This window comes from Triplophysa rosa, linkage group LG18 (assembly GCF_024868665.1).
Source record: "Triplophysa rosa linkage group LG18, Trosa_1v2, whole genome shotgun sequence".
Lineage (NCBI taxonomy): Eukaryota > Metazoa > Chordata > Actinopteri > Cypriniformes > Nemacheilidae > Triplophysa > Triplophysa rosa.
In genome coordinates, this window is record NC_079907.1 from 9,029,399 (window position 1) to 9,155,091 (window position 125,693).

Sequence of the window (125,693 nt, forward strand, 5' to 3'; positions counted from 1 at the left end):
ATCTCTGTCAGAAAATCTTTCTTTGCAATTGAGACACAGTTAGACACTTGACATACAAACCTCATCAATGGTGACAAACAATCATGAATGAGTTTTGTACTATGTACCCAGCATGCATTGCAGCATGAAGCTGTTCAGTTGATTGTCACCATTGTTGAGATTCATATGTGAATTGTTCATTTCTCTGTGTCCGACTCATTCTATAGGTTAATATTTTGTCTATATAGTGTGAGAGCACTTTTGAAAATTGAAATACTATACATTCTTTTTACTGGTTTACATCACTTCATGGCAATAGTCCCACCATATGGTCAAATTTTGAGCAAACATGTTTAGAGCACATTTAGGAAGAGTTAGTTTTAAAAATAAGAGCTTTTGTAGATGTGTGACCTACAGTAACTAGCTGGCAACAGTGTTGCCAATATATTACTGTAGAAATAGCGGGTAAGGGCTAACCGTGTATAAACCGCCAGCGATTGACATCTACCTGATACTGCACTCATATTCATATAAAGAAGCCATGTTGACAAGTTTTTGTAAGTTAGGGCAAAATCCACAAGATTGTAGTACCTTCATTGCCCTGTAAATGGCAATATTAATTATAAGATAGGTGCCATGCAAAATGTAATGTGTAATTGCATTAGTCATTACAAATGTAGTGGAGTAAAGAGTACATATACTTGTTCAAAAATGTAGTTAAGTAGAGAGTAAAAGTTGCTAATATCTTTAATACTCAGTACAACTACAAAGTAGCCAAAAAGATACTTAAGTAAAGTAACTAAGTACATTTACTCCAATACTTTACACCACTGGAAATGGGACACCACTACATACACTGTCATACGTCATTATAATATGTCACTGATCCTACGGAGATGCGGCAATGTTTATCACAAACTTCCAAGATGCTGCTGTCAGCTGTAGTCATATCAGTTTCAAGGATTACAGCCTAAAAAGTGACCCTAAACTTTTTCATCAAAAGCAGCTCACCACACACCCCTCCGTTCTCCGGAGTGCGGTCGCAAGCGGGCCGGGGAAGCAGGGGCATAGCCAGAACTTTTTTTAGAGGTGGCCAGGTAAGACCCAGTAATTTTATTAGGGTGACCAAAAAATCCTTACAGACAGAAATTCTTTAACTTCTACTGTAATTTACACCAATTCTTCATTACACATAGTTTGCTGGTCAAAAACATACACAAAGAACGTAAAGTAAACTATTTATTTGCAATGCTTTCATGTGCTAACATTATTTTAAAATAATTTGCTAGCTATCATTTGCAGTAAGTTAGCATTTTTTATAGAAAATAAACATTGCAGTACCCCAACTTAAACTTTTGCGAAAATGTAATTAATTAATGAAATCCAGTTAAACAAGACCTCTGACCTCATCCTTCTGCTCGCGATGAACTTTCATGGTACACAGACAGTACCTGTCACGAAGCGGTTAGCAGCTGTTCAGCTATAGCGCTCAGACTGTTTGCGTCAGTGCATCCGCGTATGACATCATATTAACGCGAGAGTAATGTTCTCGCGTTACTTTTAGTGCATACGCTAAATGATCTGCGCAGCACTCCGTAAACTCCGACACACATCTTAAAACTGCTTCGCACAACAAAGGTGGCCAGATAGGTGGCCATCCATCATTCAGGGGTAGCCGTGGCCACCCATGGAGCTACGCCCCTGCGGGGAAGGAAGAGCGCGTTTAACTTAACCCGGTGTTTGTGATCGATTCCCAGGCGGGGAATCGGAGGGCGATCGCGAACAGACAACCCCGTCTGTTCGCCGCATTGGTTGGAGGCTCGGAGTGCGTTCTGCTTGCCCCGTTTCGTGATTGCATTCCGGAGACGGCCCTGGTTACAATTATTTTTTTGCAATAGAGGGTATGCACGTGTCGTCACTTTCCCACGTGAACACGCCAGACCGCGCCTGCTTGAGTGGTAAAACACTGGGCAAAATGAATGGTTACAATATCAGGAAACGCAATTCCGCGCAACATTTGAGTGTCTAAGAACACATGATTCCTTTGTAAGCAATAAGGTAGTCGTGAGGATCACCGTCGAGTCCAGCTGCTTGTAGTTTCAGCAAATAATTGCATGTTTTAGTCCCGGTTTTTGTTCCTCCTATTGAATGCAGCCATTTTGCCTTAGTTTTACCACTCAAGGGAGCGTGTCCCGGCGTGTTCATGTGGGAAAGTGATGTCAATGCATACCCTCTATTGTATATGTTGCGGTTCTATCGTGCAATCATTAATGCGTTAGGTTAGCCGAATGTAGTGACTTTTTATAAACGTTTCAAGTATTCAAGACAAGAAACTGAACACAACATTAAATTTAACATAAACAAGATGATTATTTGTTGTTTAAATCCTTATTAAGGCAAAAAATAAAGGCTTACATTATACTCGCATGAGCAGCCATGATGGAAAATTTCATACCTCTTCGTTTGAAGTGAGGTCCCGAAAAATCTTCTTTTGAAGGGCTATATGGCCCTTACCCCTACCCCTCCAACCAAAAGAGAATCAAGACACCCCTAGTGTAGGGGTAAGGGGTAGAAATGGGATTGCACTAAATAGTGCACGTAAAGCAGTGGGGTTTATCTATTTCAGAGGATAAGTGTAAACAAGTCTGTATGCACTCATATTTACTTGAGACACACGCTATACAGTACACACAGTAATATACTCCTTTAGGGTTCAGAAACCAAATTATATTCAATTTTATGGTCGCATTGTTTCTATCATTTTCTTATATTCGTTGTTCTTCCCATTGATCTTTTCCATACAACAATATTGATAGGTTCCTTGAAAAACGAAGAAGGTTATTAAATGCCATCTTATCTGTCACTGTGGTTGCATGAATCTATGTGATGATCCTTTAAAGTTGTGTGTGTGTATGTTCCAAAAAAATACAAGCATACATCTTTTAATCAACCTGACAGACTTTGCATTTTTGAGAGAATTATTCCTTTAAAAGTGCCACCAGACCGAAAGCTTTACTCATATTAAACAAGAAAACATTAAAGCAAAAGCTCACAAACATTCATGAAACAAGAATGATAATGTACAGTGGCTTTAAACTTTAAATACTTCAAATCTGATCGAAAACTTTAGCACGCATCACTGCAAACAGAAAGACTTTCGCAGAAACAAACACTGAAACCTGACTGCTCAGTGATGCACAACTCAAACAGCCCAGAGTTCTACTTTCACGACATTGAAAGAGCGAACGGCACTTAGAGACCGAAGGAGTTAGTCTGGTTCTCACTTTCAAAGGTTCTGACTTTTCAAAAAAGGAAATGTATGAGATCAAATATCTAATTTCATCTTCATTTGGAAAGCTCACGTGCAAATATATTTTCCAGACAACGGCACCTATCGCGTATGACGTTTTTTGGGGCACGCAAAAGTATTCCATATTGAACGTCTGTTTACGCTAAAAGATATCGTACACACGCTATAGATTCCAGCACTGGCGGCTATTGGCGGATAGCAAGACAAGAAATAGAGGCCTAGACCAGTCTGTCTGTAATTATAACTTCCCTCTTTGTTCAAATATAGGCCTTATAGATGTCTGGCTTTGACAGGACCCTGTAATGAGCCACTGTACATTAATTCACAGACTTGGCATATATGGGATTCAGGCTGAAATATGTGGAATAGAGCTTTCATAGAAAAAAGGCTAGAAAAGATGGAATCATGAAATACTGAACCCAAAGTAATGACCATTTTGCTGCATGTCAAAATTGGCTGCATCTCTCCAGCTTTAGCTTACATCTTTTGTTTATGCTCAATTTCTGGTTGTCACATGAAGGATTCAGGGGGTAAATTGTGATTAATTGTGAATAGTTAGCAGTATGATTGCCTCCAGAGTTAAAAATCTGTCTTCATAAATCAACAGTATGATAGCGTTTGGAAACAAAACCACCAATTATAGCAGGAATAACAACGCATAAGAAACAGAACGTTGCCAAGCCGTGCGCGTTGGCGATATTATACGAGTACATAACAGACAGTGGCGGGTGGTGCCAGCAACCCAAACCCAGATAAGTAAGAGAGCCACTCTCAGGATGGGCTCATTTCCTAATGAACAGCATTTTTGCATGCTTCATTCCCCATCCTGACAAATATATACAGCTGATATAAATCACATCCTATGCTCACAAAGCAATGTAGATTTGTGGCACTACATGGGACATAACTATTAACTAATGAGCGATTTCATTATTAGTATTAAATGGGTTGGGTGCGTCAGGTGAAAAGGATGTACACGGTATGTTTTTCACCCTGTGTTTCCAGGTCTGGGACTTGGCTGTGGTACAGTAGGTAACGGTAGTGTGTGATGTACGTGGGGAGGTATTATCGTCATGGAGCAGATGATATCACTTCAGGTTAGTTAATAGGGAAAGGGAAAACAAAGCCTGAAACAAAGCTTTTGTTACATCAGAAATTAATTCTTAAAACTCCCATAGGCTATTGTAAAGAGTTCTTCCTTTGTGTTTTCTGCCTGCTCTTAGTCTCTAGATGTGGTGTATGTCCCCCATCCAGTCTGCCAGCCCGGCTGATGGAATAGGAGCTCGGTTCATGTTCTATTATTTTACACACAGATCAAATGTGTCAACAACTGTTGCGTGTTCTGCGGACAAGCAAAGACAGATAGGAGAGCAAAGGAAAAGAAAGAAAAAACAAGTCCAACTTTGCATTCCTAAAAGTTATATTTATACCTGACTTATTGTTCGATGATATGTAGCTGTATTGCTAAAGCAGATTACAGTTCTCCTAAAGCCTGAGGGGTGCCTGACAGACAGCCATGGGGTTCTCCACTCTTGTACATGTACAGAAAAGACTGCTGTTCAAGCAAGTAATGGAGTTTGGTCTGATAAGTCTTGCGTTTTATACATTACATGGCCAAATCACAAATTTAACACAGATATTTTTTGACACTGTTTTTCTGACTTTGATGTAATGTGGGTGAGGTCTCCAAGGCCTACTGCTATGTTGGAGATGATACTGCTGCTCTGGCCACATGCAGAGACATTCTAGAAACTTGAAACTTCTGTGATGTGTTTATAGTCCATAATGAGGACTTGAAGTGCCATCCTGGGAGGTATCTAGTCATATGGGCACATAGTCAAGTGCCAAGTAAGCAAGATTCTGTTTATTGTTTCTTTAGCTTTGATAACTGATTACTCTCCATTTTTCTTTAGGAATTATTGAGATAACACATACCCTGTAAATTCTATATACTTCCCTTATATACTCTCTCATCACTTTAGTCTGTCTTGGCAGAACTCTTTCTATTTTTGCTGAAAAGCATGACTGCAATTAAGGAACAAGTTTATTGTCAGCAATAAGTTGTTTTTATTGTGAGTTTGATGACTTAGATATATCTGACGGTGCATCTCAGCTAGCACCGGATAAAACACTACCACTAAATCTAAATAACAGCTGTTTTTGAAAGATGGAAATACAAAGCAGCTTATGAACAGACAATAAACACATAGAAAGAGTTTGCCTTACTCTCTGTACTGATAGTATCACTATGGAAGATTACTGAATCTTGAACACATTTAGGAGAAATTGGCTGTTTCAACATTTGTGTCTCATATAAGCAGTTTATGGCAGGGAGACACAATAAAAGCATTATGAAAATACTATAGAAAGACCAACGTATGCAAAGTATAGCGCTTTTTTATTTAACTGGTATTGCATACTGTATGTAATTAAATTCCAAGAAATGCATAATATACAGTACCGGTCAAAAGTTTGCAAAATCTTCAAAATCTCAAGGTGTATGCTATGCTCAAATGATTGAAATGCCTTTTATAGACACAAATGTAATTGTGCCAACACATACATTTCTTTTATTAGAAAACAAAACAATATTTAAAAAATATATTTCTGAAATGGATGACTTGGATGAACCAAATAATAAAGACAAAGCAGGCAATAAGAGCTCTGAATAGATGTGAATTCTCTTTAAAATGCTTCCCGGGTGAGACCTCAAGATGATGGCTTATAAAATGCCAAGACAACAATTTTGCCAATTCTAGTCAGAGGTTGGCAATTTTGAAGATGCTAAAATATTACTGTTTTATTTTATTTTATTATTTGCAACATAATTCCCAAAGTTACAATTGTCCTAATTTATAGTTTCAATGAGTTTACTTGCATTCTAAAAGGCCAAAAAATCTAAATAAAGAATGAGTAAGTTTTTGACTGGTACTGTTTTCAATGCACAGCAAATACTATGGATAAAATCGTTTACCAAATCCATGAATGTAAATGTAAAATAGGCTATGACTTAATTAAAATTCTTTCATTGTCTTGATACTTGAGATTCAACTGCTTGCCATTTCAAAATGAGATACAAGTGAAACTTGTTTCCAATTGTCTGAAAATATTCTCTAGTCTCAAGAGTCAGGTCATTGGCTGAGTGGATGCACCTATGGGACCACTGTATGCCTGCCAGACATCAGAGTCACTATGGCATACATTCTCAATTGATACGCAACATGAAAACAAGCACAAGTGTGCATACACCGATACAGCCACATTTCCAGAATAGGCTACCCAAGCTGCTACAGAAAGCGTACTGGAGGTTCCCTGGAAAACTCCATGAAGAAAGACAAGCGAGCCAGACTAACACTCAGGGGAGAGAATTACTGAATGACAGACTACAAACACAGCATGATGAATCACTAATCCTGTACAATAATTCACTGATATGTAACAGAAACACACATATTTAGAAAACCCCTTCATTATTACCAAATCAATCATATAAAGACCTTTTTCTGATGAACTGGGTGAGTGATGCCACTGATGCACGAGCCAAATGACAATTGAGATCGACAGACGTTGTAACACTGGGCTTGTGAAATTCTAATTCAGTTTTAGGTCCCAAAAGTGGAAGAAAAGTATGAAAATTAGGTTCTTCATTGATTCACTAACCTCCAATAAGAACAGAGGATCGATCTGAGATACATTACAAACTATTAAAAAAACAGTGACCTTTATTTAATGGCTACAGAGATGTATTAAAGGTCATCTATACGTATAAATAAATGTGTTCCGCTATAATGAGTCCCAGGGTTTCAGACAACACTTTAAGCCGCAACAATGATCTAGGAACAGATATTGTTGTATAAGGAATCATTACATGAGATGGTATCACAGGGGGCAGTGCTGTGAATAAATTTGCAGAGGGATTTGAGAAGGACACTCCCATTTATGCAAACTGTACAATCGAATCCGCTCCATTACTGTAGTTGCAATATTGGTTTTGACTCTATTGTTAATACCAGTGCACCACGATGTCAATTTACTTCACATGTGCCACTTATTTATTTGCCCACCGCCTTCTAAAATCAAAATAAACAACTAGCATAGATCCCCGCTGCATAGCGAACAGATTGCGTGTGCAGCTGTGCAGTACGAAAATTCAAAAAAGGGCAATTCCTTGACCACTTTAATAGGATCCCTTTGGCCCAGCCCTTTGCTAAGTGCAGGAGTACATTGGACCTCTGCGCCAATGGGAACACGGTAGAAACAGTGGCATTTAGGATATGGAAATGCAATGGCAAGAGCAGACAGAAATCCCAGAGCAGCAGAAAACCCGAAAGAACCACAAGGCCCGCGACACCGTTTTAAAAAGCCGTCTTATTTTTCAGAGACGTGGGATGCTCTGATGGGAAAAAAGGAGAGAGTGAGGAGGTTGAGAAAGGGGAGCTGGGGGAAGACGAGTGTGTTTGATTGGGCAGCCTTTCAGAGCCCGCAAGGCTCATCATATTTCCTACTGAAGAAAAACAAAACATCTGAACCCAGACATCACAATCACATCCAGCCAGTGTGCCCCATCCAAAAGAGCATTCTTTCCTTCCATGAGGCAGTCCATCCAAAACCAAACATAGAGCACCTATACCCAAGTGCAAGGCCACACCTCTGACTCACACACGCTCACACTGTTGCAATCAAGACCGTTTTCTTCTTCCAGAGAACCGACTGGCAGCCAAACAGGGAAGCCTCTTCGGATACAAAATGAAATCATCTCACCGCTGCGGGGATGAGAGCTTCTAACAACCCCCTAAACATTACAGTCATTTGAAGAAAGATGTGACTAATCTAAACCGCTTGTTATAGGCGCTCTCAGTGGATTTCTCTTAAACTGTGGTTTAGCGAATCACAAAGGCATATGAAAAAAATATGCAGCTATTGACTTTTCAAAGTGAGCACAGAAAGAAAATCACTGCAAACATCCAAGTCATCTAAGCAATAAGCAAAACTGGACAAAAGTATGCTACAGACGTCAAACAATGAGGTGACTGACGGATCTTTGTGTAGGTATGGATGCCTACCAAATTACCAATACCCTCACAGCTCTTCAATTTCATGTTATCATATTTGCAAATTCTGATCATATAAAGACAAAAACACTCGTATTCGTGTATCTCTCTGCCCCAGAAATTCAAGACACCATGCAAATAACTTAACCCATCAGCACTAAAATCTGATGTAATGGCATACATTGCCAAAGAGAAATGCCTTGTTGGCCAGTTAATGGAATATAATGACCTTCCTCAGCTTGTTTGTCATACAAATGCACTCAACTGCGTCAGGCAGTTATGAGACTGTTGGGGTAACATCTGTGCTTGCCAGGTCTAATAAATTCTGATATTTTGCAGGATATAGAGCACTTCTGCCGAGTGTAAAGATCCTTCTTGTAGCAAAAACAGACTGAAATTAAACTGACAGCACTTTCCTCAAAAAATACTTAGCTGGATAAAGGCCTTTATGAGTTATTATATTATCAGGGCATTATACGATATATTTTCTCAATGATGCCTGCTGATGACGCTTACCAAGATAAACCTAGAATTATGTCATGATATTGTATCGAAAATAATGTTTTCAAACCTTGACACGCTGGATGAAAGACACAGCGCCATTGACCACAGCGCGTCCTACCTGTACAGGTGCGCGCACGTGAAAGCGCGTCCTCGCCATCCAGTTGAGGCAAAGGACTTGCGTTTGAGTTTAAAAGGATATGGATTGGAAACCATTTTCAGACACCAACTCCTCGGGCGCGTAGTTTGCTTCAGATAGAAAAACACAACCGGCGCCATAGACGGATAGGGCAAGGCTTCCCCGCCGCAAGCGGACGCGTCTTCCGCCGCTGCTCCGGCTGCGCTCTCCCGCCTCTCGCCTCCATCAGACTCTAGCTCGCCGCGCTCCCCGCCACCGGACAGGTCGTTAAGTCGTATAAAAGTCCTCTGAAGAGAGGATCTGCCCTCTGCTTCCCTCACCTGATGGTCCTCGGAGATGTTTCCTCCATCTTCAGCCATCATTAACCCCCTTGAAGTAAAATGCACACATTAATAGCTGTGCATAGGTGTATTACAAAAAATCTGGAGACTTGTTTTGCGCAATGGAGAAGTGCGAAGAAATGCGTGGAAACTAATCGAAACGGATTAAATGTCTGATAGGGTTAAAATAGTCGTGCACATCCCCGTTTAATGATAACCATAAACAACAACATTTTATTGAGGTTGCACTATTTGAAGTAATCGATACGTATTGGTCCGGCTATAAATATTAATATAATTCCCTGGTTGGTAATCGCCCATACTGAGAAATACACATTAGGGGAGAACAATTAAAATTTGATACAAATCAATTTTACATGTGAAAGATTGTACATTAATATTACATTATGGCGTACTTAAAAGTGAGCAGTATCTTACACAAAGGAGCGACATTATAATGATCAGATATATTATTATCCTTCCGCTTTATCAATAATACTGTCAAATATTTAAAATGTTCATTTCTTACCTGTAATTGATTCTGACAATATGCCCAGATCGAGCTCACTCATCGCATGATCATTTCTGTTGGGAAAAAGCAGTCCAAATGATGGTAGTGAATAAGATCAATTGAAGCTGGCAAGATGAGTTTTCAGGTGACAGTTAAAGCACAGGCAGGATTATGAGCATCTCACGGACGCTTGGACATCATGTCTTAAGGTTTGAACATTTTATTTCGATGACCAAAAAAAGAATAAAACAAGGGCAAGTCTTGCAAAACTGCTTCCCAAATGTGCGCTCCGCTCGTTTTCTCCTTTTGCGCGCACACTTAAAAGTAATGCAAGAAAGGTAAAAGAAGTTTTGTCTTAGAGCACCGCAGATCTACAGCCCAGAAGCATTCGCAACAGTGACAATTAAATCCTTAATGAGTGCAATCCTTAAGAAATCTTTTCTAAAGGTGCAAGCTGTAATTTTCAGTCTGCATATTAAAAGGAAAACCTTGTGCTCCAACGCAGACGACAGGATGCGCAACAGAGATCTCTATGGTGAAGTCTTGTCCATTATTGCGAAAATACAGAAGTCTCCAATGATTCTCCCTGTCGGCAAAACGCTCTTTAGCACGAATCCGCTCGTGCGAACCAATTCACAGCTGGATTCGGATTCAACTTCCAATCCCCACCTTCACATGCGCCTCCGCCAATCAGAGTTAAGACAAACTCCCTCGGTGTTTTGATTGGATAACGGAAATGTCATTCAAAGTGGTTCTAACAGGTCTGCTGAAACAGCTGGAACCTCATTGTTTACGCTGAGCCAATAAAACCTGGAGAATTTTGGGATTGGACCAAACTCCACTATATGATTGGACCATGTTTATTGAGCAAGACATTTATGTAGAAAAAGATAGAATAAAGAAAAACGTAAAAAGATTTTTAGAGTGTCTTATTAACTGCTATCCTACAAGGTGTATTTTTTAATGGTGCTTTATTGGTACTCAAACACATTTAATAGTAAATAAATATAAATGAAAAAATAAAAATATAAGAAATTTAATATTTAAAAATGTGTTGCACCACCCTTAAGTTCTCTACAACAAAAATCTAAAAGTTAATTTCTTCATCAATACATTTTGAAAGGCGATTTTTTTTTCAGGCTCACTTAAAACTGGAATTTGGTATCCTGGGAGAAAATGAAACTCTTTTTTAGACGGCAGCTGGCCAATGTCAACACCTTTCCGAGACTGAGCTTTTTATGAGACTGAGCTTTCTAATTCAATCACAGGCTTTTGTTGAACGGGATGACCCAACAACAAACCTTATTAGATGATGTCAAAGCAAAATCCCTGAATTCAGCTGCATTCTTGTTTTTGTCTTTCAAATTTGATGACGATGTGCTTTGAAGAGATTTAGGGGTTACCTAAAATACCTTTATCTTGAGTATTCTACATATATTTATTATTATATCCTTTCAAAGAATGTGAAATATGTTAATTTTTAACATCAGATAATAGAGCAGGACATAGTACATTAATATTTTGCACTTTAGGTCTAGCACATAACGGTACTCTGGCATTGGGGATACAGAGTATTCATATAGCATATGAGTACAAATAAAGAGAGAGAGAGAGAGAGAGAGAGAGAGAGAGAGAGAGAGAGAGAGAGAGAGAGAGAGAGAGAGAGAGAGAGAGAGAGAGAGAGAGNGAGAGAGAGAGAGAGAGAGAGAGAGAGAGAGAGAGAGAGAGAGAGAGAGAGAGAGAGAGAGAGAGAGAGAGAGAGAGAGAGAGAGAGAGAGAAACTAACCCACATAAAAAGTTATGTGCATGAGTGCAAACAAAGGTATTATGATCATCAGTATTATAAACACAGCTACACACCTAAGACACACATGAATAATGCATTTATTCTTTTATCTCTATAAAATATGATGAGGTGGTAAACACCCACTTTTTGTGCAGCACTGATCAGCTTTACATTAAAACTTTAAAGTGCGCAAGTCTGTAAGAGTGGATCAAGCTCAGGTTTTACTTCACTGCCACCTATGGTAAAACAATAAAAACACATCAAGGAGCAGAGAATGAAGAAAAATGAATGTAGCAAATACCAAAATGATGCAACGGAATACAATTTTGTCATCTGCAAATAAAAGGATTGTGAAACCTGGTATAACTAAGAAGAAAACAAATCACAGAATTATTTTTTTAATTTTTATTTATGGCGATCTGAATTTTTTTGTGGGATAATAAAAATGCAATCAAGAATACATTACTCCCTATATGAAAATCCTTTTGAATTCTGAGTTTTGAATCTCTATTCAAATTAAAGAATCAAAGTATAGGAAAAAAATAACATTGAAATATTTAGGCGATTGTTTGTCCTCAAATATGCGGCTGCCAAAATTAAACAAATATTGTTCTTGGTTATAAATATATTGTGAAAGCTAATTTCCACTGAAACTGTGTTGTTAAGCTCAACAACACCGTCTATTTTTATGGGAAATGTATGTTTACCTGTATGCCTTTTGTGATGGTTGGGCATGACAGTGTCTTAGCTTTCATTTAGCGCTAAGAGGATCAAAGTTTGGCTGGTTAGTATGCACTAGTGAGCTTGTGGTAAAGGTCAGAAACCACACCATATGGAGGAAATCTGCATCTTTCTGACAGTTGACAGACATTTCAAAGTTGTATATTCTTTTTAAAGATTTCTTATAATTTCTTATTATTTTATTTTATGATTTCTCATGTATTATAGATGTTTTAGCACTGTCTATTTTTGGAGTGCTCTTATACTGTAAAAGCATGAAAGGAACCTTCAGGATAGGTCAGTGTTGTGATGATGTCATTGTCCTGTGCTCCCGATTGAGTAATCACATGGCCCTGTTTTGGTTGATATTAAAAAAAGCATCTACTTGTTTGCTAAAATTTTATCAAATAGCAAGAGAGCAGTCAATGCGTTCATTATAGAAACTCACACTTGCTGTTTTTCTGAGTGTATTAGATACTGTATTATTTTCAGCCTTAACATATTTGAACTGCATATTAAAAATAAATGTAAAATCCCATCTGAATTTGAAACTACATAACTATTGTTATATTTTTATAGCATGAAATAAAATGTACGTATTGTGTATATTAATGTATATGGGAAAACTGATATTGAAAACCAGGTCTATTTGTGTCTGTAGGAAATGCCATTCAATAATATGCTTCCTTTACCAAATTTTTAATTAAATCAATTGATTAAATATATTCTTTCGATGCCACTATAATGACCAGTCACTAGACTCTGCTGAAGCTTTCTTTATTACCCTCTATCCTGCAGATGTAATTATAGTGATCATTGAATTGCACTGTTCAATGAATGTCCAGCATTTGTGTCAATAGGACATGTAGTTAAAATAAATGATGTTAATGGCAGTGCTTTAGTTACATTTTCACTCCCTTTCATTGTTTATATTGGTGTAGCTATCTTGCTTAACATACACAAACAGAACCTACTAAATGTATGTTTATTATCAAACACATACTCCAAAACCTTTTAACTATCATAATTAAAAGTAATTATTTAATGAGATAATACTTTTTTTAACTATAAGAATGAATAAAAGATTACAAAATATTCTGAGCAGAAAATAATTGGAGACCGTATTGCGAAAGTAGGACTTGATGCAATATGCAATTACTAATGCATCATCTTGGAGACAGGATTTCCCTTTTATTGTTTAATTTCTTACCGTTAATTATCATTTGCTTTAGAAAAATCACTTCCATGTAGTTTTGTTTGTGGAACACGAATCAAGGGTGAAAGTTATAACGTGGAGAACTGAGAGGCCTTCAAGCTCTTTCTTTCATCTTTCCTCCAGAGTTTTCTCCAGACTTCATTAGTAAAAGATCTGCTGTAATGGGCTGTGCAGCATTCCCCACTGGAAGAGCAGCAGGTCCTGCCAGGAACTTTCCAGAAGTTCCACTCTAATCCACTGGGGATAACACGAGAGGTATCGAGGGCTCTTAGTTTAGAGGTGAGTATCCAAAACTCAACACAATTTTTCTAAAAGATGTTCCAAAATAAGTGAACGGTGACTGTTTAATTGAAGTTCATACAGTAAAGATACATCTTATATTCTCTCGGGCAGACGTCTGATAAAGACCGTTTTAGGGGCAACATTGTCCTGGGTCTTGTGATATGGTGCGACCCACAAAGTAGCTCTATATACAGTCAGCCTTCTCAAAAATGAACTATAAACTAACCCGCAATGTTGGGTTATTGAAATCACATGGATAAGCCTTATCCACCAATAAGATGTGACACATTCAATTTATGTTTTGAGAATGTAGTTGTACTTGAAAGCATTTATTGGGTTGGCCACATCTGTAATTATCTATATTTTTTTTAGTGAGTCACAATTTTGTAATCATTCCCATATTGAAGTGCAACATATTCTCATTTTATCATCAGCGACATTTACTCTCATTTTATTTCTTTTGTTTCTCAAAACAATAACAATAACGAAACGGGCAATAACGAAAAGATTAAATGTTATAATTTTATTGTAATGACTGACTATACTGTATATATTTATGTCAAAAAGTTAAAATGCCATGAACCCCACCATGTTTGCATGTTACGTCTAAAAGATTTCAAAGGAGAATTAGATACATGGAAGAAGTTACATGCTTGAAATAATCAACGACAAGCTTATGTCAAAAATATTTAATTGTCTAGTAGTCATATCTCGCATGGTAATCTAATCTACACTTCAAATTTGCATTTGTTTTCCACTTCGTTGAGCCTAAATATTTGAGTTTTGGGCACTATTGTTCCCTATAACCTATAGCTTGTCAATTGATTTATTTCTTATCAGAATGTCATATCTGTCTCATCTTTTTCCCACACAGCAGCCTCCGAATCTAATTCGAGATGTAAATGGGAGACTTTGTAAGCCTAACAAGACAAGCAGCGATATCTGTGACAATGATAGCGCAAGAATGAGAATGAAAAACCGCGAGTGTGGCTGGGTTATCCTGACCTTTGACCTCTGTCTTTCCTCTCTCCTCACTGTGTGACCAGAATATTGCTTCTCTCCGAGGGCTCAGTTGGGCTGTATAAATAAGAGCAGCGAGGTCAAAACCTGCCTGTATCTGACAAGACTCATGCCTCCTGTTTGGATATACTGGACTGCTGTGGCTTTCATCAAAGTAGCTCAATCGGGTAAAACATGATGCTAATAACACAAAGGTCGTGGGTTTGACTCCCAGGACACACAAACACTAAAATAATGTTTAGCTTAAATGTTCTGTAAGTTGCTTTGAATGAAAGTGTCGGACAAATGAACAAAGAAATGTAAAGCGCTTGACCTCCTCTTCTGATTGGTCATTAAATCACTTTGGCTTTTTCTTTTACAAAGTAATGCCCAGAAGAGACAATGCAGCCTAGCCACGGCATATTAAAATACCAAATTAAAGGGTAACCGCAACCTGCGGCTAAAGTACACTCTAGAAAATTGTGATTTCCTCAGCGCAGCTGTTGCAAAGTCATTTAATTGTTCTAGATATGCACATTTGTCATTAAAACTATCATTTTTTAAAAACAACTGCATTTAATTGTGTTCATTAGAGGTTTGGTCTGTTTTCCATCTGCATTTCAATCTTATTAAACAAAGCTAAATAAATTTTATTACCGCATATATTTTCAAGAAAGATCCAATAAAGAACCACAATGGTTTCAGTGCTGGTGCGCAGAATGAAATCAATAGCTTTCATTTCAATAATAAAGAATCGTGTTCACGTGGAAGTTGCATGTGCATGTCAAGGACATTGCATCCATATTTCTTCCTTTAATCAGTGTGGAGTGCATCTGTAAACTTATTTTCTATTCTATTAATATTCACAAATATATGAACCTGATCTTTTGACCTTGTATATACAGTACACTGGCTTTCCCGCTGTCCCTCAGTCGCAGCATCGCGTGACTCCTCGAGCCTGAGCGTGGGGCTGCCTTTATGTAAATCGCTCTATGATTTATCAAAGTGGAGCGATAGAAATCACCAGGCAGGAATGTAAATTGGAAGCAGATCAGAGAGTCGGGCCTGACTGAGCAGATGTTATAGGTATAATATAATCTACATCACTCACACACTTCTCAACTTTTAGATACATACAGTATGTATGATTTGGTGTTATTGCACACAACAGAAGCTAGAAAGGGGCATCTTTGTGGCCTCCCACCCACTTCTAAGCTCTGTAGTGGTCTGCAGTATCGTATGTGTGGAAATAAGGGAATATTTACAGCAATACATATTGGCATAAAATGATGGATGTCTAGCTTTTAAAAGAGACTGTTATTAATCAAAGAGATAATAGCATATAGAAAAATGTTTAAAATGACTTCCACTCCTTGTACATGTTTTAATGTGGTCGATGTATTGCAAAAGGCACTGTCATTTTACCAAACAAAAGCTACAATATTTTTTGACAGTGATTTGGGAATTTTGTGATGATGTTGGGATTCTGGGTTTCATACATTGTTCCTGCAAAGCCAAAATGGAAAAAGACGACTTACAATTTATATTTGTGTGTGTTTCTTGTGTTGAACCCATAACCTTTAATGCTAAGGTGATGCTTTACCAATTGAGCTAGAGGTAAGATTACAAACATAAAAAAATCCACCTTGTTTGAAGCACTTTGAATGTGAGACAATGGCTTAATCCTATTTTGTAGTCAACCTCTGGTCATGCGGAAAACAAATCACCAGCTGGTGTGTTCGTGGGGGATCTCTGCAGGACAAGGTAAGATTATTTCAGCAGAACCATATGAGCTTTATTTTCAATATGTATCGTTTTACTGCACGTGTTCAGGGTAGTAAACGTGTGTTTTAAACACTTATACAGTATCTAAACACAATAAAATCCCTGCTTTTAAATCTAGAGAAATACAACTGATAGTAAATGAGCGTGAGCACAGCAACAGCTTGATCTATGACTATGCCTCATCTTATCACTGAAGGTATATAGATGCTCCCATTGCATACAAGTTGGTATGGTACCAAAGCAGGGTAGCAGTGATTTGGACAGAGGAGATACGGGGAAAAGAAGTGTTGCCAACAGAAGTGATTTTCTCCCGGAGATCCCTGCGTTCGATTAGCTGATTCATTTCAACTGTATCTTTAGATCTTCTCTCAAGGACAAGCCAGCACTCAGCTAAAAATGTGCATGCATTTCTGCCGCACATCGAACGAGATTGAGTGAGTCGTAATATTTGCCAATGACGATAAGAGTGCCTAGATAAAATTCTTAAAAATAATTTCCTCCATATTTGTACAAAGAGCATCGGCTGGTTTTAATTGCCGCGATATAACGTCCAGACGAGCACATCGGGAAAGAATGCAGGCAGCTTTGGTAATGGTTTCGTGAGCTGAGTTCATGAAAACGTTTCCAAAGAGTGGTTCCTATTTAAACTTTAAATACTGAGGTAGAGAACGTACAGAACCATTTTTTAAATGTAAAAAAAAAGTTAATTATGTCATTTCTTCACCCGCATGTTTGTTAAAACCTGTATATGACTCTTCTTTAAAAGAAGATATTTTGAGAAATGTCACAGTGGTTTTGCGTCTATACAATGGAAGTCAATGAGATTCAATGTTATTTGGTTACAAATGTTCTTCAAAATATCTTCTTTTGTGTTCTGCAGAAAAAAGTCATACAGGTTTGAAATGACATGAGAGCGATGTGATGATAAAACCTTTTTTTTTAGTTAACTATCCCTAAAAACTACTATATCATTGCTTTCCTTCTGAAACCACGTGTCCAAATTCGCGGTATTTCAGATGAAATGAAAAAAACACTGTACTTTTAAAAAGATTAAATACTGTGTTGTCAAAGTTGACAAGCACTTTATAATACTTTTTATTGGTTAGATAACTGCAAACCCTGAGACAAACATAAAGGGTGACTAATAATAATGATTTATGGCAAAAAATAAAAATCACAAAATATGGAGATTCAAGGTTTTCACGAGCTATTTCAAAACACCCGCTCAACCAATAGTATTAGTCTGAGGCGGGACTACAACAGACCTTCACGCAGTTAATATCCACGACCATGAGGTTACAGATGGCCAGTTGGCAGTTTTGCATCAATATTCTCTCCAAGTTCTGATTAACTTCTCTTTCCCTGTCTACATGGGTTCAGAAATGTCAACAAATGTCAAGGAAATGTCAAGGGCTAGTTTTGCCAGGCCACTCTTCTGGTAGGACACTGGTCTGCTCTTTATTCCCTGTGTCTGTAGTGTCCTGGGACCTTTAAGGGCTCCAGTGAGGACAGTAATAGACTCAAGCGTTTCATCAGACTTTGAGGAAATAATTGATATCAGAATTAACATTAACGCGTGACACTTCTCTATACGGTGTTCAACGAATATAAGAGTCATTCATGCAAATTAAATTCTATCATAAAAATGCATTAAAAAAATGCTTTGTAGCTCCAGTTGCTCATAGCGCAACAGAGTTTTCAACACGGTGTAAAACTCATATGACCTATTTTAAAATAAGCTGATGTAAGCGAGCAACAATCACCAGAACAGTTCTAGAAAAAATGAGCGAGTCTTCGCTGGTCTTCTAAATGAGACATATGTAAGTAGGAAAGGGGGCCGTGCTCCACTTGTGCCCTATGGTCATTTGTATCATTAGGGCAGAATATGTAAGAGCAGAGCAGTGATACTGAATTTGAAAGGCAGGATTGATTTTCCCGCTGTCTATTTCTGTCTCGGGTAACTAGGCTAACATGATGAACTAGTCTTTCCATTTTCCCACTAGCCCCCATCGGTCTAGTTAACAAGAATGTGCAAGAACATTCTGACCAAACCCAATAAATCTTACAAGTGTGACGCACGAGATCCTGAATACATCTATGGCTCATTTAAATGTGTGTGTTTTTTTATTTAATTTCATCCAGTGTATGATACGTATAATGATATAATAAAACAAAATTAGGCTACATTTAGCAGGTCTAATGTTTATTGCACTCCTGAAGCTCAACTGGTACAGCATGGTGCTAGCAACACTGGTCATGGGTTCAACTCCCAGTGACTTTGGATAAAAAAGTCTGTTGAATGCAAGAATGCAGTGGTATGCACATACTCAACGCTATGGCTTTGACAGTGGGAATGTTGTTTAGTTCATTATTTATAAATATGTGTTTTATGGTACGGCATCCATGGCATACCATTGCACTAAACCTTTATACAGCAGCTAATGAAACATTTTCCCTCACTGCAAACAGGTAAAGAACAAAAGTAAGCAGGTAGATATCTATTAAGAGCAATATAAATGATTTAGATTCATAAGGTTCAGGCTTGATATTCCCAGCAGACCATCCAACAATCAACATCCAGCTTCCATTGGCTGCACAGAAGATAATATTTAATAATTGGAGAAAACTGCTATCATAAGTGTGTTTACCGCTGGGAGTGTAATTGTACTTATTGTCTCCCCTGATTCTTACAAGAGGAGAAAACATGCTTACTTTCCTAATAACATAATTGAATTATTAAAATAATTAACATTTCAATACACTCCAGTATTTTATGCAAAACTGTGCCACTGCACTCTCAAAAATAACGGTGGTACACAATGCCATAGAAGAATCATTTTTGCTTTATGGTTCCATAAAGAACATTAAAAACCAAAGAACCTTTCTGTTTTGTAAGAGGTTCTTTGTAGTGGAAAAAGGTAAGAAGAAATGGTTCTTTAAGGAACCTTTGATTGAATGGTGAACCAAAATAGTTTCTTCTATGGCATCGCTAACCTTTTGCAGCGCCTTTATTTTTAAGAGTGTGTGGACCAAATTTGCATTCGTTAAGGACAGCAGATACTATATGTTACCAGTTCTCTGGCCCTGACACAAAATGAAATTATTAGTTAAAATAAAAAAATCCGATATTTGGTTAAACGTACAAAAAATTATAAAGCAGCTGTAAAATTATCATTTTACATAAATAATTAATATTTTACATATTATTTTATTTTATTTAATGGAAACTTAGTCGTCTTGTCATCTAAAGTTAATCTAATTGTACATCAGTTGTTTTCAAAACCTCATCCAAGTCCAATAGTCATCCAAGTTATATTTACAGATGGAAGAAGTGTGCTGGAAACTCACTACTCACAGACTAAAATGGGTTAACACTTTATGGCCCAGTTTCACAGACAAGGCTTAAGGCTAGTCCCAGACTTAAAGGCGGGGTAACCGATTTCCGAATTACGCTTTAGACAACTGAGTCGGGCCGAGTACCAAAACAACCTTATAGCCAATCAGCAGTAAGGTGCACAGTGCACAGGACGGACATTAGCCGAGCGCTGACGAAAGCGAAAGATGGGGGAAGGGGTGTGTTTGTTTTAGTGATTTGAACATCAACAACGGCTAAGAGAAATCATACACCCCACCTTTAAATGAATGTTTGAGCCGTCTCAACTGAAACAAAATAACTTGCCCTAACATATCGTAAAATATGTCAGTGCCATTGTTTTGCCTAAAGATGCACATAGGTAATGTTTCTTTCGAAAGCATTTTTATAAAAGTGACTCAAATATCCTAATCCAACTAAATCATAGTCCTGGCTTGAGCTAAGCCTTGTCTGTGAAACCGGGCCTAAAATTTGGAATGTTAACTTCCAAGAGAAATATAATATTCCAATTCTAAGTTATCTACAGGAGCTCAAGCAACAGAAGTCAAGCAAGGAATAGAATGCATTAAGGGCCAGATTTACGAAACAGGGCAAAATAGTGCAAGAGCGCAATTTAAAAAAGCGCAATAGGAGTGGAAATTTCTGCAGGTGAACAAGGCGCACATAAAAAAAACAAAGGCTCAGAATCTCATCCCCATAATGACCAACGCAGTATACCAAGAGCAGTGCAAATTAGCGCATTCTTTTTTAAGCTTTTTTAATTTAAGCTGCAAATACCAGTACGACGAGTGCGGTGCGTGATTTATTAAAAAACCCATAAAGTTTGTCTAAAGAGGAAAATTCAATCGCTCAATAGTTCAATCGCAAAAACAGCCGTGTCCACGTCTTTTCAGTGCTAATTTTTACTTTAGTAAATAACAGACAGTAGTTTTTTACACCAAAAGTGGCATTTGCGCTTCCGCAAGCTGTCAGTAAATCTGGCCCTTGACCTCTTAATATCATGCACATCTCTGGACTGAATTCTGGCACGGCATCCCCTGACTGAATCTTCCTGATCAATAATGTGGACATGTAACAGCTGTAACAAATCTCAAACAAAGCCATATGTAGAGGAGAGATATTTAACTGCACTGATTTATGTTAAAAAGCATGGACAGAAAGCAGGGCCAGCCTCGAAACACTGAATAGATACAGTGTGACAACAGGCATCGTTCACCATACGAACTCACTGCATGTTTCTGACCTCACTTGACCACACCAGCTCCTTCACTTCTGCCCTTATATCATTATCCAATTGCAACGCTGCAAAAATGACAGACCTTTCCTTCCTGCCCGGCGCTCCGTGTGTACTGTGTACACTATGAAATGTCACATCTAACACTGGCCTCGCGACAACACGGTGGAGTGAATTTACTGCCTAAATGCGGTCCCTTGTGTTTGCGATCTTCCTCTTTTGCCATCTTCCTTGTTTCCTGCTGAATATATATGGGCAGGTCCTTTCCTCAACAACAGCTCGTACTCGGGGTGCGGGAGACTCCTGAAATCAGATCAATCATTGGCTTTGTCAGCACCAACCCACAATACACTCCACCTACTCAGACTTCCTGCCAGGGGCTGGGCTGGAATCCACCTGGTGCACTGGAGGAGAGAGAGCGAGAGAGAACAGTACATGCTGAAGAATCACCAACCCATGCGTTCAAGCTGATGACACAGGGAGTCACATTGTTGCTGCTACGGTAACAGTTTTCCAATTGGATGACACAGTGTGTTGGTTGGGGAGTGTGTACTGAGCATGTGGCTGGAGGATGGATAATTGTCTCCTCTGGGAAGTAAAGATCTATAGGGAAGCAACAGTCCATTCTGGAGAAGGGCCAGCTATTGTAGCTTTGATCCGCTTGCAGAAAATGTCCCAGAAGATTGTGCAACCAAACACCCTACATGGAAAAAATAGAAAAGTTTTGGATTTGACAAATAACTTTATTAGCGTGACGTCTGTCTTTCAGGCAGAATTTGGGAAAAATGACCCAAACACATTGCCCCACCCCAAACAACATTACTGGTTGAGACAATATTGCTTTTCAGGTCACTCAGACAAACAAAATATTTAAGACATAGAGCCACAGTGCTACCTTCTATAGAAAATGTTGACAATATTTTCTCTTCTTCATTTTATCTAAATTGAATCACCTCTAGTGTGTTTTTTCTACTAAACTGATCTCATATGAGAAAAAATTCCACTGGTTAGTTTAAAATCATACATACAAAATAAAGCATACATTTATATGATGTTCTGAAGATATTTGTAACCAAACAACAATGGCCCCCATTGCATTTCTTAAAATGTCTTTGTTTTTCACAGAAAAAAGTCATATACAAATTTTAAACAACATAAGACTGTACAAATAATGACAGTTTTAATTTTGGGTGAACTATTCCTTTGAAGGAGCAATGTGGAGATTTTAGCGGCATCTAGCGATGAGGTTGCTAATCGCAACCAACGGCTCACTCCACCGCTCACCTCTCTTTTGTAGCACTACGGTGGCTGACACAGGACTAAGATGTCACATTTTCAATTCTTTCCCAAAGGAGATAATGTATTTTACAAAACAACACAGCGAATTCCATGCAAGGGGTCGCGTGGTGTATGTAGATAGAAATAGCTCACTCTAAGATTATAAAAACATAACGCTTCATTATGTAAGGTCTTTATACACCTCTGAAGACATAGTTATGTATAATCAATTGCTATTCTATTCTGTCAATAGATCCTCCTAAATCTCACAAACAGCACCTTTAAGAGCCAACAATACATACACAAAGCTATGTTTACAAAAACTAACAGTAGTGTTGAAAACTTGTTAACTTCTACAACAATCTAAATCACTATTGGTCGTGCACTTGATTTATTTCTAAAATTGAGTCCACAGTCATTCCATGATGTTGCGATCATACAGTGTGAGTACGGCAGAACAGTTGTTTGTGTGAATGTGTAGTTGCAATCAGTGAAGCTGTGGTCCATAATCGATCAACTGTGTGTGACTGCTTGCTCTCTCTGGGCCTGATATCCTACCAGCCATCAGCCAATAAGCCACAGACTCACACGGTGAGGAATCAATACTCACAAAGCTGATGAGTGATTCCCTCCAGTGTAGTTTAGAGGTCTGAGGAGAAGCCAGTGGAAGTTGCTTACAGAAACCTGTTTTAAAAGATCCTACTGATTCACCACTACAGTGAATCTCCCAGGAAACAGATGGACGGGATGATAAAGAGACCTTATTAAAGTGAAGTCACGGGTGTCAATACAAGCAATTGAAAAGGATTCATTCTTTCTTCACACAATGTTGTGATTATTGAAACATTTTCAGCAATGTGAAAGATTGAGAGACTACAAAGATGCATGACAGTTGTCAAATGTCCAATGTGTCATTTTTTGGAGGATCTATTGACAGAAATGCAATATAACATACATAACTATGTCTTTAGAGGTGTATAAAGACCTTACATAATAAGACGTTATGTTTTTATTGCCTTAGAATGAGCTATTTCCATCTACATACATCGCAGATCCCCTTACATTAAATTCGCCATGTTGTTTCTACAGTAGCACTAAACAGACAAACTGCTCTACAGAGCGTGTTTCGTAAATACATTATCTGTGCGTCCGAAATCGCCTACTACCTAGTCTAGTCTAGTACCTACCTAATGTGTGGTGCATGAGGCACACTTTTCTGAAAAACACTTCAGCACGTTCAAAGTCGTGATCTGATCCCGGATTTCCGGGAAATGTGCGTGTCGCGTTCCTTAACGGTCTGCCTGGAAACAACACGAAGCCATCTGATCTAAGAAGTAAGCTGTCGTGTTTACAACAGTTGCTATAGGAATTCATCACGATCGACTAAACGCTTAATTCTTTAAAGTATGCGAGGTTCACAGCATAACTTTATAATCATTTTGTTGCTATTAACTTTTGACACGTTCGTGAATGTACACCGGTCTGTTACTGCGGGGACATTTCCACGCCTCTAAACATGACGCGGCACAAAACGAAACATGATTGGTTGCTTTACCTGTCAGTCATACGGCCTCTTGGGCGGGTCTTGGCCAAAGAAAGCGTCGATAAGTTCCAGACCTTCAGTATGAAGGTCTGGCTACGCGAGACTACCTACTACCATACTATGTAGTAGGTGAAAATGAGTATGAGTCACAAGTAGTATGTCTGAAACATCAGTATGCACAAAACAGTAGACGAGAAATACCCGTATGGTCTACTGCTTCCGCCGAGATTTGGGAGTGTTGTGGCAGGGCGAGAGAGTACACGGAAACAAGACAGCTTGAATTCAGCAACCCTGGAGGTAATCTTTATTTACCAACGTGCAGAAAGAGGTTATAGTGTTCCGGTGTGCTGAGGTTGGGTGCGTAGCTTAGGCATGTAGCTGTGTCTGTGTCCGTGATAGTGAAGCCATGCCAATCGTCAGCCACTGGATTCTGTTTAGCAGAAAGAGAGACAGCATTAGCAGTGTGTTGTGAGAACTAGCTCACTTGGATTTGTTTTAGGCACTGCTTATAAGCCCCGCTGCTAACAGGCTTCAGGTGCAGACGATCAGCACACTCTAACTGGGTGTGCTCTGTGCCTGGTTTCCAAAGCGACGCTGATCCTGCCTCGTTATCTCTGCCACACTCCCTCCCCCCCAAAAGCGTAGTTCTGGTATAGAGAATGTGAAGCTGACGTCACGCCCTATGTTGCATGTTGCAGTGGCGCTGCCATCTTGGGAGGATAATACTCCACTGCTATTATTGTTTTGATATGTACCGTTACTTGTTTTATTTGATATATGGAGAAATCGAAAGTGAAAGAACCATGGGCTTTTCCTGAACGACTCTGCATAATACTATTGCAGTTTTTAACACAGCAAGACCGACCTACCATAGTTATATTTCCTAATCAAACAAGAATAACAAAATACTGCATTGAACGCACTAGCAGCCATCCTCCCAAGATGGTGCAACATTCAACGCGGCGTGACGTCGATTAACAAGCTCTATTGGAGCCGCTTCTGAAAGGAGACAGGGGTAGGGGGAACATGCTACCTGACAGACCTGCCAAGCCTGACCACATCCTTGACAGGCCGTCCGGCCCAATGTTGAACTTTGAAGTGGAAATCCTGGAGTGCGAGAAACCACCGTGTCACTCGAGCATTTGTATCCTTAGCTCTAGCCATCCACTGTAAGGGGGAATGATTTGTTAACCCACTGTTAGCCCACTTAATGGCCAGAGCCTCTTTTTCGACTGCGGCATACCTTGTCTCGGCGGGCGTGAGCTTCCGACTGATTATCGGGTGTTCTTAGCCTTCCTGGATCTGGGACAAAACTGCACCCAACCCGGCCCCAGAAGTGTCCGTTTGAAGGATGAAGGGACAGCCAGAATCTGGAGCGTGCAAGACTGGAGCTGTAGTTAACACCCGCTTGAGTGCCTGAAAAGCCGTCTCCGCTTCCGCTATCCAGTGCAGTTTCTCGGGCTGTCCCTTCTTGGTCAGGTCTCTCAGGGGGCTGGCTATCGAAGAGAAATTGGGGATGAACCATCAATAGTAACCCGCTAGTCCCAAGAACGCACGTACCTGGGTCTTGGTGGTCGGTCGAGCAGCGGTTTGGATGGCCTCCACCTGTTTTGTTGTGGTTTGTTCAGTCCCCTGCCGATTTGGTAGCCTAAGTTTTTGGTTTCTGTCAGCCCCAGATGGCATTTCTTCAGGCTAGCAGTTAGTCCGGTCCACCATAGCTCGCCGAGCACCCTCAAGAGCTGCACGAGATGGTCCTCCCAGCTCTCCGAGTGGATGATTACATCATCCAGATAGGCAGCAGCGTAGCTTTGATGGGGCCGTAACAGGATATCCATCATCCGTTGGAAGGTGGCAGGTGCTGCGTGCAGGCTGAACGGGAGGACCCGGTATTGCCAGTGGCTGCTAGGGGTACTAAACGCTGTTTTTTCTTTAGACTCAGGGGCAAGGGGCACCTGCCAGTAGCCTTTGGTAAGATCCAAGGTGGAGATGTACCTGGCTCTTCCTAGTTGATCCAGCAGTGACTCCAGGAGTTGTACGGATTTCATGTTGAATTATGTTGGTCTGCCCTGGGCGTTCCGTGAACACATCCATGAACTTGCTGACCAGGGTGCATAGTTCGGTTTTCTGGGAGGGTGAATGCTGCTCACCGAATTCATTGACAGGGATTTCATCTTGAGCGAAGACGGCCAGTTGCTCTCGGGTGGCAACCCATTTCATAAGCAGGTAGATATGAAACAGTTGCTCCTCTTTTTTTCGTCCCGGCTGACAGACTTTGTATGTGACTGGTCCTACCCTCTCTGTGATGGTATAGGGCCCCTGCCAGGATGCCAGGAACTTGGAGGTGGTGGTCGGTATGAGAACAAGCACGCACTCTCCCGGTTGGAATTCCCGTGCTTGGGTGGGCCGGTCGTACAACCTCTGCTGGGCGTGCTGAGTTTACACCATGTGTTCCCTTAAGAGGGGCATCACTCACTCAATCTGCTCTTGCATTTCTTGTGCTCGATCACTGTTCAGTGCAGACTAAGGTAATGGTGCTGCCGGAATCGAGAAGAGCCCTGAATGGCTTCCCCACGATGTGGACTGATCTCTCGGGAGCCCCTTGCGGTACAGCCTGATTAACTGCGCAACCGGCCAGCCATGCCCAAGCGGCAGGCGATGGCAGTTGTGTGGGCATGGGTTCGTCACAGGGCCCGCTGGCCTACTCACTGGTCGTGAAGTACCCTCCAGAGGTTGTCTTTCACTTTGTAACCTCCGGGGTGCTTTCCCCGCTCTCACGCCAGTATCATGGGCAAAAGAGGCTTTGTCTAACTCCACTGCTTCCACAAATTCTGCGATAGTGAGTGGATGTCGCATACTCACTGGTCTTAAGGTAATGGCGGGGTAGGGCGTGAAGCAGCCGATCAATCACGACCCGCTCGGCTACCTGCAACGCCGATGGACCATCAGTAAGCAACCAAAGGTGGGTCCGCACTGGGGTGCGCTTATCGTAAGTCCAGCTGTGAAACTGTTGGGCGGTGCATACCGGTGAAAGGCCCAACCGGGCCGGTATTTCTGCCTTCAAAATTTCATAATCGTCACTTTGGGGGGCCTGTAAAGCATAATAAGCCCTCTGTGCTTCCCCCGTCAAGAAGGGCGCTATAATGTGGGCCCACTGCTCTTTCTCCCAAGCTTCCCAGCTGGCTATCACCTCAAACGTGTGCAGGTAGGATTCAATGTCATCCTGTTCACTGAGCTTTGTGAGTACCTGGTGCGCCTGGGTTCGGGGAGTCCGTAAAGCAATGGTTCCCCCGAGCTGTTCCACCACCTGCTCTATCTTTATAACTCTAATCTTTATATACAAACGTGCAGAAAGAGGTTATAGTGTTCCGGTGTGCTGAGGGTGGGTGCGTATCATAGGCGTGTACCTGTAGAGAAACAGCATTAGCAGTGTGCTGGGAGAACTAGCTCACTTGGCTTTGTTTATGCGCTGCTTATAAGCCCCGCTGCTAACAGGCTTCAGGTGCAGACGATCAGCACACTCTGATTGGGTGTGCTCTGTGCCTGGTTTCCAAGGCGAAGCTGATCCTGCCTCATTATCTCCGCCACACTGTGCATCAGATGGACACTTCTCTATCCCATGATGCAACGGGAGCTGAGCAACGGTCAAATTTCAAAATTTAATTAAATAAAAATAGCGGAAAACTTCAAAGCGGGTGTCCGTTTTTTAAAATGTTATACAGAAGAATGAATTTCTCGTGAATAAATTATGTATGTACCGACGCCTAGGTACAGGTTAATGTTACTACGTCATAGGTCAAAGAGCATACGGGTCACATGACAATAAAACATAGCGGATGCAGTACGACCGAAATCTATTCATAATACCCTCACACATACTATGTAGAACGTACTGTTTTAACGGTCGATAGGTAGGTACTTCATTTAAATCAGTACGTACTGTCATAGTATGCGATTTCGGACACAGCATATCTCTTTCGGCAAAGAAACGAAAACATGATGACATCTTTGTCCTGTGTCAGCCACCGTAGTACTTCGAAAGGGAGGGGTGAGCGGTGGAGTGAGCTGATTTAACTGATCCTAAGATACATGTAAAACATTAGTATTGTGTTATTTAAACATGAACTTGTTTTCTTTGCAGTATTTCAGATCTGCAAACATTAAATCTTTTTTGTTAACTAGTTTGTCCCATTTGAATTTTCATTTGGAATTTGGGATAAATGTTGTCACACAGAATTCAACAAAATAACATTTTACTTAAACATGTACTTATAATAAAAAAACTAAAAATTATTTAGTAGTCTCTTAATTTTTTTCCTCTGCTATATATTTAAGATCTATCCAGTTATAACCCAATTTTTGTGTTTTTCTATTGAATAATACTGTATATTAAAAAGCAATAATATTGAGTATTATAGTAATTTCCAGTAGGGTCTGTCTCCCACGCTGCCTTTTGGACATTTGGGTCTTGTGATCCTCCTGTGGCTTTATTACTCAATAATCTTGCTAAGGTAAGGAGACACAAATCTTATACAGTAATGATCTCCAAAGGGACAGTTCTCAGGGCCCGGGGCCCTTGAGCTACACTGGAGATATTCATTCAAATCAGTCTTAAACTACGCAGATGTGTATTCTCATGTGAAAAGCATGAAGGTTCTTGCAACAGGTAGCCTGTCACCGCACAGATGTAAACAAAACTGTTACTGGAGCGACTGCAGACACATCAAAAATGTATATGTCCTACCATGATTTTTACTTGAGAAAAATCCATATGTTCAGGAAAAGCAGACACACTGCTTCCCTTATCATCCTGAAAGGGTTGAAGGAATACAAAACGGTAAGACGAAGCGCGGTTGTACAAGCTCCTGACAAGTCACAAACACAGGACTCGACATAACTGGAGCAGAGCCCCCTCTTCACCTTCCTCCTCCGCGAAAATCTGCACACAAACGGCGAGGAGCACGGATCCCGGCAAACCTACAAGAGGGAAACAGGCAGCTAAAATCTGCAGATACTGACGGTAGATATGTCTGCATTAGCCTGCTGTGCACATTTTCTCTTTCTTAATAAGCATGATTTTGGAGTTCGTTTCTCTGCTTTATTTCTAAGCACTGGACAATAATGGTTCTTAGTGTCACAGCTATAATATACGCTCGTCTGCAAAATGCCAGATTCAGGCAACATTACAGCAGGGCAGAATGCTGAAGACTGTGAATTTTTCACAATGGCTGTGATACAGCGCATGGTACTGTAGCTCTGCAGATGGTTTAATTTTCTCTTGCCTTGTCACCCACGGCTGGTGAGGTTGCGGGGGTGGAATAGGAAGGGAGCTGTCTCAGTGAAAGAGACGCATCCCTCAGCATCTCGGAAGGAAAAATCCAACAAAGTTCGCCGTTGTCGCTTCCTGTCCACTGATCTGAACTGCCTTAAAATTAAATGCATTGGCTCGGCAAGCAAAACTACCCAATGCTGCGCTTTCTTAAAACCTGTATTTGCTTTATTTGGAACATCCCAACCGTTCACTTTCCATCTGATGTTTACACTGCACCTGCAATGTGTGTTTTACAAAATGAATAAAGCAGAGATCAACCAGGGTTACTCAGTGAGTATTTATTAGATTCTAAATTATACATACATTGTGTGTCTCATTTGCAAATACGGTATATTAATCTCTTTATCTAGGGTGCAGCACGTTGCTCATACACACCTGAAAAGCTGCAGTGCATAGAAAGGTTATGGAGAAACATGCTTGATCTTTTAAAAACGCTGGATGTCAATCACTTGTGCTCATGAGAATAACCTATAAAAGGTACAGTGTCTCAGCGTTCCACCTCACATTATGATATTATTGTACTTCCGTCTCCCTGGACCACTGCCTTGCGATAAGTGTAAAAATGAGGTTTAACATCACAAATATCCTCCCCCCCAGAGGTTTACCTTACCACCATGTAATATCTTACAGTGCATTTCACTGTTGTGTGATGGATGCAGTTTTCTACTGGTGTAATTTTGAGACATCTAGCGGCCCAGGTTGTTGGCGTGGCGTGACGGATGCTGCTCACTCCAGCAGCAGTCTCCTGAGCTCCTGAGGGCAGGTGATGGGGAGAGCGCAGGTGAAGTTCTCGCACACGTACGCCGTGGCCTTGCTGTCCCGAGGAACAAGGGTGGAGAGGATGGGCAGCTTTTTATAAAGGAAGCCCTCTGTGTTACCATCGGCCAACATCAGGACCTGAGCAAAGGAAAGAGAAAAAATTCGGAATCGGTTCCTTTTTAATTCGTGAGCAGGAATTTGAATGAAATTGGCCGGAGCCAGTTGGATCTCAATTGGAATGACAGAAGGAACAGAAGATGTCCATTTTGTGACCAAATTTACTGTAAATGTTATTTAAGGCACAGTTCACCCAAAAATGGAAATTCTGTTTTCATTTACTCACCCTCGAGTTCTCCCAAATCTGTATACATTTATTTGTTCTGATGAACACAGAGAAAGATATTTGGAAGAATGCTTGTAACCAAACAGTTCTTGGCCACCATTGACTACCATAGTAGGAAACATTGATATAAATTTGTTCTGTTGAACACAAAAGAAGATATTTTGAAGAATGTAAAGCAAACAGTTCTGGGGCACTTTTGACTACCACTGTAATTTCTCCTACTATGACAGTTAAAGGTGTCACAAGTTTGGTTACAAGCATTCTTCCAAATATCTTTCTGTGTGTGCATCAGAACAAAGGAATTTATACAGATTCTGAAAAACTTTAGGGTAAGTAAATGAAGACAGAATTTTTGTTTTTGGGTGAATTGTCCCTTTAATTTGAACTTCTTATTCATATTTATTTACTTATTTGTAGAATACATATTTGGCCCCGTTTTGAAGACTTTGGGGTAAATTGTAGCAGCCTGGGAGGTTAATGTGTTCTTTCAGAGTCATCAAAAAAATGAATGTTAATTTAATAATATAATGAAAAGTATATCAATTAAATTATATAAATGAAAAATAATTTATGAATGAAATGTATATACGTTATTTAAAAATCTATATGCATAACATTTCTATATGCATGAATAATTAATAATAATTATTAATATCATGTTTCTAGATAGGTTTAAGGGTATTTATAGAAAGATAATCCATAAAGTAGTTACAACACATCTTTTCAAATTCTACTTTAAATTTAATTTAGAATTCATGGTGGAAGGATATTAAAGAGAGAAATCCATAACAGTCATCATGATGACAATCATTTCAGAAAGCCATATACTCTTACTCTAATACGAAATTTATGAGCTCTATGTCTCCATACGCCTTCCTGACTAGTAATAAGCACAGATAAAGTATAAGGCTGAGCTATTACAGTGACAGCTCTATCAATGGTTCATTTGTACAGTCTTTGTTTATATATGACCCTTGTATTTCCCGGAAGGTCAAATAAACCCTCAGCCAAAGAAGCTCCTATGGGAGAGAAGACCCTGACCTGTCCTTCCTTGTACTCCTACAGGACTCCTCGTAAACACAACCTATAACCACTGCACCACATATACTCACTGACCATATAACAAACTCTGAATCAGCCAATGCTGTGTACAGTAAAGCCTGTCTCTAAATAATTCAATTGTATTGATCAGTGCAGACTGTCGCATCACACCCCTCCCATACTTCACCTCCCTCACAGGGGGAAAAGTCTGAAATAACTCAATCAGGGTCAGATCCAGTCAGGGGGGCTGGCTGGCACAGCAGCAGGTGAGGGCAGTGTGGTAGCCACACTGGGTTCTTCCTCCCATAGCATTGAACAATACCACAGTAGGATCAGAGACTGGAGAGTGAGATCGAAAGAGGCTGTGTGGCACAGATTAAAGATTACAGTTACTGAAAAGAAAGGACTGAAAAGGCAAATCTACCTTTTCTCATTTGACTGCCAAGCCAAAAACTGTTGTCTGTATTAAATCCAGACAAGGACCTTGCTCACTTTTGGTTCCTTGAATGTACACTATCTGTCAAAAGTTTAGGGATACTTGACTAAAATGCTTTCTAAAATCTTTTAAAATTAATACTTATAGATGTTTGAAATTAGTTTAGCAGACAAAATATAATTATACAACTATTAACTAAAAAGTCATTTTTACAAAACGTTGAGACTATATAAACAAATCAAAATCTATTAAAAATCTAAATAAAAATCTTTTGTGAATAAATAAACACACAATGTATCAAATTAAAGAAAAAAAATTTTGACAATAAATTATACAATATATATAATAAATAATAACTATGTTAAGTTGTTCTTTTATCTGCTTTTGAATGTATGCTTCTTCAAAAATACATTTTGAACAAAAAGCTGAGAAAAGCTCATTTTTGTCAAAGCTTTCATTCAGATCAGGTTCAGAATGATGATCAAAGCATTTTTTTTATTTTATGTTAAAAACTGTTTTTAAGTATTTTTACTATCAAGTAAGTTTTTAAAGGGGGGATTTAATGCATTCTGACTTCTTTACAATGTTAAACGTGCAGGCTTCTCATGCTTAACATGGTCAACTTGTCAAAAAACGAGTTGGACGTATGTCGTAGTATTTCTGTGCTCAATACACTCCCCCAAGGTTCGTATAGGTTTCGGAAAGTTTTTTTCAAACATGAAAAACCGTTACGTAACAACTTTTCTTAGTCCCTTATTGGGCAATTCTCCGGGAAAAGCACGTTCACGGCAAGGCAAAAGAAAGAGCTCGCCCACGCGTCAACCGACGGACGAGCGATAGGAAGACTTGCTTACCATCAAGATTGGCTGCAGCTCGTTACTCTAGCGATAGTGAGAGAAGTTGAGGTGTGTTTGTTCACGGCATTTCAGTGATGGATGCTATATAAACAGTGGATATAAGGCTGGAGTTAGCAGCCAATTAGATACTGGGCTCTACTGCAAAGGGTAAAATATGCTAAAATATAGAGTTCTCATATATTAAAAAATTATAATATTTAGTTCTGATAAGATATTATTCAAAACATGTGGTAATAATAAAAAACGAGTAGGTGATCCTACTCTTTTGAGCGGTAGTGTATATTGCTCTGGGTCCCTTACCTTTCCAAAAATAAAATGCTGAAATTGTTGTGAGCCCCTCTGCGACCACCTTTCACATAACAAGCTCTGGTCCCAAATGTTGTGAGGGAGTGTGGTTAAATCTGAGAAAAGTTCTTGTGGCAGAGCTTAGATCCTGGCTTTTGGTGGGTATTTTAAGTACACTAAGAGCAAAATCTTTTTCCACTTCTGGTCTTTATAAACGACTTCTTCTGTGTGATTTTTGACAGTCACTGTTAACAACTCAACTCAGTGAGAAGTCAGACTTCTAAACCACAATATATTGTTCCTGTCTGTTTGTGAGGATCCTTTAAGTATAGCATCTCAGGGGGCATTCCACATCATTACGTTCCTGCTAGCAGCTCGGCAAGGCTTTCTGTCAAATTTGTTGTGACCTCACCGGGGCTGTCTACAGACTGACTCAAAGAGCAGTGACAGTCCAACACGCCAACATAAAAAACCAGCAGAAGAAACAGACCGAAAAGGCCTGGGGTTAAACAAAGGCTAGACTCTATCTAGGTCTTTAAAATCATTCTACACATTTTTAAAGTAGACCTTAAGTCAGTAGGTTTCAAGAATAATAATAAAATAATAATATAAAGCAATGACTCAGAGAGGTACAAACAGTTGCACCTCAGCATCTGCATTTTGTACTTTTGCTATTCCAACCCTTCTGCATCTGAATCCATCTCTTTCTCCTGGTTCACAAATTCCCATGAGCTCAGCCATGATTGCATACAACTGATATCCTTCACCCAGACTGTCAGCTCCTACCTAGACTTACTTGAACACACACACACACACACACAACAGTTGATTAGCCTGGGGAATTTCATCAGCTTTCTGGAGAGCTTGAGGCTGTCAGCATGCACAAGTGGAGCACACAGCCTTTAGTCATTTAATTATCTGCAGTAAGTTTATTTCTTGGTCAAAGAGAAAGGGGCATCATGACCTCATTGATTCCTGCGTCTTCATCGACATCACTCAAAGATAAAGGCTAATGTACGGAATAGATACAGTATGTGGAGCTTAGTAAGGTATTGCCTGTGTATCATTAGGAGATTTGTTGATAAACCATCAGTGTGACAAATATTTTTAATTATATAATATTGTCTAATGGAAAGTTGTGTTTGAATACTTTTCGGAAAAATAACTTTTATTTATAAGGGTCGATTACCAAAAAATAAATTTATTTGTTATTTAAAATGTTAACAAATCAGCTTTATTCACCATCCACTTTTTATTATATAAAAACATAATATTCTTAAAAATGTCTTTTCTTGTGTTTCACAGGGAAAGTCAAATGGGCAATTCCATGCAAATGTCAACCTTAAGATAAAGAATTCAAGTTTTTATTAAAGTTTTCCACCATACAGATGTCAATATTTTGTGGGTTTAGATGGGTTTAAATTAGAGACGAAATCAGTATCGGCTAAAACAGCCGATGATTAGGGCCAATATATCCTGTCAATCGAAAGAGGACAGGAAACTGCAATAAATTTGTGCTCTGTATAAAGAAAATGTTAAGAAACATCAAAAAAGTTTAATGTTCAATATTAATAGTCATTATATGAATGAATAACATTCCGAAAGTTAATCTTCAGAATCTTTATCGGTATCGGCAGATATCATTTCGAATTATCAGCTCGATAGTGGAGAAATTCAGTCTAGGTGCATCTCTAGTTTAAAATGATAGTTCACCCAAAAATTTTAATTGTGTCATCATTTACTCACCTTCTTGTCATTTCAAACCTGTATGACTTTCTTCCTTCCGTAAAACTCAAAAGAAGATATTTTGAAGAAAGTTGGTAACCGAACAGCACTGGCCACTATTCACTTCTATGGTATGGAAACAAAACCAATGCCAGTTAACAACATTCTTCAAAATATCTTATTTTGTGCTCTGGAGTAAAAAGAAAGTCATACAGGTTTGAAAAGCCAAGAGGGGGAGTAAACGATGACAGAATTTTAATTTTTGGGTGAACTATCACTTTAAATACCCATGTGAAATCTCAAGTTTTAAAGCACTTTTTCGTTTTTTAAACATAGTTTTCCATACTCTGGTAAGTGAACTGTCACATCCATAATGGTCCAAGTTCCTCATAAATGGGCACATGAAAATTATTCAAACAAAATAACAATTCTGTGTCCTATAAAGAGTCATCCCTTCTCCACTTGTAAAGGTATTATTGCTTCTAGATTGTTCATTTTAATCCACAGAAATCCTAAAAACGTGCATCCTTTTTTTGTCACATCCATAACACACGAGTTGTTCTCGCTTTTAAAACAGAAAACTATAATGATATAGATAGTTTCAGGGCAACAACATATATAAACAAATGTTATGTGGCCCAAACCTAACTTCTGGTAGTCCTCCTCAAAGAATCAATAACTGTTTAATAGTTTTAATTGAATAGGTAATTAATAAATAATATTAATATACAATAAAATATGAATATAAGTTCATATTAATATTGTTTAAATATAAAATTAATGGTTATATTATAACTGAATACAGATTGCAAGTGAACTTCAGACCAGCTTGTGCGTTCGATGAAACCATCTAGAAATAATGATATAGAAAAATATAACAGATGATTCAATATATTCGTAAACATACATTTTCTAAGAATTTATATTTCAAGTTCTGACTGAAAATGTCACATCCATAACGCTGGAATTGCCCAACCACAAAATAAAGAGTACACAATGACTGACAACGACAAAGCAATGCGACAGAGAGAAACTTCTATTTCCAGCCTGACCCCAACTCAAAGTGAGCAAAAAGTGTGAAAAGGCAGACTACCTAAGCGGAGACCATTTCCTCCTTTTCTATTTCATCTCCTCTACAGCGTGACCTCTGCAAACTCCGCTCCTCCACACCGAGCGTATGTGATCCTCTAGAGGAGTTAATGATGTTAAGGGTTGACAATTCCTGCTGAGTTGATGCATAGGTCGCTCTCTGCATACATCAGGATCAGCCAGCGAGATGGTCGAAGCATCTCTTACCCTGACTCATGAGACGTCCAGACCTCAACTCACCATATGCAGGAACATCATAAATCAGACTGCACCATTTTAAAAAAGCCTAAGCTTGCTGAAAATAAAGAGCGCTGGCTTGTCCGTCTGAAGCCCATTTCCTATAAAGCGTTCAGTTCTCTCTTGGGTTGCTCATTAAAGCTTGTCAGGGATTCATCCGGCAGCAAAGAAACTCTAAAGCGACAATTTCCCATGAGCAGGAGCACCTGCGGAAAAGCTCTCATAAGGAGGATAAAAGACTCGCGGGGTATTTTAATTGTCTTCGGATAGAAAGTGGCTCTACGGTGTTTTTCAAGGGTGATGTAAGGTAATCGAGTCACTAAGTTCTCAAGTTAGTTTAGGTCACCGAAAGGCAGGTGTCATTGAAATCACTATATCTTGAAAAGAATAAAAAAGTCATCGTTTTTTCGCCCTCATGTCATTCAAACTCCATATTTAACTCTTCATTCAGTGGAACATGAATAAAGATATTATGAGAAATGTCTTAGTGGTTTTTTGTCCATACAATGGAAGTCAATAGGGGTCAATGTTGTTTGGTTACCAATCTTCTTTAAAATCTCTTCTTCTGTGTTCTGCAGAAGAAAGTCATACAAGTTTGGAACGACATGAGGGTGAGAAAATGAACTGAGAGATCCTAAATAGGAGAAGCATCTCATTGTGACACTGACTAACAGAGACAAGGACCTTGTTTATTGTGAGAGCAGATGATATAACATAAAATCACTTCAGGGGCCATCTATGTCACGGTCAGACACACCTAAGGTTATTTTATGAGCTGATGCTGTCTGCGGTGTGAGTATGGGAGTGTTAAATGGAGAACTGGTGACATTTGACAGCTGTACACGCTGCAACTGCAATGAGATCAGGATGAAACGCTTCTGGATGCTTTAAGTTCTGGGCTGAAACAGAGTGAAGCACAGCTTTTAATGTATTCTATCGGCATCCTTTCTTCAGGCGTTTTTCGAAAGAAAAAAAAAAAACTTTTCTTGAACTTAAGCCCTAGAAGTTGGAAAACAAATTTAAGTCATTAAATTGTCAGGAGTTGTCTAATCTCACCTCAGCATATTATGTAGGGCTGTGCAAATGCACTTCTGGTGAACTTGTGTTGCTTCACCTAAGGCACCTCATACATCTGGTGACATCACTAAAACCTACAACAAACATCACGTTGAGATAATATGACAGAACAAATCTCACTCAAACCTCTGGGTATTTACTTTTTTTGTCATTTAAATGATAAAGGTGGGAGGGGTGAAGTGAGCCGTTGGTTGCAATTCTCAACCTCACCACTAGATGCCGCCGAATTTCTTTCTCTGGACCTTTAAGTAAATAGCCTCCTTGTGTCACGAGGCACACAGTTTTAGAGGTATAATATTCGTGTAATACTATTCGTATAAAATCTGTCAGCGCATACAGGTTAGATATTATTTGCAAGGCTTTGTCACCTGTTTAGGGTTGAGCGATTACAAGGTAAGTGTTACTTTCGGGAACTGTTTTCACACAGAACATTTATGTGACAGAGATAACAGAGTATTGCGCAGCACGCCGGGGGCGTGTTCTAGTCTCGGCTAAAGATTGAGAAGCCGAGTCAGATTTTTTTTATTAGACATGAGCGATGATGATGATGTGTGACCTGAGTTTGAGAATATGAGACGGGGCGATAAGCTGACGTCAAATATGATTACATAAACAAGGCAAAGAGAGATCCTGGACTCTCAATCTTTACTGGGAAAGATTTTTTCCCTGCGTGTTAGATGTTTGGACAAGACTGAGGCTTGCAAGTCAAAAAGTGACTCAAATCAGATCTGCTATAGCCTATTATCCAGCACTGTGTTGTTTCTGAGTTTCTAAATCCTTATTCAAACCTTTACAGCACTTGATTTTCATTCTCGCTCTCGCGGGGATGCTTCGAGACCTCTCTGCTTGTTGTCACGTCTCTGCGGCCTTGTTAGGGAATCAGAGCCATTTGTCTCAGTAATCAGACGGGAAAGTCAAGGACTCTTCGTGGTACAAAAGGGCCACACTCCACCGCAGGGCACTTAAAGGGGCCACTTCTAGAAAATGTGAGGGGACCAGGGGCCAGTGAGTAATGATCCTTCGTGGTAAAATGTGTAGTAACAAACCAATACAGCTGTGCGATATGCCAGCTTCATATTTTTATCCCCTTATTCATCAAAACAGTCATACACATGTCTGCCGGTCAGACTTTTAAACATGCCAATCTGCATGGATGAACTAAAAAAGTCAATTAGATCCACTTGAGGTTTTGGTAAAATGTTAAAGGGTACATAACATGAGATCATGAAAATTACATTTCATGCAGTGTGTAATGTTGCCGTGTTTGAAAGTAAGCAGTCTGCCAAGTTGTAAATCCGAAGGTGAATGAATAACAAAGTTATTGGCTTGGAAAAAAGGGAGCCGACTCACCGAAACTCAGCTGAGTCACGCAAACGTGTCGTGCCCTAGTCCGATTCGCGTACCGCTGCGGATTTACGTCACTACATATAGTCCCCGCCTACGTTTTGCTAGGACTGCCCGCGAAAACTTCACTCTTCTCCCCCAAACACTGTAGCTTGTGAGCCTCATTCGCGGTAGACCAATCACAGCAGACTAAGACCAGCTGACCAATCACATCAGACTAGGCTGGCGGAAAGGAGGGGATTAGACAGATGAATCGCGGAACGAATCATTTGAGAGTCAGTCAAGAAGTAAGGTAAGAATAACTGCCTATTCTTAGTGTTTTTACACCTTCTATGTACATAAACTTGTTGTTGGACACTCCATAAACCAAAGTAGGACCTTAAAAATCCCTAGTTATGTATTCTTTAAAGTCACAGTTCACCCAAAAATGGATTATCTTCCCTCTTGTCATTTCAAACCTGTGTGACTTTCTTTCTTCTGCAGAACACAACAGAAGATGTTTTGAAGAAAGTTGGTAACCAAACAACGTTGGTGCCCATTTACTATTGTATGGACATAAAACCAATTCAAGTCAACGGGTACCGTCGTTGTTTGATTATTCTTCTTATAATTTATATGCCTTTAATTACAAAACATTTTACCAAACATATGTTATCATTGTTGGTGAAAATGACGTCTGGACAAACAGCTTTCATACATGCCCGTGTATTTGGACGCTCTAAATTGATCTCAGAACAGGCTTCATCTTTTCCCGAGGACAAGGAAGTCACGTGACTGCCGTGAGCAGCTGGTTGCCATCATCACGGAGATGGAGAGGCTGTTCGAACGCCTTGTGTTCTACTGTAACAAGCCCCACGAGGACAAGCATCACCTTACAATCAACAGACTTCAGTCTCATTAAAGTTATGCACAAATTTATCCCTACAGTTTTAATCATTCCTACAGATTACAACGGGTGGGTTTAATTGACTTCGAAAGGGGGCCTTGAATTCAAGGGACCTGTAGCAAATCTGAATTAACTAAGAACAGATCAGACTGCGAAGCGGGAGTTTCTTATATATTCTCCACAATTAAACCCTGTGGCCCAAAATGAGAGAACAGATGATACAATAATTGGATTTAAATGAAAAAACATTTTCTAGTCTGGATGGCTAATGTTTCGTGAAGAGTGAATTTTCAGCGCAGCCCTGCAAGACACTCTCAACCTATTCTAAGTTTCCTTTCATAAACCTTTAATATACTTTGCACCAAATGTTCAATGAGGTCGAACATGCCATTATCACATTGAGGGCACAGCGAGTGTCGATCAGTGGATGCTCAGTGCTTACAGCGGAACAAGAATTATTCATTTTGTTATTCAAGTCAGTCAAGCGTGTGGTAGGGTCTCAGGTCATGAATTGAGAATTATTTCACCGTAGGGCTTGTTTGGGCACATGCTCACGTTCATAAGCTGAATCGTAATACATGGACCACCATCTTAAATATTTGGCTTTATTTTTGGAGCTGGCAAAAATAACTGAAATCTGTCTAGATTTGTGTGGTCTAAATGGCCAATGTTTACAAACCTGATCCAAACCACATCCATTAGTGGTCTGAAATCTGATTAAAATCGAATTTTCTGGTATGCATCTCAGACTGAACAATCAGATTGGATTTCAAGTAGTTTTTCTTCATTTGAGACGAACCGCACATTTATTGTCATACAATAAGCGCAACATTATCTGGAGTCTGAAAGCACTAGTTTTATCTTTCACTTCCCTTGCATAGCCGACTATATGACGTTCACATGTATTAAATACTGAAAGAGTGAACAAGTCGGAGGTTTTGGACACATGCATGAATGAGAAATGCCTCTGTCAATTACCTTCTCAAGTATTTCTCCTGAGTTCAGCACTACAGCAAAATATCATGATCGACATCAGCAGAGCCAAATGTCCAGTTTTCCATCATCTTTTCAATACTGACAGCTATTCTCAGTTTCTTATGAGAAAGTCTCTTGGCCATCACTTGTCTCATTACTAAAGCAACCGATATCACCTGAACCATCTGAACAAATGGGTCCAATTTCTTCACATTCGCACATCATAGTCAACCCCAAAGACCAGATTTTAAAACTCAACACTTGAGTGCCGTCTAAACAAAACTTGGAAAAATTGGCCCTGTTCAACAGAGCGGTCAAATGGAAGCTAAAGGGACAGGATGAAATCATAATTTTCAATTTCAGACCAAACTAAACAAACATGCCTTATAATACAAAAGGTACTAAGCCCAAAGTGCACTCACACAGCATTCTGCTGCAGACAGGTGACCCAGACAATGAGAACTCCGAATGAGAACACTGTTTTGATAACCCTCAGTATGATCAGGTTAAATCTATCATGGCCATATCTACACAAACACGCTGCCAGGTGAGCCAGTGTCAGATGGAGTGTCCCAGTTTAAAGAGAAAAGCCAAACCCAGAGCACTCTAAATGCCCTCGTGATGTACGTGCACAAAATCTCATCAACCCTGGAGTCTTCGGGGCTCTGATTCCATTTCACATTTTTTTCATAAAGGGAAGCAGATTGTGCCTTTAATATTTAAAGTAATATGTATGGAAGTGTGTTTGTGTGCACAGTTTTGTTTGTATGAGGAATGCTGATGCATGATCTTTCCATTGTGAGGATTTATACGACTGTAATGAGCCATGTTTTTCTTTGTTTATAAAGCGGGATCTGGCTTATACAGTCACTTAAGATGATGGCTCTCATTACATTTATGTCCTAACTCTTCAGGTGAGAGTCATTTATCTCTTTGTAATTATGTGTCTGTCTTGTTACGAATTAAAAACACAGATTAAGGGAGACAAAAGGATGTAAATTCATTTTACTGAATAACTAAAAGCAGACATGTCAGTCTAAAACACAATTGGGAAACGGCAATTCGGAAATCCCTCTCTATTTTTAGACAAATAATCATATTTTTGGTATTAAAGGATTAGTTTAACAAATAAAAGACAATTCTGCACTTGTTTACAAATCCCAATGTCATTCCAAAACTGTACGACCCCAGAAAACAAGAGAAAAAAATCTGGAAAAAAAGGACTGGTTGCTTTTCCATGCAATGAACAGAGACAGGAGATTTAAAGCTTCAAATGTTGCAAAATCACCATGAAAATATGATCAAATAGTCCAAACAATTTATGTGCTACATTCCAAGTATTCTGAAGCCAGTTCTGAATCAGGAACAGACTGAAACTGAGGTTGTGAATCACTAATCTGGGGCTGCAGTACCCATTCATTGTAACTGCATGAAACAGAAAGATCAGCACATTATTTAAATTCATATTCGACCAGTGCATTATTCTTTATGTTACAAAATTTCACAAAAATTGTAACACATAAGAAAGTAGGGTTTATTCATATTTTCCAAATATTATCACCTTTTTTCTTCTTTAAAGTCTGAGTGAAATAAAAAAAAAAAGTATTGTTTCACAGAATATTGCAGTGTTTATTATAAATAGCTTATTAGTATTGGTCATTCTCTTTTTAAAAATTCATGTGCCCTCATAATCTTCAATCAAAATTTGAAAATGCACGGCTGTTTTTACACATCGATCAAATTGCGATTGAAAACACAAGACACACCCACTTTCTTTTTTACATTCGATATTCCGTTTCACTCGGAAATGTGTCGGAATACAGAATTAAATCCATCGCGACTTCCAGTTCACAGTGACTTTAACCCTTGTGTGATGTTCAGGTCTATGGGACCTGTTTTCAATGTCCACTAAATAAAAAAATGATGTGATTCACAGTTTTTTTAACAACAGACATTAATATTTATGTTTCTTTTTGATACATCTTTAACAAAAATAGCACCTTTTTTCATAAATGTGACTTATCAGGGGTAAATAAAAATAGTAACCAGATATTTTACCAGTGTTGTTTATAATTGGCATAAAGTATTTTTAAATACATTTTTGTGTCCACTAGACTTAATAACATTTGCCGTAACAAAACATGAACACCATACCAGGGTTAACTAACAAAAGATGTCATTTTCTTGACAGCATGCAAAAAAAATTCACAACACCAGAATATAAAAACGGCAACTATTTATCCAGTTCTCAAAAAATACTGAGACCCCCTGAGGATTTAAAGTCAAGGATGATGATTTAACTGCAGGTTCAATTCAATACCAGAGAGTCATCTATTTTTCAGTAAGCCCTTCCGATTCCACAGTCTACGCCCTGATCTTTCCATCATGTCCAAGTCAATTAAACAAACAATTCAGAGCAGGGTCCATCTGAGGCTTAGTCACAGATAAGCACTGAGAAGTGTGTGTGTATGTGTGTGCGTGTATAGGTGTGTGTGTGCGCGTCACTTTATCACTGCCTGACCAGATGTAATGTCGTTTCTTTTTAAACTGGGTTCGATAACACTAACTCATTACTTGCAGCCTCTTCTGGTTGTCGCCTTGCTGTGCCTAAGCAACTGGGCCAAGTTCTTCCCTCCTCCAATCAAATCCAAGGGATATGCGTGACCTGTTTAATGTGTAGATTGAGAATGAGAACATGCTATTGAATTTAGATTGAAAATGAAAACTAGACCGGTCTGCTGCCTTTCCAGAGATTTTGTGATTTATGCTCTTTGCCAACGTGAGGTCTACATGAACTGTATCTGAAAGTACAGTGAAAGACGTGAAACGCTTAGAGGCCCAAAATGTGCCGTTTCTTTCCCAGTGTGTCATTGTGATGGATTTGTTTGAACTTAAGTTCTCCTGGAACAGAAAAATGAGTCTCCATTTACACAAGAGATGTGAGATCCACCTACGCAGGTGCTCCAGATGTTTCTTCACTTCTGTGAGGTTTAATGTTGCTGGCTAATGGACGCTGACACACCCAATCGAAGGGGGTCACCAAAAAATAAAAAATGCGGTCATCATTTATTCATTCTCATGTCATTCCAAACCTGTAAGACTTCTCTGAAACGCAAAATAAGATATTCTGAGAAACGTCTAAGTGGTTTTCTGCCCATACAATGGAAGTCAATGGGGGCCAATGTTGTTAGGTTACCAACGTTCTTAAAAAATCTCTTCTTGTTCCGTAGAGGAAACAAAGTCATGAAAGTTCGAAATGACACAAGGGTTTGTAAACAATAAAAAATCCTAAACAGATTTCTAGAAAGATTTCTGTAATATAGACAGTTTTGGAATCCTCCTACTAAACTCTGTTTAACGCATTCTTAACACACTAAACTTCTTGAGATTTGACTGGATCTGGTGAATCATTATTAATTTTCACCATCTGCGCAGGTTTAGATACATCAGCAGAAATGTGTCTTTGCTGTATGTGGAGAAAGTTATTACATTCTGATGAACGATTATGAAAACAAATATTTTGTCTTTAGGCTGCAAAAACCACTGATGAATCAAACACAATAAAAAAGTTATTTGAGAAAACAAAGTTGAATTCAAGTTGTCCCTAGACAAAAAAGCGAAAATATTTTATGAACTCTGTAAATGTGACCTTAGTATCATTACTCTGAGATATGGAATCATTAAGATTACATAAGTGTAAATGAGACAGAAGATGAATGTGCCAAAGAGAGGAACAATGTTAATAAATGATGCAAAGTGAAAAGACCAAACTCTGCCTTTCACGCAACATATGCCGTACGGGATGCTTACACGGACCCACCTGACATAACAACACTAAGACCCCCGGCCTGTTTTCTATTCACGACCCCTCTCATCCGTTCCCTTAAAAACCATCCCATTATTCCAGTTCTAGGAACATGGAGGGCCGGTTCTCCAGGGGTTTTCACATACAATAATGGATGTTGGACTAATGCAATAAATGGCAAAAGGTTAGACCCTGGTGTGTATTCTGTTGTGTGTGATATTGGTATTTCACACTTAAAACCAGGTGCTAGGTGCATGTGTGTGTTTTTTTCTCTTCCTGTCACCCCTGTGAGGGAAAAGTACGGAGCCCGTCTGGTCACCCCTCGGAGAAAAAAAAACAAGACCTGCAAATCCGTGGCCACAGTTTTGTAATTCGTTCCCTCAGTTTAAAAATCCGTACTCACAGATTCTAAAACTGACACACACATGAACACTTTACAGTTAGTCAGGGAAGTCATTCCCTTTAAATGCTATTGAGCTTTAAAATTTGTATGTTTATGTATGAGCCCATACAGCAGTGAAACACATAGGAATATTGTGTGTTGTATGCAGTGTTGACTTGCTCACCGGGAGACTGCATTTATTTATTCATTTATTTATTAGAACGATCTTGCTTGGTCTATAAACACCATGCACTGTGCTGTGTTTTACCTGTGCTGTGTTTTTCTTATTTGCTCCTGTAAAGCTGCTTTGGAACAATGCACCTTGTGAAAAGCGCTATATAAATAAAATTGAATTGAATTGAATATTTGCATTTGATTTAACGGTTTATTATAATAAATATAAAAGGTGTGCATTATATCTGACACACACATGAACACTGTACAGTTAGTCTTGTGGCTATAAATCATTCCCTTTAAATGCTTTTCAAGTTGGAAAAAGGTATTTTAATGTGTATGTAACTTTAGAAATGGTCCCTAAATTCACGAATATCGATAGTTTAATGTCAAACCAACTTTACACCAGTGAAACGCGGCAATGAACGTGCTTGCTGAACGTGAACATGCTTTATATGCGCCACGCGCTCGTGTGTAAACACATTAAGACAATTTATAATATAATCTAAAATAAAACAGTACACAATATTCGTTAATGTTCCTGTAGGAGCTTGTTCTGCTGACAGACAAGGGCTTCAATTCCGCGAGTAGGCTACAGTTTGCAAAACTGTGCGAACGGATTGCGAAAGCGTGGGCACAGATTATGAATTTGTGGGTACAGATTTCAAAAACTGAGGGGACGGTTTACAAAACCGAGAGCACGGATTGTAAACTCGTGGGTACAATTTATTAATCCGAGAGCACGGTTTTGTAAACTGTGTGTCAGTTTTAGAATCTGTGAGTACGGATTTTTAAACTGAGGGAACGAATTACAAAACTGTGGCCACGGATTTGCGGGTCTTGTTTTTTTTCTCCGAGGGGTGACCAGACGGGCTCCGCAGAAAAGAGCAGACGGAGGAGCGCTGACTAAAAGGCCAAAAAGAGAGCAAATGCTATCCTGAGCTATGACCTTTAGCGAAAGAAAAAAACGACGACCAAAGCTAAGCCTAAGGCTAGCGATCTACAGACAACTCGCAACTATTTACTAATTATTCAAAATTCTAAGCTGGGCGCATCACCATTGTCTCGCCCCTTGCCTCGCAGTATGTGCGTCAGCACGCGTAGGTTAAAAATCTGACAACTTGACCTTTAGCTGGAGATTACTTTAGTGAACTCATTAGCATGACTGCGCTCCATTTCACACGGTGGTCTGTGTAAACCAGAGAAACGTGTAAAAGAGAAATAGTCTAGATACTGTGAGAAACCACTAAGCTATGGACAACCTCATAATCTATATTGCTTTAATTTAAAATGTATTATGCGTAGAGCTGTCAAACCATTAATCGCGATTAATAGCATCCAAATAAAAGTTTGTGTTTACATAGTATATGTCTGTATACTGTATATTTTGTATTTATAAACACATACAGGAAATATTTACATGAATATATTAATATTTGAAGAGTTTTGAAAAATCAAAAATCATGTTTTTTATTATGTTAACTTGTTTTTATCGTGTCAGTTAGCTGTATTTTTTTGTTATTATGGCTTAAATAAAAACAAACCAACTGCAGTTTGATTGATATTAATTGGAATGCACAATAAAAAAACGTGATTTTTGAAAGATTTTAAAAAGTTATATATATATATTAGGGCTGTCAACGTTAACGCGTTAACGCATGCGATTAATTTTTTCAAATTAACGCGTGAGAAAATATTTATCGCAATTAACGCAACATCCGTTTGTTTTGACATCCTTTGTCTAGCGTTACATTATGTAATCACGCTCTTATTCGTGTACAGGCTTTTAAACCACTTAAGCGCGATTTGAAACCGTTGCTTTGACGCGTTCAATGGAGATAGACAGCTTCTAAACTGTGGGACGCGGCAAAACGCAACGCGAGGTCCAGTCTGGTGTAAACAGTCACCTGCTAAGGGCTGCGTCGGTGAATCTCTGTCAGACAGCGCATCCGTGTTAAGTTCTCTTTCGTGCTTGAATGGATAAAACCACACAAGATTATGTCAGAAAGCCCGTTTTGTCTAGCATTTTCTTAAGCAAGACTTCAAAGTGTAAAATAAAATCTTAAATGAATGCAAAGAGTTGTGAAAATGGGAGTGCGGTGACGGTCAGATCTGCGTACTGAGACAGCTCTTAAACGGACCACGTTCTTAAACGTGCTGCTGTGACTCCTGTCACTAATGTTAATCAAAGAACAAAATAAAAGAAGAAATCAATGTGATTTTGTAGCTTTAATGAGAATTCTTCTGCATTTAATTTATAATTTAGCATTAATAAAGACTGTAAAGTGTCATTCAATTCCTGTATGTTTCCTACATGAGCTCTCAATTATACTGTTGAATGGCTATAATTCATGTTAAAATAATCAATTTAATAGAGACATCAGTTACAGTACTAATATCAAAATGCTAGCTTTCATAAAATGATGCTGTTAAAGAAATATGTTGTTTCTACTTCAATTTGAAGATTAAATGTGAAATTATTAAAATGCAAAAGTATATTTTAAAATATAATAGTTATGTGCAATTAATCGTGATTAATCACAGAAAAAATGTGTGATTAATCCGATTAATTTTTTTAATCGATTGACAGCACTAATATATATACGTATAATGTTTTTAAAAATACAAAATTAATATGCACAGTACACAGACACATATTATGTAAACACAAACTTTTATTCTGGATGCGATTAAATTCATTTTATTAATATTAAATTAGGTTTATTTTGTGGTTTTCAAAAAAAAAACTAAATGATTTTACTTGAAAACTAATTTTTACGTATCCAAAACAAAACCAAATTGTAATTGAAACCGTTAATAAAATATTTAATTAGAAGTTGAATCAAACCAATATAATTTAAATGCAGTTTATAATTTTAAGTTTTCTTTTCAACTTTAAAGCACACTTACTTTATGAGGCAGAAAAAGGGAGTTGACACTGGAAATCAAACTCAAAGTGTCTTCCGCGTCAGGCCGGCCACAGATAACAATCTTCGGGGGGAAAAAAGAGAGAGATTGTTACACAAAACAGCACAACTAAACAAAAAAAGAGTTATGAACAACACATGAGAAGTGAATGAAAGAGATAAAGAAAGGGTCAGCACTGTTTGTACAGCGTTATAATGAGGTGGGCAGGTGTGATGTGGAGCAGGCTGCCCTTAGTGGGACCTCTAGCTTGTTATTGCTCCAACACTGATGAATTCCCTTCTGCCTGCGAGCTCTGATGGCCGTGACACATGTTCACAGCTTTTACAACTGTCCTGAAACAGGGGAAAACTTTGAAAAAAGTGCCCCAACAGTAAAAAGTTTCATCCAGCCACAGTATCAATCAGTCTAAGGTGTGCGTTTGTTGGCATGTGACGGATCCGAGAGTTAATGGTCCTGACAGAGCAGACGGATGACTGGCCGTTGATGTTACGGATATATTTTTAGAATACAAAATGCAGGAGCTAGAAGAGTAAGACCCCTAAAACTGATTAGAGGCAAATTTACAATGTGCATTTTTTATAAAAAAACAAATTGCATTTAAGATATATGTTGGGAATCCAACTCATGGTCTTTCTTGCCAATGTTAGTGCCCTGCTTTTCCAGCTATAGGAAACATGTTTTTTTTTACATTTGAGGCTATATAATTACAAAATTTGTCTAGGTGAAGGCTGCAAGGCACTAATTCCAAATATTTGACATAAGAGCATGTGGCCAGGAGTGAGAAAAACTCTTCACCGGGGCAAACAAACTCAATTTTCTTTGTGTCATTATGTTAATCGGGCTAACATTAGCCTGCAGGCTGATTTATCACAAGTGACGGTTTCCACTTAAGAAAAGTTCACTCTCAGCTTTTCAAAACATTTAATACTAAGACTGGATTATACCTTTAAAGGTATAGTTCACCCAAAAATAAACATTCTCTCATCATTTATTTACCCTTATGTCATTCAAAATCTATATATAACTTGTTCTTCTGTTAAACAGAAAAGATATTTTGAGAAATGTGTCAGTGGTTTTGTGTCCGTACGTTGGAAGTCAATGGAGGCCAATGTTGTTTGGTTAGCAACGTAACATAAAAATAGTTTCTATGTTCAGCCAAAGAAAGAGAGTCAAGTTTTGAATGACATGAAGGTGAGTAAATGGTGAGAGAATTTTCATTTTTGGGTGAACTATCCCTATAACTAGCAGGATGGTTATGTTGGGCCAGCAAGACTCCAAAACTGTGCTTTAAGACACTCTTAAAGTGAAAAAATCCTTTCACTACAAGCCATCTGTTAACATGTTAAGTTCCCTTTTATATAATGCACTTTGGTACGGTGTGCTTCTACACCATGCACTACGGTACAGGGGACTGGGCAAGCGCATGTACCGGGAAAAATGTCTTGGGGGGAGAAGCGGTGTTGTGCTAGGTTTTGTTGTTTTTGCACCAAGCTGTAACGTTTTACACGCAATAAAGGGTGCTAACCGAAATAAACGTTGTGTTTATTGGAAGTAACACCATCAATATCAGATTACGTGAAATAACCCGAGAGAATATACAACCGCTTCATGATCAATACGGCCCTTGGCTAGGTAGCTTCAGGTACTACAAGGTTCACTTTACATTGCCCAACCATGCCTGAGGAAATTCAGGATGACTCTGGAACACTGCGATCATTGTACCATGTGTGCACAATTGAAAGCTCCCTGTCAGGCTGTATTACTGTACAGAAGCAGCGCCATACAGGACCGTAAAAACCTGCAGAGGGTGGTGCGGTCAACCGTGCAGATCACCTGGGGTGTAACGATCCACCCGCAGGGCATCTACCCCAGACACAACAGGACTAAGGTGACACAAATCGTTGAGGATCTCAGTCACTTCATCAATCGTCATCTACAGAAAGAGCTACAGAAACTTTGAAAAACAACAGAGATTGAAATAACTATACTACCTTCAAGCCACACGAGGGCGCTACCACGGGCCTGTAGCTCTAACCACAGAATAATCCTTAATAGGGAGGCTCAGAGATGACGTATTTTTGCATGCAAAACCCAGAAGCGAGTTAGGTTTTTTGAATGGGTTTTTGGTAGGGGTGACCCCGAATCGTCGACGATTCGATGCTTCGATCGGAGGAGCCTGATTCGACTACCAATCTCACAGTCGAATCTTCGCAGAGGTGTTATGCAATGGGGATCATGTCATTTTGGTTATATGGGCAGTGGCGTAGCAGACGGGCATGTACTGCGCTATTTATGATGTAAAGAAATGGGACATTTTTAGGGTTGGGTACCGAAACCCCTGCGTCTATCCACGTCTTCTGTGCTGTGAGACTGGTAAAGAGAAGCAGCACGTTCCGCACACACACGCAGATGACTCGCAAATGAATGTGTACACTGTTTCCAAACATTTGTCACGTACTGAATGTTTGGGCATTTAATTTTGAATTAACATCTCCTTAAATGCATGTAGTCTGTTACTTAGACTGAACAGCATGATAAAAAATAAAATAAATTAAGTAAAACAACCAAAATCACCATATATAGCAAGACTTTTGGAACTGAAAGCAAGCGTGCGTGTCAGGGTGACGGAGACAGAGTGCGCAGGAAAAAAGGTGAAAGGGACTTTTTGTCCCTTGTAATGAACGTGCTGCATTCCCGTTTGTAAAAAATAATTAATTATTATCGAGTAGTTTTAAAAATAGTTTTGAGGCGAGATCTGGTCTAGTATTGTATGGCACAGCATTGTTACGTGATGTTTAAGGAAAATTTATTTTAGTATTTGTGGCTTGTGTTTTGAATATTATGTTCCCCTGCATTTCAGACATTTTGCCTAAACACATTTACAGTATTTTGCACATTGTGACTTGATTCTGGCTTATTTCGTTTATTTATTATAAAGGTATATTCTGTTCTAAACAAATTCTGTAAATTAATGTTTGATTGTTTTTTGGTGCATCAATGTTGCGATGTACCCTTAACCACCTGGTGTCGTCCACACATGCACTGGCGGGCACGCACACACACACACACACACACGTCTGATTCGACTATCAGTCGACTATAGGCAAGACGTGACAATTCTGATTCGACTATGTAAATTCTTAGTCGGGGACACCCCTAGTTTTTGGTAAATTGCCGAAATAAGGTCTGTGGTAAACAAAACCTCTAAATATTTCACGCATTATTCTATGACATAAAACACACCAATTATAGTCCGCTTGTGATTTTTTAAAAGCCTTATTGTGTCTTAAAAACGGCGGTTGCTAACAAGTTTCTAAAAGCGACTACTTCCTTTGGCGGGGACGTTAGACGTCATTGCGCATATAAAGCTCACAAATAATGCAACATGGGCAAAAATCTCTTAAAACGTAGATGCGGATTCATTCACGGAGTAATTACTTACCAGGGAACACATTTTTAATAAAGTTTGAAAGAGTTGTCGGAGGCTTGGTGGTGGTGACGTTGATATCGAGCGACCTTAAGTGCAGTCTGTTTATAGCATCGTGTTAGCTTTTTACTTCTGCCGACTGTATTTCGGCTTCGGGTAACAAATGTTGTGTTGATTTGTAAAGATTATCTTGATAGACAAAACGTGTAAACATCATAAACCTTTGTTAACAGAGCTTATTTTTGCGATCTTCCAAAAAGTCTATGGGAAAAATGCATAGGCTTTCGGTCGAGGGAACCAGCGCAGCTTACTTCCGAGTTACGAGCTACAAAATACGTCGTATCTGATCCTCTCCATTGTATATGTATTTTATTTGAATATATATTACTTCATTTTTATTTGTCAGTAGTTGTGTTATATGGGAATCGAACCCATGACCATATAATGCAATGTATGATGAATGTAAACATGATGCAAGATGAACATGATAGCAACAATGAAACTTTGTTTCATATTCAGTAGCAGTGGACAGAATTAAGTTACCTGTTTAAGGGTGTAATGTTGGGCCATGAGACTTCGAACCATGTCTGGAAGGGCGATTGGCACCTTAAGCAGTCTATCAGAGAAGGCAGCCAATAGATGTTGAGAATGCTGCATCCAATCCCGCCTGTCTGTGAGGTGGGAGAGCCGCAGCAAGTTCATAGCCGAGACTGAGTTTGCGCTGGGCTCAGCACCGTCTTGATCTGATAAAAAATAAGAAAATAAATTCATGCTTTTTAATCCAAAGTAACACACAGTGCAACTGGGTATGCACTTTTATGAATATACATGTCAGTGTGCTTCCTGGGATCAAACCCATAACGTTTAGTGCAACGCTTTACCAGTTGAGCTACGGGAACACAACCTGCATGTTTTCCATGTAAACAGTCCGGCTCTGGAAAAACGGCATCATAACACTGATGGTCCAAAAAAACTATTCAACCGGGACCCTTTTATCAGGTCACACAGGGCTAAAAGTGGCTGGTATCACAAGAGAAGTGGCTCCAGAGCTGTGAGCTGATTTACTTTATCTGCACTTTGTTGGTGTATGTGTGTGTGGAGGGGCTGATAGGAGTGGGTTCTCGTGCCACAACGTAATGAGTTGACTGCATCTACTGAGAGACACCGAAGCGACGACTGATGAACAACAGCAATGCTATCCCAACCAAACACATGCAGATGATATCTGCAACCGCCTTTCTTATAAGAGACAAGCACCACACAGACACGCATACAATAAAAAACAAATGGGCTTTCACTGCCATGTCAGAATGATCATATTTTTGTGTTTTGTGCACATCAACGGCAAGTAAGGAGACGCTAGGTTTTATTTACTAGTTTGGGGAGGGTCTTTAAAAAACCTGAAAAACAATCAAAGTGGTATTGATCGTAAGTGAAATGTAAATGTTGATGGTATCACTTAGATTTGGTGGTATTGTGTCATTTTGATTTAGGGCTGGGCAAAAAAATCGATGAATTGTGTTTTAAAATGCAGTCGATTCAATATCGATTCTCCCTCAAGCACTGAACATTCGTTAACATGAATGTTATTGCTACTACTATCCACTAGATGTCACTTTTCTTTTTACAACGGGTGGATGTTACAAAAGGGACTCAGGTAGCATATCATTCATTCATGGCTTAATTAACATGGTGGATGCGGTGTGTCCTTGAATTTAACATCGCCTTCACATAAAAGGCAGCAGTTCATATGATTGCAGCCTCTCTTTACAGCTAATTTTGTGAAATTTAGTTTGTTATACTGTATCTTAAATGTAAAATAACCTGATCCTGTTTGATCAAGGTATGCGACTGTTCTGTTTCAATATACTCAGGCCAAGTGTGTTTAAAGTTTAAAATACAGATTTGTGGCTCTTCGTTTCATTTTTTAATTCACCATTGTAATCTGATATTTACTGATCTTTTTTTAGAAATACAGTATCTATAGGATTTGTATTAAATCTATAATCATGGACTCGAATCAAGAATCGAGAGCTTGTGAATTGGAATCGAATCGGAACATCAGAATAGATACCCAGCCCTATTTGGCTGGTTTATAAACAGACTCCATTTCCCATCATTCTTTATGGCATCAACACAAAGCATCAAGTACACACTAGGGGTGTCACAATAAACCGGTATTGTCAATACCCGTGATATTAAAATGTATTATTGATAACCTGTTAGTTCTACACATATGATAATATCGTAAATAATTTAGCATCCGTTTGAAGCTTTGCCTGAAAGGAACAGTTCACCCAAAACTAAAGTCTTCATTTACTTACCCTCAAGTTGTTCCAAATCTGATATAGTTGGAAAACTTACAATGGTAGTCAAAAGTGCCCCAGAACTGTTTGCTTTTCAACATTCTTTAAAATATCTTCTTTTGTGTTTAACAGTACAAAGAAATTTATAACGCAATTTTTCCTACTATGGTAGTCAATGGTGGCCAAGAACTGTTTGGTAACAAGCATTCTTCCAAATATCTTTCTCTTCCAAATATCGTTCTCTTTCTCCCAACTCAAGGGTGAGTAAATGATGACAGAATTTTTATTTTTGGTTGAACTGTCCCTTTAAGAGCTACATGCTTACAAACTTAAGATTTGTTGGCCTAAAAGGGAGACAACCCAAAATAGGCAAACTTAAAGATGATTTAGCATAATATGTTCATTTAAGAAAAATAGATATTGTGATAATATATCGTAATCGTGAATTATTTTGCCCATGATAACTTTCAAGTGAAAATCTGTTCTCTTTCAAAAAATCGCTCTGTATCTCACTATGGGAAACGCCTCATGGAAGCACCAATTACACAACGTCTGTCCGACGGGCGGACCAATCACAGCTCAACACTAAGAGCCCACCCTCTCCTATATATACTGCTGTGATTACCTGTAATGGCATTCTTGGTCTCTTCCCCGTGAAGATTTTCGTCAGCACCTTAGCTGCGCTGCTCCAGTTCATAGACGTGCCGTTAAGGTAGACGTTGCCGAACGCAGTGCAGTTGGAATCTGTCGCGGATTCTCCGAACTTATTACTGAGCTCATTACTCGTTTTTCTTCTACGGCTTTCAACAGCTGGTCTTGGAGTAGCTAACGCATCGAGGTGAGCTACGTTTTTCTTCGCTATGTCCACGTTGAAGGTCGCCGCAGAGAAAGGGAAAGACGTCCCTTCCCGCTCTTGCCCGGCAGCGTGTGGGTTCATGATCTCAGATAGAGATTCCCATCTGATGTGCATCGTGTGCATGGGTGTCAAGCATGCCCAGGCCGTGCTGGTGGATGCGGTAAGCTTTGCTCACTGTCGTGTCATGCTGGCCAGGATTTTGGAAAGACTGCTTTGAGTGGCGGCGTCCTCTAAAGCTGATCCGTGTCTCTCTGCTATCCCTCCAGCTAAAGAGACTCAGCCGTCTCCCCTGCTAGACCTTTCTTCATGCGGAGATATTATGGATGCTGAGTCCCCTGAGCCTACGCCACTTTTTGATCAGCTACTGGCGGAAGGCGACGAGATGGAGGGAGATGATGAGGAGGACCAAGAGGTGTTAGCTCGCCTCCTCAGAGAGGAACCGGACGATGAGGAGGAGGACGCTATCCTTTCGGCGGCCCAAGTGTCCAGGCCCGTGAGCGCACAAAGCGGCGAGGTGGCATCTACTGTAGTGAAGTGTGATTTAGTGGAGGTTTGTAAACGTGCGGCAGCAAAGCTGAATATCGCGTGGCCAGTGACTCCCGGGGGTTAAATGGGCTCCCGTCTCGCCTTCCCCCAGCGAAGCAGCTGCTCCCGGCACTGCCAGCGTGTGTAGCTGAGATGAAACGGTCATGGGACAAGCCGTTCTCTCACCGGGTGCCTGTCAAAGGCTACTCTTCTCTGGATGTGAGCGAGATGGAGGAGCTCGGGCTTTCTAACCCGCCCTCGGTTGAGCAATCAGTGGCCCATCACCTGCATCCAAACAGGAAGACCACTTTATCATCTGCCAATCCCTCCCTCCCTGGGAAAGTGGAACGCTTCACCGTGTCCGTGTACCAGAAGATTTACAAATCGTCAGCGCTATCTGTGCGGGCGCTTAATGTGACTTCTTGTTGATGGCCTATCAGGCCGAACTTTTAGAGGAATTGGGCAGTCAACTAGACTCCGGCAACCCAAATCCCAGGATTTGGGAGGAAATCTACAATATCACCGACCTCAGTCTGCGCACCTCGCGTGGTGTGGTACAGAGCTGTGGGTGTCTCGCCGCCGCCGTCGTGGGCGAGAGGTCGCTCTGGCTGGATCTCTCCAGCATCGGGGACAGAGAGAAATTAGATTTTCTCGATGGATGGATCCTAAGGGGCTGTTCGGCCCGGCGGTTGCGGATATGAGACAGAAATGCGATCTCCAGAAAAAAGGGGAAGCGTTTGACGTCTGTCTGTCGCGTAAGAGAGCTCCGCGTTCCCCTGAGGCCGGATCCTTCGATGCAGAACAGGAGGTTTGTGAGTGTGCCCAGGACCGTTAAACCCTGCAGCGCTGAGCAGACGGCTCATCCCCCACATCTGTTCCCCCACCCGCAAAGAAGCGGAGGATGTGGAGCATGAACGTAAGTTCGTTTGCAAGTTGTGTTCAGGCCCGTTCAGTTTCTCCTCAACACACAAAGTTCAGCGTATTGCCAACAGCAATCCCACTACCACAAGTGCTGGAAACTCAGCCACCAGGAGAGTGTGGTCTGATACGTTCAAGCACAAGTTTTCAAGTGCACAGTCACAAAGCACTTCAGCCCCTGGGTTCAAAGCAAATAAAATTTCTCTGTCGCATCCAGGCTCCACACCGAGGGCGCAGAAACACAAAAACATAACAACGATGAACCGGGAATTAAACGAGTCTATGGGCCAGACAAATCCCAGACGTTTTTTTCTCTGTCCACTAGATGGCGCCAGATTTCCATCTATGGAATCGGTTCAGCAGAACCCACTGGCTCTTCATCAAGAGGCTTGGAAAGAGTGTTCAGTGCATCCCTGGGTCCTCACGACCAGGGGTTACAGGCTTCAGTTTGCGGTAAAACCCCCTTCTTTCAACAGGGTCATAACATCTGTGGCAAAAGGGGACTCGGCTCGGGTGCTAGAAGCAGAGATATTCTCCCTCTTAGAGAAAAGAGCCATAAAACGAGTTCCGATGGAGGAAACTCAAAAGGGTTTTTATTCCTGTTATTTTCTAATTCCAAAGAAAGATGGGGGCTTGCGCCCGATATTGGATCTGCGTGCTCTAAACAAGCACTTATGGAAGTACATATTCAAGGATGCTCACAGTCGGGGCTCTCACACAGTCGATCCGCCTGGGAGACTGGTTTTCTGCGGTCGACCTCAGGGATACTTACTTTCACATAGGCATTTACCCCACGCACAGAAAATATCACAGGTTCTTGTTTCAGAGCGAAGTGTATGAATTTGTCACCATTCGGGCTCAGCCTAGCTCCGTGAGTGTTCAGCAGGTGCATAGACGCAGCGCTATCACCGCTGAGACACAGGGGTCTCAGGATATCGTCTTATATAGACGATTATCTGATATGTGCTTATTCGCAAGAGCGGGCAGAACAGGACACGGAGATTCTCAAGTCTCATCTCTCGAATCTGGGGTTCCGTATCAATTATGCCAAAAGCCGGCTGATACCGTCTCAGCAGATGGAGTATTTGGGTCTTCGCATAGACTCTATAGCGTACCGCGCTATGCTCTCGGAGAGGAGAATAATGGCGTTTTATCAATGCCTATTCCACTTTCGCAGAGGGAACCTGGTTTCGTTCAGAACCTGTCTCCGCCTTATGGGCATGATGGCTTCGGCCCTGTCTGTGGTCCTGCTGGGCTTGCTCAAGATTAGAGAATTCCAGCGGTGGGTTGCTGCGAGGCGTTTGTGTCCTCGCAGGCACCTCGCGCACAGAGTGAGGGTGACTATGGAATGCGTGGAGGCTCTCCATCAGTAGAGAGACCCCTCGCTATTCTGGACGGGTGCTCTGTTGGGGGGGGTGTCCATAAGAAAGGTGGTGACAACAGACGCATCCCTTACGGGCTGGGGGGCCGTTTTTCAAGGTAGATCGGTGAACGGTCGCTGGACGCCCCAGCTTCGCAGACTTCACATAAACCTCTTGGAATTAATGGCAGTGTTTCTGGTCCTGAGACATTTTTTGCCATTCCTGGAGGGGTTTCATGTCCTGGTCAGGACAGACAACATGACTGTGGTAGCATATATCAATCGCCAGGGGGGAACTCGCTCGTTGCAACTGCACAAGTTAGCCCGCAAGCTGATTGTCTGGGGGGCTGCGCACCTCAGCTCCCTGCGCGCGACGCACGTCCCGGGACTGCTGAATGTGGGCGCGGATCTTCTCTCGAGGGGAAATCCATTGTACGGAGAATGGGCACTTCACCCGCAGGTGGTGAATCAAATTTGGGAGAGATACGGCAGGGCTGCAGTAGATCTCTTTGCCTCGCAGGCAAACGCAAAGTGTCGCAGGCAAACGCAAAGCTTTATTTCTCTATCAAGGACGAAGATGATTTGGGTGTGGATGCGCTGGCTCACCCGTGGCCGAACGTGATGCTTTACGTGTTCCCACCACTGAGTCTAATTTCTCCAACCCTGGGCAGAATAAGAGAAAACGGGTTGTCTTTTCTTCTGGTAGCCCTTTGTTGCTCAGGAGGTTGTGGCTGGTGGAAATTGTTCAGCTGCTTCAAGGGGAGCCGTGGTCGCTCCCATTGTGGCGCGACCTGCTGTCATAGGCGGGCGGGCAGATATTTCACCCCCACCCGGATCAGGTCGATCTTTGGGTCTGGCCCGTGAAAGGTTGAACTTGAACGCACTCGGGCTTCCTCGGGAGGTTGTAAACATCATACAGAGCACTAGAGCCCCGTCAACGCGATCATTGTATGATCTGAAATGGCGTGTGTTCGAGGACTGGTGTACACGTAAAGGAGTTATTCCTTTTCCGTGCTCTGTATGTGATGTGCTCTGTTTTTTGCAGAGCTTGATCGACAATGGCAGAGCGTTTTCCACAGTTAAGGTGTATCTGGCCGCTATTTCGGCTTGCCACGTCGGCTTCNCCGACTGTATTTCGGCTTCGGGTAACAAATGTTGTGTTGATTTGTAAAGATTATCTTGATAGACAAAACGTGTAAACATCATAAACCTTTGTTAACAGAGCTTATTTTTGCGATCTTCCAAAAAGTCTATGGGAAAAATGCATAGGCTTTCGGTCGAGGGAACCAGCGCAGCTTACTTCCGAGTTACGAGCTACAAAATACGTCGTATCTGATCCTCTCCATTGTATATGTATTTTATTTGAATATATATTACTTCATTTTTATTTGTCAGTAGTTGTGTTATATGGGAATCGAACCCATGACCATATAATGCAATGTATGATGAATGTAAACATGATGCAAGATGAACATGATAGCAACAATGAAACTTTGTTTCATATTCAGTAGCAGTGGACAGAATTAAGTTACCTGTTTAAGGGTGTAATGTTGGGCCATGAGACTTCGAACCATGTCTGGAAGGGCGATTGGCACCTTAAGCAGTCTATCAGAGAAGGCAGCCAATAGATGTTGAGAATGCTGCATCCAATCCCGCCTGTCTGTGAGGTGGGAGAGCCGCAGCAAGTTCATAGCCGAGACTGAGTTTGCGCTGGGCTCAGCACCGTCTTGATCTGATAAAAAATAAGAAAATAAATTCATGCTTTTTAATCCAAAGTAACACACAGTGCAACTGGGTATGCACTTTTATGAATATACATGTCAGTGTGCTTCCTGGGATCAAACCCATAACGTTTAGTGCAACGCTTTACCAGTTGAGCTACGGGAACACAACCTGCATGTTTTCCATGTAAACAGTCCGGCTCTGGAAAAACGGCATCATAACACTGATGGTCCAAAAAAACTATTCAACCGGGACCCTTTTATCAGGTCACACAGGGCTAAAAGTGGCTGGTATCACAAGAGAAGTGGCTCCAGAGCTGTGAGCTGATTTACTTTATCTGCACTTTGTTGGTGTATGTGTGTGTGGAGGGGCTGATAGGAGTGGGTTCTCGTGCCACAACGTAATGAGTTGACTGCATCTACTGAGAGACACCGAAGCGACGACTGATGAACAACAGCAATGCTATCCCAACCAAACACATGCAGATGATATCTGCAACCGCCTTTCTTATAAGAGACAAGCACCACACAGACACGCATACAATAAAAAACAAATGGGCTTTCACTGCCATGTCAGAATGATCATATTTTTGTGTTTTGTGCACATCAACGGCAAGTAAGGAGACGCTAGGTTTTATTTACTAGTTTGGGGAGGGTCTTTAAAAAACCTGAAAAACAATCAAAGTGGTATTGATCGTAAGTGAAATGTAAATGTTGATGGTATCACTTAGATTTGGTGGTATTGTGTCATTTTGATTTAGGGCTGGGCAAAAAAATCGATGAATTGTGTTTTAAAATGCAGTCGATTCAATATCGATTCTCCCTCAAGCACTGAACATTCGTTAACATGAATGTTATTGCTACTACTATCCACTAGATGTCACTTTTCTTTTTACAACGGGTGGATGTTACAAAAGGGACTCAGGTAGCATATCATTCATTCATGGCTTAATTAACATGGTGGATGCGGTGTGTCCTTGAATTTAACATCGCCTTCACATAAAAGGCAGCAGTTCATATGATTGCAGCCTCTCTTTACAGCTAATTTTGTGAAATTTAGTTTGTTATACTGTATCTTAAATGTAAAATAACCTGATCCTGTTTGATCAAGGTATGCGACTGTTCTGTTTCAATATACTCAGGCCAAGTGTGTTTAAAGTTTAAAATACAGATTTGTGGCTCTTCGTTTCATTTTTTAATTCACCATTGTAATCTGATATTTACTGATCTTTTTTTAGAAATACAGTATCTATAGGATTTGTATTAAATCTATAATCATGGACTCGAATCAAGAATCGAGAGCTTGTGAATTGGAATCGAATCGGAACATCAGAATAGATACCCAGCCCTATTTGGCTGGTTTATAAACAGACTCCATTTCCCATCATTCTTTATGGCATCAACACAAAGCATCAAGTACACACTAGGGGTGTCACAATAAACCGGTATTGTCAATACCCGTGATATTAAAATGTATTATTGATAACCTGTTAGTTCTACACATATGATAATATCGTAAATAATTTAGCATCCGTTTGAAGCTTTGCCTGAAAGGAACAGTTCACCCAAAACTAAAGTCTTCATTTACTTACCCTCAAGTTGTTCCAAATCTGATATAGTTGGAAAACTTACAATGGTAGTCAAAAGTGCCCCAGAACTGTTTGCTTTTCAACATTCTTTAAAATATCTTCTTTTGTGTTTAACAGTACAAAGAAATTTATAACGCAATTTTTCCTACTATGGTAGTCAATGGTGGCCAAGAACTGTTTGGTAACAAGCATTCTTCCAAATATCTTTCTCTTCCAAATATCGTTCTCTTTCTCCCAACTCAAGGGTGAGTAAATGATGACAGAATTTTTATTTTTGGTTGAACTGTCCCTTTAAGAGCTACATGCTTACAAACTTAAGATTTGTTGGCCTAAAAGGGAGACAACCCAAAATAGGCAAACTTAAAGATGATTTAGCATAATATGTTCATTTAAGAAAAATAGATATTGTGATAATATATCGTAATCGTGAATTATTTTGCCCATGATAACTTTCAAGTGAAAATCTGTTCTCTTTCAAAAAATCGCTCTGTATCTCACTATGGGAAACGCCTCATGGAAGCACCAATTACACAACGTCTGTCCGACGGGCGGACCAATCACAGCTCAACACTAAGAGCCCACCCTCTCCTATATATACTGCTGTGATTACCTGTAATGGCATTCTTGGTCTCTTCCCCGTGAAGATTTTCGTCAGCACCTTAGCTGCGCTGCTCCAGTTCATAGACGTGCCGTTAAGGTAGACGTTGCCGAACGCAGTGCAGTTGGAATCTGTCGCGGATTCTCCGAACTTATTACTGAGCTCATTACTCGTTTTTCTTCTACGGCTTTCAACAGCTGGTCTTGGAGTAGCTAACGCATCGAGGTGAGCTACGTTTTTCTTCGCTATGTCCACGTTGAAGGTCGCCGCAGAGAAAGGGAAAGACGTCCCTTCCCGCTCTTGCCCGGCAGCGTGTGGGTTCATGATCTCAGATAGAGATTCCCATCTGATGTGCATCGTGTGCATGGGTGTCAAGCATGCCCAGGCCGTGCTGGTGGATGCGGTAAGCTTTGCTCACTGTCGTGTCATGCTGGCCAGGATTTTGGAAAGACTGCTTTGAGTGGCGGCGTCCTCTAAAGCTGATCCGTGTCTCTCTGCTATCCCTCCAGCTAAAGAGACTCAGCCGTCTCCCCTGCTAGACCTTTCTTCATGCGGAGATATTATGGATGCTGAGTCCCCTGAGCCTACGCCACTTTTTGATCAGCTACTGGCGGAAGGCGACGAGATGGAGGGAGATGATGAGGAGGACCAAGAGGTGTTAGCTCGCCTCCTCAGAGAGGAACCGGACGATGAGGAGGAGGACGCTATCCTTTCGGCGGCCCAAGTGTCCAGGCCCGTGAGCGCACAAAGCGGCGAGGTGGCATCTACTGTAGTGAAGTGTGATTTAGTGGAGGTTTGTAAACGTGCGGCAGCAAAGCTGAATATCGCGTGGCCAGTGACTCCCGGGGGTTAAATGGGCTCCCGTCTCGCCTTCCCCCAGCGAAGCAGCTGCTCCCGGCACTGCCAGCGTGTGTAGCTGAGATGAAACGGTCATGGGACAAGCCGTTCTCTCACCGGGTGCCTGTCAAAGGCTACTCTTCTCTGGATGTGAGCGAGATGGAGGAGCTCGGGCTTTCTAACCCGCCCTCGGTTGAGCAATCAGTGGCCCATCACCTGCATCCAAACAGGAAGACCACTTTATCATCTGCCAATCCCTCCCTCCCTGGGAAAGTGGAACGCTTCACCGTGTCCGTGTACCAGAAGATTTACAAATCGTCAGCGCTATCTGTGCGGGCGCTTAATGTGACTTCTTGTTGATGGCCTATCAGGCCGAACTTTTAGAGGAATTGGGCAGTCAACTAGACTCCGGCAACCCAAATCCCAGGATTTGGGAGGAAATCTACAATATCACCGACCTCAGTCTGCGCACCTCGCGTGGTGTGGTACAGAGCTGTGGGTGTCTCGCCGCCGCCGTCGTGGGCGAGAGGTCGCTCTGGCTGGATCTCTCCAGCATCGGGGACAGAGAGAAATTAGATTTTCTCGATGGATGGATCCTAAGGGGCTGTTCGGCCCGGCGGTTGCGGATATGAGACAGAAATGCGATCTCCAGAAAAAAGGGGAAGCGTTTGACGTCTGTCTGTCGCGTAAGAGAGCTCCGCGTTCCCCTGAGGCCGGATCCTTCGATGCAGAACAGGAGGTTTGTGAGTGTGCCCAGGACCGTTAAACCCTGCAGCGCTGAGCAGACGGCTCATCCCCCACATCTGTTCCCCCACCCGCAAAGAAGCGGAGGATGTGGAGCATGAACGTAAGTTCGTTTGCAAGTTGTGTTCAGGCCCGTTCAGTTTCTCCTCAACACACAAAGTTCAGCGTATTGCCAACAGCAATCCCACTACCACAAGTGCTGGAAACTCAGCCACCAGGAGAGTGTGGTCTGATACGTTCAAGCACAAGTTTTCAAGTGCACAGTCACAAAGCACTTCAGCCCCTGGGTTCAAAGCAAATAAAATTTCTCTGTCGCATCCAGGCTCCACACCGAGGGCGCAGAAACACAAAAACATAACAACGATGAACCGGGAATTAAACGAGTCTATGGGCCAGACAAATCCCAGACGTTTTTTTCTCTGTCCACTAGATGGCGCCAGATTTCCATCTATGGAATCGGTTCAGCAGAACCCACTGGCTCTTCATCAAGAGGCTTGGAAAGAGTGTTCAGTGCATCCCTGGGTCCTCACGACCAGGGGTTACAGGCTTCAGTTTGCGGTAAAACCCCCTTCTTTCAACAGGGTCATAACATCTGTGGCAAAAGGGGACTCGGCTCGGGTGCTAGAAGCAGAGATATTCTCCCTCTTAGAGAAAAGAGCCATAAAACGAGTTCCGATGGAGGAAACTCAAAAGGGTTTTTATTCCTGTTATTTTCTAATTCCAAAGAAAGATGGGGGCTTGCGCCCGATATTGGATCTGCGTGCTCTAAACAAGCACTTATGGAAGTACATATTCAAGGATGCTCACAGTCGGGGCTCTCACACAGTCGATCCGCCTGGGAGACTGGTTTTCTGCGGTCGACCTCAGGGATACTTACTTTCACATAGGCATTTACCCCACGCACAGAAAATATCACAGGTTCTTGTTTCAGAGCGAAGTGTATGAATTTGTCACCATTCGGGCTCAGCCTAGCTCCGTGAGTGTTCAGCAGGTGCATAGACGCAGCGCTATCACCGCTGAGACACAGGGGTCTCAGGATATCGTCTTATATAGACGATTATCTGATATGTGCTTATTCGCAAGAGCGGGCAGAACAGGACACGGAGATTCTCAAGTCTCATCTCTCGAATCTGGGGTTCCGTATCAATTATGCCAAAAGCCGGCTGATACCGTCTCAGCAGATGGAGTATTTGGGTCTTCGCATAGACTCTATAGCGTACCGCGCTATGCTCTCGGAGAGGAGAATAATGGCGTTTTATCAATGCCTATTCCACTTTCGCAGAGGGAACCTGGTTTCGTTCAGAACCTGTCTCCGCCTTATGGGCATGATGGCTTCGGCCCTGTCTGTGGTCCTGCTGGGCTTGCTCAAGATTAGAGAATTCCAGCGGTGGGTTGCTGCGAGGCGTTTGTGTCCTCGCAGGCACCTCGCGCACAGAGTGAGGGTGACTATGGAATGCGTGGAGGCTCTCCATCAGTAGAGAGACCCCTCGCTATTCTGGACGGGTGCTCTGTTGGGGGGGGTGTCCATAAGAAAGGTGGTGACAACAGACGCATCCCTTACGGGCTGGGGGGCCGTTTTTCAAGGTAGATCGGTGAACGGTCGCTGGACGCCCCAGCTTCGCAGACTTCACATAAACCTCTTGGAATTAATGGCAGTGTTTCTGGTCCTGAGACATTTTTTGCCATTCCTGGAGGGGTTTCATGTCCTGGTCAGGACAGACAACATGACTGTGGTAGCATATATCAATCGCCAGGGGGGAACTCGCTCGTTGCAACTGCACAAGTTAGCCCGCAAGCTGATTGTCTGGGGGGCTGCGCACCTCAGCTCCCTGCGCGCGACGCACGTCCCGGGACTGCTGAATGTGGGCGCGGATCTTCTCTCGAGGGGAAATCCATTGTACGGAGAATGGGCACTTCACCCGCAGGTGGTGAATCAAATTTGGGAGAGATACGGCAGGGCTGCAGTAGATCTCTTTGCCTCGCAGGCAAACGCAAAGTGTCGCAGGCAAACGCAAAGCTTTATTTCTCTATCAAGGACGAAGATGATTTGGGTGTGGATGCGCTGGCTCACCCGTGGCCGAACGTGATGCTTTACGTGTTCCCACCACTGAGTCTAATTTCTCCAACCCTGGGCAGAATAAGAGAAAACGGGTTGTCTTTTCTTCTGGTAGCCCTTTGTTGCTCAGGAGGTTGTGGCTGGTGGAAATTGTTCAGCTGCTTCAAGGGGAGCCGTGGTCGCTCCCATTGTGGCGCGACCTGCTGTCATAGGCGGGCGGGCAGATATTTCACCCCCACCCGGATCAGGTCGATCTTTGGGTCTGGCCCGTGAAAGGTTGAACTTGAACGCACTCGGGCTTCCTCGGGAGGTTGTAAACATCATACAGAGCACTAGAGCCCCGTCAACGCGATCATTGTATGATCTGAAATGGCGTGTGTTCGAGGACTGGTGTACACGTAAAGGAGTTATTCCTTTTCCGTGCTCTGTATGTGATGTGCTCTGTTTTTTGCAGAGCTTGATCGACAATGGCAGAGCGTTTTCCACAGTTAAGGTGTATCTGGCCGCTATTTCGGCTTGCCACGTCGGCTTCGAAGGAGCGTCAGTGGGTCGGCATCCTCTGGTATGCCGTTTAATGAAGGGGGAGAGGCACTTGAGACCAGTATCAAAACTGCTCATCCCATCGTGGGATTTGTCCTTGGTCTTGAATGCGTTAACGCAGGTGCCGTTTGAACCTATGGAGAGTGTTCATATTAAGCTTCTATCTTTAAAAACGGTCTTGCTTCTCGCGTTAGTCTCAGCTAAGCAAGTCGGTGAGTTACATGCTTTGTCGGTTCACTGAGCATGTCTGAGTTTTAGTCCGGATAGCAGCAAGGTTACGCTGCTGCCTAATCCGGCTTTCGTTCCCAATGTCAGTGATTCGGCGTATAACTGCACTACTTTGGATTTGCATGCGTTAGGGGAGTGGGCCATATCATTTCCATAGTGAGATACCGAGCGATTGTTTGAAAGAGAACATAAGGTTACTCACGTAACCCCGGTTCTCTTAGAACAGAGCTGGTATCTCACCAAGCTTCCCTTCTCGCATAACACGGGGGAAGAGCGTGCTTAGAATGCCGTTACAGGTAATCACTCTTGACTCTTTGTTGCAGTAGCACAAAAATCCTTCATGTCTTTGTCAGGAGGTAAAACAATCCTAATTATCCAGCTAGTCCATTTCATCACAAATAAAATCAGACATCACATCAAAATTGCAATTTCTAAACTTGTAAGGAGGCACTTTCCAGTAGACCCTAACAGCAAAATTATAAAATATTTTTACTATATTCAAAAACATAACAAAAACAGCCAAAATACCTCAGCCCAAAATAAAGAAACTTAATAGCATCATTCATTTTTTTAAGCTTAAGTTGCTACACTGCCTGTGGTTTCTATAAAACAGCAAAGCCAACTGGTTTGGGGTTTGTCTAGTTTGGGCAAGGCGTAAAACACAGAGTGGCAGATGCTTCGGGAGGCAATCAGTCTTCCGTTGACAGAGAGAGGCTCTGACACGTGACGGCACCACACAGCTCCTCGTGGAGCCAACTCTGTACGGCTGGCTCACTATATAATGGCCCAGTCACTCAGAAAAGATGAAAAATCTGCCTTGTGTCCATTTTAATTTATCAGCAGCAACAATAAAAACATAACAGTTAGCTTTCTCTGCCCTCATCTATATCTCATTGCTGTCACTACTATTTTTACGGTAACATCAGTCAAAAGCCCACAGTGGTGTGACTGTGCGCTCACATCAGTCCGGTTCCAAGGGAGAAAATATGGAACCAGAGCCATTCAGGACAGGCTCTGGTGTTCTTACTTTTCAGAAGCATCTTTTTTATACATAGAAGAAAAAGCATGAAAAATCCCTCTCTCGTACAATTACCGTACCGTCACACAGATGCTGATGAACAATCTGCGATGTGAAAGAAAATAGGTGTGGGGTTTCTAGAAGGAAATATCAATTGCTTTAACAATGTAGGCTTTGATGTACTGGATCTGTCTTGTTTCGGTCAAATTTTAGTCAGAAATATGAAGGGCGGAGAAGGCGATATCACAATTTCACAGAAACAAGACGACGGCAGGAAAAGAAATGGAGGGGAGAAAGGGGAGATAAGAGAGATGAAGGATGTTACCACACGATGGGAGACAGTAATCAGGTTACGTGGGGACGAAACGGGCGGTTTTAGCGGGGCATGTCAGGCTGAAACAGTTATCCGAACCAGCCGAGGCTCCATAAGAGCACAGCGGTGTCGCTATAAGCGACTGTTTGATGGAGCGACAGCAGAGCTCTGTAGTGACGTGACACTGAAAGCAGACCGACAGCTAGAGAACCTCATCAACGCTTTCATGCGACTCATAATCACCCACACACTTCCAAGAGCTCCGGCCCTGAATGGTGCATAGTCGGTCCAAATCGCTCCAATCTATCACTGCTGGTGGCCTCTTCTAGTAAAATTACAAAATAAAAACGCAAACAAATGTGCCTCTGCTATGTTTCTGAAGTACAGCATTGCTTGGTGGAAGAATAATATTTTTTATCATCAAAAGTTTTTTTGTTGTGTGTGTCACAATGACATTGACCGCTATATTAATAACCGCGATATATACTGTATATATAAAAAAACAGATTCTCGATATCATAAATAATTCTGCACCCATTTCACGTTTCACCTCAAGAGCCACAATGCTTAAAACATCTTGAATTCTTTTGGCCATGATAACCGTGTAGTGAAAATTTGATATTGTGACAGTATTATTCACAATGTTTCAATTCATAATATTCTGTCTAACCTTTGACATTACTAGAAAGAGTGTGTGTTTCTAGAAACAAAAGTAACTATTGCATTCTTTTCTGTATTGTGGTATATATCCGAGTGAAACTGCTTCTGAAATGAGAGAAAATGTAGGGCGGGACTTGATTTCCCACATTGAGAACTGATTGGTTTGTTTGGAAGGTGGGCGTTGCTAACAAAATGGAGGCAGATTTGAATGCTAGTTTGCAGTCAATTGTGGAGGACTATTCTCCACCGCCACCCTCCCATGGAGAAAGCTCTGCCCTGGTGCCATTCCTCGTGACCGGAAGTGATGAGAAGTCGTTTTGAGGAGGGGAAGGAGGTCAAGGTATTTGATTCAAGATTATGATGGCAGATGAATAAAAAAATTATGAAGTGCACAGATAAGTCAATCATAAAAAACACTACAATAGTCCATTAAAACTATGATTTTTTTATTTTGATTTCATGCCGTAAATGCAGCAACAAAACAGACCAATGTGATAATGTCATCGACTCCATAAAAACATTGAAACATAAAGCAGCTCATTTCAGTGCCTTACCCTGTTTAAGTGACAGCAGCAGTGTTGGATCTGATGGGTCGCTGCAGAAGTATCCACTGCCCTGGGAATCCCAGAAGAGTTGATCTTGTCTCTGCTGGAGTTCCTCTGCCCACTCCAGCCAGCGGACCTTCTGCGTGGCCTCAAACAGATCCAGCAACCCACACACCACAAAGGCATAATCATCCAGAAAGCCTGCGATGGGGGAAGCACTGGAGAAAACATTACAGAGAATGTTAGTGTTGAAGGTCAACGTCCCTGTTTCTGTTGTAATGAAAAAGAAATGAATGTGATGTATTAATAATGAGTTGACTTTTACATTTTCATTATGCATTTGGCAGATGCTTTTCAAAAGCCTCTTAGAGAAAAAGGCATTCAAGGTACACATTTTATCAGTAGCCTGTGTGTGTTCTCTAAAAATTGAACCTATGACCTGTGCGCTGCTAATACAACAGTCTACCAGTTTAGCCACAGGACTTATGCGATAATAGAATATTCAAAATAACAATCAAAAAGAACTTACTCAATGCATATGTGGCGTGATGTTAATGTACCACAGAAAATAATCAGTTTGTTAATACGAAAATCAAAGAGCAGCCTCAGGTTACTTGCTTGACAAAGTTTACAGACATACATAGACACTCATTTGGCCGCTTCCCCGCAGGTAGCTTTTATTTGCATTCTGGCAGAAATGCACTTCAAAAAATGAACTTCTTGTTTTCCAGAACAAATAACTAAAATTCTTACTTACTCCTTTACTTAAAGAGATAGTTCACCCAAAAATGAAAATTCTGTCATTATTTACTCATCTCAATCCTGTATAACTTTCTTTCTACCGCAGAACACAAAAGATGATATTTTGAATAAAGTTGTTAACCGAACAGTGACGGCACCCATTCACTTGCATTGTTTTTATCTGCATACAGTTATTGGGTGCTGTCGCTGTATGGTTAACAACATTCTTCAAAATATCTTCTTTTGTGTTCTGCGCGAGAAAGAAAGTCATACAGGTTTGAAATGACAAGAGGGTGAATAAATGATGACAGAATTTTTCATTTTTGGGTGAACTGTCCCCTCTAAGACGCAAAATGACCAAAGATATTAGTTTATACTTAAATCAACTAAAAAGATCTGCCAATGGGGTATGTAAAATAATCTTGGTTTAAGAACTTGATAAAAAGCTAAAACTCAACTCAAATGTATTTTTCCTACCCTATTGGCAGATACGTTTACTTGCTTTACGCCAGTGGGGGTCGTGGCGCACAAGGGGACATCCAGCTGACTTTAAAGGCGGCCTCAAGATGACTAATATTTAAAATGAGAGAGAATTAGCATTGAAATACATTTAAAAAAATTTTTACGGATATTTCTACTGATTTAGCCATTTTAATTACGAATAAATGTTTGTCCAGTTAATGTCAAGCTCTAAAATATTTTATTGGGTAGAAATTTTGAGTTTTGTTAGTGGGATATTGATTGAATATTGTTGAATATTGGCTTGGAGTCGAAAAGGTTGAAATCCCCTGTTTTAAGCATAAATTTATTTGCATTTAATCTTTTTTTTCCCAGAAAACAAGACTTAATATCTTAAGTAAGACTACTGAATAATTGTTCAGTGTGTACGGAATACAGAGTTACTTCCACAGTTGCGATTATTGACACCGTTACAACCCTACAGCCACATTCTGGCTTCATTGATGCTAAACCAGTTTGGTGCACCTGTTTTTGACCAAATTTATGCAGACTTTTATTCAAGCCGATTACGTAACTGAGAAATTTCTTGAGGTTCTCGTACACCTAAATGACTAATAAAAAAGAATATGAAGGCAAAACAGTCTGTGTTTATTAAATGTGAAGTTTGCTCTCACTGTAGCTGAGCGCAAACACATTTACAACGCCTGAGGGACGAATGTGCAGCATTCATTGGATAAAGTTACTTTATGAACTGCATCCTACTTCAGTCTATTACAACAGTTTACGTTAGCGCGATACTCCTCTCTTTATATCAAGGAGGCTTTGCATTGATTTGCTGCCAAAATGCGATACTGCAATTCATGACAGAAAATCGCTGAGAAATGACAGAGTCAATTAGTCCGTCTCACCTCTTCCATACAGAAGAGTGCGAGATTTCAGCGGAAACAGTGACATCGCCGACCAAAACCAAGATGCTAAGTAATGTCTACTGCTTGACGTGCACACAAAGGCATTTAGCAGGGTCTTTGTGTTGAAAGTCACATTACCCAGCAAGATTGTTCAAGTCTTTGATGTTTAAAATAAATTTGATTCATCAGAGCACATCAGAGTCTCTTCACCACTCGTTCTCAGACTCTTGAGAAGAGGTGCCACTGCAGCCAGCCGAGTGTGAAGAAACAGATAGTGACAGGTCTGAAGATACCATGCCGTCGGCTTTATGACGGACAAGACGGGTCGAATGGCTGGGAATTTAACCTCTGCGGTTCTTAGTTCACTCCTAGTTCAGACAACCGGCATTCCAAAGGATGATAAATGTCAGTGAGGTGTCTGTTAGGAGAGCGCCTGGAACATCTGACCCTTCCATGTCATTGCCTCGGGCTGTCAGATCTGGTGCGCTATTCAAATGTCATGTACAATAAGTGATGGGAGATCTTGGATGAAAACAGGCAGACTTCAGAAAAATCTGGGCACTATTTAAAGGGGTCATATGGCGCAAACACGTGTTTTTCTGTGTCGCTGGTGTGTTATAAGTGGCCCATGCATGTATTAGACACGTAAAATTGCAAAAATTAATGTGTCGGAACAAAAGACGCATTCTATCTAAAAGCGAATGCTCACCCAGACCTGCCTGAAACGCCTCATGTAACCACACCCCCACAAATCTACGTCAGTTCGTGGTATGATTTGACTAAGATCGCCAAATGTATACGCAAGTAAGGTGGGCGTACCTGTCAGTACAATTGCTTTGGAACCTGATGTTCTAAATATGGTAAGAGCACACACGCTTGCAGTATTCGACCAATCACTACGCACTGGTTAACTGGCCAATCATAGCACACCTCGCTTTTCAGAGCCATGAGCTTTGTCAAAAATCTGCATCTTTCAGAGAGGCGGGGCAAAGAGGAGATACAAACATGCACGGTATGTGGAAATACAGCATTTTTTAACCTTAAATCGTGTATACACATTGCATTACATCTAAAACAAATGATAATATTCGTTTTAGCCGTGTCATTTGACCCCTTTAATTTACATGGCTACTTTATGAATGGTCATCAATGAAGAAGGATATTTGAGCCCCCTTGTGATTATGAGATCTATTAGCACAAGCTAACTGGGTCATGCTAACCAGCCAAACCTTGACCCGTTGGATGAACCAAAGAGAGGCTTTAGGATTAACCATAAAATATGACTCCTCCTTTTCAGTTGTTAAACTCTCCTGAATTCATGTAAAGACTAGTGAGACAAGAAGACAAATCAGCCTATCTGTTAATTTCTAATGAACTCCTCTCTCATGATTTCTCCATTCCATTTTCTCTGTTCTCCATGTGATACGGTCTCTTCAAAATACAACAAAGCCACATCATAACTTGCACACAAAGCTGTCAGGAGACCAAAGAGCAAACCTCTATCTATCTTGGCAGCCTGCAGGCTTCTCGTTCAAAGATACACTGACACATCAATGCAATGCAGTATGACTTTTATAAAGCCAGAACAAGATTTGGACCATTTCTTACATTTCTTAGGTTAACAGCACGGCCACTGGATGCTTCATGAATAATTCACCCTGAACAGCATTTACACCTGGCCTAGATATGACATACAGTATTTCTTCTATTACAATAAAAAAAAACTTTTGAAAACTACATCACTCAGGTAACCCCTCTTAGTTGCATTATTTTCACCTCTACAGGATGCTTCAGAGGAACAGTCCAAAATGTACAAATTTAAATTATTACTCACTAATAATAATTGCATACGTCCGGAAGGATCTACTGCGATTGAGATGAATGTTAACTTGTAGATTTCCTCACCCATTATAGATCTCCTTGCATCAGGAATACCTCATGAGCCAACAATATGGTAATGGGTGGTACAAATGAGAGGCTACCCCAAGAATAAGGCCAGCGAATTTGTGCGGGAATCATGTAAATGTGAAAAGCTTTGTTTTTTGCTTATTCCTGGTCATTCCTACATCGGCTGTATATATATATATATATATATATATATAGCCCATTAAGACCTGGCAGCATGCACAATATGTGCAAGTTGTCATGGTGTATTGCAATGGCAAATACACTTTGATCGTTATGTGTAAGAAATAAACTTATTGCATGACATTTCTTTTAGTATAATGATGAGGCATTATATTAATAATATGGGATTACAGTAAGCAAGTAGAACATGAGTATTTTGAAAGTCAAATGTAAGTATAATTATTGCAATTTTTCCAGCTTTGTACAAATAGTCAGATTTCCTTCTACTAAAGCCCACAAGACATTTGGGACATTCGCGAATCATGCTGGGATTTCATGAATCATCAGGTCCTGATGTCCAGGCCAGCTTGAGTCCAGTCTGTCATTCAGACAAAATGGACGCATACCAAAAAAGGTTTTTACTTCATTTTTATGCTGAAAGTAATGATTTTGAAATCAATTTAAACTTAAAATGCAAAAAACAAAACGCAGTTGAAACAACTTCAACGCTTAGAATCATAAAGGATTCTTACACTTGCTCAACTTCCATGTTATTTCCACGGTAACAGGAATGGAGAATCTTCTGGTCCTCGTCGTCCCACAGGTGTTTTCGGAGAAAACAAGCTGCTTGTTCAGCTCGTTCCAGCAAAGCTTTATCTCCCAGCACGGCTCCAACACGTGCAAACCCAGATAACATCAGTCCTGAACAAACAAAGAAATGAGAGTGGACAACAATTATAAGCTTTACATGCTAAAAACCCAAAGAGAAACATTTTTACCCTGTGGTTAATAAGGGAAAACTTTTTAATATTAAAATAAAGATAAAAAATCTAATTCTGTCCTTCAAAACTGTTACGTTGTTACCTTCTTTTATATTTTGGGGCCTTTTGCCTTTATTACGATAGGACAGGGGAGAGGTGACAGGAAAGTGCTGGGTAGAGACAGGGGAGCACGATCGGCAAAGGACCGCACGAGACGGGAATCGAACTCGGGTCGCCGCGAGCACTAACCAGCAGGCTATTGTTTTGGCGCCGACACATTGTTACCTTTTCACAAACATTATGAAGTGTAGAGTAAGTTTTGCGTCAATTAAAATAAGATTTAGAAAGCTGAGAAAGGTTCCAGTCAAGACATACAAGCTTTGAAAAAAGACTGTACGACTCTAAGATCTAAAGCACAATGTGTTCAGAGGGCCGGGAACCACTAACAATAGTCTTGTCAGAGCTCCGTGAGCCTGTACCTCAGACACGTCTCGCCGCCATGCAAGTGGGCCTATCAACTTTGATTAATGCGAAGGGTTACTCTGCAGGTAGCAATATCTAGTCGGTATGAATTAAGAATATAATGGAGCGTAGCTCTGGAAGGAACAGTTTCATTAAACAATGTCCCAGGCTTTCTTTAATTAAGATATCAGCTCATTAGTCACCGTTCCATGAGTGCGCCTGTCAGTCGGAGCGCCAAAGGGGCCTTGGAACCCTATGAAGGCTTTGATATCCTTTCATTAAAGATTGTGAGGGCAAAGACCACAACCCGGAGGTCTCCTCTAAAGACTTTTAAGAAGCCTGACACCACATGTAAGCGTCTCATTAAAGAACTCTAATATAATAACGTTCCTATAAAGAACGAAAAAGCATTTACGAAGCTTGTCGAACGCTGCTAAACGTAATCAATAAAAAGGAAAGGTGCATAGAAAGGAATGGGGGTACATGGAGCCTGGGGGGCTGTGTGCATTGCAAATTTTCTTTATGCCTCTGTCTTTCATTGATTAATTGATGGCTGTTTCCATTAGGAAACAAGGCAATTAAATCTAATTACGGTGTTCACCCGCTTCGACGCTTTGAGATTTAAACCAGTATTTTACCGTCTGACAGTAATCTTTCCTCTAGTCGGGACACAAAGAATCTTACCGTTCCAGGAGGCAAGCATTTTGGTGTCTAGGTGAGGAGGAGGACGGGCCCTTCGCACCTCAGCCAGCCTGACCCTGGCATGTGCTAAAAGATCGGATAGTCTGTCCACGCCGATGGCAAAATGAACAGCGGTGAGTTCCACCGAGTAACGCACGATCAGCACATTTTGCCCCTGCAGCTCTCCGTGGGGGTCCTACAAAGAACACAATGAGAATCAAAAAGTGAGAACAAATTGGGAAACTGTGAACATTAATGAGATCCCGAAATAAGAGTTCACTCAAAGAACTGTCATTTATTCATGTCTTATAGACCTATATGAAATTCTGTCAAACACAAAAGAAGATTTTGATATTTTGTGTCTATACAATGGATGTCAATGGGGGCCAATGGTGTTTGGGTACCAATGTTCTTCTTTTATGTTTTGCAGAAGAAAAAACTGCTCACTACATCATAAAATCTGCTTTACACATTATTTATTCCATTTATGCATTTAAACAATATGTGTTCCCTGAAACTAAAACCCATGACCTTTGCTCTTCTAATGCAATGCTTTACCAATTGGAACATAAAAACATTTTCTGAAAACATTTTAAAAAGGTTCTTGCTCTTAAAAATGAAAACTTCAAATTCCCAAACCTGAGCGAGATCCACGTTTCCTTGCTCTTTCACACCATAATGATGCATGAAGATATCTGCCTGTGTCGCGCCTCCTGTGGCGCCTTCCACGATATCAGGAAGCAGCTCTCTGATCTCTCCTGCTGTCCACACACAAAACGCTCCCTCTCTTTTCTCAGCGGACTCAGCCGTGGGAAAGGAATCTGCATCCTCAGCGCTATAGAAGCCACCTGACTACAGAGGGAGTCGAATGTGTTTTATTTAGTTTTTGCCACTTGTAGACGGTTTGCAAAGGTTTGTTGCGGTTTCTTGTGTGGATAATTACTTTTCGGCCGGCACAAGTTTTTTGTGGATGTTGTTTTCAACAACAACTGGTTGAAAACAGTGCTGAAAGAAAGTTTGAATAACTGTCGCTGAAGTTTTCCAGCAATGGCTTGTACAGTTTTCACACTGGTATACTGAAACAATGGATATTGCCATGGAACTCTGTACAGAATAATGACAACTACTGTAACTCTTACACACATGTACAATACAGATAAATTAGGTTAAAATTAGTGATGCACCAATATATCATCCAATAGATTATACATCAGGACCGATATATCCTGTCAATCAAAAGAAGACAGGAAATTTCAATGAATTTGTGCTCTGTATAAGAAAATGTTAAGAACATCACCAGTTTAATGTTCAATATTAATAGTCATTGTATGAATTAATAACATCACGAAAGAATCTGTACTGGTTTTGACAGATAGCACTCTGAATAATCGGCTATCTATATCAGTGGATCAATTTAGTATCGGTGCATCTCTAGTTAATATTATGCCATAAATCTTCACAAATGGGAACTGTTTTTAATTGTGTGTTGTTTATTCCTGACAAACCATAGATCATCATAAAATGGCCGCCGCCCTGTACTGATGCATGGGGTAGAGGTCGACCGATTCATCGTTTTTGCCGATTAATAGGCACCGATAACGATAATTTGAACTATCGGCAATAATCCCCACCGATAGTTTTTCCTGGTTGCATTTGATCCAGACACAGCAGGGAAAGCTCTACTGTGATACGTAGGTGGAGAGTTCCGAGTATAGTGTAAAACAGCGACCTCTAGAGGTGGAAATAAAACTGACAGCCTGTTTGGTTTGGAGCTATACAGTTTATGGTTTGGTGCGGAGCCCGTCTGGTCACCTGTCGAGAGAAAAAAAAAGACCCGCAAATCCGTGGCCACAGTTTTGTAATTCGTTCCCTCAATTTAAAAATCCGTACTCACAGATTCTAAAACTCTACCCAAGAGTTTACAATCCGTGCTCTCGATTTTGTAAACCGTCCCCTCAGTTTTTGAAATCTGTACCCACAAATTCATAATCTGTGCCCATACTTTCGCAATCCGTTCGCACAGTTTTGCAAACTGTAGCCTACCCGTGGAATGTAAGCCCCTGTCTGTCAACAGAACAAGCTCCTTCCTACAGGAACATTAACGAATATTGTGTACTGTTTTATTTTATATTATATTATAAATTGTCTTAATGTGTTTACTTTACACACGCATGCGTGGCGTGGATAAAGCCGCGTTTCACTGGCATAAAGTTGGTTTGACATTAAACGTTCGATATTCGTGAATTTAGGGACCGTCTTTAAAGTTACATACACATAATAATACATGTTTCCAACTTCAATGGCATTTAAAGGGAATGACTTATACCCACAATACTAACTGTACAGTGTTCATGTGTGTCAGATATAATGCACACTTTTTAGATTATTTATATTTATTATAATAAACCGTTAAATCAAATGCAAATATTCCTATGTGTTTCACTGCTGTATGGGCTCATACATAAATATACAAATTTTAAAGCTCAATAGCATTTAAAGGGAATGACTTCCCTGACTAACTGTAAAGTGTTCATGTGTGTGTCAGATAGAATGCACACCTTTTAGATTATTGATATGTATTAAAATAAACCGTCAAATCACATGCAAACATTCCTATGTGTATAATGGTCTCATACACAAATATACCATTATTTAAAGCTCAATATACGTATAGGAATACGTGCATATGATTTGATGGTTTATTTTAATACTCAATAATCTAAAAGTTGTGCATAATATCTGACACACACATGAACACTGTACAGTTAGTTTTGTGGCTATAAAACATTCCCTTTAAATGCTTTTGAAGTTGGAAAAAGGTATTTTAATGTGTATGTAACTTTAGAGATGGTCCCTAAATTCACGAATATCGAATGTTTAATGTCAAACCAACTTTATGCCAGTGAAACGCGGCAATGAACGCATGCTTTATGTGCACCACGCGCTCGTGTGTAAACACATTAGGACAATTTATAATATAATCTAAAATAAAACAGTACACAATATTCGTTAATGTTCCTGTAGGAGCTTGTTCTGCTGACAGACAAGGGCTTCAATTCCGCGAGTAGGCTACAGTTTGCAAAACTGTGTGAACGGATTGCGAAAGCGTGGGCACAGATTATGAATTTGTGGGTACAGATTTCAAAAACTGAGGGGACGGTTTACAAAACCGAGAGCACGGATTGTAAACTCGTGGGTACAGTTTATTATCCGAGAGCACGGTTTTGTAAACTGTGGGAACAGTTTTAGAATCTGTGAGTACGGATTTTTAAACTGAGGGAACGAATTACAAAACTGTGGCCACGGATTTGAGGGTCTTGTTTTTTTTCCTCCCAGGGGTGATCAGACGGGCTCCGTAGTTTGGAGACGCCAGACCACAGTCTGCACGGAGCGGAATACATCAGATGGGGGTTTAAAAGTTTCACAATGACAAGGTAGAGCCAGTTGCAGTAAACATGTTAAAAAGTAATTAATTTATTAACTATATCCTGCATTTAATGGGGAACAGCAGTATTTTTGCCGACAGGGCTGAGAGCGCGCTAACATTACTATCCTATTAACGTTAGCTTAAGCAGTTGTGTGTGTGTGTGTGTGTGTGTGTGTGTGTGTGTGTGCGTGTGTGTGTGTGTGTGTGTGTGTGTGTGTGTGTGTGTGCGCGCGCGAGATCCGCCTCCGAAATAGAAAACAGATGACAGAGACAGCACGAACGGCTAATGTTAATGACGTTTGTTTTTTAACGTAAACAAACACGCATGTGAACACGACAGTATATATTGTAAAATATTACAATGGATCCGCCATTCTGCTAGTTTGGGGCCAAGAATGTTTTAAATTATTAAAATTTTAGAAATTACCTAATTATAATTTTGTTTAAATCATACACTGGAGTTTAATATTTATTAATGTAGTTAATATTTATGTGTTTTATTTAAACGTACAATACAGTTTAGTGGTTCAAGCAACGTGTTTATTGATGTAATACACTTCATTGCTAATTTACTTTGTGTGTTTTTTTATTTGAAATAAACCATTAAAAAAACTATCTGTAATTAATCGTTATCGGTAGGTACTGACCACCTTAGTTATCGTTATCGGCAAAATCCAATATCGGTCGACCTCTAGCATGGAGGGTTGACCTCAAAAAGGCCTTAGACCTGGGCGATTTTTCAACTGTTAGGCAGCTGGTGCTGATGTGGCCAAAGGTGGCTCTAACAGACGGATGCCTCACCTTGTCACTTAGGTCTCTGGAGACATAGAGCAACACGTCACGAGCCACATCTGCAAAAACGCATTCCCCAGACACCTGCAGAAATCAACAGCCACAATAACACTGCACCGATACAAGAGATACACAATTACAAATCTAGAACATCATCTTAACTTTTTTCATTAACACAGACTGTGACAAATTGCTAAATTGTCTGCAAAATACATTAGAAATAGAAACAAAGAAAATGTAGAAAACTGGTTTGTAACTTAAAAGTGATAGTTCACCCAAAAATAAAAATTCTGTCATCATTTACTCGCCCCTTGTCATTTCAAACCTGTATGACTTTTTTTCTTCGGTAGAACACAAAATAAGATATTTTGAAGAATGTTGTTAACTGGCCCCCATTCACTTGCATTGGTTTTGTGTCTATACAGTAGAAGTGAATGGGGGCCAGTGCTGTTCAGTTACCAACTTTCTTCAAAATATCTTCTTTTGGGTTCTGCGGGAGGAAAGAAAGTCATACAGGTTTGACACGACACACGGCTTGTTCTAATGGGATTGTGGCGTCGTGCAGCATCCAGTGTAGACAAAATTTTGAATTATAATGAGTTCTATTGTCTTTTGTCGCATCGCGCCACGCTGTGTCCGGTGTAGACACGGTGTAAATGATGACAAAATTTTCATTTTTGGGTGAACTATCACTTTAAACCCAAACAGCGTTAATAACTCTTAATAATGTGAAAACACCCAGTCTCACCTGGTAAGCAGTGATATAAGCCACAGCAAGCTGTCCTTGATCATACAACATCTTCTCAAAGTGAGGAACATGCCAGGAGGAATCTGTGGAGTATCTATGAAAACCCTAACAGGCAGACAGAGGGAGAGAGAAAAGTTGTTCTTTTGTTCTGTTATGACAAGCTATTTAGCATATCCAAATGAACAAACAGCTTTAGACTGTGTGCCCGCATTTCACCTGTGACACATGGTCATGAATGCCCCCTAGTGCCATCATTCTGAGAGTGTGAAGGGCCATCTGCAACGCTTCTGCTCCCTCAGAGGTGGCACGATTTACTGCCCAGAATGACATCAGGAACATCAGGTTCACTGTTTTAAAGAAACACACAAAGTCATTCTGTATTCTTCATGTAGATAAGTATTTGACAGGTAATTCAGTCAGGTGGTGCATTAACAGGATGCATTATGGGCTTCGTTTGTTTGGTTTGCCAAAATTGAATGCCAAACTATTAACAAACAGTACGTTCTTTGAAATTTTAGTGACTAATCTTTATTTAAATTATTTCATGTTTGTTTACCTGGTGAGGGGAATTTGGGTGCTTCTCTAAAGCCACCGTATTCTTCCTCATAGGAGCGAGCCAGCTGCTGGAAACATCTGTTGGCAACATCTGGACCGGATGGAGGAGTTTCTCCAGGGCTGGCAGAGATTGCTGTCCCCTTCCTAAGGGCTTCTAGTACTCTCTCTCCACTGGACTCAAGGGTTTCTCTGTTACTCTGCCACTAAAACACAAAGAAAGAAAGAAAAAATAATCGTTATCATAACTATGGTTTCGATAACATTGTTAAAACAGGCACTTTTTTCCTTTTTGCATGCGAAAGATCCTCAAGAAGACAGATATTATGTATTTATCAAATAAAGGAATAATCTTAAAATTAAGTTCAAGAATAAAACTTGATTTTAGGCGTACTTGTTCTATAATCCGTAGAAGCACAGTTTTTAGTCCAGGTCTTCTTCCCATGTCTCTGGGTGGGAAGTATGTGCCACCTATGAATGGCCGGAGATCTGGTGTAAGCCACACGCTCATTGGCCAACCACCGCCGCCACTGGTTGCCTGGGCAACAAGCAGGTAAATATTTTTTATGCAAAAGTCTTAGTAGTTCCTGTATGAAAAAAAAAATTCCACTGGTTCAAACCTGCACAAACGTCATGTAAACTTTGTCAACGTCGGGCCTCTCCTCTCTGTCCACCTTTATGCACACGAAGTTCTTGCTGAGGATTTTTCCGATCTCCTCATCTTCAAACGACTCCCTCTCCATCACATGACACCAGTGACAGGTGGAATAACCCACTAGAAACAGTAACAGAAAATGTGCCAAAGAACTCTAAATAAAACATAAATGAGTCATCCATGATCTTTTCAAGTATACCATGATTATGTTACCTGATAGAAAAATGGGTTTGGCTTCATTCTTTGCTTTGTCAAAGGCCTCTTGTCCCCACGGATACCTGTTAAAGAACAAAACACCACAAAATATTGAGGCAACATGCTTAATTCTTGTGAAATGTTACAAGTCTGTCGACTCAACAGTTAGAAGGAAGTTCAGGGGTTGTGTTCAAAAGAAAACCTGAAGATCCCAAAGCCTCTCACCAATCCACAGGGTTGTGTGCATGCTGCAGTAGATAGGAGGACTTCTCCATACTCAGGCGATTGGTGTGTTTTGGAGGCTTCGATCTGGTTGCTCTATCACCCCCTGATGCCATGCTGAAGCCAACGGCTCCAGAAGACCTACAGAAAGGTGAGTGGATGATCAGAGAACATCGCCTGTAAAAATGCAGGCAGCTCATGTTTTACACAATTAAGACATGGTCCAGGAGATACAACTCTGTCAACCGATTATAAACAGGCTTCACACTTAAAGGTCCAGTGTATGAAAGTTAGTGGCATCTAGTGGTGAGGTTGCGAAATGCAATCAACGGCTCCCTCCACCCCTCCCTTTTGAAGCACTACCGTGGCTGACACACTAAGATGTGATTATGTTTTCGCTTCTTTTCCGAAGGAAATAGCATATTTACGAAATGCCCTCTATAGAGCAGTTTGTCCGTTTAGGGCTACTGTAGAAACAACACGATGAATTCCATACAAGGGGACCCGTGGTGTGTGTAGATAGAAATAGCTAAATTTAAGGTAATAAAAACATAACACTTCATTATGTAAGGTCTTTATTAGGGCTGAAACGATTCCTCGAATAACTCGAGTTATTCGAATACAAAAAATCATCGAGGCAATTTTTGTTGCCTCGAAGCCTCGTTTAATCCATTTAACTACAGTACACACGGAGCACTGCGTTTCCCCACGGACCGTTATTACTGACGCACAGCCCGCTAAACTCTATTCATGTTACAGGGCTCTCAAGTCTCACGCATTCACCGCGAGACACACGCATTTTAATCTGCTCACACGTATATCTCATGCTGATACATAAGTGATAGCTTATTGAAATGGTGAACTGCTATTTTACTTGGTTTTAGTCTATTTTGCGAGTGAAACTTGCTTTCCGGCTGCATTGAATCCATAAAACTAGATGCGGACTAGTGGATGCCGAATCATGTTATTTACACATGTTATCTGTCTGTTCTGCGTGAAGGAACTGCACAGTTTAACGTGCTACACGCGTGATGCTCATAAATTTGTCTGCGTCTGTGCTGAATGAGGACATGAAAACATGAACTTCACCCCCAGACTTTCTCTGAGAACATTTTATGGAGTGAAGCTAACGCACTAAAAAATAAGCGTCTTCCCACGACCTGCCAAAATAAAAGTCCGGGTAACTCGGTATTTTTATGTAATATATTACTATTTAAAATTAAAAACTAAAACTAATTTAGATAAACTAAATGCATCATGCATAAGCAGAAGTTAGTTGTTTACCTTTGAAATTATTCTTTCTATTTTTATTAATGTTTCATATTTATACATTTGTATTAGGCCTATATTGCATTTTGAATGTAATATGGCAATGGAATGTACTAAATGGGTTTAGTTTTCACAGATATTAATGTATGCAATTTCAGCAATAAATATGTTAATTTTTCTAAAAAGGAAACAAATTAGTTGTTCATTTTAAGAGACCTGTCTTATTTTCTCCTGTATATTTAGTATTGCGCTTTAATAAAGAAAACGTACTTATCCGAATACCCGATAATCGATGGAAAAATCAGTAGAATACTCGATTGCTAAAATAATCGATAGCTGCAGCCCTAGTCTTTATACACCTCTGAAGACCTCTTTTGTATATTATATTGCATTTCTAACAATAGATCCTCCAAAAAGTACACATTGGACCTTTAAATTGTATTGTTCTTTTAGCACAGTACCCTTTAACCTTTACCCATGCAAGCCATTGCATATTAACTTATTACATGTCCCCTATACCTTTTCAAAGCAAGGCAGTACTTAAAACTTCCACATTGTATTTACTGATTGCAGCATACTGCCTAACAAGCATGAATGCACTTCCAATGTATGTCAGCAAACTTAAACACTTCGGCCAAACTTAAAATCTCACAGCAGCAGTTTACCTGCATGTAAACAAGGTCTGAGTTTGTAACCTAGCACTCTGCCAGTCTGTTTTGGAGATCTTAGTCTCGTTATGACATTCAAATACGCATATGATGTGCAAAAATGCATTCTAAGCAGACAGCTCACTGGATTTTAAGCCACAACCAAAGTCTTTACGCTAGCTGTATTGCTAACAACAACGCTTGAGTTTTATAATCGGTTGTGCAAGCAAGCGAGTGAGTTGCATGATCAGACTTGAATTCAGCCCAGTGTCAGAGGTCAGCACCTACCTGAAACTGTCCCAGGACAATCTGATACTGACACACACGGACTTGTGGACAAACTGGAGGGCTTTCGCTGGTGAAGAACTCTTATATAATGTATAAGGGTTGTTTTTGAGCAGAGGAGATCCGGCGAAGATCCTGGACTGTGCGATGTGTCTAGCGGTGCTTGATGATGGAGACCGTGCGAAGCCCAATCTCAGCATCATAGACCCGCACCAACCCGACAGCAGTGCGGATCACGCAGGGAAATGACAGTGGAACGACCGAACATTCACATATCTGACACTAGATGTCGCCGTAAACCCGCATAATAAACAACCACGGTGGAGACGTTTAAAGTCAAAATCACGTTAAAAGTCCTGTATTACTAAATATTTAAACAAAAAGGTTTATGTATTTAATAACGTGTTATAGATTATTGTGATATTTTAAAGCTGCGGAACGTCATAACAGAAATATATTGTCTTATAGGCAGAGTTTTAAAAAGCATATCAAAAATAATTGTTGCCACTGATTCTCAAAGATGAAAATACATCCCTTTCACACTTCTAAACCATAGAACAATGTCATGTGGCCGTTTGAAGAAGCGTCGTAACCCGGAAGTAGACGTTATCAAACCAGAAGTGTCACGTTTCTTCCGGTGAGCGAAACATCAACAGAGCTGAAGATGGCAGAGATCGGAGAGGACGAGCTCAAAAAGCTCGAATATTTGTCTTTGGTGTCTAAAGTTTGTACAGAGCTTGACAACCATTTGGGAATCAGCGATAAGGATCTTGGTGAGTTGAATATATTTGAGTTTAATTGTGGAGCACGTTGTGAACTGTTGCATAACTAGCCAGTTAGCTTCTGTCTCGAGACGCGGCGTGTGAGCAAACTGTTGTTTAGTGTTATAAAACACTCTTTAAAAGTCCCTGAAAAAATGTTATCAAACCCACAATGTGTCGTTTTAAATCAATTATAAGCTGTTGGTAATGTGATCGTAACGAACGTAACCGCTGTTTTACATTTACGCATTTGGCAGATGCTTTTATCCAAAGCGACTTACATTGCATTGCACTATGCATTTGTTTCTGACTATATGCAATCCCCTGGGATCGAACCCATGACCTTGGCGTTGCTAGCGCCATGCTCTAACCACTGAGACACACAGTTTAGTTTAGGTTTTAGTTTTTTGTCTAACGTTAATAGTATTTGGAGAAAATGCTAGTAAAATTTACCCTTACCTGATAATAAAAATGTTGTCATTGTGGCAGAATTGTATGATTAAAAAATCGCTTTCATTAAAACCAACCCATCTCCCACTTGGCAAATCGTTAAGGTTGACTTACCTTCCTTTTTTTGAGTATTACTTATTCTTTGCCGTTTGTACTAATTGTCTACTGTATATTGTGTATTTCAGCTGAATTTGTAATCAGTCTTGCTGAGAAAAACCCAACGTTCGATGGCTTTAAATCGGTTCTGGCTAAAAACGGGGCAGATTTTACAGTAAGGACTTTGCAACTTTTTTGTTTTGTTGTCAAGCTTTGTTTCACTTGTTGATTTTTGAGTAATGTAGTTTGCAGTTTTATTCAATCTGTAATCTGTCTTCTGTCAGGATTCACTCGTCAGCAATTTGCTTCGTCTCATTCAAACCATGCGGCCTCCTGCAAAAGCATCTCCCAGTAAAGGTGAGAACAGTCGAGATCTGCCTGTATTGCAGTTTTAACATCTTAAGACCAAGCATGGAGAATATTTAATGACATCCATCCTCATGGTCATAATGTGTTTTTTTCACTCTTCTGGTGGGATCTTTGTTGTACAGGCTCTCATCCAGTGGTCAAGCCAAAGAGTGAAAAGGACAAGCTGAAGGATTTGTTTCCAGCTTTGTGCAGACCTGATAATCCCATTACCAGGGTAGAGAAAAGTCCCTTTCATTTGTTTATTTTAAAAGTGTGGTTTCAACAGCAAGTAATCAATAAACACGTTTGTGTCCTAACGTTTTTTAACTAGACTTTGCTGGATGAGGATGATGTGAAGGTCGCTGCTGATGCCATGAAGGAACTGGAGATGTTTATGCCCAGTATTAGTGGACCAGACTCGAAAAGCAGCAAACACAGGTGAGCAACCTTTCCTCTTACAAACAAACGGTATTCTACAGTGACCTTAGTCTGAAGTTTGCAACACTAGTTATATTGTGCTTTTACGGCTGAGTTTTCAGCGCTGTACCTCTTGATGCCTGATGTCATCCAACTTCTGTTTAGATCTGAAACCAGCAGCAGCAAGAAGAGGAGGAGCAGAAGCCGCAGCAGAGATAGAGACAGAGATAGAGACAGAGACAGACACAGGCGGCATCGCTCTCGTTCCCGTTCCAGGTCTCGTTCTAACGACAGGGACCGGAGGAAGCGCAGGTCCCGCTGGCACTCTCGCAGCAAGTCACGGAGTCCTGCACGGGGAGACAGAGACAAGGGCTCAGATCGCTGGAAGGACAAACACGTGGACCGGCCCCCGCCAGAGGAGCCCTCCGTGGGTGATATCTATAATGGCAAAGTCACCAGTATTATGCAGTTTGGCTGTTTTGTGCAGTTGGAAGGTCTTAGGTATGTCTTATCTACCTGTGATCTACTCTAATGCGCATGATTTTGTATATCTATGCATTTATTTCTGGTTCATCCTCGGTACAGTCTTTGTTTAGATTTGTCTAATAAGACAATCTTTGTTTGTCTCCTTCCATATAGGAAGCGCTGGGAAGGCTTGGTTCACATTTCTGAACTCAGGAGAGAGGGACGGGTAGCAAATGTGGCAGATGTGGTTAGCAAAGGTCAGAGGGTCAAAATCAAGGTGTTGTCCTTTACTGGGTCCAAAACCAGCCTCAGTATGAAGGTGAGTAATCTTTAAAGGGACAGATCACCCAAAAATGAAAATTCTGTCATCATTTACTCACCCTCGAGTTGTTACAAATCTGAATAAATTGCTTTGTTCTGATGAACACGGAGGAAGATATTTGGAAGAATGCTTGTAACCAAACAGTTCTTGGCCACCATTGACTACCATAGTAGGAAAAATTACAACGGTGGTCAAAAGTGCCCCAGAACTGTTTGCTTTCCTACATTCTTCAAAATATCATCTTTTGTGTGCAATAGAACAAAGAAACTTATGAAGCAATTTTTCCGTCTATGGTTGTCAGTGGTGGCCAAAAACTGTTTGGTTACAAGCACTCTTCCAAATATCTTTCTCTGTGTTCATCAGAACAACACATTTTATACAGATTTGGAACAACTTGAAGGTGAGCAAATAAAGACAGAATTTTCATTTTTGGTGAACTGTTCTTTTAAATCAAACCAGACCAATACAAACTTCTTAAAAATATGGACTAGTGCGAAAGTTCTCTTTGTTCATCCAGCATTTTATATTGACTAGGCATCATGCACTTTGTTTTTGAAGACTGATTTTTGGATTGCTTTGCCTTTAGGATGTTGACCAGGACACTGGTGAAGATCTGAACCCCAACAGGAGAAGAAATATGGGTGCAGATGGTCAAGAAGAGTTGGCCATGAGGAACCCAGACAGACCTACTAACCTCAACCTGGGCCGTGCTCCAGAGGTAGAGGATGACACACTGGAACGCAAAAGACTCACCAAGATCTCTGATCCAGAAAAGTGGGAAGTCAAACAAGTACGTAAATATCTGTTTGTTAAATCATGTTTTGCACACGGCACATGTTCATGTTTTAACGTGCATCTTGATGTGTCTGTTCTTAGATGATCGCTGCCAATGTGTTGTCTAAGGAGGAATTCCCAGACTTTGATGACGAAACGGGCATTCTCCCTAAAGTAGACGATGAAGAGGGTATGATGATATTTTTTTATTCGCATAACATGTTATCTTTAAATGAACATTTGTTTGGTAAAAGATAATAAACATGCTTTTGCGATAGATTTCTAACCTTAACTTTGGTACTTGTATGAGTGGAATGCAGTTTGCATTCTTTCCTGATCCCTTTAACAATCTTTTCCCCCAAAATGGCGGCTACGCAAATAAATCAAACAATGCCTTCTTCGAAAACATTTCAGTTTACTTGAAACACTTCTAGCTGCCTAAACATCCTGCCTCAAATTGACCATCTATGTCGTGGTTTGTCTATCAGATGAGGACCTGGAGATTGAGCTGGTGGAAGAGGAGCCTCCATTCCTGAGGGGACACACCAAACAAAGCATGGACATGAGTCCTGTCAAGATAGTCAAGGTATGTCAGAACACCTGCATTCTCACTCGACAGCTGCCTGAATAATGTTCCGCTGCTTTAAGGGAAGCCAAGCTCAGGATATTTCATCAATCTAGCTGCATATTTGTACCGTTTCTCTGGCAGAACCCAGATGGATCTCTCTCTCAAGCAGCCATGATGCAGAGTGCCCTGGCCAAAGAACGTCGGGAAGTGAAACAAGCCCAGCGGGAGGCTGAGATGGACTCGATCCCAATGGGCCTGAACAAACATTGGGTGGACCCGCTGCCTGATGGTAAAACATTTAGATTTTTTTTTCATAATATCTCATCTGAAATAAGACAAAATGTGAGGTTTCAAGTCAATACATAGGTATTTACATCTTTCTACATGCAAAATGATTTCAAATGGCTTTGAATAGAATGTGGCAGGAGTGTTCTTTAAAGCAATTCATATCCTCCATCCGTAACAAAAAGAACAAGATATGTAATGTAAACGACACTGATCCGTCCAGATATCCTTCCTGCCTGTTTGTTCATACTGTTAGTGAGTTCACAGATGGCCATCTGATTTCCTGCGCTCTGTTATCAAGGCAGATGGGCCCTGGCCTGCTTTTAACAAGCCAATCTCTGCTTCTCACGTGCCCTCCAGCCTCGTATGAGCTCCAGCCCGCGCACGGCTGCTATCACATTTCTGCATCTCTAATAAATGCTATTTCCTGCTTTCGCACGCTCATCCACACAGCTGACGGCAGGCAGATAGCCGCCAACATGAGAGGCATAGGTATGATGCCCAACGACATCCCAGAATGGAAGAAACACGCCTTCGGTGGCAACAAGGCGTCCTACGGCAAAAAGACTCAACTTTCAATCCTGGAGCAAAGAGAGAGTCTTCCCATCTACAAACTGAAGGAGCAGCTCATTCAGGTGTGGGACTTGAACTGATAGTCTTTTTTAAATTTTTTATAAATGTTGGGTTTGTTTAGAGTCTCAATCGTGTCTTTACAGGCTGTCCACGACAACCAAATCCTGATTGTGATCGGGGAGACGGGCTCAGGGAAGACCACGCAGATCACTCAGTACTTGGCTGAGGCGGGATACACCACACGGGGGAAAATCGGTTGCACACAACCAAGAAGAGTGGCAGCCATGTCTGTGGCTAAAAGAGTGTCGGAGGAGTACGGTTGCTGTTTGGGTCAAGAGGTAAAGGCTCAAATCCATTCATTTCTCTCTGCGTTCACAATATAGACAATGAGTGAGTTTACTCGGAGTCTTACTCCGGTTATGCTTAATAAGCTGATAATGTGTAAGTCATGTAAACGCGTAAAGCGTTTTTCTTTTATCGGGGAAAGCTCATAAACGGCGTACGTTTTATGCCCATTACTCCGATTTCCCACTGCATGCAAACGCCTTTACCGGTTTTCTCTCAGTTTTGTTTATGTGCGCATGTCTGACAACACAATAGTAAAAGTCCCAAACGCAAGTAATAGTAAAATAACGCATAAAAGTCTGCTCTCGAATCATGCAGTTGATGTCGAAACGTCAAAATGAAGAACTATTGTTGCATATGCAGGTACTGCGGACAGGAGAAGAGATATAAAAATACAGCTTTTGACCGTTTTCCCACTGCATTTTTAATTACTAAACAGACTATCGACGATGACGTCACTGCACGCGAGAAACCCGGCAAGTCTCAAACTTCCATGTAAACGTGGTTTTCTGCGTAGCCGGTTTATTACTATGCATGTAAACACGTGAAAACAGGTTTCTTTTTAAGCTGATTTTTGATAGATATCTGTTTATTTTGTGCATGTAAGCGCACTCAATGATATAACATCTAAACATCAATTCTCCGTTGTGCAGGTGGGCTACACCATCCGTTTTGAGGACTGCACAAGTCCAGAGACGGTCATCAAGTACATGACGGACGGTATGCTGTTGAGAGAGTGTCTGATCGACCCTGATCTGGGTCAGTATGCCATCATTATGTTGGACGAGGCTCACGAGAGAACAATCCACACAGATGTGCTCTTTGGGCTTCTCAAGAAGGTACAATCTGAAATGTTTAAGATCTTTGTTTTCACCATGAATGGTTTGGTCCATATTCTTTAAGTGCATTGAATTATTGGACAGTGCTTTTAAAACACAAGTGACATCTTGTTTGTTTTTGTTTTATTCAGACCGTACAAAAGCGAACAGACATGAAGCTCATCGTGACATCAGCCACCCTGGATGCTGTGAAATTCTCTCAGTACTTCTACGAAGCACCTATTTTCACCATCCCTGGTCGTACATACCCGGTGGAAGTGTTGTACACTAAAGAACCCGAGACGGACTATCTGGATGCCAGCCTGATCACAGTCATGCAGATCCACCTCACTGAGCCTCCAGGTATCCTTTGCTCGGTGAACGTTTACAACATGCCGCAGATGCTTGTGTGCGTTACTAAAAATCCTATTATTGTTGTGCAGGTGACATCCTGGTGTTCCTGACGGGTCAGGAAGAGATCGACACGGCTTGCGAGATCCTCTACGAGCGAATGAAATCTCTCGGCCCTGATGTCCCAGAGCTCATCATCCTGCCTGTGTACTCCGCCCTGCCCAGCGAAATGCAGACCAGGATCTTTGATCCAGCACCACCTGGAAGTAGAAAGGTACTTTGTGATTTTTTTTTTCTCTGACGGGTCAAACTGTGTATGTTTATCATATACAGCTTAGCAACCATTTTGTGTGGTTTTCAGGTGGTCATTGCTACCAACATTGCGGAGACGTCTTTGACCATCGATGGAATCTACTATGTGGTGGATCCAGGTTTCGTCAAACAGAAGGTTTATAACTCCAAAACTGGCATCGATCAGCTGGTGGTCACGCCAATCTCACAGGTGACATTTATTCCTGATGGATCATACGACACGCTTGATATGCTTAAAGAACAATACCTGAACCTTCTTTGTGTGATTCACAGGCTCAGGCTAAACAGCGAGCGGGCAGAGCCGGTAGAACAGGCCCTGGTAAATGTTATAGGCTATACACAGAACGTGCCTACAGAGATGAGATGCTCACCACCAACGTGCCTGAGATTCAGCGAACTAACTTGGCCAGCACTGTGCTGTCTCTCAAGGTACGTCATTGTTAACTGAATATATATAAATGTGTCCACATGTGCAAGTTTACATGCACTGAATGGGTTATCATCTTAAATGGTTTGTTCTCTCCAATCAGGCAATGGGCATCAATGATCTGTTGTCATTTGATTTCATGGACGCTCCACCCATGGAGACACTCATCACAGCCATGGAGCAGCTGTACACCCTGGGAGCTCTGGATGATGAAGGTCTGCTCACACGCCTCGGTCGTAGAGTAAGTGTGTTTCTTGTCAGAGTAGTTGGTGTGCTCTTATTAGGGTGCAGAGACATACATTTGAATATGAATTGTAAAAGATTAACGTTCTTACATTTGTTTTATCAGATGGCTGAGTTTCCTTTGGAGCCCATGCTTTGTAAGATGTTGATCATGTCTGTCCATCTCGGCTGCAGTGAAGAGATGCTGACCATTGTGTCAATGCTTTCAGTACAGAATGTCTTCTATAGACCAAAGGTATTCCTGGAGACCACATACCCACGGTCACCAAATCCATGGGAAAACTCATGAAAATGATTTGGTTGAAAGGGATAGTTCACCCAAAAATCATTTACTCACCCTCTTGTCATTTCAAACCTGTATGACATTCTTCATTGCGCTGAACACAAAATAAGATATTTTGAAGAATGTTTGTAACTGGACAACACCGGCACCCATTCTATTGTATAGACACAATGCAAGTGAATGGGTGCCGTCAACGGTTAACAACATTCTTTAAAATATCTTCTTTTGTGTTCTGTAGAAGAATGAAAGTCACAGGTTTGAACTAACAAGAGGGCGTGTAAATAATGTAAGTGTATCTCGTCATTTTAGGACAAACAAGCTCTGGCAGACCAGAAGAAAGCCAAGTTTCACCAGCCTGAGGGAGACCACCTGACTTTGTTGGCTGTCTACAACTCTTGGAAGAACAATAAGTTTTCCAGCCCTTGGTGCTACGAAAACTTCATCCAGGCGCGATCTCTACGACGTGGTCAGGATATCCGCAAACAGATGCTGGGCATCATGGACAGGTGAGGGGTTGAGACAACTAGTCATTTCTTATATAGTCTTACCTAACGTATACAGCAGCAGAGCATACATTATGAAATGCATGGCTTCTTGTTCTAGACACAAGCTAGATGTGGTTTCTTGTGGCAAGGCAACGGTACGTGTACAGAAAGCAATCTGCAGTGGTTTCTTCAGAAATGCTGCCAAAAAAGATCCACAGGAAGGTTACAGGACCCTTATAGACCAGCAGGTGGTGTATATCCACCCTTCCAGTGCACTGTTTAATCGTCAACCAGAATGGTAAGTTTGTTTTAAAAAAGTGTGATTGTGTTAATAACAGTAAGCAGTTTCTTATGCTAATGCTGGGTTTGCTGTCCACAGGGTGGTATACCATGAGCTTGTGTTGACCACCAAGGAGTACATGAGAGAGGTGACCACTATAGACCCGAGGTGGCTGGTAGAATTCTCTCCAGCTTTCTTCAAAGTGTCCGATCCAACACGCCTCAGCAAGCAGAAGAAACAACAGAGGTTGGAACCCCTCTACAACCGCTACGAGGAACCAAACGCCTGGAGAATCTCCAGAGCCTTCAGGCGGCGCTAGAACATTCTCAAAAGGTCCTCATAGACTGCACGTTTCTGATTCTGATGTACAAAGCAACATTTTTGTACTGGAGGCAGAGTGGAGGATAACTCGGACTGATGCTAAAACCCTGGTTTCCGAGATGAGATCCCTTTCACTTATACATGTCTTAACTAAAAAGGTGGAATTTTGACTGGTTGTGCTCTGATTTTTTTTTTCTAAACAAATGCTGTTCATTTTAGATTTATATTACAGGGCTTTAAGGTTCAAATGACTTGACCATACAAGGATGATTCCCATTCAGATTCCTTGGTGTTGTTTTATTCACAATTGTTAATCCAGAATTGTCTGGGTTGATAAATCCTACATTAAATGGACCATCATTTAATATATATGTAAATGTAGATGCATGCAGTTCTTGGACAACATGTTTATTTTGTAACTTGTGAATGGCACATCCGTCTGGTCAGTGAACGTTGACTAAAGTGTCTCAAATTCAGTTAGTTACGGATGTCTGGTGATGTAAATGTGCGCAGGATCTCAGAGCCACTATCATACACAGATCTGATCTTTATTTGGGACGTTTCTTTAATTTGTTGATTCCGCACAGGATCAATATATCAGACCACAGAGGTTTTGTATAATAGCTCTTTTATGAGAGGAAGTGATGAAGGTGGAAACACCCATCGGTTTTTGATGTTGGTACAGTTTATGTTATGTCTAATCTTGGGGTTATTTTCATGTCAGCTTCAATTAAACTTGCTTTTAAAAAGCACACTAGGGTTGTCCTTTTTCTTTATTTATCTACAAGCGTAAGTAGTATAAATCCAACCAAAACGTGACTCACGTGACTTCACTTGGGTTGTAAAAAGTAAACAAAAATCTGCTTAATGTGGAAGTCTAGCATGACCAGCGCCGGTGTTCTGTCATAGGCAGTTGCCTAGGGCGCAAAATGACCAGAGGGGCGTCAGACGAAAACGCGACATGTAACCAGCTTCTTGCATCATGACGCGATTATAATCAACTATGATTGAAAATCTTAAGGCATTAAATATGCATGTGTAACGTAGACCAGCTAGTGTGGTCTGTGAAGGTAAACTTCACTCATCCAGTTCAACAAATGCCGGTATTGTTTGTATCAGGTTGTGGCCTTACGGTTAAAATGACTGCTTCACGTTCAAAACTTAATTCAATTCAATTTTATTTATATAGCGCTTTTCACAATGTGCATTGTTCCAAAGCAGCTTTACAGGAGCAAATAAGAAAAACACAGCAAGGTAAAACACAGCACAGTGCATGGTGTGTATAGACCAAGCAAGATCATTCTAATAAATAATATCTAATAAATAAATGAATGAATAAATAAATGCAGTCTCCCGGTGAGCAAGCCAACACTGCACTGCTGTGGCGAGGAACCAAAACTCCAATGATGAATAAATGGAGAAAAAAAAACCTCGGGAGAAACCAGGCTCAGCCGGGAGGGCCAGATCTCCTCTGACTGTCATAGCTGCACTCAGTGACCCCGACCAAAGCCACCGAGCAACGTCCACGAAGAACAGGGAGAGCCCACGAGCAGCGACCCAGGAAGCCCCACCCGCCGAAACCGTGCAGGTCCAACCCGGTCCCATTCCGCGATCAACAACAGACAACAACCAGGGAAAAATAGTAATGGCATAATTAACTTTATTCCTCTGTTGTGCGACATCGACCACAAAACAAGACCAACCAGACCAGACCCACACAGTCCCAACAAATGAAACGCCCCGAACCACAACCAACAAGCCCCCCCCCACTCCCTACAACATCCACCCAGCTACCTCCAATCAAAGTCACTGAGTGCAGCTATAACTTCAAACTGCTGTCGTGTGATGTAAGTTTAGCATTAAATACCAAGTATTGTAAATTTAGCATTAATGTGACAAGTAGTACGTCTTTGCTCTCGGTTGCTTTTATTTGTGTCCCTACAGCATTTGCACAGAGCTTTACAAAATGTTTAAAAAAGATTTCTTATTGACCTTTATCTAAATAATAATAATCAAATATTCATTTTATGAGCTCTAATTTTCAACTACAGTATTATTGAGAAAGTTTTATTTTATTTTCAGCGTCATTTTCAAAGAATGAGTATGTAATTCGAAACACTTTTATTACAAATATTTTTTAGTTGTTATTTATTTACTTCCTATTTATGTTAATCACAATTCATGTTATATTAAAATAAATATGAATTTTGCTTTTAAAAAAAGTAAATTTTCTGATATTTTTATTTATTTATTTTGTATAGTAGGGGCGCAATCTAAAATCTTGCCTAGGGCACCAACAGAGTCTGGGCCGGCCCTGAGCATGACCCACACAGTCATGCATTGTTTCTGGGTCACATATCGAAAATACAGAAACCATATATTACAGATATTCAAAATAAGATCGATTTCACAGGAATTAGCAGCAGGAGAAATAAACTGTATAAAGTACTCTTATATAAAAGCTATCCTTGTAAGTAAATATGTTGTGGGAGGTTAATAGTTTGTATCCAGTCCTTCTGTTATTTCAACCGCAAGCAATAAGTCTGTAGATGACTGCTTATAAAACAGCATCTAATCACTACAGGGACATTTCTAAGGGATGTTTCTAATCGACTGGCCCATGTGGTAAATATACTATTGCAATTATATTGTATAAAACAAATGTGTTTTGTATGTAGTTTTACTGGAGATTACATCATAATTGGATTTGCCGAAATCCATGAAAGCACAATATCATTTATTAAGAAATTGGTAATATTGCAATTGTCAGTGAATTACATTTGTAAGTTACAGGTAAACAATCACCTGTTCATCTTTAACTAATCCCCTCCAAACTGCATTGCATTCATTACGATCAGATCATTAGCATAAGAAACTGAGACTGTTTTCATGGTATAGTAGTAATATCAAGTCTTTATTAAGCAATCTCTTAAACCACAGTAATGTGTTTACATTAGATAGGCCTTGGAATTGAGAAGAATGCAGAGTCCCTAATGAGATTAATTTAATCAAAGAAAAAAAAACTTAGCCTTATATACAAGTGGATGGGGTGGGCATGTGCAATAGGTGCAGGGGTAGTAAACTGGGAGGACCGGGAGGGGGAACATGGGAGAATGATGGTGGCATTAGTACATATAGCCTTTGGAATAGGGCTGAGGGCCCATGTTGGTGGCAGCTGGTTCGGGAGGGTAAGACACGCCCTCGTCCAGGTGAGACAGCGGCACTGTGTCCTCCTCGTTGACATAGCGTTCGAATTCCGCCTTCAGACTTGGCCGCTGATTGTCAGGAAAGGCCAAGGATATCAGAGCCTCCGGCTCACACACGAATTTGTAAACATAACGCTCGCCTGCCACCTGAAAAAGGCGCATTTATATTAGTGAACAGTGTAAATTTGAATTATGATTTATATAATATGAATTATATCTATTATATCTTTTTACTATACCATATACATATATGTATATGTATAAACAATAACATTCCAACGTTTTGCGTCAATTTACACGTTTCGCATGATCTTAAAACTCTTTTGAGCTAAAGGTGTATGCTTAAATGTTAAAAATGATTTTATACAAAACAAACATTTTTATAAAGACGACGACCAAAATAATTAAACCATGTATAAAACAATCTCAGGATAAGAACGTTCAAGAAGCTTATTAATACAATTTCGAGAGTACATTTTTACAAATTATAGGTAAAGGTTGGCTACTTTGAAGTAAAAATGAAAAATTAAATATATATATTTTTGTCATTTTGGCATATTAAATTACAACATAATCCCCATAGTTACATGTGTTATTTCTTAGTTTGTGGGCAAATGTATAAAGACTAAGTGATCCTAAACTTTTGAATAATTGTGTATATTTAAAAATGTTAAAATACAGTCAAAACATTAGATCAAGACAGAAACAACTAGAAGAAACCAAAATGAATACAGGATGGTGGCAATACCTTTTGCATAATTCCCTTTTCGTAATAGTAGCGCAAAGAGCGACTCAGTTTGTCGTAATTCATGGCTGGACGGTTCTTCTGCATTCCCCACAGTCTTGCCACCTAGAATGTGACAATAATAAATGTTTCATTTTTCATATTAAAATCATAAAAAAAACTTAATATTGTTTACAGATCTCTTGCCAAGGTGATCTGTCCAACGTATGTAATCAAAACTGCAGTAACTTTATCTGAACACAAGAGGTCACTAGTGCCCGTGTGGTTGTCGCAAACTGTGACACGGAAGGGCGAGTCACCGCAAATCTATGCAGTTCCATTTTTATATAACCAAATTACCCCTAAACCGTTACCAAAGACACCACACTGCAAACGACAGAAAAACGGGAATTTGATTTTAGGATTTCACAGTGGAAATACTAAATTACCCTTCTACACAACATAAAGGTTCAACTTAAGAGACCGTGAGAAATAAAACTGTTGCTCTCACGCCAGAAGTCTTGTAAGCTTGCTGACATTTGTCTCAGAGGATCATTTGTTTGGTCCATGAGAGGTCTGCGCTTTAATTGCGATCGTAAAACTTTAGTTGTAATGAATGATTCATACGTACAGTGGAGCAGAACCGATGGACGCATCTTTGTATAATAGTTACTGTAGTGCTGAGTCATGCCATTTAGCCGTCTACTGACCACAGACAATGGGAGGTTTACGCTCGTGTCTCGACCGCTGCGGTGTGTTCAGACTCCAGCAAAATGGAAGGTTGTAATATTTGGTAATGGAGCCATTCTCCGTTTTATTTCACTATGCTGTTAAGTGGGGTAAATAATGCATAGCAGCTAATGGAAAACTGGCATTGTGTGGACGAGTTGCTAGACCCTGGGGAAGCGCGAGCTGATCGTAAGCGAATCCTAAAATCCATTGTTTATTCTCTTCATACTCTTCAAAGCTGAATAAAGACTGCATGAAATTGATCCGAAACCCAAATATTCATATTGTCCACTTAGTTCTTTTTGAATGATCAATAGCTATTGATGGTTTCTGTATTACGTTCATATTTTGAGGCCTGTGAACTTGGAAGTGTGTAGTTTTCGCATGACTTAACGTTAGCATGACTTAACGTTAGCAGGACTCTGAACATGGCATTCAAATGTACAAGAAAGCAAAGCTCCATTTACGCCTCGTCTCGTAGTGAAGTGACGCATTTTGGCCCTATACAGTCACTGGCGATGTTAACGTGGCTCTGCTTATTGTATTTTGATAAAAAAAATCAATGACACGGTATATTTTTAGATGTTGGGCACACATTTACCTCCTCAGGCTCAATAAGTTTGAATTCCATGCCACGGCCAGTCCACGCAATGAAGTGCGCATTACCAGGGTCGTCCAGTAGTGCAACTAAGAACTGCCAGAGCTGCAGTGAGCCCCGGCGCTGATAGGGGGCGCCCTCACGGAACACACCACCTGCTTCCTGCTTCACCTCACCTAAGGCAAAGAGATCACCCATGAATTCACCTGTAAGCCACAGTTACATCTTCAAAACGTCTTTATATAAGCAAAGCTTATGATGTCAGTATGTTTACTGAAGACCGAGGATTAAAGAGAAAACACAGCGGAGCTCTGGACGAGCATGTGCACAAAGGAAGTCGAGGTTTAATTGGGTAAATCAGTCTCTTCTTCTATTGTCTAAGTCTTGGTGGCTGTAAGCCTTACTAACAAAAAATATAGTTTGAGCACGGGGACACTGACAGTAACTGACATCTCAACTGACTGCTTTTATTAAATCAGCTAGTGCAAAAACGTATAACATTTTACATTTCAGGACTTAAAATCCAACGGACATCTCAACGTTAACTATGCTTATGCATCGCAAGCACTGCTGGTTATCGTTTATGTGAGCTTCAAAAGTCTATGGGCAGAATGAAAACGTTTTTTTTCCTTTCTAAATTGAATCAAAATGATTGGGACAACAATTTGAGTGAATGTCTTAGTATTTGGTATGTTCCTCTTGTTTCTCTTTTGCGTGCATTTGAGCTGCCGTGGACTATTTGAAAATGTTCCAAAGTGTTTCAGTGGAAGGAAATCTAACCTTTTGTACAAATCAGTTAAAAATGTCTATTGTGACGAATGTGCTTATTTAGTGACTTATAAATAGTTTATAATCATGAATATTTATTCTTTATTTTAGGCAATTAAATTTCTTTACTCTGAGATTACACCCATTCTTAAATAATAGATTTTTGTGTCCTTTGGGACTTCACTGTATCATATGGTTTTGAAGATGTCTTTACTATTTTTAACGCCTGTGATTTGGGGATATCTGTCATAGGTATTTGATCTCAAATGACAAGATGTTGGCATATAAATCGGACATGAAAAGCCTTACCTTCCAATTTTTCAGGAACAACGCGGGAATCATTTTCAAACATGTAGCCTAAAGACAAGACAGACTAATTGTTAGTACATGAGTTTGTCGTGGGAAATGCCTTTGTGTTGGCCTGTAAACACTGGGCTAATGTAATAATGGCAGCCATTAGTAACAACAAACATTTTTCTGTCAAATTGACATTTCTGACCATACATTTTTTATTTACGAATTAATATTAAAGCAATACGTAACTGTTTTACAAGGTGGCTAATTCGTATGAATTTGTACTTATTCGTATGTTTTAGTACGAAGTAGATTTGCATAGTACCAGTGGCTTCAGAACTGCTTTTTTCTATTAATCGTGCATTTTTGTACCTACAAATTTATCCGAATTAGCCACATCGTAAAACATTCCTGTGAGATCAAGCTGTGTACGCATATGAAACAAGGATGATGAGATTTTTGTATCTGCCTCCTTACACGCATCACATCAGCTAAAAACACCTAAAATGGTGCAGAGAGAAGGGTTGCTTTTCCTCACTCCAGGAAAAATACTTGTCTTTTCCAGTAGTAATATTTACCCTGGAATTCTTTATGCAAGGCAGAAACGGATGTTCGTGCCAACAGAAACATAGACCCTCAGGCCTGGTTAGCCAATGACCACACGGTACTGGCCAATCCTGTTGTGCTTCGAGTGTGTAAGATGTGTGCTCTGGAAAATTCTAGGTGAACAAACCATGTTCTTCTGTGTTAGTGTGCATCGTACCGTCAGTGTTGTGCTGTGGGTTGGGGTAGCCTTCGTTGTGATGGTACATGGAAGGGCAACCAGGCACATCTGTGGGGTAAACAAACACATGACTCTCAGTGATATACACTGCAAAATGCACAATATGCTAATATTTATCTACATTCTGCTTTACGAGAAGAAAATGAGTGCAAGTAATTGTGTGCTGCGTTTGTAGAGTTGGTGAATGTCACATATGAAAACCCTTCCTCTCCCTTTCTTCTCTCTCTTTCTCTCTTATACTATCTCTGTCTCTTTTTCAATTTCATTTTTAAGTTCTTTACTAGCATGGCAAATATTTGTACATTCATATTGCTACACCATTTGTATTCTAGCATGCAAACAAAACCTTGCAAAAAGAAAATAAATGAACAGTAAAAGACCTCCCTGTTTGTCTATATGAAGTGTAAATAAGCAGCAGTTATTTTTTGAGGTGGAGTCGTGATTCATGGCTGCAGAACGCTGAGGCCACGATTAGAGGTCACAAGAGAACAGAGCTCTAAAGGAGCTGAACACTTTTCTACAGAGGGCTCAGATTAATGCCACTGTTGACTGAGAGGTTAGACTGTTAACAATGGAGGTGAAACTTGTTCATTTTCATTTTGAACATGCCGTGGGTTAAAAAAGATCTAGAAATAGATTTTTAAAGCATAACGCGTAATCTGTTCAGAGCATCAGTGGGATTCAAATGTGTAATACATCTGTAAATGGCTATAGAACATTTCAGGAGAATACAGACAGAGTAAAATAAAACTTAATGATCTAAAATGAATATTTAATAATATCCTGCAGAGTTTCTGCTGATAATATAGATGGTTCCATCGGACGCGCGTGTCTGGTCTGAAGTTAACTTCCTGTCTCTGTTTGTTATCATATAACTATTTATTTTATATTTAATTTAAAATAGTATTTTATTGTATATTAATTGTATTAAATGACATTAAAACTACTCAACAGTTTTTTGCCAGAAGTTAAGTTTGGGCAACATAACATTTGTTAATGTTGTTGCCACTGAAACTGTTTATAACTATAACTGTAATGAAAAATGTATTAAAGGTCCAGTGTAGGAAATTTAGCGGCATCTAGTGGTGAGGTTGCGAAATGCAACACTTGCAACTATCCACTCCTCTCCTTTTCGAAGCACTACGGTGGCTCACACAGGACTAAGATGTCATCACGTTTTGTTTCTTTTTATGAAGGAGATAACGTATATATACGAAATGCGCTCTGTAGAGCAGTTTGTCTGTTTAGGGGTACTGTAGAAACAACAAAGCGAATTGCATGTAAGGGGACCCGCGGTGTATGTAGAAATAGCTCATTCTAGGTAATAAAAACAAAAGCTTCATTATGTGAGATCTTTATACACCTCTGAAGACATAGTTATGTATATTATATTGCATTTCTGTCAACAGATTCTCCAAAAAATGATGCACAGCAACTTCAAATTAAATTAAATTTAAAAAATTGTATTAAATTAGAATAACTAAAAAATCTTTGACTCAATGAACATTTTTTGTTTTAGTTTTCTTTTTAACTTATGTAACAGAGCAGCCGCCGTCAGCCTGTGCAGGGATGAACCTACTGATAAGACGCCACACTATCTCCACAGATATGACAGGGTGGTTTATTCTCAAACAAACATGCTTTTGTTCAAGACTATCTCCTCCAAAGTTGCCACATTTCTGCACATATAAATCTGAGCTCTATAAAAAAAGGTTTTCTCAATAGTATAAGTGGAAAAAAAACAAAAAACGAAATATTTCGGGTCATATTTTGGATTCTACTTGGTTCCTGACTATACTTATTTATAGTCATAAATGTTTGTTTGTAGTCTCTTACAGATATGATAAGTATGACCTATTTTTTGGGGGGGGTTTGGGTTTGTGTATTAACCCCGTGGTCTGTCACTAAACTGAGCGGTAGTTGAGCATGGCTGGGCTGTGACTGAGCGTATGGTCTTAGCCCCCCGGCTGCAACGCTGCTGCTCCTCCCCTCTCTTTCGACACAACTTCCCCAAAACAACCCCCTTCCCCCCTGCCCGCTCGACCAGGCCAGTGAACGAGCTCGGGTTACAGAGGCTACGCTCATTTTTCCATTATGAGTTCATCTGCCTGCAGAAAAAGGAAGCCGCTGCAGCAACCCTACACCCCGAGCTCTCCGCTGGGGATTCTAGGGTTTCTAGTGCCCTCCATTTTCTCAATGAAATTCCTATGCCTCCCTCTCTCTTGAAGAACAGAAGGGGAGAGGTGAAGGAGTGCAGGCCTAGGAGCCGGGGAAAGAAGGACAGAAATACTGTCGAGACCTTCGCAAAGCGTCAGTGGGTGGTAAACAAAGTCAATTTGAAACTTACAGAGAGGGTGAGAGAGACAGAGAGAGAAGATTTGCCCACTAATTCAATTCTTACGGTCCATTCACAGCCTAATGTAAGAGAGGAGCACTAAACAATCATAAGGATTTTTTAAGAATATTTCTTGATTTACGTATATCTTACCACATTAAACAATATTTAGATTAGATTCTTTTTCTAAAGGTAAACTTCTCTTAAACATTTAAATTCTGTCATCATTACCTGTTCAACCCCCATTAACCCTCATGTCATTTTAAACCCATCTAACTTTGAACACATAAGAAGATGTTAGAGAGGTTTAGCCGAATGTCAGTAACTGACTCGATTGGTCATGGTTTGAAAGGACATGTGGTTTAGTAAATGATTACAGGATTGTCATTTTTGGGTCAACAGTACATAATCTTTTAAATGAAAAGTTGACACAAATATGACAAATCTCATTACTCATTCCGAACACAAACAAAGATATTTTGAAGAACGTTTGTAACAAAACAACATTGGCCCCATTGACTTTCATTGTATGGACAGTAGACCACCGAGACATTTCTCAAAATATATTTTGTGTTCTTTTATGTTCTTGACAGACATTAGTGTGAATAAATAATGATTTTTCTATTTTTGTGTGAACTATCCCTTTGAAAATGTTTACTGGAAAACCAGCCACTAAATACTGATGAAAAATGATTTCTACAATGAGAGAAGACACCATTTCAAAGCATCTCTCATGGGTCAGATTACTCTGCCCTTGGATCATGATCCCTCTACTGTTCTTTCGGTGAATTCATACAGCGTGTGTAATCTGATTTCTCCTTTGACTCACTCACCAGGTTCATAAGTGTAGTCGGTGGGTTCCTGTTTGACCATCACATGAGCAGGTGGAAACCTCTGCGGCTGTGGCCCAGCCATGTGGGCTGCCCGGTCATACAGAGGGTCCATGTACTCCTGCTTGAAGTTTTGCTGAGGTGGGTAGGGCAAACAGGGATCAGAGTGTTGCCGATTGTAACCGCCGTTTACGCTCCCGCTGGCATGGGGAGGATGCATGCGCTGCAGGGCTTGGCCTTGGGGACCAAATGGTGGGCACATGTCTGCCGAACCTGAAGGGAACCTGGAACTGAGGGGAGGTATTGTGATTATTTTTCACAATTCTAAATATAGTGACTTACTGTCAACATTTGTAAATCAGCTGTAGTATATAGAGTGTTGGTGTTACCTAGGGTTCATGGGGTAACTGTGACTGTGGCAGGCGTGGGATTGGCTGGCTGAGGGAGGATTCATGTACCCAGACTCTGGTCGAGTGCCCACTGTTGGTTTTGGGGAGTAATGCTGCATAGGTGACATAGGAGTCCCTGGACATGAGCTCTTGTGTCCTCCAGCTGCTGCCCCAGCTGTTCTCTTCTGGTCGTAGGCACTGCAGGGCACAAGGACAACATCATCGTCAGACACTTTACAGCTATATCACCCATCATGTGGTTGTATAATGACTGATGTTAGATGTTATACTAAATATAAAAGTCTTTCAAATGTTGGTGTAATTGACATCTTGACTTTTTATCTAAAGTTGGTGTATTTGTATGCACAAATGTATTAGTGAAGAGCTTGAGATTAAATATGAGATGCATACAAAAAACAAAATAGCGATTTTCATAATGTTGGTCTTTTCCAGTTTTACTGTACAATTGTATAAAATGTAATTGTACTGAGGATGTGTACATTTTTCTGTTATGCATATAAATAAAGAAGTGCTATCGGATCAATTAATCACGATTACTCGATTCTAAAATAAATGTTTGTGTTTATACAATACATGTGTGTGTGTTATTGATACTTATATGCATATACAGCCTACATAACAAATATTCATATGAATATATATACACATGCATTTGTTTTTAAATATAATTTATATTGTGTATAATTATAAATAAATATATATATATTTAATATATATACACAAACATACACACTATTATATAAACACAGACATTTCTTTTGGAATCGATTTATTGCGATTAATCAATTTGGCAGTCCTAAAATAAAAACTGTTGGACAAATGTTTAAATCTAATTTAAATGGAATATTTTTTATTAATTTAATAAATATTTAATAAAGGTACTTCATTTTTTAAATTTATATTATATATTATTTGTATTGTTTTATTAATTTCTAAAAGTTAATATGGTTCACCTGAGCGTGTTTAATAAACAGTGTACAGTTTTGCTGTGGTTATTTTGACGGACCTGGCGTAAAGGCACTGCTCTCCATTGGGGTAACTGAAGGTTTGCTTGTGGCTGCAGGACTGACTGGGATCTGATCCGGGACTCTGCGGCTCTTTCTTGATCTTCACCGGCGGGCTGTGGAATGCCACTGCTGCAGTACACAGAGAAACAGGTTCATTAATTAACCACATTCCACTTAATTCCTGTCTGAGACATCAAACAGGCCCGAATACTTTTGTCTGCACTAAAAACACTATACAAGTTTAATGATTCACAAATCTAAACAAGAGAACGATGAGAAAAGATACACATGTGCATTTCAACTAACTTAAAAGGGTTTGGTTTGTCCTCGGCCAAAGTATGGACAGTACAACATGCAAACTCGTAATCGCACACACACACAAACATTTAAGCAAATATCTGTAACTTCTCACTTAGATTTAAATCCACCATAGTTGACACAGTAAATACTATTATGTCTAATGCACTTCAAAGTCACTAATAAACAGGTATAGACATAAACATTCACAAGAATTTAAAGAGAACCTTTAAGTAGAGTTCACATGCAGGAAAATTTGTATTCTTTCTGAATTTTTCCTCTGAGCTTCAAAGCTCAAAACGTGTGTCTGGGGTTAAATGAACACACACCAGCACCTGGTCATTTGCATAAGAATTTTTGTGTTTCTTCAGTACGCTCAGCCCAGCTTTTAAAGGGGATTTTGGCATGGCTAAAGAGTAGCAGAGGTGCCACCCAGCTTGCGTGGGGTCTGGGTCTGAACCGCCGTGCTGTTTATTATTGGAAGGGAGCAGCCCGGCTCTAAGACTGCACGGTACAGGATGTTTTTCTGGGCCGAGCAGGGTAAACAGCAGCAGCTGTGCTCTCCCAGCTGAGTGGCCGCTATGTGTTTATGGCTGTTTATGTGTTGATTGTCGTGGGCGCAGACCTGACAGAACAGGCCGAAGCGCAGACTCGAGTAATTACATATTTCATTCACAAAAACAAGAACAAAAAGTGGGAAAGGCCTTGCTATACTGTAAAATTGTACCACAACGTTTGTCCCTCTTAAAGGAAAAACTCAAATAGAAAGAGAAAGCAAGTGAGAACAGACCAAAAAGCATTCATGGGTGGTACAGTGGACACTTTTGGCCTTGTATACTTCTATATGAATTTAAATAGATAAACAATGTTTCACACCTTCACTAGCTGGTTTAATTTGTTTACACCATTGTAATATCCATCGCATTCAAGATTATGTATTTAATCCCTTTCAAACGCACACAAAAATAAAATCGCTATAGAAGAAACATGGGCCGAATGGAGATTTCTGTCACATCTTGAGGGACATTTTGGGAACACGTAACATTATCAAGGCACATCTGTCTGTCTCTAAATCTCTGTGAGTTTATAGACGGATGGCAGTCGAGTAAACAGAGATGACAATGAAATGAACCTCTTGTTCTTTATTTGGTACAATTTGCCCAAAGTTCACAGTTTCTGCTTTCTCTCTTTACGATTCATGTGAAAGTCACGTCACTGTTCCGCAAAGACACTCGTATTTTCTAGGTTTTGTTTCTGTGGAGTTGTGAGGAGGTCATGAACTTAAATGTGGAATGTTACATCTGTGTGAAGTGTTTAGATATTCTTGGTTCATGGTCCGGTAAAGTGCGTAAGCAATTATATTGTATAATATAATATAAGAATAAGAGATAATTATAAGAGATTTCTTTATTAAATATGGTTTTAAGTTTAATTTAATGTGAGTTTCACTGGAAGCATAAGCCTATACTATTATTGTCTATTATCATAATATGCATAATAATACTATATTTCAGCTACAGCAGGACAGATCAACTATTTTTATTGCTTATGATCTTGCATTTTAATGGAATACATCCTTTTGTAAGCAAACCCATTTTTTTTACTTTAAACCGGCCCTAACACATGCGGTTTCTGCCAATCTCATATTAATCTTGAGTACCTAGAGAGTAGTATTGCATACTTCGTATCTTCGAAGAGTATTTTGTTTGATCACATTTATAAAAGATAGATACAGCTGTACGATTATTTCCGAAAGCATACGGCGCGTGCGGGGGGAGGGGTAGTCTGAACTAAAGCACATGCGCACCCATTGCCAATAAAACACAGACATCAGTTTCACTCACCGCATGCGGTTCATGTCCGGCATATTTTAGCGCTGGGATGGCTCCATATATCAGTTTCAAACAATCTCCAAATCCAGCGTTATATCCACCGTTTATATAACATTCATCACCCAAATGCAGTGAACAAACAAACACCTGAATTTCGCGAATGTATGCTCTCTCTCTCTCTCTCTCTCCTGCACACAAGTGAAAGTGACGTCTGCGCATGCTCCTTCTCCTGCTCTCCTTGCTGCCGCGTGGGCGTGCCGCATGCTTTTCCGGGAGAATTGTCCAATAAGGGACTAAGACAAATTGTTACGAAACAGTTTTATATGTTCAAAAAAAACTTTCCGAAACCTGTACGATCGCTGGGGGAGCTATCGAGCACAGAAATACTACGTAATACGCCCAACTCGTTTTTTGACAAGTTGACAAGGTTAAGCATGAGAAGACAGCATGTTTAACATTGTAAAGAAGTCAGAATGCATTACACCGTTGCACCACCCCTTTAAAGTTTGTGCGAGTTGTTCACACCATTATGCCAGCAGGGACACAAAAGTTGTCTTTATTTTGTCAATATTGTCGTTTTTATGAATAGTATTTAATTTTGAATACAGTTTCTCTCAATATTAGTTGTTGAAGCAGTTATTGGATATATGAGGTTTCAGAAGGACAGCAGCGAACTATAATATTCACCTCACAAAAGGAGATGTTTTGGCAAGTCCGACACTCAAGCTAAATGAGTTTGACACCTCTCGTTTAGATGCGTGGATGTGGATTTCTAGTACCTGATTTTAACGTTTACATCTCCTCTCAAGCTACATCTAAGTGAGAAAAACCAGTAGCATTGTACCTTAATGACAGGAGTATCTCCATTCAGGATGAGCCTATAGTAACGGGCCGGGCTGGAGGCGGGGGGATGGACTTTACATATGTAAATAGCAGGATTCAGTGACGAGGATGAGGAGTGAAAAGTGATGGTCATGGTTGAGTGCTTTAGGAAGTGGGGGATCGTTATGGAGAGCTATTCAGTTCACTCCCACCACAAACAAATCTCAGGACCTCGATACCCCCCTGCCCCCCAAACAAGAAAGATTCACCAGCTGTGACAGATGGAGGTGTGGTGGCTTGGCAGAGTTCTGGGGGATCGTCTTCTGAGAGTGTGTTTAATTAATGACAAGTAAATTTACTTTGAATTAAAAAATGTGCTTTTATGAAGGACACTTTTATTGCTCAGAGATGGCTCAGATGATTTAATTTTCTCATTTATGTATTAACTTTGTCTCTGATGATATACCTGTATTTGTTAGGAAAAATACATTTACATTTAGCAGACGCTTTTATCCAAAGCGACTTACAAATGAGGTAAACAATAGAAGCAATTGGAGTAAAATACAAATAGACACACAGACTATCAATTCAATTGACACATAATAGATGATAATAGTATAGATCCATTGTTTTTTTTTTTTAAATCCTTGATTTTCATTGCAGTATCTTGACAAATCTTAACAGTTTGTGACATTGTTAGAATTGTGATATTCTTATTTAAGCAAAGGTCTTAAATTGAACCTTCCTGTCAAGAGATCTCATTTTATTTTTATTTCCTATAGGGTTAACGTTGAAAGCCTGGAGTCTTTGAGCATAGCCTTGTAAAAATAATCATATTTCAGTCTGATTTAAGCTTGGACCTGAACTCCTAGATATAGTATATTTTAACCTCAACACTGCTGATTATCTGGACAGTTTTAAAGCACATATTGTATATTCATGTCAGGATTACGACCTGGAAATTTTCATTTCATGACAGCTACAGTTCAGCCAAACTCTTCTTCGACTTCATCGTACAGTTGGCTTTGAGTAATTATATCTCAAAACTATAAACACATCATATTATACCGGTCGTGGCCTGCTGTTAAATAAAGTACAATATCCTGAGCAGAAAGAGTGATTACTTAAAGACTGTTTGATAAAACTGTGAACAAACACAGACCAAAAGACCATCGCGTTGAGCTCAGTCTGGTGTGGTGTGATCACTCACACGTGTTTGATATTTGAGCTGATGTTGTGACAAAATCTGATTCAGCATTATGATAACAGCCTGCTGGACGGTCAGTGAAGAGATGCCACCTGGCTTTCCATCGGCCATTTGAGAGCAACAGTGACAAATCAATAGAACAACAAGAATGCCAATTATGTCAGAATGGCTTTAAGGTTAAAATGGCAGTATTGATTTTGGGCCGACCACTTAACACGACCCTCAAAGCTCGACTGGTTCTTTTTAAGTACTGACTGTCGTAGGAAGTACATCAGTGGTTAAATAGAATCACAAATGACAAGGTAGTGAAACAGTGATAAATAACAATCTTGTTGCTGCATGTTCAAACTAATGTTTAAATTTAAAAAGTGCACTTTAAAAATGCTGGGTTGTTTTAACCATTTGAAGGTTAATTAAATCGCGGTTGGGTTTTTACCTTACCATGGGTTGAAACAAACCACCATTTGTTGGAGTGGTGACAATTATTCACGAAACACACATTATTTTGTTCATCAAAAAATGCAAATAATGCTACGGAGATATAAAATCCATAAATCGGCTCTGGATGAGTGACTCATAACGCCAAGGCACTCAAAAATGTATGAGATTTGTTTTTAATGTAAAGCTATGTGAGAATAAAAGCTTTCACTACATTTGATAATAATTTAATTTATTCTCATTTAATTATTAAACATTTAATAAATGTATCTTTCACTACATTTTCGAGTGCCTTGGCGTTTTTTTGACACGTTATTTTGTTGTTTGTTTTTGTTAAAAACTGCAAAAATCATGATGTTATTCAAGATTATTGATTGGTTTATTAAGACTGATTTCCATCTATTAGTAATTTTGTAAAAGTTTAACATAAAAAAACAGAAATTATGATTAAAAAACATATCAGGTTTAAACTAAGTTCTACTAAATTCTAGCCTGTTCTAAATTTTAAAATAATAATTTTGTTAATATTAAAAAGATCCAATATCAACCATTAGTTTTTGTCATTTGGTGACTGTCTTGTCTTGTTGTAGAAAAGAGGATCAGTTCTTGAGTTGCTTTTTGGCTCCTCACAATACCTCATCGCCAAAAATGGCAGACATCAGAAAGTCTGAAGGGAGAAAGAACCATAAGGATTCTTACTTTAGGTTTTACAGAAACAATGTCATTTTTCAGAAAGCAGCAACACATGCCGGGCATGTGGCGTTCACGTCAACATCATCCGAATGAAAGACTAACAAAAGAGGAAGTTCCATCTCACATGGGGATGGCCAGGGGTTTTCCATTTAAACTGCACTGGGCTGGCATATGGGTTTGACACCCACTTACGACTGTCAGTGACAGTTCCCTTTTGGGTTTCGCTGAAAGATTGTTAACAAACCTGAAGGACGAGATGTGCAGAAACCGACAGACACAATGTCCCGTGCGGTGCTGAATTTGGATCCTTTCAACACTTACTTTGTTTAGAACACGGTTTTAGATGCTTAAAGCGTTTAAGTGTTTTTGTGTAGAAAAGCCATGTCGTGTTTGGGTGTGGACGAGACTAGCTGAGGACATGTTGCCCGAGTGACGTCCGGCACATTTCTGTTAACTCCACAGTATCACTTCCTTTTTAAACAGAAGTTTTCGCCTTATAAAATATTACGACAGCTTTGGCCGATAAAAGAAATGCACCATCCTGAAATGGCATCAAAGCATTCCATTTTGGTTTTCTTTTTAGGAGTCAAATGGATAAATATAAGCTGGTGATGCTATAGAATGATGTCACCCATGCGCAACATAATAGTGTTGTACGCTCATATGGAAAGAGTAATCAAACGCTCAACCTCACATTAGTCAACTCTCAATATATAGCGATCCCCTCTTAATCTTTAATGCGTATATTGATTTTCTGATCATTGTGGAAATTACATAATGAACCCTACAGTAGAGATAGACATACAGAACGGAGGTGTGTAGACCGAGACCTTTTTATCTCTAAAGCACGATAACACCTGTCCATTGGATTTCTGTCAAGCTTCTGAGAAATACATTTCTTCCTTGTCTCCACGTGTCTCATCTGACCTGATATCTTAATTATACAGGCAGGGAGAGATAGAGAAACACTCAACCTTTTACCTAAGGTGCCTGATCTACCCCAGGATCATCCTGGATCGATTCATCATTGCTTTTTCAATTCGAGACCTTGCTGAGATTATGCTGAACCAGTGGACTAGGAAAAGCCATTTAGACCAAGTGATGACTTGCATTATTAGCTAGGAAAAGACCAAATGCCATCTAGTCTATGGATGATTCTAAAGCAGGCTCCAGGTCTCTGATGTCTGTCATTGTGTGTATGTTATGTTACGTGTGGCTATGTTATCATTAGCCCTCATTTCTCATTTCCTATAAGGGGCGAAAAGATCTCCCCTTTGAGAGGAGGGAGGAAAAACAATTTCCTGGTTAGGTTTAGAGTGACCCCCCAGTCTCACTCACTGCCCCAGTAATATAGTAAAATACACACCGCTGTCTACTCAATGAGCAAAGGCATCGCCTCAGTGGACATACATCAGCCTGCAAAGTAAAATGTGTAACTTGTTGCAACACCAGACTGACACACAACAGCTTTAAAAATCAGGATGTTTTACACAAGTGTCCGAACTGCCACTGCTATGTATTTGCCATAAAAGGAAGTCTTGAGAAAGAAAGAAAGAAAGAAAGAAAGAAAGAAAGAAAGAAAGAAAGAAAGAAAGAAAGAAAGAAAGAAAGAAAGAAAGAAAGAAAGAAAGAAAGAAAGAAAACAGGCCGTGTTAAACAGCGTGACTCTCCGGCACCCCAAAAAATCATGAATGGAGATTTCGTTTTCACTCAATGTGCTGCCTCAGCCAGTCCCTCACAACCAGCCCATTCATAAAAAACGTGGGGCTTAAATGCGCGCGTGTGTCGGTGTGTGCGTACGCGTGTGGCTCGTTTCTCTGCAAAAAGTTAGTGAAAGAGGAAAGCCTGGCCCCCTCTACGGGGTAGAATGACTGCTCTCTGTACATTTTTGGCACTCCTGGGGATGTTTTTGCAGACTTTGTTGCATAGCAGCTGTATTTTGGAAAGTCGAGAGCTGTAGAGCTGCATATTTTTGTTGGAGGTGGGGGATGGGGGGGGGGGGGGGCACGACAGAACGATCCAGTGATATATCTGACACGTCGAGAAAGCTAGCGGAAGTCCGACGCAATACAAACAAGCTTGAAACTGTAAATTCAGAAAACCATCTGCATGACTCTGTCTGCTTTTTTCCTTTGTAGACTCTATTTTGGAACTGGATTTATAACCACGACTTCCTATATAATTACTACAAGGCACAAAACCAAACAATAGCTCTCACAACACAGCATTTGCTGGATTAACTCACATCTTGGAACACTCAGGGTTGAGAAAGCAAGAAAAGAAGAGGGAAGGCAGTCCACATTTCCACATTTCGGTACAGTTTGAAGAGAAACAGGATGGGGGCGGGGTTAAAGACTCATTCAGAAAAAGGAACCGTGAGGGTGGAGTCTGTCCTGCTCTTGGGCATTTTCATGAATGGTAGAAAGAATTCCTTTGAGTGCTATAACAAACAGAACAAAGTGCGTTTCTTAATACTCGCAGTGTGACTCATGTCATTTACAATATTGATTTTTTTCCATTGGTTTGTTTATCTCACCACAAAGCTGCATTATTAATATTTTTAAAACTGTAAAATGTTTACACTGCTTGTTTAAAGTGTCTTGTTCAGGCCCTTAAAACAAAACACATTTTCATTATAACCAAAGTAACTTTTTTTTAATAATAACTTTTTAAAAAATATTTATTTTCATAGAAATGAAAACGTAGAGAGGTTTGCCTTATTTCTAAATTTGGATAATATTTCTTTGTATTTGTGTTTTAAGCATAAACCATAAACAATAAACTTGGAAACTCAATATACCGCATTACTTTGTTCCCCCCCAAAAAAGAGTTCTTATTTTAGAACATGGAGATGTCTCTGAACCACCAAAATACTTTTTTGTTGTGTGCAATTATAATTTAGAAAGTAAAAAAATCCCCACAATGATTTATTGCTCTAATTCATACACTTTGGCCACTCCCTACATGTTTTTACAGCACTGTCTGATCTCAAAAGCGTAGGAGCCATTTAGATGCCTTCAACTGTTAATGATCCCCAAATATGGAACTAGCCAAACTAGGCATGTTTTATTTATTGCCCAACTTGGTTCTTTGGATGACCGTTTATGCATGAGGCACAAAAATCGAACCAACTGCTGAGTTTCACTGCTAATAATGACAAACAAAGGTCACAGTTACAACAAACGGAGACTCTCAATGTGGAAAAACAGAGATGGAGATATATTTGCCAGATGTGCAGGTGTTGCACAACAGCATGTCCACCACCCCCACTTCTTTATCTGGCATTCCACTCCGTCCCGGAGTTTAAGGCTCACGGTTGTGCCCAGACAGGAAACGACCTGACTGACAAAACAACTAAACACTTGAGTCGATACGTCTTGTTTTTATCCTCTTGTGCGTTTACGCACAAAAGGCAGAGAGACAGTTATGAAACGTAAAATGCTGGCACGCTTCAGCAAAACATCTGACTCACCTGACTGTTATGCTAATCTCACTAAATTTAAACGCATCAGGGGCGAGGTTGTGCTTTTTGGATCTGAGCTGGTGGCATAAACTGACCCATGCCGGAGACCGCAAACGTGGGAGAATGTTTATGTTTATAGCTGCTTTGTCAACTGGAGTCTTTTTTCAACCAAAAAAGCTCAATTGGAGTCCGCTGGTGAGTTATTACCGCATAATGTCTAAATGAAAGGGCAGGCGTTGCTGTCAGTCAAAGCTTTGCTCCACTTAACTAATGTGACAGACCCGTCAGCCTGAGCTCCCATCTCCTCTGTGAGTATTAGGAAAGGCTGTCAATGCCAAAGAGCACTGGTGATTGGTTATGTCCTGATGGGGTTAAGTAGACATGACCCTTCCCTGCCCCAGAGTTCATCTCCACTTCCTCCCCTCATTGTTGCACAACAGACAAGAACAATATGTTATGGGGAGCATCTGTCACTGGAGGTCACATCTAACCGGGTTCTACGGTGGTGTTTGCACACATAAGTTTGAGAATCGCAAGACTCTCCTCCCTCTTTTGCGAGCCACTGCCCGGCTCGCGTTACAATTACTGTTTTGGAAAGAAAAGATCTCATTTACTGTGACTCATGCCTTGAACTCTGCAACCTTTAAAAAGTGCCATTAGGGTTTCCACAACAGACTTGCCAACGTGGTAAAGGCCCAACCCAATAAGTTTGTGAATGGCTGTAACAAAAGGTTGGAGGGGAACTGTTTACAGAGCGCATGCCACAAAGCCTGGCACGCCATTGATGGGAGACAAAACAAAATTTAAAAAAAGCAGTTAAAAAGGCAGCGTCGGTGTTGTGCGGTACAGGAATTTGCTTTGCCATTTACACCTCCGACGGACACAAAAGGGAATCTTTGTGTTTGACTCTTGAATGATCTTTTACCGGTTTCCTCAGCTGCTCAATTGAACCTTTCAAGCCGATGCAAATGGAACGTGCCCTTTAGTAATGCGTCAGCGTAAGAGTAGTAGGTCATGTATCAAGTGGTTTTTTTTGAGCCCGAGGCCAGGACTGCTCCTCTGAGAACCTCCACACCTCAGCCTCCAGCAATTTGTCAATCAATCGGTTTTGGGACAAATAATCAGATCTTTTTCTCACACTCTCTGGTTTCAGAAATCACATTAATGTTTCATCAAGGCATACGTTAGAATTAGAAAGCTTTACTTACAGTTCTCCGAGTGGAAATCAGGAACAAACTGCTCATCGCTGTCAGGAACTTGAGCTGTGGAGACCAACAAAAAAAAAACGTGAGCGTTAAACAATCAAAATATGCATTAACAAAGATTTACTATAAGAAAAATGCAAAAATAGGAACCAGAAGTTATCAATCACGTCTGAAATTAGTTGAAAGCTTTAAAACATATTTTATGGTGGTTAGGATTTATGTTTTCCTGTGGTTCGTGCTTTCTGCCCTCCGTGACTAAAAGATCAGACTTTGAATGTGTCTTTAAACCGAGTCATTTTTCTTGAGCGCAGTCTAAATGGACATTGTGATTTGATGAAGGGATGGGCCATCCATTAGCCTAGCCTGTGTCTCCCTTCATCATCTCTGTGAAACCCAAGTTAGTGCCTCTGGACAGCCCATGACCTTCACCTCCACTTTTCGATGTGCCAGCACTTTTCCACGGGCAGCAAATCAATATCACCACTGAGTGTTGTGCATGCTTATGTGTGTGTGCGGGGATATCTTGATTACTGCTGAATTCCATCAGATGAACAGTAGATGGGCTATTGTTACTCTCCTCTCAAAATTTTCTCCTTGCTTCTTTGGGAACGTAGTTGAATGCACTTAGTGAAAGGCGAGGTGAGATCACTGATTCATTCATAAAGCTGAAGCTTTGTAATGTCTGGCACTCCCACTCCTCTGTAGCGAGGTATTGTCCTCGGGCAATTTAACAGACTTACAAGTAAACAAGTTGCTTCACTAGATATCAAACTAGTCTTATTTAAACATACAGTAATTGGTGATATCGCAAGAAGTGATATCCATCCATCCCTAACCGACACTCTTGATCTTACTGACAGATGTACAGACTTTCACACTGATGTAGGCAATCATCTACCTCATCCATAGCAACCTCAAAAGAATAAAGCAAAAGAGAGCAAATCCAACCCGATTGTAATTAATACCAAAGTTCTCATCTACTACACATACAAAAAAACTGAAGGACATTCTTAGACAATCTTGATGAGCTTGGTGAAGTGTTCTGGAATTCATCACCTGCTTTGAAGCCTTTGAAGACTGGCTTTTAGGGTCACGCAATAAGTGTTCGAGACGGAGCGAGAGAAAGAATAGAGCAGATAAGTGCAAGCGAAAAAAGCAAAAAAGAAAGACTGCACTGTGTTTCAAAAGTTTAATGAGTTTCTAACCAAGAAAAGATAACTTTGATCCCTTTCTTTAGGTAGAACCGTTGGCATGCATACAATTGTAAGATTAGCGTATCTGGCGTAGCGTTCTGCCATGCCTTTGGTGTTGACGGCGAAAGCAAAATGTGAATTCTGTTGAGCTTCAGACTGTCTGTGCCTCTTCAGAGGTCACGCTGGATGAAATCAGCTGACACGTACACAGGCAATGGATATGTCTCGTACACTTATTGAATAATAATGTACAGTAAGAATCGATAACGTCTCATAAAGGGTATTAATACAAATCTCGCTGAGTCTGCATTTTGAGTATTTGTAAATTTGCAGACTGGTTCGATAATGGAGTATAGTGCCAAAGACTGACACTCAATGCAGTCTGGAAAAAGGCCCGAGTTCACAGTTTACTTTTCTGCTCTCTGTGAATTTTGCTGATAAAATAAGGATGGCAAATAGTGTAAAGTAGAATGGATAAATAAATGTGGCCATGCTGAAATTATTGTCCTTGAAAAAAGCAGCTGAAATTTAAACATATTGCCAAGTGATAGCTTCTGATTTCCTTAGTCATGGTCATATTGCCCTTCCTTTTTCAGCAATGAATTTCTAATCATAACTTTCTGACAAAAATTTAAAAAAATCAACAATGGAAATGAAACCTTTGTCCAAAGCTGCAAACTTCACACCAGCTTCTCTGAGCAACACAAATTTGCTCTAAAATCCTGAATAAATACAGGGGTTTCATACATCTAATCACTCTTATTTTTAATAAACCGAGGAAAACTGAACTAAATTAAACATGACAGCCTGAAATCTGTATTTTTGTTGCAAGTGCCCAGAAACAAAAAAAAGCAAAAAAATGTTTTTTTTTATTACAGAACACTTTAAAAACGTTTAGGTAGATAACTTATATACTTAAAGATGGCAGCTTAAACAATTTTTTTTCTCCTCTCTGCATTCTCATCTGACACGCTCTTGGTCGTGTTGCTCGTGTATGACCAATGACAACAGTTGTGATTTCAATATACTTCTTTTTTTCTTGGGCCAATTCCTTCTCTCCCTCCAGCCAACAGACTATAAACACAGAAAGCCAGAATGTTAAAGATTTAAATCTATCTCCTTAACATTAATCTGCCAGTTCCTGTGTGACGGAAATGGTACTGATGTTCCTTTGAGCGTGCTCGAAAAACGACGTTAATTTCATAGATCCTGCTCTTATCCTGTTGCTATACTGTAATTATATTACGACCATTTAAGTTTCTTCTTTTCCGCCCAGAGGCGTTGTTTTTATGATCTGGAGCCAAAATTTGGCCCACCATAATACATCATTCAGATTTGTTTGAACATTTCTGAAAACGGAACAAGTGTGATTTTTAAAGAGTTAGAAAAAGACGAATACTTTGAATCTCAGCGCCTCAAGCTCTGCAGTCCACAGGGCTGACTAATAGCAACCCTGATCTTGACTCTCTCAATCTATATTAGTCTGTGTGTGTATGCGAGGGCATACGTGGTCACATCAGACCGTGTGTCTGTGCATAACTGTGGGAGTGTCTGTGTGTGTGTGTGTTCGCTTCAAGCCAGTAAGCTTCCAGGAACATCTTGTCAGGGGCTTTGAAATGCAAGTCAGCACATGACCAAAGTTTGTCTGTGCAAGCGTGGAGACATGTTTCCTTTTCTCAGAGGCAATCTGAATTACTTTTTTCGGGCCAGGCAGATCCTGGGAAAGCCAGGTCTGTCTTAAAAACTAAAGACTACTGACATGACTGTACAAGCTTTTCTATTAACAACTTTTCCATGTATATGTTTTTTCCGGGCGTTTAAAGTACAAAGTCACTCCAGCAGTGTCTGTGTTAACAATATAGCATATTACTCACCATAATCACCTGATTATAAGCTATTCCATCCAAACAGGAACAAGAAAAGCAAAAAAGCGATTACTCTTTAATAGAAAGCGTGTGTGAGCAATAAAGCTGTTCCCTGCTCTTTCTCTGCCATCAAAACACTGAAATCACTTGTTTGAAAGTCATAGCAGCTTTGCTACTCTTTTTCTACTCCACCTGTTAAATTTCAGTAGACTTGTCGAGGTGTCTGGCTTTGGGATGGTTCTCATTGTTATTGGTTTATGGCCATTGCCTCCATTGTTTTCTGACAGATGTGTGAAGTTCACAGTTTGACGCTGCATAATAATAGCTGATAGTTCTGTTCCGAGGACGAGGAAACCAAAATAGTCTGTCTACAACTTGTATTTCTCTATAATCTCTTATTCTGGTTTGACCATGCACAGAAAATCCCTTTTAAATGCCTGCATAAACAATGACCTCTGGAGTATTTTAGACCCAATAGTTAAACGTAAACAAAAAATCCAGATAAAAATCAGATTTGGAAAAAACGTACACATATAAAACAGTAATTGCATCTTAGCCCTATAATTTTCCAATTCTTTCCTGCAATTTCAGGATAAAAATACTGCATCCATATCTCTTATGCCATCCTAAAAGCATGCGCTTAAAGCAGAGTTCATTTCTAAGCGTACAGTTCTCGATAATACAAGCTATACATGCACAAAAATTAAAATTTAATTGCATTCATTTCACCTCCCAATTAATATCATATAACACACACAACATTTTCTATGAGGCAGATGCATGTTTCATTTAAAACAGCAGGGTTCTGGCCACCCGCTCTCACTGAGAGCAGCTTTTGTGGTCTTTACACTCTGACATATACACAATAGATAGTTTCTGGCAGGGTTCATTTAAACTATTTGCCTTCCGACTATCCAGCTTTGATACTGTTTGTTTGCGTTGCCCGAGTGTACTGATATTAAGAGCCATTGTCCGGATCTCCAAATAAAATATAATTAGCATGTACGACATTGTGTAATTACAGCCTGTTTGGTACATTTTAAAGATGTGACACTTTTACAACATCCTCATGATTAAAAACTGATCGACAAAGTACAAATATATAATCAATTACATTTTTGTTGCTTTTAAAAAGATTTTAATAACTAAATGATTTTGTGTTGCTGTATCATATGATGAGTCTGTGACTCCTGATAAAAGAATTATATCGGAAGACTTAAATATTTTATTGAACGATTTGTTTTTTCCCCTCAATATTTCTAAAGTACAAAATGTAAAGTATTTGTGATAACGCCATCTCTATTGTTTTCGCATCAATTCTCAGGTCCCATTAAGCATTGTGCACGTGCCTGTCCTCCTGTGACATTTCCTTGTTCATTGCCACTAGAGGGACATATTTATTACAATATAGACACACAATACATGCTTAGAAAAGGTGCATACCTTCAGTGAGCCATGTCTCCTGAAGTTGGCTTAAATCCTGAAAGAGATCTGCAAAAAATACAAATCATTACCTCAATGGGCTATTTTTCACAATTAACACAAATACTTATTGTATTTACTAATGTCTTAAATATTAATTTATATATTTATCATTTTTGTGACAGTATTTAGTAAATTAAATATTTTAAAAATTTGCCATTAAATCACTGTTCCAGACAACCTAAGGTGTTCTGATCATTGAGCTAATGCAGATAATAGATAACATTTACATTATATATTTTCAATTATTTATTGTATACCTTCAGATTCCTGAGGGGGTAATTCGGTGTCCATGTATTTCCTCTTTGTTACCATCAACAGTCTATTTAGGGGCCCATTTCCTTGGGACCTCTTCAAAACAGAATACATTTTGTAAGTGAAAATAAAAGCAAAATAATAAATAAATAATTAAACAACATTACAACAATACAACAAATGTAGTAAAAATAAACAAAAATAAGTTATTGTTACACTATACCGTGGCAAGGTACAAAAATCCAGGATACTGTCAGTACACGGCACTTTTTTGCAATGTATTTTAATGCCACAGCTTACAGGGCAGTTGGGGTGATGCTTACATCGGATCTCAATTCTGTTCATTACATCTTACGTTACCAAACACTTTAAATGTGTTCAAGCGCTGACAATTGAATCATCCTGAATGTAAAGAGAAGTTTTGATTGCCCTCGCTCTTTATGATAAACAGTCAGTAGCCTACACTCACACAAACACACGCACACACACACACACAACATCACACCGAATTTGAGGACAAACGCATTTAGCCTAAGTGAAATGATGCAACTTTACACTTTGAGCAATACAATAATAAACAACATATTTAGTTTTGCGTTGTTTCGGACCAAACTGAAAACAGTTTTAAACGCAAATGCCTCGCTTCAAACAAATCACATGCAACAACGATAAAGCAACACCATAACATCCCTGCATAAAGCCCAACGAAGCTTTAAAGTGAATAAACCCATACTCACATTAGCTAAAGTATAAGGCACTTGCTGGTCCAGATATCCATCCATTTTATAATCCATGCCTTAACCGTTTGTGGTCATTTAGGCTGTGTTTTAATGAGATCCACGCAGACTGAGAGGGGAAGGAGGAAGACCGACAGAGCAGCAGCAGTTTGTGAATGGAGCGCGAGCAGGCTGCATACGTAATGAGCTTCATTCACAAAAAAACACAAGAGGACGTATAAACACACACTCGCACCTAAACCACAGTTTGGGTAGCACGAGACCTATTCTTTGCTACATGTTAGGCATCGAGCTATTTGTCTGCAACGCTTTTTTTGTAGGGTGAAAACATTTTACACTGAGAATTTATTGAGGTATATGCCACGTTCTCTAATAGATTATGGTTGTGGATTTTGATGTTAAAGTTATTTGGTGCGTTTTAAAATGGCCCAAAAAGACTCAAGAATACGAGTGAGTGTTTCGGTGATACTGTTTGTCCGGCCACATGAAGTTGGTAAAAGAAAAAAACACTTTTCCAAAATGTAACTGCCTGATTTTAAGTTGCTTTTCTCACTGTCGGTTATTTGCTAGTCGACTGTATTTTGATTGGTGGATTTTTTCCTTTTGGGGCTCAAATTTCTTGTCTTTGTCTATATGAATGACCTTCTCATGAATGAAACCTCGCTACACCTTTCAGCCAGTCAGATTCAACGTTTAACAACCGAAGGCGGAGCTTACGTTGTACCAGCCAATCACTGCTTGAGAATCCCTAGGGTTTCCCCTACTAGGTTTCCAGTTGTTTTTCATTCACAAAAAGGGGAAAGTCGAAAAATGCCATTCATAAAAACTTGTCCCAGCAGGAATGTTTTATGGTTGTTTTCAGCGTTTGCTCTATTAACAACAGATACAGATTGCAAAACATCACGTGGTCGCTGCTGAGCGAAACCCGAGTGCACGAAACAGTGGGTACAGTGTATTCAGGAGTAACGAAATGGACAACGCAGACATTACCACATACTTTGCTTTTTAAATAACAAATCAGAACAGACTTACAGACAAAAAAATATGTTGGCGAGTATGTTGCGTCGAAAAGTTTTAACTTAATAGTGTTTGGCCATTTTATGTGCACGCGGACATTTTGGACGAGCTGGTAAATGTCACCATGCAAACCATGTTACTGTTATTACAATAAAACTAGTGATTTACTGTTAGCCATTACCTTAATAGAAAGGAAGATTCAACAAGATGACAACAAGATTGTTGAAAGACCTATTAAAAATTTACCATGGTTTTATTGTATGTTTTTGGCATATTGATTGCCATTTATATTAAGTTTTACTAAAAACATCATGGTTAACCTGTGGATATTTTGGTGAGACCATAGTAAATTACTGGTTACCTTACAAAAAAATATGGTTATTTTTGTAAGGGTGGTTTAGTAACAATAATTTAGTGACCATAGTGATTAAGTCTCTCTTTTTAAAGGACACATTGTAATACAAATAAGAGGGTGTATTAGTTTTTTGTTATAGTGGTTTACTCACACCTTTAAATCATGAATTATATGTGGCAAATGGCTGATATATTACTCATAGCTGATTTGTCCTTCTCTCACTATTTGTAAGGCAGCTTTCGGAACCTGAAGTGCAGGAAAGAACCTAGACTGTGTTTGTTTTCAGTTATTGTCCGTCATCCGTGTGATTTGAGAGATGGAGGAATATGAGGTGAAGACGGTTGTTACACACGCACGCACGCACAAACATGAACGCGCATTACACACACACACACGCACGCACGCACGCACACACACACACACACACACACACAAAGAACAAAGCTAACTTTTCTTAACTCCTTGTAAAGGGCTATATATACTCGTACTCGTTTGTATCTGATTTAAAAGAGATTTCTTAAAAGTTACTTGAATCTTAAGTCTAATAATCTAAGTCAAAACACAGTTCTGTGAGAATATTATCAAACTAAAACACTGAACATAAAAAGAATATCCATGCTGGGGATATCCACTAAGTCCCCTGGGCTAAGCCTGTTATTGTGTTTGGTGAGTAGGAGTACATATTATGAAACACAAACACAAGTGGAAAACCTGTTCTGTTTTAATTTTTAATTTTCTTGTTTTTAAAAGAAATGAAAAACCACAAGTGTAGCCGTTGCACACACTGGATAGTCGCTGTACTTTGACCCCCTGTTGGGATTTCCATTATCTCCCTTGCCAGGCCTGAGCCATGTGTTCAAGCCACGCAACGTATGTTCACGTTTTTCCTGCCAAATGTTTCTCTTTTATCTTTTCTAAGTGTGTATATATTGATAATATTAGAATAGACACAGCATAACCACTGTTACATTATTAAAAATATAAACTTCCTAATACAACAGTTATATGAATTAGAAACAATTTATTTGATGCATGATGTGACTTTGAGTTGAGTAAAATGCTTATGAGACAAATCTCCACTTATCAGATTAAGAACAGTAATGGCCATTGGTGTCCAGTGAGGCTTGTAGCATTCAGAGTAAACAGGAAGTTAAGTGTGTGCATAGGCAGGCTCTTGGTAAGGTGCAGACCCTGGGATGTTTACAGTGCACTGAGGTTGTGAGGAAGGGCAGCTCGCTGGGCTGTTCCATGTCAACTGGAAGGAGATTTCCAGTGCAAACAGCGCCGTGTGAAACTTGGGAACAGGGTGTACGGGCAAGGGTGGGGGGACAAACTTTTTTCTTCGATCCTCAACTAGATACCAACTAAAAATAAGCCTCAGAGACATGCTGGCCGCTGACTTATCTGACATCCTTTTTATGCCAAATTTGGAGCTGGGCAGCTTTGCATCCTGTACTGCAGAAACCAAGGCGCCTGTGAGCGCACACCTTTAGAACAGCACTTATGCAAAGAAAATAATATATTTTGATAATATATAGAATAATGCATTGTTAATAGCCTATTTCAATGTTACAATATTTTGAATAATATAATAAGGAATTATCTTTTATATATTGAAAAATATAAGCACTTGGTTCCAATATGCAAAAATATTATTTGTCTTGCAAGATATTGTTCAGTATATTGCCATATATTTTTGTTTCGTATGCATAAACTGTTTAACGTCTCTGCTATTTTAAGAATGTATTTCTACTTTTATTTATTTATTAAAGGTCCAGTGTGTGGATTTAGCGGCATCTAGCGGTAAGGTTGCGAATTGCAACCAACGGCCCACTCCACCCCTCCCTTTTGGATCGCTACATGGTTGATACAGGACTAAGATGTCATCACGTTTCCGCTTCTTTGCCAAAGGAGATGACGTATTTGCGAAACGCGCTCTGTAGAGCAGTTTGTCCATTTAGGGCTACTGTAGAAACTACATGGCGAATTCCATGCAAGGGAAATGTAGATAGAAACAAAGAAACAAACAAAGTAATGTAGATAGAAATAGCAGTGTATGTAGATAGAAATATCTCATTCTAAAGTATTAAAAACATAACGCTTCATTATGTAAAGTCTTTATACACCTCTAAAGACATAGTTATGCATATTATATTGCATTTCTGTCAATAGAGAAAATTACACACAACACCTTTAATTTAATCTGGTCAGGTTAATTCAGTCATATTAAATAATATTGCTACCATAAAATTTCGATGCTACATTTTTCACAGTGTAAAACCATGTTATTTTAATTTAGAAGAACTTCATCTGCTATGAAAACAGCTTAACCGTTGTGCTGGGGTCAGTTGTAAATCGTAGTGTGGTGTGATACACTTGTTGGCACCAGGTCCTTCTGTCACACTCTTCACCTGCTGCTCTGCACCAGCACACAACGATTCCCTTCTGGTTCCAGTGAAATACCCAAGAGTGAGACGTAAAAAAAGACGACACACAGGCCATGATCGTTTAATGTGTGACTATCATTGTGTTTGGTCTCCTGCTTTGTCTCAAGCAGAATCGGCGTCTGTGTTTCAGACTGCGTCTGGATGTGTTGAGCTGTCTGCGTTTTTGTAGGTCTGATGGGCATCTATGTGTGCTTTGATACCAGTCGTCGCCTAGCATTCATTCCTGCTGGGTTTTTGGTTGTTGCCAGGACGCCTGTCTATGTCAGACTAGGCAGGAAATGCCTCCGCTGGCATCTGAACAGGCACAGGCAGCTCGACCCAAAGCATGACCCAAGCACCTGCAGCCCCAATCTCCTGCCTCTGACAGAGGCCTGCTTGTTTGTCAACAGGCCCTCTCCCTGTTAAAGTCAGGGTCTCTACGTAAGCTCTGTGCCACAGAAGATCAATCAGACTGGCACAATGGTCTCCTGCTTTATAGGCCTGTCCTCCAGCGAGATCTTTCTGATGCCCACACAGCTGCACCAGCCCAGCTGAACGTACACATCCGACACAATGACCTTTTCCTCCTGTTCCATCTGACAGCTTTTCTCTGGCTGCCAGCAACACATCGGGAGTCCGTGGAGAAGGGTAATTTTTTTGTTCTAAATCTGGTGGGATCGGGGTGCCGTGACGACAAAGAGGAGTGCTGTTAACGTTGCTGACAATGATGGTTTTGTTTATATTCTCAATTGTTCGTTCGGCCAACTAGACGACATTTCCATTTATATCCCATTTCCCAGGCCATTTCCATGCTAATTTAGGAACAAAACAAAATCACATGTACATCAGCTATAGTAAATCCACTTGTGTGTAGGCACAGAAGGGGCAGCAGGGATAAGAGAAGGGGGCTTGTCAAACTGCAGTGCTAAACAGTTTTTGTGTTACAATCCAAAGATTGCTATAAAAAAATCTAAAGTGTGTGCATAGCGGTGATACATTTACTTTGATACAATTACTTCTGCTTGCATAGTCACAAATTGACATGTTGAAAGGATAATTCACCCAAACATACAAATTCTGTCATAATTTATTTACCCTCATGTTGTGCCAAACCTGACTCTTTCTTTTGTGTGTAACACAAAAGAAGATATTTTGAGAAATGTCACTGTGGTTTTGTGTACACAAAATGGAAGTCAGTGGGGCCCAATGTTGTTTTGTATCTTCTTTTGTGTTCTGCAGAAGACAGTAAGTCGAAGAAGAAAGTATAAAGGCCATTGCACATTGAGTCCGAAATTTGCGTCCGAAATTTCCGCATGTTACAAAATAATATCTCATGTTGTGTCAATCCCATTTACACACTGCCACCGATATTTTTTATACGGACTGGGTTCGATTTTCTGCGTTTTTTGCATCCGTAGCAAGCATTTCGAGAGGTATTTGGACAATTCAGAGACACCGTACAAACAAGCGCCAAATACGAAAAAACGCATGCGAAAATTTCAGACTGTATGTGCAAAGACCTTAAGTCGCTTTGGATAAAAGCGTCTGCTAAATGACTAAATGTGAAAGAAGGTCGTACAGGTTTGGACTGACAGGAAGGTTAGTAAATGATGAAATCATTTTCATTTTTGAGTGAACTATCCCTTTAATATACTGTAAGTGGTTAAGTGTGCACACAACAGTGGGTCATGGAATTATTTGCTCTGCTTGTGATAGTGAACAGCAATTCCACTGCATATTCGTTTTCTTTAGGGAATGCGTGCTGTAAAATTGGTTAGATTTTGAGTTGTAATGAGTCTGCCTTCCTACAAACATGGCAATATAAACAACGTCTCCAGATTGTCCTCTGAATGAACACCAGCCCATTTGGGAGTGCAAACATAAAGATTTGAGTGTTTAGTTTAGGCTTATCCGGTTTGTGTTGTCTGATAACATGTGGCTTGATCGCAGATGTACTTGACACCCTGTTGCTGCTAGAAAAAAGTGTCAGCTGTGTTTCATAGGTTAAGTTTTATAAAAACAGAAATGCAATCAAATATACACAACAATGTCTTCAGAGGTGTATAAAGACCTTGCATAATGAAGCGTTATGTTTTTATTACCTTAGAATGAGCTCTTTCTATCTACATACACTGCTATTTCTATCTATGAGCTATTTCTATCTACATTACTTTGTTCCTTACATGGAATTCGTCATGCTGTTTCTACAGTAGCCCTAAACGGACAAACTGCTCTGCAGGCGCTTTAGTAAATTCGTTATTTCCTTCGGCAAAGAAGCAAAAACATGACGAAATCTTAGCCCTGTGTCTGCCACGTAGTGCTTCGAAAGAGAGGGGGGAGTGGTGGAGTGAGTCGTTGGTTCCAATTCGCAACCTCACCACTAGATGCTGCTAAAATTCACACGCTGGACCTTTAAGAACAAGACCATCAATCTTGTTCATTTGTGTGCAGTGCTGTGTAAAATATTGCATTGTGCACTTTCTCCAAGTCGTTTCAATCATGGTGGACATGTATGTGAGGAATGATGTAAGACTTTTACTAAGTCAATTACTGAACTGCCTTAAGCTCTAGCCATGAAAAACAGCTGGAATCTGCATGTGTGGCTTATGGGACCTGTGCTTTAGTACAGTGGCATTTGTTTATGCGAAGAATTCAAGGCTGAAAATCTTCCTGCAGTCCTCTGTAATGAAATGTGTCCACAATGACTGATGGTTCGGAGTCTTTGCAAAAACAGGTGACCCTGTCAAGCGCGTAGACCAACTGAGTAATGGATTCCCTTTCTGTCGGTCTCTCGACGTTGTGTCGAACCGACAGAATGGGGTTGTCTTGAGAACCTATCATCTTCTGAGTATATTGAAAAGGCCAATGAAAATTGGCGAATGAAATTTGCATGCCGGGCTCCTCCCCGGATGTCCGGGTATAAGAGGGAAGCCGGCGTGCTCATTCATTCACCTTTTGTTCTTCAGAGCCTACGCATCTGATGAGC

General features: G+C 40.2%; 4 protein-coding genes across 4 annotated transcripts in view; 1 reads left to right on the top strand and 3 right to left on the bottom strand.

Annotated features, from left to right (window-relative positions):
• cacna1g (calcium channel, voltage-dependent, T type, alpha 1G subunit) overlaps positions 1-10,443 on the bottom strand; it is a 198,710-nt gene extending 188,267 nt beyond the window's left edge. Inside the window, exons 1-2 of the mRNA XM_057359457.1 lie at positions 9,830-10,443; positions 9,042-9,349 (exon numbers count right to left, since the gene is read on the bottom strand). Of these exons, the coding sequence (XP_057215440.1) occupies positions 9,042-9,342 (301 nt within the window). The 5' untranslated portion in view covers positions 9,343-9,349; positions 9,830-10,443. The remainder of the gene's footprint in view (positions 1-9,041; positions 9,350-9,829) is intronic.
• An 18,833-nt stretch (positions 10,444-29,276) lies between these two features.
• On the bottom strand, positions 29,277-83,093 carry spata20 (spermatogenesis associated 20). The gene is made up of 16 exons (XM_057358963.1): positions 82,815-83,093; positions 80,614-80,751; positions 80,407-80,471; positions 80,159-80,313; positions 79,933-80,076; positions 79,543-79,744; positions 79,203-79,333; positions 78,987-79,091; positions 78,248-78,322; positions 74,659-74,871; positions 74,023-74,215; positions 72,649-72,817; positions 67,950-68,158; positions 58,624-58,823; positions 47,682-47,762; positions 29,277-30,253 (listed from the first exon to the last, which is right to left on the bottom strand). The coding sequence occupies exons 1-16, from the start codon at positions 83,012-83,014 to the stop codon at positions 30,083-30,085; spliced, it is 2,451 nt and encodes an 816-aa protein (XP_057214946.1). The 5' UTR covers positions 83,015-83,093; the 3' UTR covers positions 29,277-30,082.
• Positions 83,094-83,433: 340 nt separating this feature from the next.
• On the top strand, positions 83,434-91,843 carry dhx8 (DEAH (Asp-Glu-Ala-His) box polypeptide 8). Its single transcript, XM_057358440.1, has 23 exons — positions 83,434-83,584; positions 84,208-84,293; positions 84,403-84,475; positions 84,610-84,701; positions 84,798-84,904; positions 85,049-85,384; positions 85,523-85,667; positions 86,257-86,460; positions 86,547-86,634; positions 86,933-87,030; positions 87,154-87,301; positions 87,751-87,932; positions 88,014-88,208; positions 88,869-89,054; positions 89,186-89,396; positions 89,477-89,658; positions 89,746-89,886; positions 89,970-90,125; positions 90,227-90,364; positions 90,473-90,601; positions 90,959-91,155; positions 91,253-91,432; positions 91,514-91,843. The coding sequence occupies exons 1-23, from the start codon at positions 83,476-83,478 to the stop codon at positions 91,731-91,733; spliced, it is 3,603 nt and encodes a 1,200-aa protein (XP_057214423.1). The 5' UTR covers positions 83,434-83,475; the 3' UTR covers positions 91,734-91,843.
• A 2,785-nt stretch (positions 91,844-94,628) lies between these two features.
• etv4 (ETS variant transcription factor 4) lies at positions 94,629-119,075 on the bottom strand. Its single transcript, XM_057358441.1, has 12 exons — positions 118,910-119,075; positions 118,178-118,268; positions 117,879-117,926; positions 113,381-113,434; positions 103,420-103,549; positions 102,393-102,590; positions 102,007-102,293; positions 98,818-98,886; positions 98,070-98,117; positions 96,996-97,168; positions 95,690-95,791; positions 94,629-95,088 (listed from the first exon to the last, which is right to left on the bottom strand). Exons 1-12 carry the CDS (start codon positions 118,964-118,966, stop codon positions 94,861-94,863), a joined length of 1,485 nt encoding a protein of 494 aa, XP_057214424.1. The 5' UTR covers positions 118,967-119,075; the 3' UTR covers positions 94,629-94,860.
• Positions 119,076-125,693: the final 6,618 nt, after the last annotated feature.

Excerpts from the sequence above, each read along its gene's own strand:
- etv4 (XM_057358441.1), bottom strand. The coding sequence starts at position 118,966 with ATGGATTATAAAATGGATGGATATCTGGACCAGCAAGTGCCTTATACT. Across the intron at positions 118,269-118,909 it reads TGCCTTATACTTTAGCTAAT|AGGTCCCAAGGAAATGGGCC; the intron begins GTGAGTATGGGT and ends TCTGTTTTGAAG. Across the intron at positions 103,550-113,380 it reads TGATTTCCACTCGGAGAACT|CAGTGGCATTCCACAGCCCG; the intron begins GTAAGTAAAGCT and ends TGTGTACTGCAG.
- dhx8 (XM_057358440.1), top strand. The coding sequence starts at position 83,476 with ATGGCAGAGATCGGAGAGGACGAGCTCAAAAAGCTCGAATATTTGTCT. Across the intron at positions 84,294-84,402 it reads AAAACGGGGCAGATTTTACA|GATTCACTCGTCAGCAATTT; the intron begins GTAAGGACTTTG and ends GTCTTCTGTCAG. Across the intron at positions 87,933-88,013 it reads TGAAGGAGCAGCTCATTCAG|GCTGTCCACGACAACCAAAT; the intron begins GTGTGGGACTTG and ends GTGTCTTTACAG.
- spata20 (XM_057358963.1), bottom strand. The coding sequence starts at position 83,014 with ATGATGCTGAGATTGGGCTTCGCACGGTCTCCATCATCAAGCACCGCT. Across the intron at positions 80,314-80,406 it reads CAAACCCATTTTTCTATCAG|TGGGTTATTCCACCTGTCAC; the intron begins GTAACATAATCA and ends TACTGTTTCTAG. Across the intron at positions 79,334-79,542 it reads ACCCAAATTCCCCTCACCAG|TGAACCTGATGTTCCTGATG; the intron begins GTAAACAAACAT and ends TCTTTAAAACAG.